Raw genomic sequence first — 144,179 nt, 5'->3', positions numbered from 1 at the left:
AAAAACAATTTACGAATGTTTTCAAAATCTGATTAAGTGTAAATTTAATTATATCAATCTAAGTAATTTATTGTATACATATGACCCAAAATATAAATTCCAGCAATTTAGAGTCAACGTTAGCCCATTTATTTTTAAAATACTTTCCGCTGATATAGAGGTCAAGCAAAAACGATTTAACTTCATTTCCTTTTAAATGAGCCACGAAAATCTGGAAAAAGAGAAAAGATGATTACAAGACTCGAGGCGTTTTCGAAGGATACAAATTAGTGCCATTTTTACAGAATGTTCGCTGTGATAATTGTTTCTTGTTCATTAATCTTAATAACAAAAATACTTAAGTAAAAAAAGTAAATCCTACTCTTTCGTAAAGCAAAGTCATTTTGTAATAATGTAAAGTCTTAAATGGGCTTCGGAATTTATTTATTTTCTTTCTATGTTACTCAAGGTCCTATTGTATCTCAAATACAGTGATGAGTGCCTTAAGAACCGGCAAAATAACGCAAAAGATAGAAAGCATAATACGTTGTGAAATAAAAAGAGATGAAAGTAGTAGGGGTGGGAAATTATCGATAGAAACCTCTAATTTACATTACATTACATTAGGACTATCGATAGTTTCCCACCTTTAGACGTTAGCTTATGAGCTAGTTGACTTCAGTCATAATATTACAAGTATGACGTCGAACATTAACATTTTTTAAAACTCGCATAAAGTAAAAACTGATTGAAGGCAATAAAGCAAATGTAAGTAAACAGTTTAATTACTAGTAATTTGATAAATACAGAATAACAAGCTATGATAATTCTGTATTGAGAAGAGTGTATGCGACATCTCAAATCACAGTTTATTATTGATCAATACTTTAATTTTGGATAAAAACATACTCGTACTTGAACTGTTTTTACTTACATTATGTGATACGTATTACTATGACTGAAGTCAACTAGCTCATAAGCTAACGTCTAAAGGTGGGAAACTTTCGATAGATCTAATGTAATGTAAAGTAAATTATAGGTTTATATCGATAATTTCTCACCTCTACTACTTGCATCTCTGTTTATTTCACAACGGATTATGTTTTCTATCTTTTGCGTTATTTTGCTGGTTCTTAAGGCACTCATCCCTGTATATAATCCTAGTTTTTATTCTTAGAGGTTAGTAATAAACAGCTAATAAATAAAACATGCAAATTTATTGCCAATTATAGATAATATAATTTTGGATAAATAGATAAAATGAATTGTCGGCAAAGGTAAAAAAACTGTTTTTCCTGCATTCGCTCCTAAGACCCATTAGCGCTCAGTGGCAACTTTGGTATACTGACTTTCAACAGCCATAAAATCTCATGTGTATTTTGTGTGGTCTATTTTTAGGTGGTATATAATTTTTAGCATGTCCACATGTATTTCTAACTTACAACTTTACTTCTAAACTTGTCAGATGCTCGCTAGTAGTTATTTCAATATCAGAGTTTTGCAGCAACCAAACTTAGTCCTAAACAATGTAAGTATTTTTTAGTTAATTTATTATATTTTCTGTCCATATTCAGTTCATTATAAACTAAAGGGTTATTACATATTCTGATCTAAAAAAAATTACTATTCATTGAATTATAACATAATTATGGTACACTGAATTTACGTGGCAACTTTAGTTGCCACTGAGCACTAGAATGATTTATTTTTTCTTTTAGGTCTGAAGATAACACGTTTAGCGTAGATGAGATTATGAAAGCTTGTGAAGAAAATTACGGATCAAGTTTTTTTTAGAAGAATCCGGTCTGTAGGAATAGTTCCTCCTATCGAATCTGCTGTAGCTGGTACTGACGAAGATTTAGATTTATCAGATGACAAAACTGAAGGAAATCCGAATCATCTACTAGGTAGAATTCTCAGATCTCAAACGATTGTCGAGTTGGATGAGGAAATTGCTGAGAATTATTCAGAGAGTACAGTAAATATATCTTTGGATAACAAAAATATTGATTTGCCACAGCCAGGTACTTCAAAACCTATTGAAAACAAACAAGTAAGTATCTGTTTGGATGAGAAAAATATTAATTTGCCACAACCAGGTACTTCAAAACCTATTGGTAACAAAAAGCGAAAAGTAATTGAATCTGCAAAGACTGTTTGGTCTCAGCATAAAGAAAACAGTTGGAATATACCTGCTATTACTATACCCTCTGGCCTATCAACTTTAGATTTTTTGAAAAACTCAGTAAATTCTCCGCTTTAAGCTTTCAAATACTTTTTTACGGATACTTTAATGGAACATATAATGACATAAACTAATCTTTATGTCGGGAAAAAAGGAATGCATAGCTTAAATGTAACTTATGATAAAATTTTTATCTTCATCGGAATAATCTTATTGTCTGGTTACCACCAACTGCCGAGTAAGCGGATGTATTGGCAGAATGAACCTGACTGCAAGGTAGCTATAGTTGCAGAAGCGATGCGGAGACGTCGATTCGAAGACATATTACGGTATCTCCATTAAAATGATAACTCGAAAATGAATACTTACCGGTTTTACAAGGTCCGTCCTCTGTTTGATTTAAGTACCAATTCTAAATTCAGTTGCTATAGATGAGAGCATAGTCCCGTATTGTGGACATCATCCTACAAAACAATTTATACGAGGCAAACCTATTCGTTTTGGGTTTAAATTGTGGGTTTTAGCAAACCCGAATGAATTTTTATCTCACGCTGAACCATACTGCGGTTCCAATCTTCCTGATACTGGACCCGGACAAGGAGGAAATGTAGTACTAGAACTTGCTGAATATGCCAACGTTTCTAGCGGAACTAAATTATATTTTGACAATTTATTCACTTCTGTATCCTTACTTGAAGAAGTGTCTTAACGAGATTTGGGAGGAACTGGAACGTTGCGAGAAAATAGAATAGCAAATTGGATGAAATCCGTAAACTAATTTTCGAAACCAAATTCATAATTTCGCTTTAATCTGTGCCTTCTAAGAATTGCAAGGCAAAACTTCTTCTTCTTCTTCAGATGCAAATCCACTAATGGATGTTAGCGATCACATTTTCCATTAATTCTCTATTTCTTGCTATATGTATCAGAGATTGTATGTCGTTAATCCCTGTCTATTGCCTTATGTTTCGGAGCCAGGATATTTTCTTGCGTCCCATTCCTCTCTTGCCTTCAATTTTACCCTCGATTATAAGTTGGAGGAACTGGTATTTTTCATTTTGCATGATATGACCTAGATACGCCGTTTTCCTTTTCTTAATGGTTTCGAAAAGTTGGCGTTCTTAGTTTATTCTTTTAAGGACATCTATATTTGTGATTTTCGCTGTCCATGGTATTTTTAGGATACGGCGATAGAGCCACATTTCGAAAGCTTCTAATCTGTTTATAACCCCTTGTTTTGAGTGTCCAGCTCTCTACGCCATATAGCAGCACTGACCACACGTAGCACTTAGTAAACCTTAGTCTCAGTTGAAGATCGAACTCTGAACAAGTCAGTACCTTCTTGAATTTTACGAAAGCTTGTCGAGCTTGCTCAATGCGACATTTTACTTCCCTGTCCGATGCCCAGTCTTCAAAAAGCCACGATCCCAGGTATTTAAATTTACTCACTTTTTCAATGGACTTAGTACTCAGTGTGATGGTGAAGTTTTCAAGTGCATCCAAGTTTCTGGAGATGATCATAAATTTGGTTTTTTTGGTATTAATCTCTAATCCCATTCGCTTACTGTATTCTCCGATTATAGTGACAAGTTGTTGAAGATCGACTATGTTGTCACAAATTAAGACACCATCATCAGCATATTGTTGATCAATACTCCATTCACTTTGATTCCCATCTTTGCATCCTCCAAAGACTCTTGAAATATGGCTTCCAAATAAATGTTAAATAAAAGAGGGGAAAGCACACATCCCTGTTGAACGCCCCTTCTTATATGTATGGGTTTGGATATAGAATTGTCTATTTTTAACTGTGCCGTTTGATGCCAGTACAAGTTTTCAATGCATCTTATGTCTTTTTGGTCTATATCAACTTTCTTGAGGATCTGCATTAACTTGTGGTGTTGGACACGATCAAACGCTTTTTGGTAATCTAAAAAGCATAGGAATACATCCTTCTTCTGATCGTAACAATTTTGGACCAGCACCTGTGTTGCTACTATTGCTTCTCGTGTTCCTTCCAAGGTAAAACAGACGTTGATAAAGATGTTATTAGAGACATGGGGAATCTAAAAATTGCATTCCACAACATATCTTCTCAACTAAGCAAAATTCTTAGCGAACTGGATGAATTTACTTACGAAAGAATCTTTTAAGAAATGTGAGAGAGGGACACATTCCACATCTAACGGAAAGCTAACAGCTATTAGATGGAATGACAATGCTCTTGTAACAGTATTGTCAAATTGCAACACAGAAGTGCCGTTTAAAAATGTTCAGCGATTTAGTAAGCGTGAACAAAAGAAGGTAATAATTAGAATGCCTGATTCCATTTCCCACTATAATTCTTATATGAGAGGTGTTGACCTAAATGATCAGTTCACTGCTCAATATAGATGCAAAATTCGCAATAAAAAATGGTGGTGGCCGCTCTATGTTTGGTCTGTGGATGAATGTTGTGTTCAAGGTTGGTTTCTATATAGGCTGTTAGGTCACGAATTACCACAGTTGCAATTTAGAAGACAACTAGTATTACAGCTTCTTACAAAATATGGTTTTTCTTCAACTAAACCCGGGTCGTATACATCGTTTTCAACATCTGCTGTTATAGGAGATCTAAGAACGCCGGTGCAAAATGTGCCAAAGAAAAACAACATACTTGTGTAACAAATGTAATGTGCCCCTACATGTGACTTACTTTGAAACATTTCATAAATATTTTCCATACTATGTATCTCTAGTTTTGTTAAAGCTCGATTAGTTTATAATACATTTTTCTGACAGAAATTTTTTTATTAATACCAAACCGTAAGCGCTCAGTGGCAACTAAAGTTGCCACTCATTTTGACAACCTTTTGACAGACTTTGATTTTTTTTACCTTTTTTACGTTAGGTAGTTACAAAAACTCCCTAATATTGCAAACTTCGAATAGTGTAGCGCTCGAGAAACGCGCTGGGTGCTAGTTAAAGGTATCAGCTGGGTCAATTTCAAATTACTGTATTTTAGCGAAAATTATATCAAAATAAGTTTAGTAAAACTCAAAATGTCATTTTTCTATTGTCCTATACTCCTCATTAACATAATACTAAATTTTGAAATAAGAAAATTAAAAATTTAAATTATCATGTTGAAGATTCGGATTCAGCGGGTCAAAATATATAAAATCAGTTGTAAGATCTGATGGACCTCAATCGGCCACAAAACGTCCCTTTGTCCCTAGACTACAACACCTGCACAATAATATGCCAGTTATCTTCCGAAAAACTATAATGATGATACGGATAACTACAAATTAAAAGCACTGTTGTTACAATTAACTTTTTAATTTTGTATTCTATATTTTTATATTTGTATTTGTACTGATAGTTAAACAAACTATCTCTTTATATTTTATGGAATAATCATTGATCTTTTTTATGTCCTTTTAAGGCACCTCATGCATTTTCGAAAAGATTGTTTATATTACAGGGAACAAATTGCCAAAAATATAATTTTATTTTTCTTTTGGTTCTAGGTGAGGCCATGGATTTCAATCTAAACACTAACTGTAAGTAATTTTTTAGATATAGAAAAAGCCGTAGAAGTATGTTTATTAATTGCCGTGCGTACTAAAATCTGTTATTTGACAATATTCATTAGATTTTATGAAAAAGCTGAAACCGCTCTATTTTTATTTTAAAAGGTATACATATTTTAAGGATAAAGTCACTTTTCGTTGGTTTAATTTCTCTCTTTCAGTTACAGAAATATCTAATTTTAAGAAATAAATATATAATATGTGGCACCTAATTAGAGACTTATTTTAAGGTCATATTCAGGAAACTGTAATTTTTCTTTTTGTTAAATTAAAGTAATGCAATATGGTGGTTTTGAAAGAAAAGATAACTGTGTGAAGTCACCTATTTTAGTATATAGTGGTTATTAAACAGATTTTTTCGAAAGAAAGATAACAGATAGACAAAGCGTATACTGGAATTGAGACGAAGAGATGATGTCTACCGAAGCACAAGTCGTCCACCAACACGTTGGCTGACCATCTAAACCAAGAGGCACAAGATCCAAACAGATGGAAAATTATGAGGGAGATCTATGTCCAGCAGGAGACAAGCAAAGACTGAATAATGAACCAGATTTGTTAGGTCATAGGACAAAAATAGAAACAGACACCTACAACTCGGTCAATATATTTTATTGACGTAAATTCTGGTAAGTTTGGGTATTGATTTTTTTTTATTCAGATACCAATAATATTTTTTTTGTTATCATTAAACTTTTTGTATACCTGTATATCGCGGTGTAATAAAGTTCAACATATGCTTAACTTTTCGGCATAACAAGCTGTTTAAAAAGTTTTTCACATTCTCGCAAAAATAAGTTGGAAAAAAGTGAAGTCGTGGGTAAATCTAAAATACTATTTATATAAAAAACTTCGACATTTAAATTTATAATCGTTGGGACCAACTTGTCAAAACTTTCAATTCTCAAACAAATTAAACGATGTAAATATACAAGTGGGTATTCTCGCAGCCACCAACTATCAAGAGCAGATTGAACTTTTCGAATATATTATGTATATATTCAAGTTTGTTTTCAAGTATACGGCCATAGAGTTTTATAGCGCTCACGCTACCGAGCCTACATTTTTTTTAAATTTGCAGAGAAACTTTTACCTTAGTATCCTATTAATAGGTACATTATTGGAAATCCTTTGTTTCTTAGAATAAAAAATTTACGGTAAACCTTATTTCAGGGACGCATAAGTATTTTGAAAACGTTTTGTTTTAGGTAAAAAAATTACTTAAGTTTTTTAAAGCAATTTAATTTTCATGCAAAAATAAAAATTTGTTGCACTTCATGCATCGGAGACTTGATTTACTTTAACAGCATTAGTAGACAGGTGTTTTTCTGATCTCTATGTAGGGGAAGGTGAGGTAAAATGGGATACTTAACGTTTGAGGCTGTATAACACCGAAACTATGTATTGGAGGCTACTCATATTTTGGCACAGTGAAAACTCATTATTTTTGTATCAAAAGCACAAAACGATTTTTTTTTATAAATGTATAAAAAAGTTATATGCAAAAATTTAACACCAATACAATTTCCCATTTTACCCCCACTGTGTGGGTAAAACAGGATACACCGTGGAGTAAAGTGAGATAGGATGTTATTTTAATTAATTTTCATTTTTTTTAAGTTTAATTTTTTTAATTTTTATGCAAAATACAACAACTTAAACTCAAAAATTCAAAAGGAACGAAAAAGAGCAATTAACTAAATAAGAAATAACGATGGGTTAAAGTAAAAAAACCCAATATTAATAGGAATAATAATACAGAACATTTTTCTTAAATATTAATAGGAATAATAATAATACCGAACATTTTGCTTGAATATTAATACCCAACATTTTGCTTAAATATTAATAGGAATAATAATGCCGAACATTTTTCTCAACTTAATGATATCTGCAATATTCGCAAATAAATACATCATCATCGCTGTCAGCTCCTGCACAAGCCTCATGTCCGAATTTTTTACAATTGCAGCATTGTATCCAGCCTTCTCCTTTTTTGTCTGTAGAATATCTATTGTTGCAATAGAAGCATTCTTCATCACTACTGTCACTATTTTTAAACTTCTTGGAAGTATTCTCTTTTTTTACGGTTTTTTGCTTTAATGACTTAATATTGGTCTTTGAGTTAACATTTTTAACAATAACTTTTAGTTTTCTGGTAGCTAGAGATGTCTCCAATTCTTCTTTATAAGGGGTGCTTGTTAGTATGACAGTTTTACCTTTATTTTTAATCTGTTGCTTAATTTGTTTTTGTGATGCTTTTGAAAAGGGAACACATTGTTCTGAAAAAATAGACCATAATCAGTGCTTGTTGAGGGCATGTCCATAAGCAAATCTTTAGAAGATTTATTATTTTGTCTTTCTGGAGTAACTTGTTCTTCGACAGGCTGGTCATTTTTGGATTGACATTTTTCGGGGCTGGATATGCTTTCTTCAATATTTGGCTCATGATCAGTAGGCAAAGCTGCAGCGAACATTTCTTCGGTAAAATCAGTACGATTCAGTGGGAAAATTCCTGTTTTTTTTTAAACCATTAATGGCATTTAATGGAGTAGATGCTCGTAGGTACGCTTTTCCAAATAGGTGAGGTACCTCTAAGATAGTTACATATCGCCCTGGATGATGTCTCAGCCACACTTCTATTTCTAGCGTATATAATGTACTTAACGGATACATTAAGGAAACATCCAATAGCTGCATCCTATGGCTCGTATGAGGAGGCAGGCAAATTATTGTCACTTCATTTTCACGTGCTTTATCAATAATAGCAATATGTTGTGTATGGATTTTATGGCCACCCAAGATTAAGAGAGATGGGTTTTCTTTTGATGATTGAGTGTGATGAAGAAAATGGTCAAACCATTGTTGAAACAAGTTAAGCTGCATCCAACCAGATTTATCAGTAACGACTAAGGGGTTCCTGGCGGTGCTCCCTCTGAGAACTGCGGCTTCATACGAACTCTGGGTATTATGATCATAGGAGGAACAAATATTCCACTGGCACTCATGCAGATTACAGCAGTAAAAAGGTTCCCTTCATTCTGCAGATGTTAGGGTGCCGACCTGTTCTTTACACTTGACCTCAATCACTTTTGATGGACGACCTTGAACTGTTGTAATCCCGGTTTCGTCAACGTTAAAAATACGGGAGGGTGGAAAGTACATTTTTTCTTGAAGAGGCTCCTAAATGTCAAAAAATAATGAAATTGCTTCCTTGTTAAAACTTCGAGCACGTGCAGCTGATGTTGCTTTGGGCAAACGGAGCGAAAGTTTATTCCGTTTCAAAAAAGCGCGAAGCCATTCCCACCCAGCCAACTTGGTGTTTTTGTTGAAATGATGTTTGATGTTGTTTTTATCTGCCATCTGATATGCCAAGCTACGAATGGAACGAGTTGTAAGACCGAACATCATAGTTTCCATATTCTTTGCATATGTTACCAATAATTGCTGCTGCAACTCTAGAGGAAATGTAGGCAGTCAGCTTCCAAGTAATTTGGAATGACCTTATACAGATTTATTTCTTGCTTTGAACCTTCTTTCCAATGTTGATTTTGGAACTCCATATTTTTTTATTGCTTTTAGAAATCCACTTTTCCTTTTCCAAGTTCCTTTTTCTAATGCTTCCAGAGTGCTGGCCATAGATTTTTTAGACCATTTTTGACGCTCAGTCTTTCGTTGGTAATTTCTAGGCATCTGAAACAAAAACAATTCTTCTAAGTTTATTCTTATATTACCCTAAACAAACTCCTAAATATTTTTTGCTTCTAAAAGTCTTTTAACTATAGAATTTTTACATAAGGGGTAAAACGGGATATCCCATTTTACACCACCCGGTTATTTACCGTTTTACCCCACATGCTGTTTAAAAAAAAACTTACCTTGTATGCTCAATATGAGTTGGTTTAGTCAAAAAACTTATTCATATTATGCGCAGGGCACTACACATCATCTGAATTCAAAAATTATTTCAAAAACTCGTTTAAAAGAAAAGCTAAAGCTTAAAACGTGGGACCCGAAAATTACATCAGGCACCTGTCAAAACACATATTTTGGTCTAAACACGAGGTCGGATGTTTGAACTGCGGCGCGTTCAATTAGACGAATGTTATAAGTATTTTTCACCGCGGCTGACGTCATTGGTAGGCCGCTAGAGGCACTATCCCGTTTTACCCAAGTATCCCATTTTACCTCACCTTCCTCTACTGGCCGATAATTAAATCCGTTAAATGTTTTATCCTTACAAGGTAGTGGCGTATATCTTACCTTCTTAGAAGACAGTTCTTCTAGGAATCAGTTCCTATCGTCTTTTTTTTTTGTTCCACAAATCATAAATTATCCTAATGTTGTTCGAACAGGGAAGAAATTTCTTAATCTTTAAATGGCTACCATACTCATTTTTGGCTAGTTCTAGCCCTAGGTACGATGGTCGTCACCGCTTTCTACCTCAAAATCTGCATCCAGTTCATCAAGGAATTCATACAGCCTTACATTCTAATGCTTCTTCTATAACTGCCAATAAGGATCATATCCAATTTGAAAATACATTTTCCGAAAATAATCTTGACCTTTTTTTTAATTGACCTCGTACTGGAAAACCTTATTACATACGGGTAATATCAACGTTTCAATAAATTTTGACGCGAAAATCCTAGACGTGTTTCATTATAACACCTTATTGAAACACCTATTTATTAGAGTTTTTTATACAATACACCAACACCTTGCTAATAAAAGAAACTGAACGAGACTACCTTAACTGCACCTTAACATTTTCACCGATGGCTCTAAATCCAATGATGGCATCAGTTGTGCATTTGTTACTTTAACTTTTTAACTACCAACTAGATTAGATGTTTTCATATCTAAACTGTTTGCTCTCTACTATGCCCTTAAACATAAAAACCTCTTAAATATTTTAAAACTTCTTTTTTTACCGACTTGTTCAGCTGTCTGTATCCCAGCATCCTTATCCCAAAAATCCTTTAGGGAAGATAATACACAGTAAATTACAAATTGCTCAAGACAACAACATAAGTCCTAAAGATCTCCATGTTTCTGATATTAGCCCTATATCTATTTTATTATCATACAAAATTTTTTCTATTTGTTTTAATTGACCGCTCATTCCATTGAAGAAATGATATGTCAGCCATCACGGTTTAATAATAATTGTGAAATATTGTTGTTCAGTAATTCCAACGTTTTTTCATCTAAATTGTGATTAATCTGATTTAAAGTTGTTGAAATAAAGTTTACTATAATTTCTCCTATATTACTTTGATTATCGTTTTGTATCTGTGTTTCATTATAACAAATAGGTTTGTTAAAATTATAACAAGGCTGACTGTGTACTTTTGGTCTTTGCAAGATTTTTCTGTGCGCTTCCATTATTTCTCTGTCTACGTTACTAGAATTAATACTACTTGTTCGTTTTCGTTTATAGATTGTATATTTATTGGTAGTACTTTCTTGTGTTTTACTTACTGTTGAATAATATTTTCTATATTTATTATTAGCTTCTTAATATATTATATTTTCAGTATTCATAATCGTTTTAATATACTCCTATCTAATAATCGTTTTGATATACTCCTGTTTTTCTCTTGCCTTACAATTTGCTCCCTTGTCAGTAGGGCTATGTTTTACTTTGCACAATACACAAAGTAAATTATTCGGATTGGGACAATTTGATTTATTATGTTCTTTACCGCATTTTTCACGCCTTTTTCTTTTCCCCTACATTAACCCTGCGTTGGTCGCATGGTGAGCGCAACGCTCACCATTTTATTTTTTCACAAATTTACTCACATTGGCAACTGCGCTCATGTAATCCTTTCTACTACTATTGTGTATAAAATGTTTTACGCAGAATTGTGATCGAGCAACCGTCAGTCTATTCCAAGTATTGATTAAACGCAGATGTCGAGAAATGAGCGATTAGCTCACCCGAGACTAACAACGTGACGATTTTGGAAAGCTACAGAGCAATTTTTGTTGGGTTTTTATATTGACTTTGTGTTTTAAATCATATAACTTTAAAATATTATTGTGTAATGGATCTTAAAGAAGAGGCCAGACTGTTAAAAATATATGAAGAATTGGAGCAAGAGGATTTGTTACTTGAACAGACGCAAGAGCAAAATTGGGACGATGAACAAAGCCACATAAATTCAGTAGAAGTCAGTTCTAAGTATGAGGCAGACTCAGAGTTTTTGGCCGATGATACGACATATACTATTTAAACGTTTTGGTCTGAAGATGGTCCCAAATATATCGGCAGAGACAAAAAACCATTTGGAAAGTTCAACGTGAGCGAAAAACTAGCAGTATTCGAAGGCAAAATATTATTAGCAAACTACCGGGAGTGAAACGTGCGGCAAAAAACATGCCTAAAACTCCATATAAAAGTTGGAAAATGCTCATATCAGATGATATCATTGAAGAAATTGTGAAGTGCACAAATTTGTACCTAGAGAAAATTAGAGGCAACTATACACGCGAACGAGATGTTTTAGATACTGACTGTGACGAAATAAAAGCAGTGTTTGGATTGTTGTACATGGCAGGAGTTTTGAAATCCCGACACACCAACCTAAATGACCGATGGAGCAACGATTCTACAGCACCAGAGTTATTTAAAATGGTAATGCCACTGAAACGTTTCTATTTGTTGCTTCGAGCACTACGTTTTGATAATATTCACACAAGAGCTGAACGCAAATTATTTAATAAGCTAGCTCCAATAAGAAATATATTTGAGAAATTTATAGAAAGATGTCAAGCCTGCTACATGCCTGGTGAGAACTGTACTATTGACGAAATACTGAAGGGTTTCCGTGGAAGGTGCAGCTTCAGGCAATCTATCCCGAGTAAACCAAACAAATACGGGATAAAAATATTTAACTTGGCTGAGAGTCGTGTATTTTATACTGTGAAAATGGAGATTTGAGCAGGAAAGCAGCCTGATGGTTTATTTTGTATTGACACACAGTCCAGTCAGTGTGGTGAAACGATTGTGTGAACCCATTATGAATTGAGGACGAAATTTAACCTGTGATAACTGGTTCACGTCAGTTCCTTTGGCCGAAGAATTAAAAAAGAAAAAAATAACTTTGGTTGGGACAATTAGAAAAAACAAACGTGAAATTCCTGAAATATTTGTTGCAACTAAAGAAAGGCCATTTCGTGGCAGTTTATTTGCTTTTGGTCATGAATGTTTATTAGTTTCGTACGTCCCAAAAAAAAATAAGAATGTCCTGCTTTTGTCAACCCTCCATGAATATGACGAAATTGACGAAAAAAGTGGTGAAGCTTGCAAACCAGCAGTAGTTACTTTTTACAATCAAACAAAATCGGGAGTAGATTCAGTGGACCAACTGAAGAGTCTTTATTCAGTGGCAAGAATCACATATAGGCAACAATTGACTGTTTTTTTACTATGCTAAACATCGCTGGAATAAATGGAAACATTATATTTAGGACAAATGTATTAGATTCCTGCCAACCTAGACGTAAGTATCTGAAAATTTTAGCCAGACAACTCATTACCCCACATATGCAAAAAGAGCGGCCCAAAACTTGCCATTTCTGCTAACTTTGCAAATTAAAAAATATCTGAATCTTCCTTTGACACAGAAACGAGATGTTCCTGAGGAAAATCAAGCAGGTGCAAGGCCAAAATGCTCCTATTGCCCCAAGAAAAAAAATAGAAAAAAAAGTGTTTCAGAGCAATTTGTAAAGAACATACAATCACCATTTGCACAGAGTGTGAATGCGACGAAGTTCCTGAATCTGAGTCATTTTTTTTTATTATTCTAGTTGCTGTTTCAGAATTATGCTTATTTATGTAGATGTACCAAACTTTATATTTTATGTTTTATTCCTTTTTGTATTTTGTTAAAAATATTGCCTTTTTTTAGCTTTGATAAATAAATCATTATATTTACGCCTATTTTTTTTTGACTCATAAAAAGTCAAAATAAGTCATATACATGACAAGTGAGCTTCACGCTCACCTGCGACTAATAGTGGTTCATTTAACCATGCGACCAACGCAGGGTTAAACACGTACATGCAAAATTTCTCAAACACTTTAAACATTGTATTATTATGGGTGTGTAATTTTCAACCTCTTATATCATTTTTTCTATTACTACGTTTGTAGGTATAGACTGACCTTTAAAATTGACTATTACATTTCCTGCTTTTACATATATAGTAGATCCATTTTCTTGTACCACTTTCCGCATTATTGTTTTTACATTTAACACTTCGCACCTCATTCCAAACCTAGGTTGAATTAATGATAACAAATCATACTCTTGTATCTCTTTCTATATATTTTGTAACACCTTTCCTTTGAGTAAAAAACGTTCGAATATATACCTCGTACTGTTTGGTTTTTAAATTTTCAGATTCATTTTTTTTTGTTAGCACTAGCAAAATTATTAAGTTCTACCTTAATTTTATTCCTACCAACTACCGTAATTTGTGTGATATTATTTTCAATTTCAGGCACTGAACGTAAAATTAATCGGGTCGTGCCTATCCTGTGTAATTTTCCGATATACCGTTTTTATTTTCTATATGTACTATATATGGTGCATTATCTCCTAATTTATATCTTTTATTTAATCTTAAATTGATACCTTAATTTAAATTTCCTCATTTATCTGTTTTATAAATTGGGGTCAAAGTTGCATCCTTATTAAAATCAAATTGGTTACCTACCTCGTTAGTGCTAGTTGTTTGCCTTTTTTGTTTGTTACCTTATCATTTACCCTAATATTGCTATTTCTTTTTTAATGCTTCAAATTCCATCATCCCATCTTCTTCTAATTATGTATAAACTTTCCACCTATCTGGAGGCATCGGTGGAATTTCTTCCATGTCGATTTTTTAGAGATTTCACTTCCTACACACGAAATATACACTTTCTTAGAGACCACTAGTTTAATATGACTTTACACTTCAAGTAAAAGTGAAGAAAAATCCTTTAAAATTGATATTTTTTTGGGGGGGGGGCTTTAAAATATCTGCCTTTTGATTTGACGTTTATTCGACCCTTATTTAATTAAATTGTAAAATTAAATTTTAATTTTTTTTAGGATCGTTTTTTATTATTATTCCAGATAAAATTAAATTATTAGAAGAATTTTTTACCAATCAACAAAACAAAATTTGTTTATGTACATTTGTTTAAGTCATTGATCAGGTCCAAACTCGACTACGCTTGTATTATTAATGATTCAGCAAAACCATATATCATAAAATAACTCGCTCGAATACAAAATAGTGCTTTGCGAACTATGGTGCCGTTTATACTAGCCCTACTGAAAAGTTTACACTGTGAAGCTGGAGAAGTCCCCCTAGAATTCCGAAGAAAACAACTTTCACTAACATACGCGGCATCAATACAGGCAAATCCTATTAATCCTGTTAACCACTATGTAAATTCAGACCGTTTTAGGAATATCTTTAAAACACAGAAAATAGTATCAAAAACCCTGTCATTATTACGGATTCTTTAAGTTCGGTAATTGCCCTAAATAACTTATATCCTAGCCATCCAAATCTACTACTTATTAAATCATCATTAAGCCAACTGCAAACTATGAACATAAAAATCAACTTTGTATGGATTCCTTTCCATATCGGAATTGCTGGTAATGCAGAAGTAGATTCCTTGGCAAAACTAGCAATCTCGAGTCCGGAAGCTGTAGAAATCAAAAGCATTCCACATCTAGATACAAAACCTATAATCAAGAACTTAATAATCAATGATTGGCAGACCAAGTGGAATCAGTCAACATCTAAACTACGAGAAGTAAAATATTCCATATTACCTTGGAAATCAACCCCAAATAAGCATATACATCAAACCATCCTATCTCGTCTGAGAATAGGCCACACCGCCATCACCCATAAACATCTGCTGGAGAGTGAACTACAGTGCAACGTATGTGATATTGTGCTCAGTGTTCGCCATATTTTACTGGAGTGTCCTTTATATTGCATGGAGAGACTTCAATATAAATTACAAGATACCTTGTAACTGATATGAAAAATTTGACATCATACTTACATATCATAAATGTACTAAATAAATTGTAAAACTCTAAATTGTACAACGCCAATGACCCTATGAGATTGAGGCATAAATAAATAAAAAAAATTTGTTTAATTTATTATTTTTTTGCATTGACATAGTGGAATAACGTAAAATAAACTTTAAAGTATAATTTTGGCTTATTCTTAACAAAAATAGTAAATTACTGATAAAATCATTACTACCTACATTTATTTTGACATACTAGTTCAAACGCTTTAAAAAATGTAAACATAGACCTATTTTCCATAGGTTGACCAGTTAGTTTTCTTAGAAACTTAAATTTTCTTTTAAATTTGTATTATTTAAATTGTATTTTTTATATATTGTACAAGTCATTATATTTAAATAAAGTTTAAAAACTCCATTCTTGTTATCGTTTTTTTGTGTTTTTCTAAACAACCAAGAACAATTAAAACTTTTCTATAAGGGCTTGACCTAAAGCGTGTCTAAGTTATAAAACATTAATTCATCACTCGGCGTTCGATAGGAAACTTTTTCGTTTTTATGCAAACTTTAAAAAAGTTTATAAGAAAAATTTAAGTTTTGATAATCTTAAATAAGGTTTTGTGGTGAACATCAAGAACTAGAATAAAATATAGTTTTTAGTTAGTAGATTCTTCTTTGGTATATAATCCACTTTTAAATACAATATATTCTTAAAGACCTGCAAAAGTAATATTCTCGATAAAATAGAAACAGAATTAATTCCAGAAATCCCAAAAATTTTTACTAATATATCAGTTTGAAATTATTTGCTAAAAATTGGGATACCGGAACACAGGAATAGCAATCACACATTATGTTAAACGCTTAAATGATCTTTCACACTCATCTGTCCATTTAAATTTAACCTTTTTTCTTAGTAGAACAGTAATGGAAGTAATAATAGAAGAAACAGTAGGCAAAAATCTTTTATACCAAGAAAAAGTTTACCAACATGAATCATTTAAATGAAATAGTACTTCTCCTCCGTGGTGGGATTCTGAATGTGATCAATCCGTTGCGGAAAGAAAGAAAGCATTAATAAACTACAAAAAAAAAATCCTTCTGAAAATTTTTGTAAATGCAAAGAAGTGAATGCTCGTGTCAAAAAATTCCTGAAATTAAAGGCCAAACAAAGTTGGGTTGAATAGTGTGCAATTTAAATAAACAAACTCCACCTAGACTTATTTGGAACCAAGCAAGGAAAATGAATAGGAAAAAAGTTAGCTTTCCACCGCTTCTAAGTAACTCATGGGTAGACGACTTTTTTGATAAAATAGCTCCACCTTACGTAAATAATCAGGTAGATGTAATGCCATCTGAATCTCTCCAATCTGATCAGAATCATTTTCTCTTAACACCTTTTTCAATAGCTGAATTAGAGTTTGCCCTTGATAATCGCGTTAGTACCTCAACAGGATATGGTCCAGTCAAATATTCTACGATACAAAATTTGCCAGATAACGCAAAATAATTACTTTTAAATATATTTAGCCAGATAATTATTGAGGGTAACGGCATGATCGATTTTAAGCGTATTATAGTCGTCCCTATTCCCAAACCGGAAAAAAAAACCCTAAATTAGCTAAAGTTTACCGACCTATATCATTATTATCATGTAAATTGAAGACTCTTGAACGGATGATTAAAATTATGTTAGATTGGTGGCTAAGAGATCAGAGTCCCTTACTTGGTAACCAACATGGCTTTAAGAAAGATTATGGAACTTTAGATTCCTTAACAACTCTTGTTGTAGACATTTAGAATAGTTTTTCCAGGAATAGTTATGTACCTGCCTTATTTTTAGACATCGAAGGTGCTTACGACTCGGTGTCTCCTACAATTGTCCAAGAAAAAATTATTACATTTTTTCATATTCCAGCACAGTTTGCTTCTAACGTTGTGAACCTGTGTACAAATAAAATAATTTATTTAAAAGACAATCATACTCTTATAGGACCTAGACTTAATAACAAAGGATTACCTCAGGGCTCCGTTTTGGGTCCTATTTTGTTTAACATTTACATGATTTCTGTTTGTATACAGAACACAAAAAATTTCAGCAATCCATTGAAAACCTGAATAAAGTGTATGAATTCTATTAAAAATAGTTTATAGAAAATGGTTTCGAATTATCTTGCAGTAAATCACAAGTTTGTTTATTTACCAGACATAACTTTCCTAATGCCAGTACAATCAATTTAGGTGGGCACCAATTTTCCCTTAAAAACACAATTAAATATCTGGGAATGATACTCGACCAGAAATTGACCTGGAAGGTACATATTGATGACATGTTGAATATATGCAATAAGGGATTAAATTTTCTTAAATCAATTAATAAAACTTGGTGGGGATCGGATGTTGAGGTAAGTTTATTATTTTACAAAGCTTACATACGATCTATTTTGTATTACAGAAGTGTTTTGTATGGATCAGCAAGTAATGTACTACTAAACAAAATCAACGTTTTACAGAACTCAGCCTTACGAATATGTTTAGGAGCCATGAGATCCACTTCAGTACAAGCTTTATATTTGAAAGCCTTGGAACGTCCTTCAAATATAAGACGAAGGTTTTTGTCCAAAAAATATTTAATGAAAGTATACTCACTGAACTTATCTCTATACGAAAAAATAGTGACTTTGAATTGCTATGAACTGACAAATAAATATTGGCAAAAAAAAGAAATCTCCCTTACTTTGCGAAGCGTGTAATCAAAATATAGCACTTTTAAAAAATATAGATAGAACGAACTACATATTTAAAAACTACTCTTCTTTCTTTTAACATACTGATATTATTGTACCAAATTATAGTGAAAACATATATTTAATAAAAATATTGTCCTATCTATAACGAGCCATTAGAAAGAGGCAATAGCTCTATATACAGATACGTCTAAATCTCCAGATGAAACCGGATGCGCTTTTTTATACCATCGGGACATATTTATAGAAAAGAAATTCAAAATGAACCCGGAGACTTCGATTTATACAGCAGAGGCTATTGCAATATTATAAAGCTTTGTTATATGTAGCTGAAGTTGATTTTGTCCATATTATAATTTTGTCCGACTCCTTAGCAGTGTTAAAATCTATTGGTAAATAGACCACTACACTTACAAGAATGCCCATCCGTTTACAGAATTAAATATATTATTCAAACTCTTTCAACCAAAGGAATCAATGTACATTGTCCCTGGATTAAAGCACATGCAGGATTTAAACATAATGAATCTGTCGACTTATTAGCCAAAGAACACATTTCAACCGATACTGGTATTCAACCTTGCTTCGAGAATGGAGCTACCAGTGGAAGGAATACTCTTTTGAGAATCAAAATAGATACTTATTAATTCAGCCAGATATTCCCAAATTTCTTGGTAAGAGTCTTGTAGAGCTTTCAGGACGCACATAACTTTCATTATTAGAGTACGGTTCGGGCACGCATGTTATACAAAACACTTATTTAAAATAAAGGTTTTGGATGATGACAAATGTAAGCATTGTGGAGAGGAAAGTGATTTAGATCATATATTTTTTGGTTGTTCTAAAAAACAGTCTACTCATCCAAACTTATAAATGAATTATTAAAATATAAAATAGCAGCTCCTTGGAACATACTATATTTATTATCACTTGGCTCTGTACTCTAAATATTTACAACTCTTTAATTAAATTTTTAAAAGACAGCAAATTATCATTATAGTTCATATATATTCAATTATAAAATGGCGTAACCAATTCCAACGGTATCTTGAACATCCTAATTTGTAATAATATATAATGTAACATTATAAATTAAGAACATTTGACGGGTTTTTACCCATATATTCTAGTGGCTCATAGCATGTATACTTCGTTACACTGATGATGGAAATTAACTTTCCGAAAACGTTCTGTAATGTAATTGTGATATAGCCAGTTTGGGCATTTTATTATATACCTTTTATAAAGGATTTGAAATAAAATTAATCGTTATATACTTTCCTTTCATTTAACGATTACACGCTCCAATCGGACCAATAACAAAGAAGATATGATGTAAGGCTCTATGGGCAATGCCACAATGTGTGTTTTTTCTGTCTCAACATATAAATGAAGCAGAAATGGTATAAGATAATTTTTATAGGTATAGCTTTTACTTAATTTTACCTAATTTATTTAATTGTTATTTAGTTTTACGTAATTCTGTTTAACTTGATTTAATTTTATTTAATTTTTTTTTTCATCTTTATTTCATTTTATTTAGTTTTAATTTTATTTTATGACCTTACTGGACAAACAGTGGGGCTTGTCATTCTGGTCTTTTATATAGATAGATAGCTTCTACGTTACTATTAACAGAAAAATGATTTATTGGCCACTCAAGGTTTTTTGATAAGTAGCATAACTCCACCTAAAGAGCAATTATTGTCATGTACTTTGTCTTTTCTAAAAGTGTTAAAATATTTGGAATTATAGTTTTTGTACAAATTTAGATTTGTTTCTTGGTGATATATTATTTCAATACAGAATTCGGAAATTAGTTTTTGTAAGGTTAGTAGTCGAAAGAGAAATCTATCTGTATACCATTTAAATAGCTTTAGTTAGCATATGGATTAATCACAGTAAATCAGAGGTAAATTCAATTGGGCAAAATTGGAAACAAATTGCTTTTAACCTTCTTAACTGTAGTTTTAGATGTAGGTACAGAAAATAGTTTTTCTGTATAGTTTGTTTCTGAATACGTTAGAACACTATTGATATTATGTTTCGGCTGAAGATAGCTGTTAATAACTTTGAAGCTCTCCATGGTATTCTTCTTCTTCTTCTCCTTCTTCTATAACTTCTTCATTTTGTTCAAATATTGCTACTTTTTTATACTTTTTAATGAATTTGGATATTTTTACATGTTGGTTTAAAATGTATTACCATTTACTATCAATTTTTAAATATTTCATGATTTTTGCAATATCTTGGCTGATTTTTCATGGTTGGTACATTTACAGTGGTATAAGTGGTCTGTTTTTTTTTTCAACACGACCAGTTTTTTTTTGGTAGCCATCTTGAATACGTTTCTTCACTTTTTGTAATTGTTTTTGTCAAGATGCTTTCTAACTCACCATGAACTCTACCTCAATGGTGGTGTGGAAATGTGTAGCAATGTTAAATAAAAGATACTAAATTATTCGAAAGTTTAGAAACAAAATAAAATATTTCAAAAATGGAAAATTGTAACCCATTTTACTCATTGTGTCTAGATAGTTTTCCAGTATGTTCTTTGTTTTCGTAATTCGATGTTACTTAGTAAACACTTTTTTTATCATTTTGTAACAATTTTTATTTGCCTACCAAGTTGGGTGTCGGTTGAAAGGAGGTTGAAAGGGGCACTGAACAATTCATGAACATTTCTTCAACAAAATTTTATTCATTTGATAAGAATGTAGTTGCAGGTTAATACATGATTTTAGGAAAAGAAGAAGAAATAGGTTAACTGTTATTTGCATCAATTGAATTTGTTTTTGATTTAAAGATTATCGAGACAATTGGTTGCAGTGTGTCGAGACTTTTTGCAGTTATAACAGGCCATAGTTTCTTACGATAAGAATATTCTGTACATTGCATTATTAAAGTCTACAGTGAATGAGTCGTGTAAGGAGGTATAATGGGGACAAATGTATATTTGTTTTCTGAATCTCGAAATATGATTGTATTGGGCAAGAGTGGAACTACTTTTTAAGACTAATTAAGAGGCTGTTTGGTATAATGGACATACGTTTGAGAAATCAGTGCGATTCTCTAGTATAATTATATTTTGTTTTGCAGCTTTTTATTCTCTGAACAATTTTTTAACGAAAAATCGAAATCTATATTTTCGAAACTAAGCCTATTAGAAAAAGAGAAAGCAGGTAAAAATGGGTCATCTTAACTTTAAACGAGAAATGTATTGGATAGACATACTCTTTTGTCGCAATCTTTCCTACTACAGTGATATATAATCTAAATTCAACAAGTAACTGCACAACTCAGACATAAATCTACTTTAGTACAGGAATAAAATCTGATCCGTCTGAAAAATATAAAAGCTCTCTCTGAAATACATCACCTATATTATCTTTAATCCATTTACTAGTAGTAGTGGTGGATCAATACGTAAAACTTCCTAGAAGAATAGCCGTCGCTCCTTTTCATGGGACAGAACGCAAATATGAATAGGCTTTTGAGACGTTTCTCGTTTGTGGAGCAGCAGCACTGGCAAGCAGGAAATACTAACGTATTAATGAACATAAAAATAAAAATTTGTCAAACATTTTAAAAAAAAACATATGGACTTTATAACAATTAACATTAACTAGTTAAGCAAATTTTATGTGAAATAAGGAAATAAAATATGAATTATTATACCAAGATGTAATTTTTTTTATTTTGATTTTCGATGTAACTAGAAATATATATATATATATATATATATATATATATATACATATATATATATATATATATATATATATATATATATATGTATATATATACATATATATATTAGATGAACTGATGATGCCCAATGAACATTGGGCGAAACGTCTTCAATAAATAGATAAAGTAGCACAACTCTTGTCTTTTTTATCTCCCAATTTACCGAAAATATCCCATTCACTTACGAGTGCACATTTTTTTATATTAAATTAAACGGTCATATTCCTTAAAGATATATACATATATATATATATATATATATATATATATATATATATATATATATATATATATATATATATATATATATATATATATATATATATAGATATATATATATATATATATATATACTTCTTTTTTCTTATTCTTATATATATATATATATATATATATATATATATATATATATATATATATATATATATATATATATATATATATATATATATATCGCACCTCCAGATCTATAAGGGCACAACTCAAAAAGTATAGTTTTGAGTAAATCACTTTTGAATTTTTAGACAAAATAGTTTATGCTATGAAATCACATATAATGTAAATACAAATAATTTTACTACAGCTATCTATTTTTATTCACCAGTATTTTACACCAGTATCATTAAAAAAACTTAAATAAATATTTAAATTGTTTTTTGACATGTGCCTATATTACCACTCAAAAATGTACGTCTCAAGCATGTCACCCCAAAAGTGCCTGTTTTGCCATTAATAAAACGGATATGACACTATAGGCCATCTTTAGGTTTGTTAATAAAACAATACAAAACAATTAAAATGTTTATTTCATTATACAATAATACTTGAATTGGAATCAGAAACAATCTTACTGCCTAAAATTATTTAATTCTATTCTACTAACTTATTGTCATTACTCTATTGACATAAATAATGAAAATACATTTAATACAATGTTGGTAATCATTGGACTTGTACTATTAAAATATTATGTATTTCAACAATGTAAATTACTTTAGTAATATTTAAAAAGATAATTAACTTTTGCGAAATTAAGATCATATGCAACTGCATCATTCAATATCATCTGCATCGTAATCATTAAGATAAGCTGATGAATTCAAATTTTTTATCAAAATTATGGTAGGGCTTTGTAATAAGATCTGACATTTATTTTTAAAAACTGAGAAAAATTTGATTCCTCGTCATATTCAGTTTTGTACAGTAAAATAAATGGTTCATTCTTATTAGCATGCATTACTTTTATTTGATTCCATGTTACTTTGTCATTTTCTGAATTTTTTGAAAAGTTACTCCCAATCTGCCCTGATAATCTTTTAAAATCAATTACATCATCTGTAACTATTTCTGTTATTTTAAATGGACTGCCGGTTTTCTTTGCATTTTGCAGTACCGTAACCCACTGGGAAGGAACAAAGATAGTACCAGATTTTAATTGCCTTCGTTTTTGCTTTTCAATTAGGGCATGCATCATATCCCCTTCATTTTGTGTATGCGCTACTTCCAAATACTTATGTGTAATACTTTGGATACCTAACTCCTGAACTGCATACAAATACAAACTGGCCAAGTACTTGTTTTTGTTTTGTCCTACATAATTATCACTGTAAAATATAACAACTTTGTTTCGGCAGTGATCTTTTAAAAACATTAATAAGCATGGGCCAATTTCATTGCTACCACGCTTAGCAACACCTTCATGCCAGACGAAACAGAAACCTTGGCTGGTTCCAATTTCATAAATAGTGAAATTAAAAGTGGACAATTTTCTTTTATAATAAAATAGGGAAGCATCACCCTGTGGTGTTTGCATCACAGCTTGCAAATCGACACAAGCACAAACACAATTTCCTTTTTTTGCTTCAGCGGCATTAAGTAGTTTTTGCTTCCGAGCTAATTCTTTGTTTCTTAGGTGTTTGTCATGTTCAATTTTTAGTCCTTCTTGTTCATCAGGACTAGCATTTTTGAATGTGTCACACTTTACACATAAATTCTTTTTTGGTTTAAAGAATCCTATGTTAAAATTATTACTAAAAACATGAGCATAAAGAGCATAAGTTACTTTTTGAGTACTAGTGTCATTAAACTGTTGCACAAACATTCTATGCATTTCTGCTATTGTAAGTTAGCCTTCAAAGTATTCTCTGTCTGTTTGAGCTCTCAAATAATGGGATGGAATGCGGGGGAAACTATTGATGTGGTCTTTTATTTTTTGTACAACAGCAGCAGGAATAACTGGGTGATTTTTATGTTTCCCACGTTTATCCTTTTCAAGAACTCCAACAGACAGGTTTTTGGCAATAGCTGTGCGAAATGCCTTAGCAGTGATATAAAGAGTTGATAAAAAGAAATGTTTATAGACTCGTTGCAATCCCTGACTAGTATTAAAATTTAACGCATGATTATTACTTCTAGTGCTCCCCTCCCTTATATACCTATACTTGGGCTCAATTATTGTTACATGCCTTACAATAAATCCTCTTTGGCGATTAATATCACACATGCCCCAGTAATTATTAAAAATATCTTTTCTATCATCGTGGGTAACCTTAGTAGTACACTTTAATCTACATTTTTCTTCATTACAAGGTGGCTTAATACTTCTACTAGCTACTTGATTTCTTTTAGCATTTGTGTATGACATCCCAGAATTGTGCTTTTCTTTGGCTTGAGCTGACTTCCAGCGTCTGGTATTTCATTTTCGTTTTCTTGTCTTGTTCTGGTCTAAACAAAAAAATAATATGATTTTGATGTCTTTAGCTAATGCTACAAATCTATGACTTTCACTCAAGTGAATGCAGTTTGGAAATTGTTAAATGACAAATTCATTAACTTACCTTGAGAATGTAAATCCTTATAATATGTTTCATTGTCAATAACAGGTACATTTCCTGGTATTTCACCATTTGTCTCAGTTTGGTTTCCTTCATCCATCTTTTGCCTTTTAAGTATGTGGGCAGCAGAAAGTGGCCAACATCTATATGATGCTGAAAAGAGTTTTTACCATGAGGGTAGTTTAACACCATCTCAGGAGTGGAAATTTTTCTCCTTCACTGCTTTCAATCTCATTGCAACCATTGCCAACACGTGTGTTTTGCCAAAGTAAAAGTTGAAGTACGTTCTTCAAAGTTTATTTGTTTGAGATTGGAGTTTATACATAAGGTAATTGACTCACAAAACTGAATAAAAATAAAATTAAATGTTTGTTTTTCTACAGTATGTCTGAAACACGGGAAGTAAAATTTACATTATCTTAATTATTTATATGGTTAAAAGATCGGCAAAGATATTTAGTTGAGGCTCAGGCAGTTTTTGGAGCTCACCACGTTATATTTTGTAAATTACGCCTTACGTTTTCTACTAATAACTTCATGATGCCGTTGGGGCAATTTAGCTGATGGAACGGCATTTTTCTTTAGTCTTCTCGATTTTGTTTCAGGTGTTATTATAAAATAAATTTGGTATAAATATATTAAAATATAAATAAGATTTTAATAAACTTTCTTTGTGGTAATACGAGCCCAACTAAAAATTTAATTGTTTACCTATTACTTCAAAGGGCACAACTCAAAAAGTGCCTGTGTTTACGGTACATGACGCATAGAAAAAATAGGGGTATAACTCAAAAATAAAATTAATGGACAAGATTAGAAACAGGACGATATTAACATTAAAAAGATCGTTCAAAACTACATATAAATAAAGGCCTAACTCAAAATGGTGAATTTTTGAGTTGTGCCTCTATAGATCTGGAGGTGCGATATATATACACACACACACATATATATATATATATATATATATATATATATATATATATATATATATATATATTTATATATATATATATATATATATATATATATATATATATATATATAAATACATATATTCTGTTCTGGTTATTTTGAATAATATTAATTTTAAGTATTAAGCAGGGTACAAAATATTATTTTGTAATAAATAATTAAGAAGCATCTATATCAAAAACATCGCTGCGCATTTTTGTTCAGAGATATACATCCATCATTAGAAAACCTATTTTGTATTTTCCTAGAACAGCATTTCTTTTATTTTACAAGTGTTACTAAGGAAGCAGGATAACTTTTATATTTTTGTTGGATAAAGGAGAGCCATAAATCAATAGTATCTACTTGTTGCTTTTTTTAACCCTTGTCTAGTCCGTTCGTAGGAAGAAGGTTGTTCAAGAATAGCCAGTGGCGTACAATAATTAAAATTAAAAGGCATTTCCATCAATATATTTTGTCTGTGTTGACAATTAATTAAATGAAATTCCTGCTAGTACGAATACATTGTTTAAATTTGATATTTTGTGGCATAGAATTTTAGTAAAGTTCAAAAAAAACATCAAATTTAACTTTAATAATGTAAAAATCTTAGAACAAGTTAATAATTAAAAAACGGGTTTTGTTTTTAAATGGACACATTAACAAAACTCCTAAATCTATCAATTATAAGACTGACATCAACTATTTGAGTAATATCTACTGCAACATAATAAGTAACATATGGAACAATAGATCCTAACCTTTAAAAACAAACACATTTCGCATTTTAATCTTTAAGTTACTCCACCTACAATTTTTTTTTATTTCTAAATATCAGTCTTAGAATAACTGACTATGTACAATCAATAAAGTTTTATAGATCAATTGAACATTTTCCAATTTCTCTAAAATTAACTATCGCATCCTTCCACGTTACAGTATCAGTAATACCGTATCTTGTTTACTTTAACTGAGGTACTAAAAATTGTTTAATATCGGACTTCACTCAATAAAAATATAATGTATTGCAGTTACCATAACTCCTAAATATATCAAAATCAAACAAATATTAAATTTCCAAGTAGTTACATATATTAGCGAAGTTTAAATTTCTAATATTTTAGTTATAAGTAATGAAATACTCACTTCGTTAACATTAAATAATTCTAATAAATTTTAAGTTTTCTTCTGCAGAATTCACAATACCGTAACGAAATATTGTCCACAACCTAAGAAAATTTCTACCTTATCTCAATATTGTTCCACCTCCAACAAGATTATACAACTTATTATCTATCCCTTTAAAACAACAGACAATAGAATTAACATATCATGTGCTGCACTGCCAAAATATAATATGCAAGTTGCCCCAAATAAAGATAAGTAGATCTTACTTAAGTATACCTCACAATATAAAACTTGCAGATAGCTCATTCTTTTGTAAAATTGATACGTTTTTGGGCAGTACCCAACCTTCACCCAAAGTGAGGTACTTTCTCTGATAGCTCAAATTTTTGACCCTAAAGGTCTCATTGCTCCGGTAGTAAAGATCGCAAAATTAATATTGAGAAAACTTTGGCTTGCAAAAATCGGTTGGGATCACCATCTAAACTGGAATTTTGAAAAAATGGCTCAAATTCATTCAAGGTCTATCTTGCTTGTAGTCGCTTAAAAATTCCAAGATGTCTTTTTAAAAATAAAAATATTAAAAGTTGAAATTCATGGCTTCTCAGATATTAGCTTACATGTATTTGCTGCATGTCTATACATTCGTAATATTAATAACTCTAACACTTCATCTTGTGCTTTTATCGCCTGTAAAAATAGTTTGGCCCCACTCAAAATTGTTAGCTTTTCTTGACTCGAACTTATGACTGCTGTTATATGCTCAAAACTCACTTAACAAATTGTTATTACCCTTATAATCAGAATCGCACATATGAATCCATCAAAAACAGAGTACGTAGTAGTGGGAGGTGAAGGAAAGCACTTAGAACTAGGAAGCAAACAAATTCAAAATACTGATAGCTATAAATATCTCGGTGTAAACATTACAAACAATGGTCGGAATACAAAAGAAATAGCTACTAGAATTGGTCAAGGAAATGCAGCAATACGTCAACTGAATAGTATACTTTGGAATAACCACATCACCCGAAACACAAAAATTAGGATATACAAAAGTATCATAGAAAGCATTACTACATATGGTTCAGAGCTTTGGGTAATAAATAAAAATGACGCATCCAAAATAAAAGCAATGGAAAGGAATTATAGGAGAAGATGTTGCCAACTCACTAGAAGAGATAGAGTAAGGAATACTGAAATCAGAGAGCGTGTGGGCATAGACATTGACATCCTGGAAACTATAGAATGCAAAAGGCTGAAATGGTATGGCCATGTAGAAAGGATGAATGATCAACGATGGCCAAAGAGAATGTTACAGTGGATCCCCACCAACCGCAGGAAAAAGGGAAGACCAAGAAGATCGTGGAGACAAGAAGTAAAAGGTGCAGTGGAAGATAGGGGTCTACAAGTAGATGACTGGAACGATCGCAAGCGTTGGAAGCTAGATTGCGAGAAACGGCGGCAGCTGTAATAAACTCGTTATAAAAAAAAACATACTGATTCTATAAATTTATGGAGTTAATTGAGTGACTCTGAGACTGTTCTAGATTTGTTACAATCACCTCCTTTACGTGGGATTACCTTTGTTGCCAATAGAATTTTTAAACAATGCCGCAAAAAATCCGTAAACAAATTTTTCGAAAATCAGCTATTTGCATCCATACGAAACCATGTTAGAGTTGCTTCTCAAGACAGGAAAGATTTATTTTCACGTTAAGAGCGTCTGTGAATAGCCGTTCTGATGATTCCTTTTAGGGTAAAATACGTATACGCGGTTATACAGACGCACTATACGTGAAATCAAATCTTAACTGTCTTTTTCCTTTTAATGCCGCAAAACTTCTGCATCCACTAAAACATCCTGCAGATATTTTATCTCGAGGTACATCAATGTTAGAACTCCCGAACGGTATACTCTGGTTTGATAATCCACATTTTTTCTTCTATAGCCAGAAGTCTAGATAATTAGTCAAAGCTAACAGATGTTAATTAACCTTCAGTAAAGATCCCAATTTAAGCGTTTAAGCTAAACATAAATTTGGTGTCAATTTAAAGCTTGTTTTAGTGGTATTGTAAGTATTCAAAGTGTCCTTAATTTGATTGTGTAATAATTCGTTAATTTGCTATTAACTGAAATTTACACCAGTTATAACAAATAAAGTCCAAACGGTAGAACAAGGAACGAAATCGACTACATCATAAGCGACACAAAAGAAAAAATTAAAGATGTAACAGTACTTAATAAGTTCATCACAAGTAGTGACCACAGAATAATACGAGCGAAAGTCCAAACCAACATCAAAAGAGAAAGGAACATAATGATTAAAAATAAATCTTATGGTATCTGGACACACCCATTAGATATCAACCAATATCAGGCACATATCAATAATAAGCTACTACTGCAATAATTGCATCATAAGTGCCTTACAAGAAAGTTACCCAGTGCACTGTCCTAAAAGAAAATCAGATAGTAAAATAAACTGAACCGCTGCTGGATCAAAGAAGACAAATGAAAATCGATGATTGTAGATAGCCACACTCTAAGAGTAATGAATAAAACTGCTTCGAAAGCAATCAGGAGAGATTTAAGAAAATTTAAAACCGGTAATATTAAACGCATTATAGAGGAAAATAACAGCCTAAAAGTTCTACGTAGAAAGCTAACGAATGGAAAATACGAAATTCATAAATTAAGAAACAAGCAAAATAAAATAATATCACGTAAAGACGAGTTAATACAGGTCGTCGAAGAATTTTACGGCGTATTATATAAAAGGAGACGAGAAGGTCAAACAGGAATACAAACAGTAATTTCAAAGAAGGTCATGAATCAAGGTTCCGAACTAATGCCACGATCATAAGACTGAGATTTGGACATGCTTGTTACCCCAAACATTTATTTAAACTTAAGGTTTTAGATAATGATCAATGTGAATTTTGTACAGAAGAAGGAAACCTAGATCATATATTTTTCAGTTGCCCCAGAAATACTATAATTTCATCCAGGTTAATAAATAATTTACATAAATACAATATATTAGCCCTTTGGAACCTTCTGTACTTATTATCACTAAACTCGAGAGCAGTGTATGATTCCTTAGTTATGTTTTTAAAAGATAGTAAAATAACCATGTAAATAATTATGCATTAGTTAATAACGTAACCTTTGTTTTTAACCCAATTGTTAAATTCCTTCCCTACTGTGGCTTAGTGTTGAATGTTTAAAAAAAAAAGGCTTGATGGGCCCCTAGGCGAGCAGAGGATAGCCCTGTTTACCTGTTTAATGTTTTGTATTTATTTTAATATAAACTCAGACAACCATTTCTACCATGTTGAGTCTGGCTAAATGACTAAAAGTCTATGCCAAAAAAAAAGCCAAAGATAAAGATAGATGAGATTCGACACGCATTTGAAAAAATTACAATCCCCAGGAGGGGATGGATTTGTAATAGAAGCTATCTCGTAAAGGAGGAGCTGGAGGAGGAGGATATGCTACCAAATAAATAAAGGAAACTGTTTAATCTATGTTTGCAGCAAAGAGAGGTGTCCAAAGAATGAAACGATACTATAACCATTCTTTTGCATAAAAAAGGAGATAGAATGGACCTAGAAAATATAGACCTATTAGCCTGTTGAACCACATATACAAGCTCTTCACTAGGTTAGTGATATCAAGACTGGAGAAAAAATTTGATTTCTACCAACCGAAAGGGCAGGCAGGATTTCGTATAAATTATGGTGCCAATGATCAACTTTATACAGTAAGGACACTCATTGAAAAATTCATAAAATACAACAAACCTCTTGTCCCCACTTCCTAGATTTTCATAAAGTGTTCGACACGATCGAAATAGACAACCTTATAGCAGCAATGAATGACATCAGGATCGACCATAGGTATAATGAGCTTATTTACAATATTTACAAAAATGCCAGTATGACTGTTAACCTACACGATAAAACCCGACCAATAGAAATAAAACGTGGAATAAGGCAAGGAGATACATTATCACCGAAATTATTCATAACGGCATCAGAGTATGCCTTTAAGATGGTCAATTGAGATCACAGAGAAGTTAGTAACAATAGATGCCGTAAAACTTAACCATTTCCGTTTCGCAGATGACATTGTCCTTATCACATATAATTAAGGAGAAGACACAGATATGTTAAATGAATTGGACTTTGCATGTTCGAAGGTGTACCTCAGAATAAACTTGACCAAAACTAGGTTTATGACAAAAAATATGGTTCCTAATAACCATTTAAATATTCAAGACAAAGTGATAGAACTGGTGGAAAAATATACGTATTTGGGTCATGCAGGGATAACCGCAGGGATAACCAAACATGCGAAATCCAAAGACGAATTATTTTAGCGTGGACAGCCTTTAGAGAACTGCGAGACACACTTTGGGCCAACATACCAATTAGCCTTAAAAGAATTCAGAATCTGAGTAGTACTCAACATTGATTGTTTTTCCTTTTTTCAAGTAGTCGATCTGGATGATGACCTTCGCATCCCAGAAAACAGTCGCCATCACTTTGATGGCCGAATGTGCACTCTTTGCCTTCTTTGGCGGCCCTTCGCCGCGTTTTCATCACTATTTCGACTGTTCTTTGGTTTCCGGTGTGTAATAATGCACCCAGGTTTCATCAACGGTGATAAGTCGGCGAAAAAAATTCTTCGGATCGTGCCGTATCATCGCCAAAAGCGTCTCCGAAGTAGTCACACGTTTTTGAATTTAATCGATTGTCAGCAAACGCGGCACCCATCGCGCGGATAGCTTTTTCATGTCCAAATGATGGTGAATGATGTTGTGTACGGATTCGTAGGAAATGTTTATAACCTCTATTAACTCGCGGAGCTTAATTCGATGATCTGCCATAATCATGTCATGAACTTTTTTGATTATTTCCGGCCTGGTGACTTCATTTGGCCTCCCGGGACGCTCATCATCAAAAATACTCGTACGACCACGAACAAATTCAGCTTTTCAAAATTTTACTGTTGCTAACGAAGGTGCAACCTCACCATAAACTTGGTCCAGGTCGGCTTTGATTTACACATTCGTTTTACCCTTTTTGTACTTAAACACCGAACGATACTCGACTTTTTCCATTTCTTCGAAAAACAAAATTTGCTTGCTTTTGACGGCTGTAAAAACCAAACTAATTGTTTTTAAAACTTAAAATTTTGACAGACGTCATGTCATGAATGGCAAATGTTAACACCGAAACCAATTCGGTATCTAGTAGCGCCATCTATCAAAGGCTAGTTTAATATCAATCTATCCTCGTATAATCAAAGAAAATAATACGAATAAGATAATATTTTTGGTTTTTTCTTTGTGCTGCAATCATGTATGCTGCCCATAGTATAATGAAAACTTTTTAAGCTTAACATTGGAACTTATACAAGATTAAATATTTTTAAATTACAATATCAATAAAAATATTTTTATAGAGGAATACGGTTATCTTTTACATAAAAAACCACTTAGGTATTTCCTTATTCATTGAAAAGTTACTATTATTTTTGCAAAACATTAAGACTTGTATGGCATATAAATCGAATTATATTGCCAATAAAAACATGTTGTGGTATTAAATAATCTCCTCCAACCCATACTTACATAAACGGACCTTTTGTTATCAAGTAATGATGGCCAAATAAACAAACAAAAATGGAGGCCAACCCTGACCTCTAACCCTCTCGACTTTTCCCCTATAGTACATTGTATGCCATGTTTGCCGCTGTATGTAGGTAAACAAGGAAAATCAGGAAATTGGGCGATGTATGTGCGTAATACATTTAAGGGAGGCTTTTATTTCTATACCTACTGTAATGGATTAATGGATTTGGGGTAGATATGAAGTAAAGTAAACACCAACACAATATAAACGATGCGATAGTTCCATTTTTTTTCTCTGTAATATTATCTATTAAATTTATTTAATAATTATTTGACAATTAAGTCTACTTAATATAAAGGAGGCAGGCATTAAGAATTTATTTTATTTGCACTGTTGAGTTATAAACTTCACATGTTTGTTATTTGGGTCAAAATAAAATATGTGTGTCATGTGATGAGAGGAGAAAGATATGAATTACTCCAGATCAAAAGGAATATGCCAGAACTCGTGGATCAAAGACCTGAGTAGATGGTTTGACCGCTCATCCGCAGAGATCTTTCATGCAGTCGTTTTCAAAGCTACAATTGCCAGTTGGACCGCCAACCATTGAAAGGAGATGGTGTAATAAGAAGAAGATGATATCTGTACCCTACTTACAAGTAAATACAAAATATTTGAAAGGGGAATTTATTTTCATAATATCTTTTGTCTGAAGCTGATGTTTCAGTCTCAAAATATATTTATAATATTTAAAAGTGTTCACTTGAATATCATAGAGTAAGGACGTATTTTGCCGAGTGCGATAGCAAAAAGTGACCACCGATAAGAACAATTATCTAATTATTAAAATTTTAGTTATTAAAATAAACAGTAAAGTGGCAGTGGCGTACCAAATTCTGTTTTCTATAATGAATAATTCACACACACGGAACACAAACAATCAGTGTCTATTGTCGTATCAGCAGAAATTACAGGTAAGCAGCAGGTCCACTATTAACAAACATTCAGGAATATGTACCCAACTCCCCAACAATATTCTCCACTAGAATACACATCCAAACATGCACCAAACCACATATACTGGCAACCCACAAATACTCCTATATCAAACATTCAACAAAATCAATTCGTTCTTTCACCAAAACCACAACAATTTCCACCTCAACCCCAACCAATTTACTACAACCCAAGCAACCCATCTACTGTAGGTCATAACTCAAATACAAAGCTAAAACTTGCAATTACACATTCAGAAAACTCAGATATGGAGTCAAGAAGATCAAGGAAGGCAAAATAAAAACTTATGGTAAGTAGTCAAAAAACGTAAATTTTCAAAACAAAATAACGATCCCAATTCTCCAAACTCACCACCAACAACTGAATAGTCGCCTTTTTTGTGCTCTTGTTTTTATTTTTCAACCAATTTTTATCAATATTAACCATTTTTATATGGTTGATCTGTAGGAATCTGTAGGAATTATAATATTTTAATATAAAGATTTTTTATTAATGTACTCCAGTAAGGCAATAAGTAGTCCCCATTCTAATAATGGTAGTAATATGCCGACTATCTATACATGGGATTGTGTCACACAATGGTTTATTGGGAAAAATATTTGTATGTTGTTATCCCACTCTCCTTTATAATAAATAGAATTTAACCAACTATCTTGATGCATAGAACATATTTTATTTTTTAATAATAGCATAATATCCAAGATACTTAATCTAATTTTAGCACGAATATTTAATTCTGTCCTACATTTGCCAGTTTGTCAGTTATTTCATTTACCTCGATATCATTATGTCCATGAATCCAACATAATGTAATATCTGTCCCATATTTATTGAAATGCTATAGTTTCTCTTTAATTTCCAAGACTCTGTAGTCTCCTTTGTTGCAGTTATCATATTATTAATTTTGTCTACAGCGCTTTTTGAATCCGTAAATATTATAGCTTTATCATTTTTTTTCCTCGTAAATCATTAGGCCCTTTTAAATAGCTATTAGCTCAGCTGCACAGATATTAATAAGTAAAAAGATTTTTTGAGAAAAGGAATAATTTATACTTACTAGATATGTGTATTCCTATGCCCGTTTTGGCTTCTTCAAGTTTTTGATTTTATTGTTTTTTGAAGCATCTGTAAATATTCGTATGTAATTATAGTAAAATTATATATGAATAAATTGCTTAATTTCATTTGTCTTAATATACTCTCAGCTTTTTTTCGTGAAACAACTTTGTTGTTTAAATACACTATTTAGCCAACGATGTTTTGCGTTTTTTTAGATAAAAACCACTGAAAAGTTAAGGTAGAAGCAGATTTTAATCGGCACTGTATTAACTAAGCGCAGGGATGGAATCTCTATCCACTTTTTTCAATTTTGTGTTAAGACAGTTAGAAAGTGTTTGTTGGTGTTTTTGGTAATGTCAGAATTGTTTCAAATCCATGCATCCCCCTCTATATTTACTCTGGCAAAGTTTTTATAAAATTTTTCTATCAAAAAAGAATTTCTATAAAAATTGTCAAGGATATTACTAATATTTCTTGTATTAGCTTGGAACTTAACTTACCTACCTATAACTTACGTGGAACTTAAACAAAAGTATACATAAATAGTTACTAATATATTATTAACTCCTTAGTCCAGCGCTGGTATATTGGAGAATCGATACTTTACGCACGTGAACATTTAATTTGCGTGAAGATTGATGAATAAATTTTTCATGAACACGTTGAAAATTGATTTAAAAACAAACAAAGCTTGCTAGGATACACAACCCTTTATGTTAAGGTATACATAAACAATTTTTAACTACTGTTATCTACGTGTTTGTCAGTAAATAACATTTGAACAATATAGTGTTCTGTTTTTGAAGTAAATATTTCTTATCGCCCGGTATGATGTTTTTGAACAGGCCCGACATAAAATTTAGCGTGACGCGTAAAATTGAGACACGTGCAGCAACCTTGCGATGTGTAGTAATATAAATAAATATAGGTACATAATATACATATATATATATATATATATATATATATATATATATATATATATGTCTTAATTTGTGACAACATAGTCGATCTTCAACAACTTGTCACTATAATCGGAGAATACAGTAAGCGAATGGGATTAGAGATTAATACCAAAAAAACCAAATTTATGATCATCTCCAGAAACTTGGATGCACTTGAAAACTCCACCATAACACTGAATACTAAGTCCATTGAAAGAGTGAGTAAATTTAAATACCTGGGATCGTGGCTTTTTGAAGACTGGGCATCGGACAGGGAAGTAAAATGTCGCATTGAGCAAGCTCGACAAGCTTTCGTAAAATTCAAGAAGGTACTGACTTGTTCAGAGTTCGATCTTCAACTGAGACTAAGGTTTACTAAGTGCTACGTGTGGTCAGTGCTGCTATATGGCGTAGAGGGCTGGACACTCAAAACGAGGGATATAAACAGATTAGAAGCTTTCGAAATGTGGCTCTATCGCCGTATCCTAAAAATACCATGGATAGCGAAAATCACAAATATAGATGTCCTTAAAAGAATAAACCAAGAACGCCAACTTTTCGAAACCATCAAGAAAAGGAAAACGGCGTATCTAGGTCACATCATGCGAAATGAAAAATACCAGTTCCTCCAACTTATAATCGAGGGTAAAATTGAAGGCAAGAGAGGAATGGGACGCAAGAAAATGTCCTGGCTCCGAAACATAAGGCAATGGACAGGGATTAACGACATACAATCTCTGATACATATTGCAAGAAATAGAGAATTAATGGAAAATGTGATCGCTAACATCCATTAGTGGATTTGCATCTAAAGAAGAAGAAGACATAATATACATATATACATACATAAATACACTTATAAAAACAAATTGACGTTTAATAAATGCCGTTTAATTTTTTTATAAGAACTCGAGAACGACTCGATTTTACGAATTTGAAAATGTTGACAAGTGACTTAAGTTCATCGATTTAGTTTCTTTCATAGTTTCTTTCTTAGTTTCATCTTTTAAGTAGAAATGACAAGTATTATAAATAATATTTGTAAATTATGTCATACTTGTGCAAAGATCCAGCGAATGGACTGTACTTTAACTTAGCATAGAAATATTTTTAACACGAAAAGTAGTTTATTTGTATAAATATAAATAAACTAGTTTAATAGTGAAATATGTTGAGTTTATCCAATCTAACAAGATATTACACTCTAACACGTATAAAACAAAATCAGATTTCGCGATCCAATTAAATTAGATTTAAGTACAGATGTACGTACACCCACTTTAGATGCCTAGTAAATCTGTCACGTTTCCCTGTGTGTACCGAATCCCAATTTCCCATTTCTGATGTATCGAAAGTGTATGTCTGCCTACACCTACTTCATTGCTAAGTGCTTCTTGCGGTCGAACACTTTTCTCTTTTCCAGCAACACGTTCTCTAGAATATTGTTCTCCGCAGTGAAAAACTACTGAGAAATATGAAGTAAAACTTAAAACTTTGTAATGAAAAAATAAAAATTAAACATGAGAGGAAGGAGACCATATATATATATATATATATATATATATATATATATATATATATATATATATATATATATATATATATATATATAAAGTAGTCCAAAGTTTTTTGACTAGTTTGGAAAAAATATATGTAAATACTTTTTTCTTTTTGATTTTGATATTTATTCTGAATCCAAGTTTTCGGTGGTTTTTTGCCACCTTTATCAAGGTCTACAAAGAAAATTACTATGTTGTAACAATTTGAATGGTGCCAAAAAAAGGCTATAAAAAACTTACCCGAATGTAAGATTCGTGGCATAAACAACAACTTTAAATAACATGATAATACTGAAGTTGCAACTAAACTTAAAAATGTACTGTTAAAAAAAACACTTCAAAAATTAATAAATATGTTAAAAGTTAAAAACAAAATGAAGGACGACATGTTAAAACAGTCGTCGTTGCAAGCTTGATTTCAGTCACATTTCACGAGCAGAAAGAGAAAGTGGGCGGACAAATTATTGTTTAAATAATTTGGAGAAAATACAAAAAACAACTTTGAAAATAACGTCTCACAAAATACTGTTTATGAATTTTGAGTACTACCAACTGTATTACCAACTTGAAATTAAGCGGGAAATTAAAAATGTTATTTATAACATAAGCAATCGAAAGAAAATTGTATTTAGTAAATATGTTTAGAAAAAATAATAACTCAAACAAAACAAAACTGAATTAGTAACTGAAGTTTGATCACAAATATTCAATTAATAATGGAATTTAAAAAAATGAAATGAAGCAAAGAAAACTCAAAGAAAAGTAGCAAGTTTTTTAACTAATATTCTCACAGAAACGTACAGTAATAACAATTAATTTTGCATTCAGGACTCTTTCAGTTTCAGTTCTTTTATTAATAACTTAAAATTACCTACCGACTATAAGCTCATTAGTTTTGATGTAGTGTCTCTGTTCACTAATTTACCATTACACACAATATTGGTTAGCGTTGAGAAATACTGGGATGACATATCAATGCACACAACCCTTAACTTAGCTAATATCAAAAAACTCATTTCTTTTGTTTTCGACTTTAATGTTTTTATTTTTAATGACTGTTACTACAAACAAGTCTTTGGTACTTCAATGGGTTCCACTATTTCAACAATACTGTGCAATTATGTCTTAGATGACTTGATTGAAGACTGTTTGCAACAAATCAATTTTGAAATACCGTTCATAAAGAGATATATGGATGACTTAATCTTGGCACTACCTGCAGACTCTATATATACATTCTACGTTAAATGTGTTCAACCAACAAAACCCACACTTGCAATTCACATGCGAGGAGGAGCGGGAGGGATCTTTGCCTTTCCTTGACATGAGATTGCATAGATGTGAAGATAATTTTGTGAAAACACAATGGTATAGAAAACCCATATGTAGCAATATATTCATAAGCTACCACTCTTACCATCCTCCTAGGATGAAAACTAATTGATTCCTAGCGATGAAAGAACGTGTCAAAAGGTTATCTCATCCGTTTTATCTCCAGCATGATCTCAACCTCTTACGTAATATTTTTGTTGAAAATTCATATTCTCTAAGACTGATTAATAAATTAATTTTTAATATTCCCTTTGTTAATAGAAACAACATACTTACTATGTCACAATCAGTGCCCTCAGCACAAAATAATTCTGCTCCAACAAGTGTGTATTTTTATGCCCTTCCATATATTCCGAAACTAACCGTTGAACTCACTAAGATTTTTAAAGACTTTAAGAATATAAAAATAGCTAACAAGAACATCAAAACCATACGTCAGCTGTATAGCAAAATAAAACAACCCCTAACCACTCTAGAGACTACAGATGTTGTTTATTGCATTCAATGTACCGAATGTCCATCCACGTACATTGGTAAAACTGGAAGGAATCTGTCTAGCCGTATCATTTCTCATAAGAGTGATTGTAGATTAAACAAACCTACTTGTGCTTTGGCAGAGCATACTATCGATCAAGACCATAAGATAGATTTCAACAATGTAAAAATATTAGCCAGAGAGAAAAATAAATTTAAGAGAACTTCCTTAGAGATGGTACATATCAGCAAGAGTGATAATAACAATCTTAATAAGAGATCTGAGATCCAGAATCTTAGCAAAATTTACAGTTTTATATTGACTTTTGACTGAGCTAATTTGCATCTCAGAGTTTTCTTTGTTTCTTTTCTTTTTTTTTTTTAATTTCATTATTAATTGAATATTTGTGATCAAACTTCAGTTACTAATTCAGTTTTGTTTTGTTTGAGTTATTATTTTTTCTAAACCTATTTACTAAATACTATTTTCTTTCGATTGCTTATGTTATAAATAACATTTTTAATTTCCCGCTTAATTTCAAGTTGGTAATACAGTTGGTAGTACTCAAAATTCATAAACAGTATTTTGTGAGACGTTATTTTCAAAGTTGTTTTTTGTATTTTCTCCAATTTATTTAAACAATAATTTGTCCACCCACTTTCTCTTTCTGCTCATGAAATGTGACTGAAATCAAGCTTGCAACGACGACTGTTTTAACATGTCGTCCTTCATTTTGTTTTTAACTTTTAACATATTTATTAATTTTTAAAGTGTTTTTTTTTTAACAGTAACATTTTTAAGTTCAGTTGCAACTTCAGTATTATCATGTTATTTAACGTTGTTGTTTATGCCACGAATCTTACATTCGGGTAAGTTTCTTATAGTTTTTTATAGCCTTTTTTTGGCACCATTAAAATTGTTACAACATAGTAATTTCCTTTGTAGATCTTGATAAAGGTGACAAAAAACCACCGAAAGCTTGGATTCAGAATAAATAGTAGGCCTTAGCAAAGCTCTATTTTTTATTGACTACCACACCCAAAAAGAAAAAAGTATTTACATATATATATATATATATATATATATATATATATATATATATATATATATATATATATATATATAAATATATATATATATATATATATATATATATATATATATAATAAAGGTAAAAACAAAAAAAAAACAAAATTTGCTCTGGAAACCTCAGAGTCTTCTAACATTATTGCCACAAATTGGTCGCATTGCTCCTGTAGTGATCCTTTCCCAAGTTAATATGCTCCTTTTCTAACTTGGCTGCACCGTACTGAAGACGACCAATAGTCAGAAATACGTATATACGGTTGCCTTCCATCTTATACACATATTTTATTATATTTTTCTCTTTTTATTGCGAGCTATGCCGATATCTTTTACCTTTATTTTACTATTAACTCACATTATCCTTTTTCCTATTATATATATATATATATATATATATATATATATATATATATATATATATATATATGAAAATGCCACAACAACCATAAGTCTACATTCAGCAACTAAGAAAATAAAGATAAAAAGGGGAGTCAGGCAAGGTGATACCATGTCACCAAAGCTGTTCATTACCGTTCTTGAGTATGCATTTAAAAGAGACTAACATGGCAACAGAAAGGAATATCCATCGATGGAGAAAGATTAAACCATCTACGTTTTGCGGACGATATCGTGCTTCTGTCAGATAATCTGGGAGAGATCAAAGACATGCTCCAAGAACTGAATGACATACTACAAGAAACTGGGCTGGAGATAAATTTCGAGAAAACCAAAATGATGACCAATATGGTTCCCAGCGAAGAGATACAGATCAATAACAACAAGGTAGAATTAATCGATAAATACACATACTTGGGTCATGAAATTAGAATAACCAGAGACAACCAAACCTGCGAGCTAAATAGACGAAGCACGTTGGGATGGGCGGCATATGGAAGGATGAGAGACATTTTTAAAACAAATACCCCAATTCACCTGAAAAGGAAGGCATCCAATGCATCTTACCAGTCTTGACCTACGGAGCAGAGACCCTAACTTTAACGAAAGCTACTGCCGAAAAACTGAGGGTAACACAAAGGCGAATGGAGAGATCAATGCTGGGCCTGACCTTGAAAGATCGCGTGAGAAATAAGGAGATACGCCGACGAACTGGCGTAGACGATATTATACTGCGAATCAATAAACAAAAGTGGAGGTGGGCTGGACATGTTGCTAGAATGGAAGACGGAAGATGGACGAAGAGATTATTGGAGTGGAGACCAAGAGCCGACAAGCGAAGTCGAGGCAGACCACCCACTTGATGGACCGACGACCTAAGGAGAATAGAAACAAACTGGATTGCAGCAGCTAGAGATAGAGAGAACTGGATACGTTTGGAGGAGGCCTATATCCAACAATGGATGTGAAAATGGGGCTGGATGATGATGATGATAATGATATATAAAAAGCCTGCCGAGACCATAAAGTCATTCCCAAATTTCTGGCACTCAAATACGACACTTCTTCTTCTATCTCCCAAATTCTTAGGAAAGCCAGTTTTGCGGTTCTCCGTGAAGCTATTCATTCCACTAGACGAAAACTAGATGTCACAAATAGCAATATTTTTAATATCTGGTCTTCTATTTATTCTTTCAATGTACATCCTATATTATGGGACAGTTTCGACCGTATCAATACACAATCAGAACTAAATACTTTCAAATCTAAGAGTGAAACTCAGAAGCGCAAATTATTTAATCTCATTTTCGAACAAATTCCAAAAACCTTAACGCTGGAACCCACTACAGTGGTCCATAACTTTTCTGATACCACTATTTCTGCCATTGCCACTCAAGCTTTAGCAAAAGGTTTCAATTACTCTGTTACCCCAAGTCACATTCCAATTGAGACAATCATCTGTCAAACTGAAGAAGCCATCTCCAGTTTATCTTCCGAAGATGCTGAAATAACCAGACAAGACATCTCTAGAGTTCTTAGAAACTCAAAGCCTCCTGCTCAGAACATAAGCCAATCCGAGAAAAAAGTCCTGAAAGAACTTCGGTCAAATCCAAATCTAGTCATTTTTCCCGCCAATAAAGAAAACGCCACCGTCATCCTAAACACTTCTTCTTACATCAATGAACTTTCAAATCTCGTTAATACTCTAGACTACAAACGAATTCCTAATAATCCAACAACCTATCTGGAGAAAACAACAAAAGCCATTATCAATAAAAGCTCTCTTCCTGTTGACATCAAACAATCTCTAATTTCTCTTGAAAAGTCTTCAAGAACACCTCGAATATATGGCCTTCCCAAAATTCACAAACCCGATATTCCTCTACGTCCAATTGTTACTGCATACAACTGCCCTACACAACCATTGGCCAAGTATTTGGCCAGAACTCTACAACCTTTCGCCGAAAATGCTTCATCCTTCGTCAAAAACTCTTTTCATTTCATCGATCTTCTTAAACAATACCCTATATCACCGTTAGACATTCTAGTAAGTTTCGATATTGTCTCACTTTTTACAAACATTCTTTTTGGAATCCTTTTTGGAATTAATATACCATTCTTTCCAGTTGTTGATTTTATTAATATTAATATAAGCATAGGCGTCATTTAGTGTTAACTTATATTCATAGTTAGTATCTAATTCTGTAGCACTCTTTGCTAGTTTGTCTACAATTTCATTATTTTTCAAATTGCAATGGGCTTTTATCCAACAGAATGATATTTCTTTACCTTTAGATTTAAGTCCAATAAAGTTTTTTATTATTTCTATAATGATATGATTGTAATGTTCGGTCCACTTCTCCAATTTAGTTAGAGCACTTTTGCTATCTGAAAGTATCACGAGTCTATCATTATTGTTGATCGTTGCTATGTACTGCATTGCTCTTAATATTGCTATTAGTTCTCCTGCAAATACCGTGGTATCTGTATCTAGACCTATTCCTTCTCTGTATTGTGTTTTAGGGTCCCATATCGCAGCAGCAACTTTAGAGTTAATTTTTGAGGCATCTGTATTAAATATAGAGTTCCTTAGATTCACCGGAAAACTCGAGTAATCTCTCATATAAATTGGCTGTATATTAGGAATACTATTTAGATATATTTAAAATATGGGTGATATTCTTGATGTGTATAATTTATTTTTAAATTGGCACAAGTTGTTGTAGGTTTCAACAAGTAGTAAAATTGATTTTTTCTGCCAGTATTTACTCGTCAGATCATGTATAAAAAGTTTTTGACACTTATCCACTATTAAACTCTCTTTAGCAATGGTTTTAATTATAGACTTTTCACATAGACCTTTTCTTCTTAAATGCAGTGGTGGTTCATTGCACTCTATACTTAAATTAGATGCCGGGGTGCTTATTAGAGCTCCGATACATAATCGAAGGCATTTATTTGATAACACTTCTACTTTTTTTAGGTGAGTTTTGGCTGTTTGGTTGTAAAATATGCATCCGTAGTCTAAAATTGATCTTATATATGATCTGTACATTATTAATGAAATATTAGCATCTGCTCCCCAAGTTATGTGACTTACTGCTCGTAATGCATTATAACCTTTTTCAGCTCTTGTCACAACATATTCAATATGATCTTTCCAGCTCATTTTTCTATCTAGTATCATCCCCAAATACTTAACTTTAGGTTGAACTTTAAACTGTAAGTTTTCCATTTTTACTAACTTTGGAAGTTTTTGTTTTCTGGAAAATATGCAAACTTGTGTTTTTTTTACAGATATCTTTAAATTTAACTGATCCAAGTCTTCAAGTAAATAATTGTATACTTCATTTATCATGTTGCAACCGTTTTCTACCTCCTCTTGGTCTACGTAAATACATATGTCATGTGCAAACTGTAGTACTTTACCTTGGTTACAATTTACTATGCTTTTACCAATATCCGAAGTATAAATAGCATATAATATTGGGCTTAGGATACTTCCTTGGGGTATCCCAGTGTTTGTTATCCTGGGGCCCACTAGTTTGTTGTCAATTTGAATATACAAAACTCTATTACTGTACAGTTTATAAATTTTCCAGCACAGTATATCTGGGATTCCTATTTTCTTCATTTGGTGATATAGTATTAATAAATTAACATTATCATAGGCATTTTCTACGTCTACAAATGTAGCCACGACTGATTTATTCTTAGAAAATGAGTTATAGACATCCAGTATTAAGTGTGATAAGTTTTCCATTGTTGAGCATGATTTTCTGAATCCAAATTGCGTTGTAGAGAGTAGGAAATTTTTCTCCAACCAAAATTCTAATCTTTGTTTAATAGGAATATATATTGTATATATATATATATATATATATATATATATATATATATATATATATTAATTAGGAATATCTTCTTCTTCAAGTGCCGTCTCCATCAATGGAGGTTAGCGGTTATGGTGGCAAACGTTTGTCTATCTTCAGCTGTTCTTAAGAGTTCCTCAAATCCAAGTCCTGTCCAGTTTCTGATGTTACGTAACCATTACAATTTTTTTCTTCCAATTCCTCGCTTTCCTTCTATTTTGCCTTTTATTATCAACTGAGGGATGTAGTATTTCTCGTTGCGCAACAAATGCCCTAAATAACTGGTTTTTCTTCTTTTGACTGTTCTCAATACTTCTTTTTCTAAATTGAGTCTCGCTAGTACTTCTTCATTTGTTTTTCGTGCTGTCCAAGGAATTTTTAAAATTCTACGGTACACCCACATTTCAAATGCCTCGATTCTATTCAGGCTCTTTATTTTTAAAGTCCATGTTTCGACTTCGTAGAGAAGAACAGACCAGATAAAACATTTTACAAGTTTTAATCTCAATTTAATATTTATATGTGTATCGCAGAATAGAACGCGCATCTTAAAGAAACTATCCCTAGCTTGAGCAATTCTCGCTTTAATTTCTTGTTCTGGGTCCAGCTTGCAATTAATCCAACAGCCAAGGTATTTGTATTGGTTTACCTGTTCTAAAATATTCCCATTTATTTTTATAGGTAAGGGGATATTCTGTTTTCTTTGGATCACCATTACTTTTGTTTTTTTTTTCGTTGATCTTCATTCCAAACTCTCGACAAGCATCCTTAAGGTGGTCTATAACCCTCTGTAAGTTTGTGTCTGTATCAGCCAGTAGGACAGTGTCATCTGCATATCTTATGCTAGATATTGGTTCTCCATTAATTTTTATTCCTGTGGAAAGGTTTTCCAAGGCTTGCTTGAATAGTAGTTCCGAGTAAAGATTGAACAGCATAGGGGACAGTATGCATCCTTGCCTTACTCCTTTATTTATACTAATATTTCTAGATGTATGATCGTCTATCCTAATCTTGGCACTCTGCCTCCAATATAAGTTCTTAATTAGTCGGAGATCTTTGCTATCCAAGTTGATGCTCTGCAAGGAATTTAACATTTTATTATGGTTTACGCGATCAAATGCCTTTTCAAAGTCTACAAAACATAGAAAGACATCCTTTTGTTGGTCGTAACACTTCTGCAGCAGTACTTGTAATGAAAACAAGGCCTCTCTGGTCCCCATTCCGGCTCTGAATCCAAATTGATCGTATCCAACTTCTTTTTCACACCTTTTGTATACCCTATTGTGAAGTATTTTTAATAGAATTTTAAGCATTTGGCTCATAAGACTTATTAATCTAAAATCTGCGCATCGCCTGGAGTTAGCTTGTTTTGGAATGGGAATAAAAATAGATTCTAACCATTCCTCTGGTATTTCCCCAGTATCGTAGATTGTATTAAACAAAATTACTAACAAATCAATGTTATTACTTTCGATCAATTTAAGTATTTCAGGATAAACTTCATCAGGTCCAGGGCTTTTATTGGTCTTTAATTGTTTAATGGCATATTCCACTTCGACTTTTAGAATTGGTGGGCTTTCAGTGACATTATTTATTGTAATGTCTATTCTTTCATCTCGGAACAGCTGTTGTATAAATTTTTCCCATTCTTCTATTTTATCTTTGGTGTTATGAATTAACTCTCCGTTGTTATTTACCAGTGGGCAATGTTGTTTTTTGTGGATGAATGAAAATTCTTTCACCTTCTTGTACATATTAAAGTAATCATGTCTATGTTCTAATTCTTCTATTTCTTTACATTTTTCTTCGAGCCATTTCTCTTTTGATTCTTTTATTTTCCTTCTTATTTCTGTATTTAATCGTTTGTAATCGCTTGTGTTCTTATTTTTGTATTTCCTCCTTTCGTCTATCATCTTTAGAATAGCTGGTGTCATCCAGTCTTTTTTTGCCATTAATCGTGTATTTGGAATTTCTTCCCTTGCAGAATTGACGAGGATGGATTTTATTTGTTGCCAAGTTGTATTTATATTTTGGATATTTATTTGGGTTCGGTCTATTTCTGAGAGTTTTTCATTTAGTTTTACAGTGGTTTTATCTTTAATCTGTACATCTTTTAGTAGTTCCATATTAGGTTTGTTCTTCGGCTTTGCATTTTTTATTACTTTAATTCTTGTGCGAATATTTGCTACTACAGGGTTGTGGTCGGAATTTGCATCAGCACTAGGATATGTTTTTGTACTCGTAATGGAGTTACGAAATCGTTGGTTGATTAAAACATAATCTATTTGATTTCTTATTATTCTTTCTTTTGTGTGTAGCGGGGAAGTCCAGGTGTATAACCTGCGTTGAGGTAACTTAAACCAAGTGTTTGTTGCTATCATATTGTGTTGCTGGCAAAACTCTAATAGTCTCTCTCCTCTTTCATTTCGTTCTCCTAGTCCGTATTCTCCTACGATATTTTGGAATTTCCCTCTTCCTATTTTAGCATTAAAATCTCCTAGGACGATGTTAATATCTTCTTTATTTGTCAATTTCATGAGCTTTTGTAGATCTTCATACCATTCTTCTAGTATGTCATCTGACTTATCTGCGGTTGGTGCATAGACCTGAATAATATTCACATTAAAAGGAGAACTCCTTATTTGCAACAGCATTGCTCTGTCAGAGAGTGGTATAAAGTTTGAAACTGCGTTACTCAATTCATCGTTTATTATTACACCTACTCCATTGAAATGTTTTGGATCATTGTTGCCTGAATAATAGAGTGTTTTGTTTATAATTTTTGTTTTTCCTGAGTTAGGCCATCTAACTTCACTCAGACCTAAAATATCTATATTCAATCTGTTTATTTCTTGGCACACGTTTGCTAGCTTTCCAGCCTCATAAAGGCTTCTGATGTTCCAGGTCGCTACTTTGACGTCATTGTTTGCTTTAGTTTTGTATTTGTTTTTGTTCCTCCCGGGGATTCTTAGCACCCCCTGAACATTTAAGTTCTGCCGGGCACTGGGGGCCATCGATTTAGTTCCATTTACCATCATAACTTTCTTGGGAAAATTAATGAGGTGGTTTCCCATTGCCTTCCTCATGTTTTCTGTCGGGGTTTTCTCCCTTATTCGGAGTGTTCCAGTTTTAAGGCGCCGGAAGCTCGCCTTTCGCCCTTTCCCGTTAGCGTTACCCAGGAAGTACCACGTGAAGGTGGGAATCGGACTTGCTAACAGACGTAATGTTTAACTATTCATCCAGGTTTTATTACCACATACCTTCCGGTAAGACATGTGATCCCAGAGGTCTATCGTTAGCCATTCACTTCCCAATTTCCAATTAGGAATATATATTATGTTAATGATTAAAATTAACTTTTATATAAGCTTACAATGTGCACGCTACCTAACCTACAACATATCGTTTTTTATGTATTATCAATCTGCTATATCGTATAACTGACTTAAAATTATGACTTGTTGTATCACTTTTTGTTATAATCACAGTGGTTTCTTCAATTTTTATTTATTTTGTACTTTCTCCCTTTTTTTGTGGCATCATTATTGGCTTCAAAGTCTTAGACATCGATAATCTGAAATATCTCTGACTAACTTATACTTCGTATGTATACCGCTGTAGAACAATATTTCTTTTTGAGATTTTGTTTTTGAATTTTTCTTCAAAAAATTAACAAAGCAAAATTAATAAATCTTGTTAGCAATATTTATGATAAATAATTCAATTTCTAACTAACAACTCGGTATAATATTTTGCTTAATATCACTGTCATGCGAGCGCTTTGTAGTAAAATATGTAATGGGACCGTAATAGTTATTGCCCGTTACAAACATTGTAATTAATTGTTGGTAATCGGGTTGCGAAGGTACCGGAAATTGACCGACTAATATCTTAAATTAAGTGTAACACGTTCAAAATTAACGATTCATTAGCTCTAATGGAATTCCTCGAAGGGTAATTGTATAGCACACTCTAGATGATGGTGTGATTGTATTTATAGTTTGCCAGTTTGAATCAGATGAGATTTCTAAACATCTATGGATTTCCATTTAATATGTTTATTATCTTTTATTGATTGGAAAATTTCGCAGTTCATTTATACCTCAGTCGGTCAGAGACGAAAATACCACTGAACCTCTAAAAATTATACGCAATATAAAAATAACAAGCTGAATTTTGCTGAGAATATCAATCCTTATAAATAAGCACATTGACAGTAAAATGATAAAGACAATCCAAACATTATATTGAAAATAAAGTGACATAGTTCAAATTGATGAGCAACAGTCAAAAGAAATCAAGGATCTGTAGAGAGATTAGACAGGGATACGTTTTATTACCACTTTAACTTATATTATATTTGAAAATATTTTCAAAAGCATGGTCTATAATATCAAAGCGGGAGTTACCTTTAACGAAAAATTAATTAACAACTTACGTAATACAGATGACACTGTGATCATTGCAACGAGTATAGAAGATCTACAACATCTCATCAAAAGCTTAAGGATAAATAGTGCTGAGATGAGAAATATTATAAACCCTTAAAAAATCAAATATATACTAATTACAAAAAGACCGCAAAATATACACCACATACTGTCAATTAATGATAATGTGATAGAACAAGTAGAAAAATATCAGTACTTGAGAACTTTGATCAATGAAACCAATGATTCATCATCAGTGGTATTACAGCTCGTTATGAGCCAAAGCCTTGTTCAGAACAATCTTCTATTCGCCTCTGTCTCTGGCAACTCTTCTTCATGCTTTAACTCCGATTGATTTTAGATCATCCTTTATATTGTTATCTTGATACCTAAGTTTTGGTCTTCCTCTGGCTCGTCTTCCCACTGGTCCTCTTAGGTCGAAACGTTTTTTGATCGTTGCATCTTCATCTCGCCTAATTACATGTCCTATCCATCGAAGGCGTGCTAATTTAATACATTTTACAACGTCAGGTTCCACAAAACTTTTGTATAACTCAAAGTTGTAGCGCCTACGCCACAAACCCTGTTCTTGGACTCCTCCATATATTTTCCTTAGAATTTTTCTCTCGAAACGTTTAAGCAATTCTTGGTCATTCTGTGTAAGTGACCACGTTTCTGACCCGTATGTTAACACTCGCCTTATTAGTGTTTTATATATGGTAACTTTAATTTTTCTGGGTAGATTTGGGGCCATCTGTTTCCTCAAGCCATAATAGCACTTATTGGCAAGCACTATTCTTCTTTTAATTTCTTCGCTGACATTGTTGTCTTTGGTCAGCAGCGAGCCCAGGTAGACGAAGGTGTCCACACCTTCCAGTTATAGATCATCAATTAATAGTCTAGGTATCTGGTTGCCTGATCTAGTACAATACTACTTGGTTTTCTGTGCGTTTATTTTTAATCCCATTCTTAGTGTAGATGCCCTTAGTGATCGAAATGCTTTGATCAGAGATTCTGTGGAACTTCTTATGAATATCTTCATTTTTTTTTATCTGGATCCTTGTTATTACTTTTTTCATATTTTACTGATAACCATGGTTTTTATTTTCTTTATGTTTATCGTTAAACCTAACTGTTCCCCAGTATCACAAATTATGGTTGATAGCGTCTGCAGATCTTTCTCACTATTGTGAGTGTAAATAACTCTTCGGAGTATATTATTAAATAGTAACGGTAAAAGTACATAGCCTTGTCTCACACGTCTACTTATCTGTTGCGCATTCATGCTATTTTTTCTAATGTTACCACAGCTTGTTGGTTCCAATAGAGATTTCTCGCAATGTTAGTATCATTTTAATCGGGTCCTTTTCGCTTTAGACATTACATAAAATGTTGTTTTACTTAGTCGAAAGCTGTCATATTCTGTAAATGCGACAAAAGGATCTTTATGTTGGCCTTGACATTTTTGAGCTAGAGTTAAGAAACTACACAGACCTTCTACTGTTTCGAAGCCATTACGAAAGCAAAACATTAAAAGCATTGTTCTTTAGTCATATATGCTTCACACTTTCTAAATATTATTGCATGTATAATCTTTAAAAATATTTTTATTAATTGTGACATTAAACAGATTAACCTATAGTCGTTACAGTGTTTAAGGTTCTTGGTTTTTGGTAGCGGAACAAAGGTTGATAGCAGCCAATATGTAGGTATGTCACCAGATTTGTATATGTTGTTAAATAGAATAGTTATTGCACTTAAATTGTCTTCATTTATAAGTTTAATTAGCTTGATATCAACTTTAACTGGCTCAGGGGCTTAGCCAGATTTTAAGTTGTTTATATCACGTTAGACTTCAGGTTTTAATATTATTGGAGCTTCCTCGCTGTAATTTTGTGTCTTCAATACATTAAGTCCATATTTATTTTATTTTAATTTTGTTAATCACATTGTTATTTTTTTGGTCAATTAATCGGTAAGGTATATTTGTTCGTAATTTTCCTGAAAATTCTTAATCTTTTTCATGTAAATTATAATCATTATGTATTTTCTGCAATTCCTCCATTTCAATGAACGTTTCAAGCATCCAATTTTTCTTAGCTTTTTTATTTTGTTTCTTTCTAGTATTTCTTGAGTCATCCAAGATTTTCGATTTTCTTCTTTCTTTTGCAGAGTTTCGTTCTGTGTCTTTATTTTGATATTAACACTTTTGATTTTGCTCCACATAATGTTCAGGACAGAAAAGTAATAAATTAGATTAAATGCAAAATGTTGGTAAAACGGTTTATAAAAAACATGATTCTTATAACCTTATAGATTAAATTGAAGTAAAAAACGATTCGACAGAAATATTTTTTGACAATAAAAAACACGTATATCACGTTTTTAGTCCCAATTAAGAATTACGGTTAAAAAATAGTTTAAACATATTTTTAATTAATAAAAGTATATCTATTCTAACCTTTTCGTAAGATTATTAAATAATAACCCTGTGTCAAAAGCGTTGATGGATGATAAATGATATGAATTATGATATTCTGGAGAGTTGTGGTTGTTATCTGTATAGAGATTAATGGTTTTACCCAAGGGTTACAGAGGTAAATGTTGGAAATTTGAAAATTTACGCTCTCTGAAATTATTTTGAGGTATTAACTCTAGTTGATTGTTAAGTAATTTCCGAAGGCTGCCTGGCATATACTGAGGCATAAAGTTATAGTTAATGGATTGTAAAAATAATAAAAAATTTCTAAATAAGTCTATCCGTCGATTAAACCAAGCTAATGAATAGAAAGTAAAGCTTTTTAATAATATGTTAGTTCTGAATAAATCGTGTTCGATTCTTTCTCTCGAGAAAGTATTGGTTCTTTCAGTGCTTTTTTCTCGGATTGGCTAATTTCCGAACGGTATGGACACAAAGTTTTACGTCTTTCTCCTTACCATTGTATCTTTATCCCTATTGAATTAATTTGGGGCATAGCAAAAACTTATTACAATTGGCAGATTGGTAGAGATGGTAACAGCGCTAACAACTGCCCAAACATGCGGTATGAGGCACTGATTACTCCTGATATGTGGAAAAACTCTATCAATCATACTGAAAGAGAAAATAATCAATCAAAATATCAATCATACTTAAATGGTATGAGAGGGAAAGAATATTTTTAATCGTCAAGAAATTAGTCCAATAGTAATAAATGTTAATAGTAGAGAGAGTGACACTAACGTGGAATCAGATTCAGAAAAGGTTTAGTTCGTTGATGTTTTTTTTAATGTCATGTTTTGTGAAGTTAAATGTGTCGATAGCAATTAAAGTAAACTGTATACCCAAGCTTAATCAAGCCATTTAGAGCGATACTGGGAATATTTATATTCCACTATGCATCAACAACTTACCCATATAAATGATGACGGGTAGACCCAGAAATACGTGTTTGGGAGTGGTAGAGATAGTGCAAGCATTCCTAACCACGGCGCAGTAGACAAAATTTGGTTTAGTCCCCATTTCCATGCGAAACGCATTGTACTATGCACTGTATAATTCCACTTGCAATAGAACCTTTCTGCCTTTACGTGAATTTTACTCTTTGTCATAATATTTTGTCTTTGAAAATACGTTCATATTTAAAAAATATTTTATTTTATCGCTTGTGGTTTTATTTTGATTATATTTATTGTTTGGTAACTCAGTAATAACCTTACCACTTTTATTGTGGAATTCCTTATTTTGTGAAATTAATGTAATTAACAAAAAACAAATGAAAAAAAATCACTCATTTTCAAATTCCATTTAATATAGTGTGAAATTTACCTTTTTTGTTTACTTCAGTTTTTTTCTGTTAATTTTCATACTTCATGAACCATCTGAGAACGCTGTAAATGTTCACAATGATGACGTGAAAGCAACTTTATTTGGCTTTCACTGTGTATAAGATATATATTTATTTTATCTTATTTATTTATAATATTTTCATTAAATAGTTTGCTGTCAGTAAACTACAAATTAAAAAAATAAGTAGCTTATTCACATTCAGCTTTAAGATAAAAAGGTTTTCGTTTTAAAAACAAAACTTGTGATAAAAATTGAAAAAGCATATAGATTGTTATTGATTAAGATTGAGGAATAATTAATTTTGATTCATTTTATAATTTTTTGTTAGTCAGTTTTAGAAAAATATTTTTTATTTATAAAATACATTACTTAAAGTAAATTTAATTGTGTGTTTAATTTTATTAATTATATACTGTGCGTTAGTTTTTGTGTTTGGAAATCTACAGAAGTTCATAATAAGTCAAGTAATTAGGACAATTTGCACATCACCGAATATGCTCCCTACTGTGCTATATAATAAAATTAATGACATCATTTAAAGCCGCCGCTTCCAGCATATGGATAATATCAAAGCACAAGAACACATTTAGTAGACCCAGGCTGGCAGCGTTATCGCAGAGTAACTCACAAAACTGAATTACAAAAGTTTTCCAGCGTCCGGCATCGCAGCACGTTTGAAACGATTTGTTGATTTCATTCTGAGATGTTTCTGTGTAAGTGACGGAAGTTTGAATTGTTTCTATACCACAGGGTAGAATATAGTTGGACATAATGGAGTTTATTATTCAACGAACGATACATTGTTAGAGTTTCTCGTTGTTTATGGTTGTGATATAGGTCCGATGGTAATTCTTATCAGATCTAAGACATGCTAAGGGTAGCTACTTTGAAAAGGTCTTTGTTTTTAGTGATTCTATAAATACTGTATAGACAATTACGATAAGTTTAATAAATTTCACAAGAAAAATGATGTTCATGTAGTCGGCTGTATACTATACAGTAGTCTCTCTCTATAACGATTCCCTATATAACGATAATTCCTCTATAACGATAAAAATAGTAAACGTTGGTTGTTTCGTCATAAGAACAATGTATTAATTCTTTCTTCATACTGATATTGTTCTCTCTTTATAGCGATAACTTTTTAGCATTCAATAGTTGATGACAAATGTATTGTGTTTAAAGTTTAGACTACCTGAGTCACGAGTGGCAAGGTCATTGTCCAGCGGTTGTTTTGTTTTACGCTTAAGGAATGCGGCCACCCATTCTACTCTTTCTTATCAGAGAATTAAGTGACTCACGTTTATTGTTCGGGCGGCGTACCTAACTGTTATCACACAGATGTTGTCATCTATTGACGACTTTTCATTTCCAGTTTGAGTTGTGTGTCAACAGTCAACATGTTTTCGAAAAAGCGTAAAGTGCTTTCGGTGGAGGAAAAGTTATAGATAACTCGAGCAATAGAGAAAGGTGAAAAGCAATCGGATGTCGTTCGCCGGACGGGGCTGTCTTAGTCAACTATGGCTACGATATGGAAGGACAGCAAAAAGTGGCTTAAAGCGGAGATGGGGGGCGGTAGCAGGAAGAAGTTGCGGAAACCTCAGCACGAAGATTTAGATTGCGCTTTGTTTCAGTGGTTCCAGCAGCAGCGTATGAACCATATTCCACTTTTCTGGGCCTGTGGTCAGGGCAAAAGCTGAGTTTTTTGCAACTGAACTTGAAATTGAGAATTTCAAGGCATCTGAAGGTTGGCTGAGCACGTGGAAGCTGCGGCACAAGATCAACTACGGGCAAATCAGCGGAGAGGCTCGCGATGTTAACAAAAACGTAACGGATGATTGGCTAGAAAACGAGTGGCCTGGCCTGAAGGCACGATATGCGTCAGACGACATTTTCAATGGGGATGAGACTGGATTGTTTTTTAAAATGACACCAAACAGAACTTTAAAATTTAAATTGGAAAAGTGCGTTGGTGGAAAGCTCTCTAAGGAACGCATTACAGTTTTAGTGGCCGCTAACATGACAGGTTCAGTGAAGCGAAAATTGTTAGTAATAGGGAAGTCGAAAAACGCGCGTTGCTTTAAAAACATAAAAAATCTACCGGTGACCTATAAAGCAAACAAGAGTGCGTGGATGACCTCGGAAATTTTTGAAAAAGCGATAAGAAAGTGGGATATCGAGCTTAAAGGGAAAAAAATTCTTCTGCTTGTAGACAATTGTCCTGCTCATCCTGTATTGCGCAACCTTCAAAACATCAAACTCTGTTTTCTGCTAGCAAACAAAACGAGTGTCCTTCACCCATGGACCAAAGTCTCATCAAGAGTTTGAAAAGCCATTACAGGAAAAGACTTTTGATGAAATTGGTTGAGAATAATGGAGATCTTAAACTAAACGTTCTTGACGCCATCCTAATTATTAGTAAATCCTGGGACGGGGTGACGAGCAATACAATAAAACGTTCCTTCAAACACGCAGGATGGCTGGAAGATCAAGGATTGACTGATGACGAAGATGGCCAGCCATTAGATGTTTGGGTCAGGCAGTTTGAACTTACTATCACCTACGGACCGGAAGAGCTAACAGATTTTGAAGAAGTTGATGAAAATGTAGCTACAACATCTGGACTTTCTGACGAGGACATCCTGCAAGTAGTTCGTGTAGAAGAAGAAGAAAAGAGTGACTCGGAAGTTGAAGCAGAGTCAGAACCAGCTCCGACCCCTCAGCAGGCATTGAATGCGGCAAAAGTACTGCATCGATTCTTCGTCCACCAGGAAGACGATATGAGTGCTGCGGAAGAATCGATGCGTCTTCAGGACAATGTCAGGTCAGTTCTGTGGAAAGGGAAAAGAAGACAGACCAAGGTGACAGATTTCTTTGGTAATGTAGGCTAAATATATTTTACAGTAGCATATTATTTTTTTTTATTGTACAGTACACGTTTCAATTGTACAGCCATTTTTTATACTATATTGCTTATATTATTCGTTAATAAATCTATATGGAATACAATGTTAATTCATTTATATTCGTTTTGATAATTTTTTTAAATTAAAATAGGTTATTTATTACAGTATTATTAATATTTCAGTACCGAATTTTGTCTCTTTCTGTATAACGATCTCTCCTTATAACGATGAAAATTCCCGGTCCCTTGCATATCGTTATAGAGAGAGATGACTGTAATTCACAAAGTTGTTATTTAGAATTACCTTTATAAAATGGTAAATTCCAAATTCCAATACAATACATACAATTGTACAATACAATAATTCTAATACAAGACTATTAGGGGACTCAAAACAGCAAGCATATGCGAGACTGCTGCAATTAGAGAAGAAATTTCAAAGAGACAGAAACCTAGAAAAATAGTACAGGAAATTTATGAAGGAATATGAAGACTTAGGTCACATGAAATTGAATAAAACCAAAACCATGAATAAGCAAGAGTATTACCTTCCTCATCATTCAGTAATAAAAGAGGAGAGTATCACAACAAAATGCATGGCCGTGTTTGACGCTTCCAGTAAAAGTTCAACAGGAATCAGTCTCAATGACATAATGCACTCTGGACCTCGTTTGCAACAAGATCTTACAAATATATTAATAAATTGGAGGTCGTACAACATAGTATATACGGCAGAACTAGAGAAAATGTTTAGGCAAATAAAGATAGCTGAAGAAGATCAAGTTTACCAGAAGATATTATGGAGACAGTCTGTAGAAGAACCAATAAAGGAGTATCAGTTGTCAACAGTAACATACGGTGCGAAGGCAGCGCCATACCTTGCATTAAGAACGATACAGAAATTATGTAATGACGAGAAATTAAAATATCCACTAGCTGCGGAAATTGTTAAACACAACATGTACTTAGACGACGTGCTAGCTGGATCAGAAACGTTGGCTGAAGCTCATCAAGCTCAAACAGAGTTAACAGAAATGTTCAAAAAAGGGGATTTTGTATTAAGAAAATGGCTTAGTAATAGTCAATATTTAATGGAAACCATACCGGAGGCACTAAAAAGTGTCGATCTCAAAACGTTAGACACAGAAGATATACATAAAACACTAGGGATCCACTGGTCGCCGGTTGAAGATGTAATTACATTTAAAATAAATATAACCGAACATAAAAAGAAGGGGCTGGTGTTATCGGAAAAAGCAAAAATATATGACCCATTAGGATGGATTGCGCCAGTGATAATACAATCAAAAATATTCACACAGGATTTGTGGACAAAAAGGATAATTTGGTACAAAGAATTGAATAATGCTAGTAAATATTCTGTCCTATGTTGACAGAAAAGCTAATTCCATCATAGACATACGTCCTATGACATCTGTGCTAAACTTCATTTTAGTCTCGCTACTTCCTGTCAATCAGCTTTTCTAAACGTGGTGGGAAAATTCTTTTTTGCCTGTTTCTGAATTTATAAAAGAAGGCAAAAATTATTATAAGGTTCATTTTATCGTCTACAGAATTCTCTTGGGGTGAGTACTTTCATTGTAATCTACATTCTATAATTCTGACAGTATTTTCAATTTTCATAACCTTACTTCTTTCAAAACCACGTTTTTAATTCTATGCATGTAGGAATGTTGTTGTTTAATTGTAATTTTTGTAAAATAATTGCCAAGGAAATTAAACCCCTTTGATATTTCTCTATACAGGCTGTTTAAAATTCTAGTTTATTGGTTTTATTGGAAGTTTATTGGAGAATTTACTGAATATTTTATTCGAGAATTTATTGGCTTTATTGGTTTTATTGGAGAAAACTAAATTCTATGGAATTTTTTATGGAATAATATGGAATTTATGGAACTAATCAACTGCGTCTGTATGTAAGACCTACCCACATGCTCTGGAGGTGGCAACAGGACCTAACCACAAATCTAGAGGCAACATATAATTAGAAGCAAGCAGTATATCTATGCCATAAGTATAAATTCCAAATTTTTATAATGTAAAGCTTTAGACAGGATTGTTTTTGCTACTTAAATATTATTTTAAATAAACATGATTAGTTAAATTATTGTTTTAATTGTTACCAGCTAAGGGTTTCTGGTTTAATTCATAGTTTAAGACAAGACGGATTCACACTTGAGAGACTGAGCTAGGCGAAGCATAGACGATAAGCTCCCATGGTTGATAAAACCTTTGGTAGTCTTATGGTTACAAGATATTACTAAATATAATTAGATTTTATTTTGATAGACTATGCCTCATATTATCATCTTAATTGCTATGAAACTTAAATCTTTTTAAGTGTTAATATTATTTTAGATTACTTTTTATGTATTATTTTTATTTTATTTTAAGTTTTACTGAAGAGGCGTCATAGCAACTATAGCAAAGTGGAAATAGCAAATATATAACTAAATTTCTCCGACTTGCTGGAACGTGCAGGATACATTCCAATTTCAGAAAATTACTATGGTATATAATCAACAGTGTGGAGAGATAGAAAGGAATTTTGAGAACACTAATCATGCCGTCATTCGAGTTTGCCTTGCTATTTATAATTGCACTTTAAGTTTCTGATGCATCCAGAAATTCACTTATTTTATGTGGCAATTTCTCATTGCTTAAATTAATAAAGTAACTAAAGTTTGATAGCTGCTTTATCTATCATTTAAAAATAACACAAGGTACCTTGATATGTTAAATTTGTTAATAAAATTATGCTTTTTTGAGTATTAAATATAACAGTTAATGTTGTTGCTTTTAACTATAACAATTTTGTCTATATTTATATATTTTTTATATGTTTAAACTTCTTTCGTAATATGTAGTTCAAAGTTGGTCGCTACATACGTTTATTCAACTAAAATATATAAAATTACGCAATAATCAGATCATGTTTGTTTTTAAGTCTGATAATTTTTAATAAACCTACCCATATTGACATCACTGTATACAATTTATCATCCCATCCTATACAGCATATACTGGCAGCCTACAATAGCATGATATAAATTAACAAAAATTACCATATCAAAATATGACTTCAAGATTGGAGGTGGGCTAAATATCCCTGTCTGTGATTTAACAGCTGTGATTAGATAATAACAATTACGACCTGTGAATACCAAAAAAATATACTGTGACTGTGATTTCGGTCTTATTCTCCCTGCTATGTCTCTAACTCTTAATCGCCAAAATATGATATTTCAGGTTGTTGTATCAGTCGCAAAGTTGTGAAATGAGAGACGTGTAACAGGATAACAAAAAACGAGATAGAGTTATACAATAATTTTTATTCTCATAAATTTTAAAAGCCAGTGTCAACAAAACAAAAAACAGTAGTAGGTTATGGAACTTTTTTATAGAAGTGGATGATAATTATGTGTCATGCAATATATGTAAGGCAAAGTTATAATATAAAACAAGCACTTTTTTTTTAAAAAAGCATATGCAAGTAAAACATCCGACCATATCAAATATACCAAAATAATAACACATGTAGAATTTTATGTGCATAATGCCAACAGTTTTTATTCAGAATTCACCATACAACTACTACGTTGCTCTTGTGGTATTATCCCTAAAATATTGCAATTCATATAAAGAATAAGTTAAAAGAAACGTGTAACACATTTCGTATTTGTTTATATAAAATATGTTTTTAAATAAATCAAATCGAGGACATTCACAAGAAACAGCCTCGGTTGGAATGTGCTAGTCAGCAGAATTGTGGATCGCGACCTTGTTGTTGTCGTAGGCTGATAAAGCAAACTTGACTCACTTATGAACGACTGCTGATATAGCAAGCACTATTATAAAAGAGACAACAATTATTATCTCGGGGATCAGAACTAAATTAACGTCAAGATGGCAAGTCTATGTACCACGTATTGGTAATTATGAAGTAGTCTCAGAGCAACTTCAACTAAGTACTAATTACATCTAAGATAAGTAATATTGTAAGAGTGTACAGTAGTGTTTTAATTAAATGTACCATACGTGAAACTTTATTTATTACACTCTGTTAAATCACAATCACAGGTAAAAATCACTATCACAGTTATACCTGTGATTGCAGAATCACAGTTTTGGTCACCACTATCGAGATAAAATTGAATATCAATATGTAAATAGCAGTAAACAATGAGTACAAAAAACAAACAATACAAAGTTTTAAAACCCAAACCTGCATAAGAAAGCACCACCAGAAAGTTACCACCAGTGAAAAAACCCATTACTTTCTGCTCGAATACATATACAAACAAGATCTAAAAAGAATAGTCAAACACATAAAAAAATAAGGAATAATACCAGTTTTCTAAACAAATAACAACATAAGCAAATATATTAAAAACAATAAGAGTTAAAAGAAAAAACTATAAAACAGTGGTGTATACAGGGTGAGGAACTTTACATACTTCTACCATATGTAGAGTCCCTCAGGGAGCATATCATGTGGCCACTAAAAAATGTCAACTCCTCTTCTTTATTAATTAACAGCGTGATTTGTGTAATTGACCATTTATTTCATTTTACTGTAGTGTTTATACGGCTCATTTGATTTTTTTAATTTTTGCATGATACAGTACACTACTATCAAGCATTCGACTGGTATTAGCTAAACTAAAAAATTCCAGGACTGGCTTTGGAAAAATTAATTTAGGGATTCGTATTAAATATTACACCCTGTATATTTTTTTTTTAAAATGCAATAAGTGATTTTCAAACTACATAAATAGCCAATGAAAACGACATATGCGACAATGTTGTCGCACTTTTATTAAATTTTTAGTGAACGATCAAATCTTACCAAAAATAGAACAACCATAATGAAGTATCAAATTATAAGGTAATTAATTTAAACAAATGTTATAAATTTCAAACATTTTAATTAAAATGAGTTCCTACAACATAATCTAATACGTAGAACATTAACATCTTTACTGTCACTTTGTATCATCTCTACGATAAAATCAATTGTTTTTCAATTTTAAATTTTTACTCATAGATCGTATTGGGGCATTATTTTCGATAAATAATAAATTAAATTGATTAAAAATTCAAACCTCTTGTATGTGTTAGTTTTTGTTTATTGTAAATGATTAAAATTTTATGTCAAATAATAATACATTGCATCAACTGTACTAAATAAAAATAAATCTAAAAAAGTTTAAAATGAAGGTTGGCGTTGACCGTTTGACGTTTCTTGATATTTTATACCCATTGTCATTATTGTCATTATCAATTGTTATTTATGTGTACAAGAATACATATTTCTTCTGTCATATCTACGTTAAGTACATTGTGTTAGTTTTGGTAGAGCTTTTGTTACTTTCGTTCAAAATGCCACATCAGTTTTCGACCACAGAATATGCAGACATAATATTTGTTTATGGATTCTGTAATGGGAATGGTAGGGCTGCTAGTAGAGAATATCGCAGGAGGATTTCCTAATCGTCGAACTCCCAGTCATCCAACATTTGGGTCAGTTTTTAATTATTTGCGAGAAAATGGCACTTTTCCTAGTGGAACAACAGAGCGACATGTAGATGAAGCGCAGGAAGATGACATTATGTACGCCGTTACTATGAACCCTACAGTAAGCACTAGACAAGTAAGTCGAGAACTCAATGTTACTCAATCAAAAGTAAGTAGAGTCTTACAAAAAAATAATCTATACCCATATCACATTCAAATGGTTCAGCGACTACATGCTGGAGATGAGATCGATAGGTTGGAATTTTGTAGATGGATTAACAATAATCGACCAACGCTATACAGGACACTATTTACAGATTAAGCCCAATTTATCAGAGACGGGATAAATAATTCACGAAATTCACATGTGTGGGCAGAAGAAAATCCCCATGCTATTGGAGAACGTCGTTCTCAGTTAAGGTTTTCGGTTAACGTGTGGATTGGTGTCATAAATAACCAATTAGTAGGTCCTCACTTTTTTGATGGTCCTTTAACAGGGCAGGTCTATTTGAACTTTCTACAATTTCTACAAAATATTTTGCCGAATTTGCTTGCCAACGCGAACGTTGCTATCCGAGGGATGTATTTTCAGCATGATGGGGCACCCCCACACTTTTTACTGGCAGTGAGACAACATCTCAATAATGTTTATGGCAACAGGTGGATAGGACGTGCAGGTCCTATTTCGTGGCCTTCAAGATCCCCTGATTTCAACCCCGTTGATTACCATATTTGGGGACGATTGAAGCAACTAGTTTACGCAGTGAATATTAATAACCGACAACAATTAATTGATAGAATTATACATTGTTGTAATACTATTAGAAACGATCCCCAGAGTATCCGTAACTCAATACGTCAATTAACAATTCGGCCACAAAAATGTGTACAGGCTGCAGGGTTCCATTTCGAAAATCTATTTTGAATTATTTTTATTTTGTTACCATTATTGTATCTTTTCCAGTTCTAATTTATGGGTTTATCATAACTATGTACATATTTTTAGTTTTTTTTTTAAATTGTTCTTCGTTATTGTTAGTAGTTACTGTTTTTTGTTGTGCAGTGACTCAGTTTATTATTTCAATTAAAATGTTTGAAATTTATAACATTTGTGTAAATTAATTACCATATAATTTGATACTTCATTATGGTTGTTCTATTTTTGGTAAGATTTGATCGTTCACTAAAAATTTATTAAAAGTGCGACAACATTGTCGCATATGTCGTTTTCATTGGCTATTTATGTAGTTTGAAAATCACTTATTACATTTTAAAAAATATATATACAGGATGTAATATTTAATACGAATCCCTAAATTAATTTTTCCAAAGCCAGTCCTGGAATTTTTTAGTTTAGCTAATACCAGTCGAATGCTTGATAGTAGGGTACTGTATCATGCAAAAATTAAAAAAATCAAATAAGCCGTATAAACACTACAGTAAAATGAAATAAATGGTCAATTACACAAATCACCCTATTAATTAATAAAGAAGAGGAGTTGACATTTTTTAGTGGCCACATGATATGCTCCCTGAATGGTAGAAGTATGTAAAGTTCCTTATGACTCACCCTGTATAAACTTACATGGGATGACTGCCCAAAAACTTACATCAGTCAAACAGGTAGAAACCACAACTTACTCGAGGCGCATTGAAAAACAAACATGTGTACACAAAATCAAGAATCAGGAATCAAGAAGAAGAAGAAAAGCTAACTTACACAAAATTTTGTGCGATTTTTTTATGAAATAGATAGAACTCAAACTTTCTTTGTTTCTTTTGCTTCAAGATTTGGTGATATTGTCAACTAGTTAAAACTATTTCACAATCACTAATATCTACAGTTTATGCTTTCTATATTTAACTGTTCATCTTTGAAATAAATTTAGATACAAACAGTTATCAGATACGGTCTTACACATTATTTTGCTAAGAATATAAGATAAAATAAACTTTTTTTTTTCAGAAATGAATGTCGGTAACATGGACGCGGAGAACCGCGTCGTTCTGAATGTTGGTGGAATTAGACACGAAACGTACAAAGCGACGCTCAAAAAAATTCCTGCCACTAGACTTTCCAGGCTCACCGAGGCACTTGCCAACTACGACCCAATACTTAACGAGTACTTCTTTGATAGGCATCCTGGAGTTTTTGCACAAGTATTAAATTATTACAGGTAATATATAGTTTCTTATATACTAGTAATAAGTAAAGCTCGGATTATAGGCAAAATGCCTTTTTTGCCTATTATAATTGTTTTTTGCACTTTTTGCCTTTTTTCATAAATTCCGCCTATTTGTGCCTTTTTTAAAATTTCATGGTACTACCCATGATATTATTCTATTACTAAAACCATTCTATAATAAAATTTTGGGTCAATAATAAAATATCAATGTTTTTTTTATATAACAGATGTCTAGGAAAATGTACCTGATCGAGACTTGAGACTATTTGGAAATCCCTAAGCTTTATTAGTTTATTATCAGTTGTACAGTCGGTTACTGTATCAGAGTTTAGTCACAAATTGCTATATCCTAGTTTAGTTCTGTTGCGTATACCGAAAAGCAAAGAACACGTTTTAAAACGTTTTAGACATTTGTGTGAAAAGATGACATCTAAATTAAGGCTATGGATCGCACCTTATTCGGAACTTTCTCTAGAAGAAGATGGAGCATTTTGTAAACCATGCGGCAAATCGGTAAGTTTTATTTTTTCTCGTCCCACAACATAACTAAATTCTAAAGCGGTTTTAGAATTCTAATTATTTTTTTTTATTCTCAGATTTCAAGTAGAAAAAAGTACTTTATTGACCAGCATTGTGGAACCCCACTTCATAAACGTAATTTGGAAAAATTAAATTCCTCTAAGTTAGCCCAAATATCTCTGCGGGATAGTTTAAGTAGTTCAAAAAAAAGGAGGAAGACGCATTTAAATTTGATTTGTGCCAGATGATGATTGCATCCAACATTCCTCTATATAAAGTTAATAACCCTATTTTTAAATGCTTTTTCGAAAAATATCTTAATAAATCCTTACTGGACGAGAGTACATTGAGAAAACATACTGTGGAAAAATGTTATGTGGAATGTATTTTAACAATTAAGCGGGAGTTAGAGGGCAATTTTTTGTATATTATCGTGGATGAAACGACAGATGTATGCGGCAGGTATATAGCTAATTTAATAATTGGAATTTTGAACGAAAACTTTGCGAGAAAACCTTATTTAGTTGCCGTTAAAGAATTGGAAAAAACAAACAATTTAACAATAAGTCGATTTATGCAAGATAGTTTAACAAACCTCTTTTTACCCAACGCTATATCAGTGAATAAAATAGTTTTAATGCTTTCAGATGCTGCGGCATATATGTTAAAAGCTGCTGGTAATTTAAAGATTTTTTATCCTAATTTAATTCATTGCACTTGTGTAGCCCACGGGGTAAATAGAATTGCTGAAGAAATAAGAAATCTGTTTCCATTGGTAAATAATTTTATAAATTTTATGAAAAAAGTTTTTGTAAAGGCTCTGTTGAGGGTGCAAATATATAAAGAAAGACTTCCCGGTGTCCCTTTGCCACCTAAACCAGTAATTACAAGGTGGGGAACCTGGCTTGAAGCAGTTTTTTTTACTTTGAACACTACAATGAAATAGAATTAGTTATGTCAGAATTTGATGATGATATTTCCGAAGCCATTCGAGAAGCAAAAAAAATATTAAAAAATCCCAAATTGAAACAGAAACTCGCTTATATCAATGACAATTATAAATTAATAGTTACCACAATTACCTTATTAGAAAAACAAGAGATAAATTTATGTGAGTCAGTAAAATTAATAGATAATTTAAAGACGAAAATTAAATCGGCACCTGGAAGTAACGGTCAATTAATTTAAAAAAAATGAAATATGTTTTCGACAAGAATGAAGGTTTTTGAATGCGACATTTTCCGAGGAATTTCAAATTATGCCAGATTTATTATCCGCTCTGAAATATGCTCCAATTACATCTGTCGATGTCGAACGTTCGTTTTCAATGTACAAATTAATTTTAAGTGATAGAAGACATAGTTTTAAGACCGAAAATATTGAAAAACATTTAGTTGTTTCTATTAATGATAAAATTTTAAGTGGTTACAATGTTTAATTATTAATTTACAGTTATTTAGTTACTAGTTTATTTATACTAATGTTATGATTATGATGTGTAAATATACCTGCCTTAAGTTAATATTACGTTAATTCACTTTGTACAATAAATAATAAGTTATATTCCTTTATTGCCTATGTTTTGCCTAAATGTTAATATTCCTGCATTTTTTAATAAAAATCTTTGCCTATATAGGCGCCTTTTGACGTGACAACGTCTTAATTTAGGTTCTGGCTCGGAGTCACTCATGAAAAAGTGTAACGCCCGCTCACGTCTGTTACGATGAGTCACCGAACGAGAGAGAGGCCCGCCGGACCGGCGAATGCCTTGCGTCTCTCTCCCACTCAAATATGATCGGTCCGCTGCGCGCGCAGCACTAGAGAATTAGGCGCGTTGAATCGGTGCGTGCTTGTGTCTCTGTCTTTCTCGAGCGTTCTTGGCGTTGGAAAACCGAGAAAGCGTCATAATACAAGTTCACACGTGTGGTTAAAGTATCGTCAGCTGTGTCTGTAGTGAAAATGTGGAGTGCTTAGATTCGTCATTTACAACAACTACATCAATAAAGGTAAATAATTGTACACTAATATTTCATTATCGTAAACTATGATTGATTGATTAATTGTTAGATTGACACAAAAGTTGAGAAACTGAGTTTATAGGTTATGTCATACTATTGACAAATGTTGATAGTGTTAAGTAAATTATTAGTTTAAATCACTCTGCAATCAATCGTAATTCAGTCGATTGAGAAGAAACAGCGCGTTTCAACTGCAAACAACTATTGTGCAATTTAATAATATTCATATCAATAAATATTCTACCGAGAAAAAGACGTTGTCACGTAAAATCTTCGCCCGTAAAACCGACTTTACAGGCAACCGATTTTTTCTTCAATTTTTGTTGCCTACAAATCCGACCTTTAGTAATAAGAAATACTATTTATTGATTTTCATTATTTCTTAAATCTGTTTATGGTAGCGAATTGATTAAAATATTAGCGGAGGTCGGCCCTGACAAAAACTGATAAATAGGACGTGTGTCTCTGCTCTTGATATGTTTGTGTGTAATTGCGAATATTAAAAGAAGATATAAGATTATAAGTTTAAATATTCCTTACTAGTTAAACTTAAAATTGCATTCTAAACCGGATTTTCCGTGAAAAAAATGTTTCCGATTCGGTTTCTTTGCGGATTCTTATTTAAAACCTTCCACCCTAAAGAAATCAGAAGGATAACAGGCGAACTTTTTGGACAGAAATTGTTTAACCAATATTTTACAACAAATTCGAAAAATCAACATTTTTTGCTACGAAGAGCACTTTTTTACGCCCTGAACAAAAAACACCTATGTCATTTTTCTTCTAAGTTGACAGTTTTCGGGTTATAAGCAATTTCAAATCTGAAAAATGCAAAAAACACATTTTCGAGGCTTGAAAACTAATATGTCAATTTTTGATGTTTCCAAGTACCTTAATTTAAGTTTAAACATTTAATTTCAAGATTCTGAAGAGTAATCGCGACTTTTTTTAATTAAGATCGTTGTTTTATAATTGGTAATTATGCACTTCTACTCGATATTTAAAACGTCGTGCGGCGACGCGCCACTATATATGATGCGTCTCTGTCGCATTTATAGATTATATACGTCTTCTTCTTTTTCTAATGGCGCTACAACCCTTTGTGAGTCTTGGCCTGCTTAACAATGTTCTTCCATTCTGCCCTGTCGGATACTTTCCTTCGCCACTGCCTGATGTTCATGGTTTTAAGATCCCTCTCGACGTCGTCTATCCATCTTTTACGGGGCCTTCCCCTTGTTCTATTTCCTTGGGGCTTCCATCTCTGGACTACTTTTACAGCTCGATTATCTGCCATTCTTTCTAGGTGACCAAGCCAGTTTGGTCTTTGTGACTTTACAAATCTAACAATATCTGCGCTCTGCATTAGTTCATCCAGCTCGTGGTTCATTTTAAGTCTCCACGAACCATCGCTGCATTTTGTTTGTCCAAATATCTTCCTTAGTATTTTTAGTAAAGAAATACGAAGAGCCAAGGAGACATGGATGCAAGAAAAATGTAAACTAATCGGGGAGCTCCAAGAGAAACACGATCATATAAATATCCACCGAAGGATTCGTGAAGCCACTGGTCAATTCAAGAGGAGAAACACACACCTCCTCATAAATAAAGACGGTAATCTGGCGACGACAGTGAAGGAGAAGTTGGTTACCTGGAAAATATATATCGAAGAACTTTTCTGGGACGACCGAGGCAACCTTCCGGAAATAAATTGCATGACAGGGCCGTCAATTCTAGAAAGCGAGATAAAGGCTGCTTTAAAACAGTCTAAGAATGGTAAGGCTACAGGCCTGGACGAAATACCCGTTGAACTTATTAAGGTGATGAGTGAAGTGAGCACGAAGGAGTTAACTGAAACTGAACTGTTCAACGCCATATACGATTCAGGTAATATCCCAGAGGAATGGCTATTGTCAACATTTGTAACGCTACCAAAAAAAAACGATCTGCGAAAACGTGCGAAGATTTCCGAACTATCAGTCTTATGATTCATGCACTTAAAATTTTTCTTGAAATCATACATGCCAGAATTTTCAAATTCTACTTCAGAGATGCCGCGATGTCAGTTGTGATGTCTATATTTGTTTTATTGACTACGCCAAGGCATTTGATAGTTGTCAGCACCAGAAGATGGTCACCGCACTACAAAGAGTAGGATTGGATGACATTCGGATCATCATGAATTTATACTGGAACCAGCGTGCACAAGTCAAGGTCGAAGACCAGCTGACCGACCAAGTGAAGATCATGCGAGGAGTAAGGCAAGGATGTGTGCTATCGTCGACTCTTTTCAATATATACTCTGAGGAGATTTTTAATGAAGCCCTCACAAACCTAGACATGGGAATCCGAGTGAACGGTGAATACATCAATAATATCCGCTACGCCGATGACACTGTGTTACTAGCAACCAGCCTAAACGATCTGCACGCCTTACGAGACCGAGTGCGAACTGTGAGCGTAACATACGGACTGAACCTTAATATTAAGAAAACTAAATTCATGGTTGTCTTCTTCATGTGCCTTGTCCGTTCCGAACTTTGGCAATCAACATGGCTATTCTGACTTTGTTTACGGCAGATCTGAATAGTTCAGCAGATGACAATCCGAACCATTGCCGCAAGTTTTGGAGCCACGAGTGTCTTCTCCTCCCTGGACGCCTTCTGCTGTCTATTTTCCCTTGAATGATCAGTTGTAGTACTCTATATTTATTATGTCTCATAACGTGACCCAAGTATTCCAACTTTCTTTTCTTTATACTTATTCCTACCTCTCTCTCTTTACCTATCCGGCGTAGTACCTCTTCGTTGGTCACGTACTCAGTCCAGGATATACGTAATATACGTCGGTAAGCCCACATTTCGAAGGCCTCTACTTTTTTCATCAATGTTGCGGTCATTGTCCACGCCTCCATTCCATATAACAAAACCGGGAATACATAACATTTCAGAAGTCGAATTTTGAGAGGTAGGGTGAGGCTTTTAGAGGTGAAAATTTGCTTCATGCTAGTGAACGATGCTCTTGCCTTTTCTACTCTTATACGTATTTCCTTCGCTTAATCCCAATTTGAGTTAACTGTTGTTCTCAAGTAGATGTACGAATCCACGTGTTCAATTCTTTCATTGTCTAATATCAGTTGCTGTAGTGGTTGTTGGGTTTTGCTTACTAACATCCATTTGGTTTTTGTGATATTTAGTCTGAGTCCGTATTGTGCACTTGTTTTTTGTATCTTACTCATAAGGCAACTCAGTTCCTCCATGCTACTTGCTAGAATCACAGTGTCATCAGCATACCTTATGTTATTAATTATTTCTCCATTTATCTTTATGCCTTCTGTGCTTTCCTCCAGCGCTGTCTTAAATACTTCTTCTGAGTATATATTAAAGACAATAGGAGACAAGATACAGCCCTGTCGTACCCCTTTCTTGATCTCAATTTTATTGGTCAATGTAGATCCTACCTTCACTTTAGCTGTTTGGCCCCAATAGAGACTCGCTATTGTTCGAATGTCTCTGTAGTCGACTGCGATCATGGTTGTCAGCAGTAAAAAATTTAGATCCCGGGGCACTAATGGCAGGTAGCGAAGAGATCCAGAGAGTCGACAGATTCACTTACCTCGGAACTATCCTCAACGTACAATAGGACTACGCTCAAGAGATTAGATCCAGAATTAAAATGGCATGGACTACATTTATTAAGTTGAGATCCTTGCTGTGCTGCAGTGATCTCAGTTTGGGAACCTAGATGCGGATAGTGAGATGCTACGTTCTTCCAGTGTTACTATATGGAGTTGAAGCCTGGACACTGACGCAAGCCACTGAAAAACTAATCGAAGCCTTCGAGATGTGGATATACAGAAGGATACTAAAAATATCTTATGTGGACCATGTCACCAACGTTGAGGTCCTACAGCGCATGACAAAAGAAAAAGAAGTGCTTAATTTAATTAAACAACGTAAGCTTGAGTGCCTCGGCAATGTGATGCGGAACGAAGAAAAATATCGAATTCTTCAACTTGTTATGCAGGGTAAAGTATTTGGCAGAAGAGGACCGGGACGCCGTCGTATCTCGTGGTTGAAAAATCTCCGACAATGGTTTGGGATGACCTTAGCCGAGCTGTTTCGCAGAGCAGTCAAAAAAACCATGATAGCCTTGATGATCACCAACATCCGAACCGGATAAGGCACTGAAGAAGAAGAAGTATTTTGCGCTCAAATATTTTCAGTTGATTTTCATCAGTGGTTGAGAGGATCCACGTCCAATTTTTACTCGTGATACTTGTTCAAACATATACAATTTTAATTGTACATACTATTTTGTTAAATATATGAACGAAACAATTAAAATTCTCATACATTTATAACGGCAGAAACTTTCGATCATATAGAATAAAGTTACAGTTTTTTGAAGGAACTTGGCAAAGTGGACTATTTAATTGCCGCCAAATATTATTGGTTATGTTTACAATACTGTTTTATATTTTAAAAGTTTAACATCTTCCCTTGCAACTTTTTGTTTTGTTCTTTTACAAGAACTAGGATCGCGCTGTCTTTTCCTTGAATCGTAGATTGAAACTTGGGTGCAGGTTGTTTCCATTTTTTAATAAACAAGCAAATCTGATTCCTATAATTGTTTAACTTGTTGAGTTACCGTTTATAAGTTTCAGACTATCTGCTTATATTCAATAACATGCTGGGTCTTTTACTCAGCAAACAAGCCAAAAAAGCCTTATTTCATAGAAACCCATTAATGATAGAATTATGACTGCCAGATTTTATACCAGATACCGTAAGATAACAGTGATTCAATGCTATGCTCCCACAAACACATCTCTCCACGAAGAAAACGACATTTTCTACGAACAACTAGAACAAACGACCCAACAAGTAATACTTATAGTGATGAGCGATATGAACGCTAAAGTTGGAGAAGACAATATTAACTTAGAAACCGTAATGGGCAAGCATGGCCTAGGAATTATGAATGAAAACGGAGAGCGCTTTACAAATTTTTGTTCCAGTCATAGTTTAGTTATTGGTGGAACGATCTTTCCACATAAAAATATTCACAAAGTAACATGGACTGCACCTGGCCATACAAGAGAAAATTAAATAGACCATATCGCTATATCAAAAAGATGGAGATCATCTCTTCTTGATGTACGTAATAAAAGAGGAGCAGACATCGCAAGTGACCATCATCTCGTAATTGGTACCATTAAAATCAAGATGGCAAAAAACAAAACCACGCGAAACACCAAAATACCAACATACAATCTAGATAAACTAAAAACGGTCCCAGGAAGACATATCTTTAGAGAGCAACTTCAACTCAAAACAAGAGAACGTGAAATGAATAGCTGGGAAGATTTCGCAGATGTTTTGACAGAAATAGCTGAAGACAAACTGGGTAAAAAAGAGAAAGATAGAAAGGAATGGATATCAGATGAAACATGGAATCTTATCGAGGAAAAAAAACAACGAAAAAAAGATATCCTGCAAGCAAGAACTGTAGAAAGGAGAGCACACCGACAACAGGAATATCAAACAATAAATAAATCAGTTAAAAGAAAAGCAAGAAGAGACAAAAGAAGGTGGGCCGAAGAACTGGCAAAACAAGCAGAAATAGCTGCACAACACAACAGAACTAGGGAGCTTTACCAAATTACTAGACGACTAACACAAAAAGGTCCAACTGTTCGAACATTGTAAGATCCAAGATAGGCGAATTACTTACTACAACAGATGACCAAGTAGAGAGATGGAAAGAGCATTTTCAGGAGATGCTAGGTATTCCCAGAGATAACGCAGACGAAATTAAACTTAAAGCTGATCCGCATCTAACTGCTGAACTTTTGCTTCCCATAATCCGAGAGGTGTGGGAAACAAACCACATTCCAGCGGGCTGGAAAAAAGGTAACATTATCAAGCTTCCAAAAAAAAGGCAACCTCACACTGTGCAAAAATTGGAGAGGAATAACCTTGCTTACTGTCATAAATAAAATTTTCACGAACATCATATTGAAAAGAATAACGAACAAGGTTGAGTTTGGAGCTAATCAAGCAGGCTTTAGACCAGAATCCTCCTGCATAGACCACATAAATACTGTGAGGGTAATAATGGAACAATCGGTTGAATGGAACACACCCCTATACATGGTTTTTGTTGATTTTGAACGTGCCTTTGATAGCTTGTCTCATGCTGCTGTATGGAAAATTTTAGAGCTAAGAAACATCCCGCAAAAAATAATTTCTATTATAAAGTCACTATATACTGATGCGAAATGCAGCGTGACACACAATGGGATCAACAGTGACGAATTCGACGTACTTACTGGAGTTAGACAGGGATGCGTGCTTTCTCCGTTTCTTTTTAACATAGCTATAGATTATGTTCTCTCCAAACTAGACTCCGACACAAGAGGGATACAATGGACGTTAACCACACGCTTAAGCGATCTAGAATACGCAGACGATATCTGCCTATTAGGTCAAAGGTTCCAAGATCTGGCTTGCCAATTGGAAACACTTTTTACTGAAGCCAATAAAATAGGTTTGAAAATCAATATTATTAGTAAAACCAAGTCCATGAGAATAAATGCAAGGAACAACACGCTATTTACTATCGACAATATGCAGATTGAAAATTTTGAAAACTTTACGTATCTTGGAAGTGTCATAACAGAAAACAGAGGTACAGAAGACGATATTCGTATGAGGATACGAAAAGCCCAACAGTCTTTCAGCACGCTCAACCCTGTTTGGAGATCTGGCGAGTATACTACAAGGACAAAGATCCGAATATTCCGATTAAATGTCATGTCTGTTCTACTCTACGGATGTGAAACCTGGAAAGTGACAAACACCCTCACAGACAAACTGCAGGTCTTTGTTAACAAATGTCTACGAAGAATTGTTCGTATATTCTGGCCTAACACCATCAGAAACGAAGATCTGCTACACCTGACCGAACAAAAGAGGGTACAAAATGAAATTAAGTCCAGAAAGTGGGGTTGGATCGGTCACACACTCCGAAAAATAGTTCCAGTATCGCAAAGACTGCCCTAGAGTGGAATCTCTAGGGGAAAAGAAAAAGAGGTCGCCCAGTACAAACTTGGAGAAGATCCATCATGGACGAGATAAGAGGCCAAGGAAAGTCTTGGAACGAGGTGAAGGCCTTAGCGCAAAATAAAAAACGATGGCACGTTTTCACTGAAGCTCTATGCTCTACTTAGGAGTTCAAGAACCTTATATATATATAAAGGGGTGTATTTAACTAATTTTGACCAAAAAGTGGAAATGTCAGGTTTTGCATCTAGACCTCTCAAATAATAATAACGTGTATAGTTAAAAATAAAACAAGCGCTAAGGGCTTGTTTGTTTTGTAATCTTGTTCTTGTGATTAAATCTAAGATATCTTTTACGTAATTATAAATAAATAAAATAAGAACTAATTAATGTTTCTAACAGTCACGTTTAATTTTTTGATAATTCGATTTCATTCTTCCCGATTTAATTTAAAAGTACGAGCGAAATAATCCAAAGGATCACGTTTTGGAAATGTAATTTCACACAATTGTGTTCGAATTCAAATGTAACGGAGGCAACCAGCGAGAGCTTAACACTTTTCTATAAATGCAATAGAAATAAACTCGGCACGGTAAGTACGAGTTGAAAATTAGAAGTGAAGTATAAAAGGAATAAACGATAAATAAGTCTGAAGGTCAATTACGGACTTTTATGGTATTACAAAACTTTATAGTAATGTAGATTATCTCAAAATCTTAAAACTTCATTTTCCAATAATTCTGATTAAATTATTTTTTTTATTTAACATCCAATGTTTATTGCAATCTGTCTCATTACAAACAATAAGCAATATCTATAATGTATGTACAATAACATAGTGGGAAGCTGCCCAGTGGCGAGCACCCAGGTAAGACATAATATAAATATAATCTATGATATAACAATTAATTTAAACTTTCACTTAACAAACAGAGTTTAATACTACTACAAGGCTAAAAACACAAATTAAGGAAAGATTTAGAAAACACCAGAATAGAAACTTGTTATTTCACCGCACCATGACACTATGCTCTATTTCTACTGATTTACTAGAGGTCCAAAGGGTCTGGTCGTTTTAATCTTCTTACATGTGAAATGTTGAGCAGATCCGTGGCCAGCGGATTTGGATGGTAGGATAGTCTGGTCTTGTATACAGAGTTTACAGCAGATATTGCTTCGCAAACTGTTGGTAGCTGTAAATCATGGATCTGTGGTTCGTGATATACCAAGAGGCATTACAGATCTGGCGCAGTACTTTCGATTGGAAACGTTGAAGTTTTTGTATGTTGGTATTACTTGCTGTACCCCAGATTTGTGCTGCATATTGCCATACCGGTTTTAAAATACATTTATATATCAGAAGTTTGTTTTCCAGGCTAAGATTTGATTTTCGACTCATGTACCAATACATTTTTCTATAGATTAAGCTGAGTTGAAGGCGTTTCTTCCAGATGTGGATGCCCCAATTAAGTTTGCTATCCAAATGGATTCCTAAGTATTTAACGACGGTATTAACTGGTAGTGAAGTGTTGTTTATAGAAACTGGTGGCGCGACACCTTTTTTTAAAGTAAACGTTATTTGTGTGGATTTTAAACTGTTAACTTGGACTCGCCACAGATTAAGCCAGCTCTCTAGTTTAAGTAGGTGATTTTGTAATACCTGGGCTGCTTCAGCTGCTGTAGAATTTGAAGCCATGTTAACTGTGTCATCGGCATATGTAGCGATTGTTGTATTGGTCGTCGTTGGGAGATCTGATGTGTATATTAAGTAGAGGGAGGGTCCTAGTATGCTTCCTTGTGGAACTCCGGAACAAATTGGAAACAGGTTAGTGATTTACCCACCTCTTTTGACTTGAAAGAATCGATCTGTCAGGTAGGATCTTAAAAGTGAGCTTATGGGATGAGGAAATATAGATTTAATTTTTAATAATTCAAAATTAAATCTGATTAAATAGTTTCTCTATTAACACTCCGATGCACGACGGTGGTCTATTAGGACACACCATTCTTAAAAATTGACATAACTCTAAATAAACATTTTATATTATTTTAACCCTTTGTGTACCTTTCAGGATTTTAAAAACAATAATGTTGTAGATAAAACGTGAATTTTTTTTTTCGAAATATATTTGAAAATGTCCTAATAGACCACCGTCGAGCATTGATGTGATTATTAAAATTATAATAACATTTTAATGCCATCTTGTATTAAGCGGCGATACTAAGCATTTCGGGGAATCACAGAATTGTGAGAAACTCGCAGACAGATGTGATCATAATTTGTTAGTTTTGTATCAGATGTGTATTAGAAAGTTATCGCGAAATAAGTATCGCGAAATTAATAATATTGATAGGCGTTTACACTTTTTTGGGAAAGATGGAACAAAATGGAAACAACTGGCAGGTCCTAAAAATGTTCGTACTCGTAGTGTAAATATTGTCTCCCACGTACCAGGCACAATTAGAGACGCTAGAAATTCAATGAATCCAATTGAATCTTGGAGGTTATTGCTAAGTGGAATTATTGAACATATTGTGAGTTTTACAAATATTTACAGTAGAGAAGTGTCTGTCAAATATAAAAATAAAAACGATACCCAGCTAACAACAATTACGAAAATAAAAGCGTTCTTATGTTTATTGTATTTAGTTGGCTTAGATCATGGTGCAAGAAAAAATTTGAAAAATTTTTGGCAACAAGCTGGCATGGGATGTGAATTATTTGTAGCAACTATGTCACAACGACGATTCAGGTTCCTTCTAAAAAAAATATGGCATAAAAGTATTTACAATCACAGTTTCACGAACATTTTACACAAGTCACATGGAAATTTATCTAGGACAATAACCTGACCGGTACAAAGTAGATAATTCCACTGAAGCGGTTACTCTAAGAATGTGTCAACATTTATCTGGGTCAGGAATAAATATTAGCATGGACCGATGGTTTACTAGTTATTCAGTTGTCCAGAAGCTTTTAGCAGGTCATCGACGATCGGTACTATAAAAAGTAATAAAACAGAACTTCCTACAATTATTTCAAATATAAAAGGTCGTCCTGTTAACTCCTCTATATTTGGTTTTGGAGAAAGACTTGGTATTGTCGTTTGTACCAAAAACAGGAAAGAAGTGTTTTAATGATATCATCTCTACATGACACTGATAATGTTAATGAAGAATTCTCTGAACCCGAAGTTATTTTATTTTACAATGATACAAAATGTGGTATAGATATGGCTGATAAAATGGTTTCATCATACAATGTTGCTAGAAATACTAAGCGCTGGCCATTAATTATTTTTTATGGAATTCTCAATGTAGCTAGCATTAATACGTTTATTATTACTAGACAAAATAATCCAGATATGGATTTTAACAAAAACAGAAGATTATTTGTAAAAGTTTTGGGATTAGAGTTGGTCAAGAATTATATGACTTCTCGAGCAACAACATCCATAATGCAATAGATAAATATTCTCGTCGGCCAATCCAACAACAACTAGATCCACCACCAAATAAAAGAGGTCATTGTAAGTATTGCAAAAAACGAAAAACTCGTTATTTTTGTAAATTTTGCAAATGTTGGCTCTGCATGGAGGATATGACAGCAACTTGCGCAGAATGTCCAGGAAATCATACCTAAATAATTAACGTATATTAGGTTATTATAGTTTCTGCGCAGGGGGTTAATATTTAGTTTTGAGTTTATAAGTAAATTGTTTCACATATTCTTTATACAAAAATATAATTTTTGTTGTTCATTTAAATTTTGTTTATATTTTTGTAAATTAGCAATAAAACGATTACCAAAAATTATTGTTTTTATTTGACGTTGTATATCTATACAAAAAAAAACAGAATTAACATTTTTTTAAGACATATAGTATAAACATACATCAATAGGTATTACAAAAAAAGAATTTTAATTTGTATGTACCAAAGGTTAGAAAAAAAATTACACAACTTCTTCTTCTTTTTCTTCCTTTATTGGGTAATATCGCAGGGGATAATTTGCCCAGCTAATTCAGGGGGGATATTCTCAACTTGCTCTAGACAATCGAATATCCCCATATAACACTTATTTTATATTGAATGAACACTATGTTGAAACTTCTTCTTCTAGGACCAAACAGTTAGTATAGGAAAGACAATACATCAGAGGATAAAACTTTTCTCACTTGGGGGTAGCAACCAAGCTGAGCACATACCAAAAATGCTACCAAGAGAGGAATTTGTAAGGTTATGTTACAGTAGAATATAAGAAAGGAATATATATTATAGATTGATTATGGCTAGATTAAAAAAAGTAGTCAACAAATTTAGTCTTTGAGGATTAAGATTTAATAGAAGAGAGCAAATCTCCATAGGAGTTTGTAGTTTTGTTTTAACCAATTCTTTGTAGAGGTCAAAATTTGGAGAAACGTTTATTGGACACTCTAGGATAATAGGATTCAGAGATCCAATTTGACCACATTCACAGTATGGGTTGTCCCGAATACCTATGCGGAATCAATGAACTGGAGTGGAACAATGTCCTGTTCTCATTCTAATTACTGTGGTGATATGCCTTCTGTCTTTATAAGGAAATTGATTGAACCATGGTGATTTGTTCCATTTATTGACTATTTTACTATAAAACGACCCTTTTGATCTGTTTGAATTCCATTCTTGTGCCCATCGAGTCCAAATTAGCTTTTTAATGTAAAAGAAGTAGTTTGAATAATGCAATTTAACTTTGGCTGGCATTTTTCGTGATCTTCCTATGTTTGCCAATTTGTCTGCAACACAATTATTGCCCTTAATATCCGAATGCCCTAGAATCCATGCAAGAATAATACTGATGCTCTGTTGATTGGCTTCTATAATGCCATAATAAATGATATCGGGGTATATATATATATATATATATATATATATATATATATATATATATAGTTGATAAGGCTTCAAGGCTGCAGAGTGCCTGATGACTTTAGCTTTTGTATCGTAACTTTTACTATTACTGTTTTTAAATATATGCTCTCTCACGTGAAAAACTTGATTTGCCAGTACTAGAATTTTTCCTTTCTTTTCCGTTTGTGGTTGAAAAGATATATTATGATGAATTTTGAGAAACCCAGTTTTTAATACTACATTTATTTTGTACATAAACTGAAAAAATATAATTAAAAAGTTAATTATTAATAATTGTCAATTTCGCATGAATTTAACAATGTCAAACATATGTCATATGTTTAACCTGAAAATTGGTAGGTCCAAAACAATCAGATGAAGGCGGTAGGTGTCGCGTCATTCACGCACGGAGCGAATATATATTAAAGTATATCTCTGTTTTCTAAAATCTATATATTGACATGGTATAAATATTTGGTTCCAAGATCCATTTTAAAACGTTTTTAAAAAAAATGATAATCTAATAATTTTAATTTTTAAAGTCAAATTTATTACAGTACTCTGTAGAATTTGCAAATAATTTTTATATTACGTCATTAAATACTCGCTTCATAAAATATGTGATATGGAAATAGTATATTTCAGTAACCCCCTTAATGGTTTAAGGTCCTTTCAAGTTTATTTGAAAGTTTTGTCCCTAAGGAGAGGTCTTGCTAAACCAGGCAAAGGATTTCCTCTTCGCGATTGATTAGTTTATTTTACAAATTGGGCGTCTTAAATTTTGGAAATAAGATCCTTCCTCTTGTAAATCGAACATACAGAAAGGGGAATAAAATTAGTACAAATTAATTGCTTTTATGTATGCGTAGTGTTCGTCTGAATTGAAATCCACAAATTGGGATTATTTACAATCTAGTTACTTAAAACTAGATCAGAATTTAATCCAAATTTTAAAAACGCGTTCTAGAAACAAACAAAGTTAGTTATTGTATATACATATACAGTATGAGTCCAATTTATGTTCTTATGATACATATAAAATTAATCATTTCGACGAATCATGGACCGAATTTTTATAGCGAACCGTCTATACTGGCGTTGTATTACTCTTTTTGTACAGTAAAATGTCTAGACAGACGTTACGGAAGTAGCGCCACGACACAGCGACTCGGATATAGCACCAAGAAATAGCGCTTCATAGTTGGCAGTCACATTGTACAGTTGGAAGAGTCCATTTACGCCACGAGGGAATTCGCTATACAACATATAAACATTTTCAATTTTATTAAAATCTATATTAACAGCGGTTTTATATAATTTTTATATAATACTAGCGGACCCGACAGACTTCGTTCTGTCAAATAGATTTGGAATGTGGCAGTTTATTTCTTTAATTCTCCTAAATAGAACCGTCACCATGATGATAGGGCGGTGTGTGAGGGTTAACTCTGATGTAAGTATCTTCGCTTCCACGAACTTTGGCCACCCTTTTGGACCCACTAAAACCTCGACTGGGATGTCTGCCAGAAGGCTTCAAACTAAGAGGGGAACTTAAGGTTCAAACCTGATTAAAAAAAATCTAAAGGGATAGTGGGAACCTAAAGGTGACAAATATTTATAAAGTGAGTGCTTCAATGACAAAATATAGAGATAATTAATTATTTATTATTATTAACATAGGGTTAATAACCGATATAATAAAGAATAATGAAATAAAACGTATATAAGTATTTTCAGTAATCGCTTTATTGTAAATCAAGTAAATCATAATTAATAACAAACATCTGTTTTATTTTTATTGTAGTGCTTAATGATATACAATGTTTTTTGTTTGATTACCTGGTGAATAAACAAACAAATCTAATAGTTTTCCAACACGGTAACAGGCAATATACAATTGACCATGTAAGAAATATGGGTTTTCTAGATTGATACCACAAACACCTCATGATCGCCCCTGGGACTTATTTATGGTCATAGCAAAAGCAAGCCGAACTTGAAACTGTAGTCGTTTAAATTCAAATGGTACATTAGTCGGAATCATTGGGATGCGTGGTATCAAAACGTCTTCTCCTTTATACTTTCCTTTCAGTATAGTTGCTTCTATCATGTTGTTCAATAATTTTTTTATCGCTAACCGTGTGCCGTTGCAAAGACGCGGTTGGTTGATATTTCTCAACAGTATAACTACCGATCCAACCTTTAATTGAAGATTGCGAGGTGGCAATCCTGGTAAATCCAGCGAGTTTAAAAATTCAGGTGGATAGTTGACTTATCTTAAATTATCTTAAGTCACTCACTGCGCCTTTCAAACCGTTAAACAGATCTACTCAAAGATACTCCTGAGAATCTGATAAAACATGAACTCATGCAGGCTGAAGAAAATTTTAGAAGTATCAGATTCATATGGACACCATCCCACATTTGCATCACAGGCAACGAAAGAGCGGGAAATTTATGTAGGTATGTGCTGGTATAAAAAAGCTGAGTATCGAAATACAGGCAATGATATAAAATGTTTTTAAATCACACAATCGAGTTTTGTTTAAGTGAAAAAACAAATGGTAATTTTCTTAAACATCACTGAAGCAAACTAAAAATTTGGGAACCCTCAACTTGAAAGAGAAGAGAACAATTGGTGATAACACGATTACGAATTCGACTCACGAGACTTACTCATATTTATCGTATAAAAGAGATACATATAATGTAAAAGTTACCGTTAACCATTTTTTAAATTACATGCCCTTGTTTTGCCAATTATCTTGTCTCCTTCTACATACCTAACAGTATAAACAATTTGTTTGGCACTAATTTTTCAGCGAATAATATTGTAAATTTTTTTATATTTATAGGAATATTTTATAAAATTGATTGTTGTAATATTCTGTATCCGCAAGCGTTATGGTGGATGCGGCAGTATTTTCTAAAAAAAAATACTTCAAAGTTTAATAGTATTTATATCATCATCAATGCAATTACAACTGTTGGAAGTGATTGTATGAAAGAGACTTACGTAAATGTCTATAGACAGAAATTTGGATGCGGATCAAACTTCTAAAAGTTTTAAAATTGATTCCCAAATATTTGAAATATTGTTTAAAATACTCGTACGATCAAATGGATGAGTTTGATTGGGAACTAAAAGAAAATCCTGAAAATCTTGTTTTGGAAATATTATCAATATCGTTGCAGTAGTAATCGGTTTCTAGATAATTTGTTGTGTAACAATCTTGTGCATAATATTTATATCGCCTTTAATTACGATATCACAAATCATTATATTTGAATAATTCTCATCTGGCCCGTTCAATTCGTGGGGGTAAGCATCATGGATAAGATTATTTTTCACATGCATCAATAATAGAATTTGTTTATCAACTCTGCCCATTTTAACAGCACTATTTTAGTAGGTGTTAAGAATGTGAAAAAAATTGATTTTCGAGCATTTGCTTGAGAAATTTACAAATTAAATGGTGATCTGCTAACCGAGGCTTTATCAGGTGTTTATGCTTCCTTTGTCAAGAGATAGAGATTCAGCTTTGTACATCAATTTTCTACATGTTATAGCAATGTTAAACAAATTATACAACCATATGACAATTGTAAGATCACTAATATCTAATTTGGGTTTTAAAACAAGAACTTTATTCTGAATAATAATGACTATAACATAATAATGAAGTTTAAAACCCTAAATTGTAATCTAGCTATAAACCTGCATTCATTTATTGATATGTCAGTTATTGCGTAAATTAGTTTGAAAATAAATACATTTTTTTCAGGACAGGTAAACTGCACTATCCTTCCGATGTCTGTGGACCACTTTTTGAAGAAGAATTAGAATTCTGGGGTTTAGACGCGAATCAAGTAGAGCCCTGCTGTTGGATGACGTATACACAGGTATTTGTAAACCTATTTTTACCTTTAACAAACAAAAATAAATCCAGATTCATTTTTATGTTGGTTATAATCTTAAAAGCAATGCCTTTTTACATCAGGTGCAGTTAAACCTGGAACAAATATCCTAATATATAAAATAAGTCAGTCTATGTAAGCTTCAGTAGGTTCTTCTAACTCCCCTCGTAGAGAGTTAAAAACAGAAAACATTGATTTACCAAGAATCTGTTTGTCGTAGAAAGTTTTTTAAGTAAGAAAATGTAGCTGAGATAATTTTGAATAAACGTGTTTATAAATATTTTTCTGTAGAATTAACCGTTCTCTCAAAAACAACGCTTGAAGTGACTGGCGATTTTAAATATCAATTACGCCTTCTTCTTCTTCTGCCAGTGCCTATCCTCTATGGATGTTGGCTGCCACAATGGCTCATCGTATTTTACTAGCAGCTGTTCAAAATAGGTCTGTGGTGGTCATACCTGTCCACTGTCTCAAATTCTTAAGCCAGGATATTCGGCGGCGTCCTGGTCCTCTTTTTCCTTCTATTTTCCCTTCTTATATCAATAGTTGTATTCTGTATCTATTTTCATTTCTCACTATATGTCCGAAGTATGCTAACTTCTTTTCTTTAATGGATTTCAAGACTTCAGGTTCTTTTTGTAAACGTTGCATTACTACGTTGTTAGTTATATGATGTATATATGACATTCTGAGCATGCGACGATAGCACCACATCTCGAAAGACTGCAACCGTCTGCAAAACGCATCAGTGAGTGTCCAGGCCTCTGCTCCAAACATAAGAACAGAAAACACATAACAATTAAGAATTTTAAGTCGGAGATGTAAGTTCAAGGTTAAATTGCAGAGAATTTTCTTCATCTGTTGGAAGGCACTCCTTCCATAATACAGTTATATACATAACTTTGTTTTTTTTATTTAAAATTATGTAAACCTATAAATTCTCAGCAGTTTTTTAATTCACTTCGCTTCACTTCGGAATTCTGCATCGGTCTTTGTAAATTATTAAATCGTTTCCATATTCTAATATCTTGACAGAATTTTAAACTCTCTTTTTTTATTTGTGCTGTATATATCAGATATAGAATTAGGCTTACAATACCGCCTTGTGGAATACCGATATTAACATCTCTTTCACCTATTATTTCATTTAGTTATCAAATACTGTTCATCTAATTATATAAAATTTTAAGGTTTACATGGTCATGGGCGCTTTCTAAATCTACAAAGAGAGAAACTACTAATATAGAACTCGAAAAGGAAGTGTTAGTATCTATTAAGGTTGGTTAAATGCCCAAAATTTTTTATTGTGGAGTGTTACAAATACTGTTATTTGTTTATAGCCAGGATTTTAAACTTCTTTTTATCATGCGTGTCAACGTTTTTAAAACGTATTCGTACTGTGCCACTATTTTCTATTGTCTTACTCTAATTTTCTCCAGATCCTTTCTGAGTGCACCTTTAAATCTGTTTATAGGTGCTCCCTTCTCTCATCTGGCCTTTCCCAAAACACATTGTGTATAATGCGTTTTGCTTATAATGCCTTATTTTACCCGAAAACCTCTTCTTCTTCTTCTTTCTTCTTCGTCTAGCTATTCACGTCCACATCTGAACATAAGCCTCTTCAAGTCTTCCTTTCCATTGTTTTTTATTGTACGCTACTTGTAGCCAATTTTTCCCGGCAGTCCTTTTCAGATCATCTGTTTATCTTATAGGAGGTCTGCCTCTGGGTCTTTTGTGTTGGTATGGTCTCCAGGTTAAAATTGATCTGTGCAATTTGTTAAGATCGCTCCTAGCTACATGTCCAGCGTATTCCCATTTCAACTTTAATGATTTTTGCACCACATCGGTGACTTTGGTTTTCTGTCTTATCCATGTGTTTGTTTTCTTGTCCTTAAGTGATATACCTAGCATTGCTCTTTCCATCGCGTGTTGAGCGACTCTAAATATATTCATATTCTTTTTTGTGATTGTCTTTGTTTGTGCCGCATAAGTTAATATCGGAATAATGCATGCATCAAAAACTGTAGATCTAAGATGTAATTGAATTTGTTGATTTCTGAGTATATAGTTCAGTTTACCGAATGCTGCCCAAGCTAACTTTCTTCTTCTTTTTATTTCTTCAGTTTGAATTTCCCTATTTAGTATTATTTTTTGTCCTAAGTATATTATATTCTTCAACTTTTTCTATAACTTTATCGTTTATTATTGTCACGGTGTCTTCGGAGTGCATGACTTTTGTTTTGTTTAAATTCATTTTCAGTCTTATTTTAGAAGATTCGGTATTTAGTTACCCGAAAACCTAATATATATTAAATTATTTTACCGATTTTAAGCACATTAAAAAATATATTTTTTTTTTAACTTGAACACCCAGTAACTTTTCTTGGGTGGGCTTTTGTATTTATCTGATATAAGTCAAAATAAACATACAATATGTATACAAAGAAAATTACTATTTTGTTTTTTCGTTGCAGTATTATTTTTTGTTTCTTAAATTCGCCTCAGATTACAAATCGAATAGTATATAGGTTACATTCAAATCCATCCGTATCGTGGTCTATTCAGAGATACAATAGGTTATCCATAACAATCAGCTTTACCTTACAAGAAAGATACATAATGGATGAATATGAGAGTATAAAAACAAAAAATCCACTTCGAATTCTTTTATAAAAATGGAACTCTTATTTTGCGGAGGCATAAATATCGTCAGTTTTTCTTTTTGTACATATCCGTTGGTTTTAAGAATAAGATTGTATCACCTAATACTTTAAAAAGTTTTGGTTACATTAGAGTTTACTTGAGATAAATTTAATATATATATATATATATATATATATATATATATATTATATATATATATATATATATATATATATATATATATATATATATATATATATATATATATATCGATTTCAACAAAAGGAACTGAGAGAAACATATTTTAAAGTAAAATCAGAAAATCGTATGCTGTTTATAGTATCGCTTTTATAGTACGAAATTTTTTGTAAAAAAACAAACGAAGACAAATAAACAAACGAATATAATAACCAAACCAATTATTTAAAAGAAAAAACGAAGTAAAACTAATATACACTATTCAGATAATATAAAGTCAACTTTTTACAGTTTGTCATTAGCTTCTCTTTTGTATAAATTGGTTATATTCATAGCTGCAAAGTTATTACAGACAATACAAATTGTAGTAAAATTTAACTCAAAAATATGGTCAAAGCTATTAAATATGTTTTGGAATGAAAACGTTTAAATTGTTTTGCTCATACGTAAAATTTATTGGTGGAGGACGCACTTAAATGCTGTCGTGTACAAGTAGATAAAATAAAAAGTCTTTTTTCGACAATTCGGCAAAAAACACATTTCAAAAAAAGTACCTTATCTTCAGAAAGGCTTTTAAATATCAATTACAACATAACAAAGTTCCCAAACGGCCAATCCAAGACTTGGAAACTAGGTAGAACTTCACCTATTTCATGTTGAAAAGAATGACCGAGTTAGAAGAGTCAATCCGTTCCACATTGGCATTAGTTAATACAGACTTAGACTTAGACCAAATCTAAATAATGAAGACTGGATTATACACCTGTATCGGGAGTCCATTACAATGGTCGAAAAACCATCGCCATGTATATCCTAACTTAATCACTATATTCACAAAATATTGTAAATGTGAACACATGTTCAAAATTTAATTTAATTTTAAATAAAAGAAGAACACGGTTAACAAGAAGTAAGGTAGAAAAACTTATGTTTTTATATGTCAATTTAGACCATTCGCGATTTAATAATAACGTGTAATGTAAATGTAAATACGATTTACTATTTGTATTGTTTAGTTTATTTTTCAAGTTATAATAAATATATCCTTCATGAGTTTCTTTCACTTCAATAAGTATACACATAAACGATAATATCCATTATGTTTGTTTATGTACTCGCTTATTTGAAGCTACTGGTAACAATAAACTAGTTATTTGTTTACGAAAAACGATTCAGTTTAGATAACGATAAAAATGTCAACGTAACACCTCTAGTTTCTTAGTTATCGTCTATCGAATACCGGTTCAGCTGTTGCTGAAATGGTATTGGTGTTGTAACACGACGTTGCCAAATAATTTTGTATGAAGCTTTTTTTATTGTTGGCGTTATAATGCCGTTTATTATTTTTATTGGAAATAAGGCACAATGTGACTTTAAAATAAGCTTATTTTGATGTTTAGATTTTTAATTCGGAAATCGTACTTAAAATACGAAACATTAATAAATTTTATTTATATAAAACGATTTCCGTTCGTTGCAGTGGAAATCAAAATGTTAAATAACACTTATTGTAAAGTAAAATTGTGGCATGTTCCCAATAAAAAACAGTAAGCTGCCATTTAAATCCATTTCGCCCAAATTTGATTATCTTAGAACATTGTTCAAATGCTAAAAAGACAACAGGTCAAATAAAACCAATAAGTTTGGCAACGTTGAATTTCCCCTTTTTTATTATTTCCACTCATGTATTTTCGACGATATTTAAAGGGCGGACCTAATATACCCCTCTCTTTTTAAACAGGTGTTTCTCACTCCATCTCACGTAAGGTCCATACCGACCATAAACTTTTACCTACACTGTATATATATATATATATATATATATATATATATATATATATATATATATATATATATATATATATATGAATTATAGAATATATTAATTACGTAATTAATTAAACTAACTTAGTCTTTTATTGCAGCACAGGGATACGCAGGAGACTTTAGCAGTTTTAGATAGGTTAGATTTAGATACGGAAAAACCTAGTGATGAGGAAATAGCTCGAAAGTTTGGTTTTGAGGAAGATTATTTTAGAGGAACACTCTCGTGGTGGCAATTGATCAAACCAAAAATTTGGTCGCTATTTGACGAACCATATTCATCGACCGCAGCCAAAGTAAGTAACATTAGTAAATATATTTTTATATAGCTAAAAATTTAGTATAAAAACTTTCATAATAATGTAGAGGTGTAAATATATAAAATAATTTTTATTAATATGACACCAATTATTAGTATTCGTTTAGTATTAGTATTAGTACATATTACATATATTAATATTAGGTAAACATAAATATTTTTTTCTACAGTTGCCCAAAAATTAATATTTGGGTATAATTTATTAAATTGAGTAGCACTTTACAAAAATCGTACCAAAGGCAACTATTTTCGGGACAATTCTTTCACTTCTAGAATAATTTTTTTAGTGTTGAAACGATTTTGAGTAGGTAGCCTTAACAATAGTATCAATTTGAATTTTTATTGTAACAGCACTTGTCATATAACATTAAAAAGTGTTTTCGCTTTTCAATTGCAAATAATGGAAATCAGTAGTTAAACTGACGCTGAATTGATTCCACATTGGATTAGAGAAGATGCTTAAATGGCTACTTATGAATCATTACCGCTAAAGTCAAAAGAGAGAATTGATAGGTCATAAGTAATGTATCCATTTAAAATATTTTTTACATAATAAGCGCCTGAAAAAAAACATTGTACCTAACACGATCCAGTAGTGATTTTACGGAATTCACAGGATTTCGGGACTCGCCTTCGGCTCGTCCTGAAAACGTATTAAAATACCTTAAACCAAAACAAAATGTAATGTATCTAACGTTTTGTTGACGTAAATAAAAGTTCTCATTTAGGCGAGGTAAATAAACGTGAAATATGGCGATACTCTGTAATTTTCCGTATCAACACTAAATTACATGAAAATTTGGATTTTTCTTCTACTTACCCTCCACTTTACTTTTGGGATTGTGGCGTTGCTTGCTTTTTATTTTAAAAATATAGCGTAAATTTATTTTATTTCAACTTAACAAACAGCTCTTATTAGTTTTTTAGGATGGGTGAAAGTATGTCTGTGCCTTTATAGCACAATATATGTAATTACTATTTAAATGGGAATAAGCCACAATTAAAGATTAAAGTAAGTTTATTGAAACGTTGAAACGTCAATAAACTTACTTTAACCTTTATTATGGCTTCTTCTTCTTTGAGTACTTCCTCTCATTATATTATGCCCCAGATATTCGAGTTTTATCTTTTTTATCATCTTTATTAACTCGCCTTCACCTTGACCTACTCTGTTCAAGACTTCTCTGTTTGAAATGTGTTGAACCCATGATATTCTGCACGTTCAGTGTGTTTGCGAAAGCCGTTCTGATGAGGCCTATTGGGCCGAAATACGTATAAACGGATGTGCAAGCTCCCTGTACGTGAAATAAAATCTTAACTGTCTTTTCCTTTTTATTTCGATATACTCTGTACGAGTAATAGAAACCAATTCGCTAAGAATTTTGCTTAGTTGAGGAGATATGTTGTGGAATGCAATTTTTAGATTCCCCATGTCTATCTTAACATATTTATCAACGTCTGTTTTGCCTTGCAATTCTTCGAAGGCACAGATTAAAGCGGAATTCTTAAATTTGGTTTCGAAAATTAGTCTACGATTTTATTTTCAGATGTCGCTACATTGCGTCTATACGAAGCCATGTTAGAGTTGCTTCCGAAGACAGAAAAGATTTATTTCACGTTCAGAGCATTTGCGAAAGCCGATCTGATGAGGCCTATAGGGCCGAAATACGTATAAACGGATGCGCAAGCTCCCTGTACGTGAAATAAAATCTTAACTGTCTTTTCCTTTTTGTTTTTTTTTTTTTTAGTTTACTCAAAATGACATAAAGTGGAAATGTCTGGTTTTGAATCTAGACCCCTCAAATTTTGAGTTATTTAATAAACTATTAAGTTATTTTAAAATATGTAAAGCATAAAAATATATCAATGCAATATAATGGCTACATAGCGTTTTGTTAGTACAGATATGTTAGTGCCCATTTCGTAATATTAGGATATCTTTTATACAAATCTTTTAAACCTCTAAAATAGGTATACTATTACTAACAATCCCTAAATACGGTCCAATAATGTTGGTGGAAGTTCAGTTTGTTTTACCAGGTTTGGTACGTAAATTGAAAAGTTAGTAGTTTGATTCATTATTCAGTTCCATGGTTATTCCTTTAGTTAACACAAGTAATAGTATATAAACTGAAAACTTGGTAAACTGTGACCGCTAGGGTATAACTAGCTTCTACTTGCGTAGTTTGTGAATAATTCAGATAATATACGAACATTGTTTTATTATATAATCTACACCACACTAAATTTAAAAAAAAAATAAGCTCGTTTTTTTGTATATCTAATTAGTTATAAATAGAGACCGAAATATACGCAACACAAACCAGAGCAAATGCGCATATGTACGCACAAAATCAGCGAAAATATGCAAAAATTTTTAAGAATATGCGTAATATATGCAAATATGCAGACGTTAAGTTTCGTTCCATTCATAAATTTTGCATTTAAAAAAAAATTCAAGCTCTGCCTAAATTGGTAAGGGGGGAATTAAGTAGCTCTATAACCGATGAAGACCGTTCCAAGCCAGGATAAAAGAGGAGGGATAGAGGAGTAAAACCTTTAAAAAAAAACCAGGGTTCAGCTGACCCCGCTGATAGCACCCTGTGAGGGTCCCTGCTTGGGGTACAGGTGAAAACCGGTCAACAGTCTCGACAGCAGAGGATGGCTGAAAAAGTCACAATGGTCGAGAGGGCGGAAGAACCAAGAGCGTCTGATCCAGAATGGGCGGCTGAAGAAAAAGTCCTCTAAACGGGGGTTGTGGCGTTAGTAATTAGCAACCTAACACACCGAAAAACATAAGGGTAAGAAGAACAAAAATCGCAAGATAAAGATAAAAAATAATTGAAAGAACAGAGAATAATTAAAATGCATATAGACATATACGGTAAAGAGACAGTGATACCGAAGTATATGCACCAACAGACGATTCCCCGAGAGTAGAAAAAGAACAATTCATGGAACAACTTTAACATCAAATAGAGCTTATTAAGAAGAACGTGGAGATAATTATAACAGGAGACCTTAACGGCAGAACCGGAAGGAAAGAAAACGATAAAGTAGTGGGGAGATTTGGTGAGGATAAACAAAACGATAACGGAACACGTCTGATTGAATTATGCGACTAAAAATCACCAACGGATTTTTCGGACATAAAAATATTCATAAATATACATGGACGCAAGAAACACGAAAGCTAAAATCGAGAATAGACTACATAATAATTAAACAAGATACCACAATAAAGATCAAAGATGTGCGAGTCAGAAGAGGAGCAGAACGTGGAACGGACCATAAACTACTGACAGCAAAAATGGGCATTAATTGGAAATATAACAAGACCCATCTACAGAAGAACCGTTGAACACTAAAAGAGAAAAACAATACAATATAGAACTACTAAAAGAACGATCAATAAGAGAACTATACCAACAACGTCTAGACTAAAAATTAATAGAATTTAGATATGGCAACATTGAAGAAATATAAGAGCATAAAGGCAAGTATAAAACAAGCAACATTCGAAGCCCTTGAAGAAAAAGAACATATAACAAATAAATAGCACTATTATGAAATGAATGAACCACCAAAATGAATAATTAAAGAAAAAAAGCAACTATACAGAAAATGGCTGACTACAAACAACGATGAAGTTTATAAAGAATATGGAGAAAAAAATTGAGAAGTGAAAAAACAAACAACACAACGAAAGAATGAAGAATGAGAAAGAACCTGCTTTAATATTGAAACATACATAGGAGATACAAGAACTTGGAGTCATGGAAAATATTGAGAGGATTGAAACAAAACTCAAAAAAAAATTAAATTGGGAAATATACAGGACAAATAATGGAAGGACTATTACAAGGAACTAATAACAAAACAAAGACCACAATTCATTGGAAAATAAAACAGGAAGACGAAGCAGATCCCACAACAAGAAATAGAAATACCAGATAGGGAAATGAGAACAGCCATAAAAGCAATGAAAAATAAGAAAGCACCAGGATCTGGAGGCATCTTACCTGAGGTTATAAAATACGGATTAAAAAAATTACACCGGATGATACAATGGATATTTCAGAAAGCCATAAATGGAATGAAAGGAGGCATATATGACATCTATATTCAAGAAGAGAGATAGAAAACGATGAAAAAACTAGTTTTTAGTGTAGTTTTTCTTGTTATATGTTATATTTAAAGACTAAAGAACATCAAAAAAATCTTTAAAAAAATATTACGTGCTCCCCTCCACAAATACAGCTATGCCACTTTCGTGTGTTCTGGGCTAATAGAACATGAACGCACGATTGTGCGTTGGTGCAAGAAGCAGTAGTTAATTTTAACAAAACTCAAGTATTAAAGGTGGTATTAACGTTATTATTTATTTATTTATTATTTTCACATTAAGTAAACTTTTTAAATGCTAGTTCTTGTGATAGTCTTTGAAACATGGTTTTACTCGCGACAAACACAGATATACATCGCACTTTTCACATCTTATTTTAGTTCTGCTGCCACAGTTTTCAAGCCTGCATGATCTGGGACTATCAATCTGGTCAAACAGCGGAAAATGTTCACATTCGTCGTATCATCTTGGATCTGATGGTTGAAAACATGGTCTGTATCTTTTAGGATTTAGATCTGGATGTACATTCTTAATCTGTAGGTTAGTTTCATCCGTTAAAACACGTTTTTTTGCTGGTGCTCCTATCAGACATTCAGCTATTTCAAGTTGAAATTCAAGTAAATCTTTAATTTTCTTTTTGGGGATATGAGAAGCAATAGCTTGGGATTGTAAAGACGCCAAGCATTCACGACCGATAAATCTATAAAATGAAGTATTACCTTCAGAGTCCATTTCTTTGTTTTTATGTATGTACGGCATTATTCCATACATTGATCAAGCACATCTACACCTCCCATATGTTGGTTATAGTTGTTAATAAGTTTTGACATAGTAATATCAATGTATTTTTTCTGCTTTTTATCCCATCGTTTCACTTTAACTGTTTTGTCAGCTGACGTGCAGTTGGATGCTACCAATACTGGTTTGTTGTCCATCCATTTAACGATGACTATATCATTACAGAGAAACTGTTGTGATTCACCCCGATTCATCTGGCGATCTTTTTTAAAAGGTATACGTTTTCGTTCAGCCAATCTGTTAAACATTAACGTTCCAGAACCATGCATCCCCAATTCTGACAGGCGTTCCAACAATGGAATTGAAGTAAAATATCTATCGAAATAGATACAACTTCCCGGAGGAATTGACTTGGATAGATGCAGTATGACAGCAGCTCCTAATCCAAGCGATTTATCAGGAAAACGTGTTCTCACTCCTTGGTAGACTTCAAAATCTATCATAATGCCGTCACTGGTTGTTGCTACAAACATTTTTAACCCCTGTGGACGCGGTTTATTTTTGACTACCTGGCGTAAGCTTTTTGGGCATGTTCCGCAGAAAGGTATTATCTGTTCATCGATGGAATAATATGATGGAACTCTTAGCAGTTTATCACAAGCCCTCTTCACTCTGGTTATAATCGGTTGTACCTTCCAGAGTATATTGGTATCACCTTCTTCAGCCGTGTCTCTATCAATTACATGAAACGCTGTACGTAAAGTTTTAAACCGCTCGCGTGTAATGTGTTTTGTTATCATCTCAAGTTGCATTTTTTGTCTCCAATACATATGTAATCTGGGATATGGGATGCATACCATTATCAAATGGGCACCAACGAAAATCTTTAATTCTCTCATATTAGTATTAAGAAGATAGCCCCTTTTACGCATGTGATAATTGTTTGTGCAATTAACTGCGTCCTCACAAAACTCATCAATTAGGTAGTCCTCAAAATATTCCATCGGCTTTCGCACTTCTCTGAAAACTTCTCGTTTTCAGTTCTAATTTCAGTTCAGTATCTCGGTTCTAATTTTTTTATTTTATTAGATTTAAATGAAAAAACATATTTATTTTTCCTTAAAGAAACTAATTGAAAAACATAGTGAAATTTAAACAAAATATTATATTTTGAAAAATCTACCGATTTTACTCCACAATCTACCGAATTTTTAAAAGAATTCTACCGATTTTATTTTTTTACGTTTGGGAACACTGCTTTTACCTCTCGTTTAAAATAAGAACCGCATGATCGTCGCTTGCTGTCTCAGTTCTCAAAAATTAGATTGATGACCTTGATTTTTACTATCGAAAATGAACGCACGATCGTATACGCGCGGCCGGAAAGGGGTAGGCGAAAAAATGTCTGTGGTTAGTTATTTTTCTATATAATTATTAATTTTTATATTGTGTATTTGGTGGTATGTTATGGTTTAGAAATTGGAAAAGTAAAGATTTGTCATTTATTTGTACAACTATCGTAGTAGGGATTTTATTTCGAGTGGTAGGAATATTAAGATTGTTTGCAGGCTCTTGACTTATAGTAGTTAAGCAGTTGTTTTAGAAATGGCCTGTTTGATTACATTTTGAACACAGCTGGCTTTCATGAGACAAAAAATACGATATAAGATGTTATCATGAGATTGTACTATAGAGTCTGGGACCGTATTGTTAGGAGGTAAGATATAAATATAGCGTCGAAAAGTGGGAATGTGTTTATACTCAGGGTTGGTTGCCACGATTCGAAAAAAAATTAAAGAAGATAGTAAGTTATAGCCTTGTTTTATGATATTTTGTTCTATACAATCATGTGGAATAGATGGACACATAGTACATAATAATAAGGGTTGGCTTGGAGTAATGAATCTGCGAGTTTAAATTTCTTCTGAATTTACTGTAATTATTTTATTATAATCAATGTTCATGAATTCATCGACCTTTGCCACACTGGATAAACACATATTCTATTGTTAGATATCCCAGACGAGTATATTTTTTGGACTAATTTTCGTTCCGATAGATATAAGATATTCCTTTAGTTTTATTTCATTAAGGAAGTTAAAAACTATGGCTTGATTTTTAGATGGGAATTTCGGTTGGCTAAGAGCTCTTGAATAACCATGTTGTTGATTATTAGAGTTGGTGTCAGTAATAATAGAAGAATTATTTTGTAGCTTCAGGTCGGACCTGCCTTGAAGCAGATCGAACTGATAAGAAGCACGAAAATATTATTGCTTAACCGACGTCGTGGAGTCTCTCGGACTCCGCAGTTCAAACAACGCCTCATATTTTCCCCACTATTGATCCAAACGAGTGGTGTCGTACAGTACCTTCAGGTAGTAGGGAGATCTTCGTTATGCTTAATTATGCGAAATCGCGATCAGTTGCGTAGAAGTTTCGAATAGAACACATTAGAGTCCGAGAAACCCTACGACGTAGTTTGTGATAGTTTTTATTTCAATGGCGGTTTCTAAAAATAAAAAAAGTGTTCATACAGACGATGCTAATCTTGAAGAAATTGTTAGGCGACGGCACGAAGAGTTTTTCTGATCAAGATGGTGACGAAACGCCAAACGGTAAACACGAAGAACCAATTTTGAGTGACCATAGCTCTGAGAGCGAATTTTATGCTAGCGATACTAACAATGGTCAATCGGACGAAAAGAGTCTGATAAAAATTCAATGAATGAAGTGGATCCAAACAGACGATATCTTTATGGAAAAAATAGGTACAAATGGGCATCAGTTGAACCTACTCGCAATGTTAGAGCAACTGCTTCTAAGTTATTGAGATTGCCTACTATCAAAGGATCTTTGACACAGATAGAACCAGTGGTGGCGTGGCTTAAAATTTTTTCCAGAGATGTTGTTGACTTGGTGGTATATTACACAAATGTCAAACTGAGGGAATGTCGCGACAAGGACGGAAATCACAACCGCACCGAATTTATAGACGCCAATAATACAGAGATCAATGGATTTTTGGGTCTGCTGTTATTGACATCACTCTTCAAGTCTAACCATGAAGACATCAACACACTGTTTGCTACTGATGGTACAAAGAGAGAAATATTTTGAATGGCATTCTAAGCACGTAGATTTGCTGTACTGCTAATATGCCTACGATTTGATATCCGAGAAGAAAGAGCAAATCGAGCTAAAACTGATCCAGCTGCCTCAATTTCCCACATTTTAAAGATATTCAACCAAAATTCTCAAAATTCTTATGTATTACGTGCTAATACTACAGTCGATGAAATGATAGTCGGTTTTTGAGGGCGATGTAGGTTTAAAATGTATATTCCTAGTAAACCCGAAAAGTATGGAATAAAGATTCAATGCTTAGCAGATGCGCGCACTCACTATGTATACAACACTTATATATATTCTGGAAAAGGATCTGATGCATTAGAGGATTTGACTGCAGAAGAAAAAAACTCTATTCTATCCCAAGCAGTGGTTCGCCTTTGCAAGCCGAGCCGATCTTTGGCAGTAATAGAAATGTTACAGGTGCTGGTACACATCGGTACACATCGGTGGAAATTCCTAAAGAGTTCCTACCATCTAGATCAAGATCTGTAAAGTTAACTTTATACGGATTTACAAAAACTAAAACTATAATCTCTCGAGTACCAAAGAAAAATAGGACTGTGCTTTTAATATCCTCGCTGCATTACATGAACGAAGATGATATCGAAACTGGTTTACCGGAAATAAATGCCTTTTATAACAATACAAAAGCAGGCGTAGATTCAGTAGACGAAAAATGCACAAAATACTCGTGCAGTCGAAGAACCAGACGCTGGCCGATGGCCATGTTTTTTAGAATAATCGATATGAGTGCCTTAAATGCATATGTTATTCATAGTGTATATATTTTATATATACATGTATATGGGTGTGTAAAATATTTTTTGTATCGGTATGTAAAGTAATACAATATTTTATTTTTAGGTGATCGGAGTATTGTCAGTATTCTTCATATGCGTATCAATTCTTTCATTTTGTTTAAAAACACATCCGGATATGAAAGTACCATCGCTTAAGCTTATAGGGGTAAGGACACCTGGAAATGGAACAGACTATTATTTTGACAAAATTGATACAGACGCTCATATAGCCTTCTTCTACATCGAATGTATCTGCAATGCTTGGTTTACTTTTGAGATTCTTATTAGGTAGGTAATATGAAATTTAATAAAAATGATTTGTAGTACCTAGTATTTATTTTCAATTCTGTTTTATTTAATACAGTAGTTGCTATTTTTTTGAAAAAGCTACATATTGTTAAAACAATTATATAATTTAGAAATTATTAAGTAACCTACAAATGTTGAAATATTTGGTTATAGGACAGGACCTTGATTAAATTAATATTTTTTACATACATAGGCAGAAGTTAGACGTTACTATTCTGCAGAATGTTCTTTTAGTATAATTAATGTAACAGTATAAAACCATTTACCTATAGATAGGTGTGTACAACCTTGCCCAATACAACTCTTACGTTACTGACAAGGTTATTCGCTAATAATATTTAAAACTACATAATTGGTGACTAGCAATAAGGCTTTTGGCAAAATAGGTCAACAATAAAGGAAGATTGTGACACCACAAACAATGGGCAGTGTTTGAAGTAAACAAAATGAACGAGGTGGCGCTGCTCGGAATCGGCTAAGATGTGGGGGTGGTTTTTACGATATTCTTACTAGTAAATAAAAGGATGAAATTAAAGAAAAACAATTTGAAGAAGTACTAGAACTAATTTTTATATATTGAATAAAACAAAACAAAGAAAAGTATTAATATTTTTTCATAAAGGATGCCACCAAATTCTTTTTTTTTTTAAGGGTTCGTTTTTCTTGGGTAGAAATAAGATGGCCGATGTTGTCGAATCGAACATCTTGTGTAATATTGTTTATTAAAGATTGAGATGAACCAGGTCTTTTGGGAGGGGTTCGGAATATCGCCAACAAGGCTATGGCTATATTTTGACGAAACTGCAGCAAATCCATTTCGAGTTGTTCAGGGATAATGTGTCTGATTCTACGGTAAAATATTCAAGCAGTTTGTATGGAAGCATCAAGACCCCAGATAAATAAAGGCCAATACCATTTCTTGGATCCTATATTTGTTCTGTAATAGGCAAAATTTTGATCCATCCGATCAGTTCCTCCCATATTTTCGTTATAAGCCCGAATAAGATGTGGTTATGTTACTTTAATTTTTGTGCTTTGAGCAAAGAAGTATCTGTTCGCTTGATAAACTGGCGACGTTTTATGGTAATTACATGCCAAAGTAACTATGCTGTTGTCATTCCACCTACATAAAAACACTTAATTTTTCTCGCCGTACCAATTTTTCTAAATTCCAAGTATGGATTCTCTAAACATTTCACTGAATGGACAATTTTCTGTTCTATTTGATCGTATGGTTCCTACACAACCTATCCCTTTCAATGTTAAAAAATCAATTAGTTTCATAGAGGTGAAATAATTATCAGCATATAAGCAATGAGGCATAACGATATCGCATTGAATTTTATAAATAAGTTGAGCAAATTGCAATATTATTCCACCTTCAAGGCCAAATTCTTTTTTGTATTCATTGGATTTTCCCGTGACTCCTTGATAAATATTAAAATCTGTGAGGTTACCAGATTTCTTATTTTAACACCACGATTTATACTCAAAGCGTATGAGCTTGCCTTTTATATGTTGGTTCATATCATGACGCCCATAGTACGGTATCATGTCCTCATCTACGCTAGATTCGGTTTCCCATGATGAATGATTTTTAAAGATTTTCAACATACGGAGAAATTTTTGTATGTTGCGTCTAAACAATCTATGTTTAGATTATAGTTAAAATCGAGGAATCTTGTAATAGTTTCAAATCGGTTACGACGCATTTTACTTGAATTCAGTATATTTTTAACGTTGTAGCAGTCACAACTGCTAACATATAATTAATTAATATAATTTATTATTGAAATCCTAAAACCCCTCAGAATCCCGTTTATGAAACGTTGGGCGCCAATTGAAACAACCTAAGTTGCAAACGCAAAAGCGCCAATTGAAACCTAAATAAAATTTAGGGGTGGTATATGGAGAAGGAGATGATCAATTAGAGAAGAACTAGCAAAGAAGTTATAATAAAAAGAATGGCTTAGCTCAAAAGAACACAGAGACACAAAACCTCAAGCACGAATTCGGGCTAGCCTCACTACACTAGAATTTGGCTTTGAGATAAGGGGAAAAGAGATCTTTTAACCAAAAGAATACCGTGATTCTTCTGTAGTTTCTTCAAGTAATCTCTTGTCGTCGTTTGTTGATTTAGATATAAACTCATTGTTAGTTCGAAAAAACAAGGATAATCGTCCATATCTTGAGATATCTATCTTAGGACATTCTTGTTTAGCTTTACTGGACACAGGGTCCAATATCTCTATTTTAGGTTCTCTAGGTCTGGAATTTCTCCAGAATTCAAATGTAAATATAGGAATAGATCAAAGTTTGCAAGTGACTACAGCTGATGGTCAAATTCAACCAATTTTAGATCAATTCACTACTGAGATTTCTGTTAGTTTTTGTAAAAGAATGATTACATTCTTTGTTATTCCTTCAGTTAAGAATTCAGTCATCCTAGGTATGGATTTTCTGAAAACTTTTAATAGTGAATTAAATTTTACTGAATTTTCCTTATCTGTGTCTTCTTTCAATATCTCTTGTGTCAATGCTGTTAAAGATATGAGTCGACTTAATGCTCAGGAATTAGAGCAGTTAAATAGTGTCATCACATCATTCTCTTCTATCTCATCGAAAAATCAGTTAGGTCGAACTCATCTCATCGAACATCACATTGATGTTGGTTCGTCTAAGCCCTTCAGGCAATATCAATATCCCTTGCCTCAAGCCTGGCATGAAAGTTTAGTAAAGGAGGTAGATGAAATGCTTAAGTTAGGTATTATTGAGCCCAGTACTTCTTCTTTTTGTAGCCCTCTGTGGCTGACAAAAAAGAAAGATGGGACTTTTCGTGTCTGTTTTGACGGACGTAAACTTAACGGTATAACTATGAACAGAGATGCTTATCCTATACCTCGTATAGATATCATCCTAAGTAAATTACAGAATGCAAAATTTATTTCATCTATCGACTTAAAGAAGGCGTTTTTACAGATTCCTCTCAGCGAGGAGAGTAAAAAGCTTACTGCCTTTGCAGTAAATGGCAAAGGATTGTATCAGTTCACTACAATGCCTTTTGGTCTTGTGTCTGCTCCTCAGACTATGTGTCGATTAATGGATTTGGTAATAGGTCCTGCTTTAGACCCATTTTGTCAATACTATCTTGATGACATTCTTGTCATTACTCCTGATTTCGAAACTCATATCTCTGTATTGCAGCAGTTGTTTCAGCGTTTAAAAGACGCAAATTTGACTATTAATTTGGATAAAAGCAGCTTTTGTCGTGACTCTATTAAGTTTTTAGGATATGTTGTAGATTCTCAGGGTCTTCGTACTGATCCTGATAAGATGTCAGCGATTCGGGATTTTCCTGTGCCTAAAAATACCACTCAGGTCCGTCGATTGTTAGGAATGGTTGGTTATTATAAGAAGTTTGTTAAGTCTTATTCGACCTTGTTGTCTCCTATCACAGATTTACTTCAAAATCGGAAAAAGGGACAAAATATTGTGTGGACTCCTGAGGCTAATGAAGCTTTCATTAAAATCAAGGAGGCTCTCACAAATTCTCCTGTTATGGTAGCCCCAGATTTTACTAAGCCTTTTTATCTGATGACAGATTGTTCTAACACTGCATCTGGAGGTGTACTCTATCAAATGGTAGATGGAGAAGAACACCCTATAGCTTATACAAGCAAGAAATTAAATAAAGCCCAGAAAAATTATACTACAACTGAAAAAGAGTTGCTAGCTATAATTACTGGTATTGAACATTTCAGATATTTTCTTGAGGGTCGTTCTTTCACGGTCATAACTGACCATAGTAGTTTGGTGTGGTTACAGAATATGAAGAACCCATCTCCTCGTTTGGCTAGGTGGATTTTAAAATTGGCACAATATGATTATAAGATTATTCATCGTAAAGCTGCAGGTGTAGTAGTCGCTGATGCACTCTCTAGAACGTTCGATATTAATTTGTTAGATTTATCTTCCTTGCAACCAGATGACTGGTATCGAAAAATGTTGTATGATGTACAGAATGTACCAGGTAAATTTCCTGATTTTAAAGTTAAACATGGTGTTTTGTATAAACATGTCTTAAGTTCCATGGATGCCCTTACTGGAATGTCGGATTGGAAGATAGTCGTTCCAACTCCTAATAGAGCAGAGGTTTTGGCCACTTTTCATGACCATCCTACTGCAGCTCATTTTGGTTTTTACAAAACTTTCCGTCGTATATCGGAACTCTATTACTGGCCGAAGATGCGTCAAACTGTACGTAGCTATATCGCTAAATGCAAAATCTGTGCTACATGCAAACCGACAAATCTTCCCCAACCAGGTTTAATGGGTAGTTATCGACGGATTGATTTTCCATTTCAACTTATATCTTTAGATCTCATTGGTCCTTATCCTAGGTCTTATAAAGGTTCTCAGTATGCCTTGGTAGTTGTTGATTATTTTACAAAATTTCCTTTGGTTCATACTATGTCTAAGGCAACTACTTCATCCATTATCAAGTATCTTGAGAATGAGGTTTTCTTAATTTATGGTGTTCCACAGATCGTGTCTTGCGATAATGGACCACAGTTCACAGCTAAGGCTTTTCGCGACCTCATGTCTAAATATAATGTCCAAAAGATCTGGTACAATGCGAACTATCATCCACAAGTCAATCATACCGAAAGAGTTAATAAATCAATCGTGACTGCTTTAAGGTCATATTCCTTTCCTGATCAAAGAGCTTGGGATACTCATATCCACTCTATAGTACAGGCTATCAGGACTTCTTCTCACGAAATAACCAAATGTCCTCCATCTTATTTGATGTTTGGTCGTCATGTTCCTCTTTCTGGTGATTATTTTGGTACAATTTCAGAAAACGCCAATAACTTTCCCACTATATCAGATAAATTACACCGTTTAGAAGATATCCAGCATCTGCCTGATATTTATGTGGATGTTCGCAAACGTTTGAAAGCATCTTATGCTAGAAATAAATGCCATTATGACTTGAGAAAGCGAGAGTTATCCTTCAGAATTGGAGATTCTGTGTTGAAAAGAAACTTTGTCAAATCTGATAAAGTGAACTTTCAATCGGCCAAGTTATGTCAGAAGTACATACCTTGCACAGTTATTAAGGTCATTTCTCCTTTAATTTATGAGTTGAAGGAAACTTCCACTGGCAGGAAACTAGGAAGGTTTCATGTCAAAGACTTACTGGAGGACAAGACAGTAGGTCCACATAACTTGTCAGATAATTTGGAATCTTCATCTTCAGATGAAGATTAACTGGTCCCTTATCAATGCTGTACCAGTTTGGTTGTTTAAGATCGGTTTATCTATTTTTGTTTACCTGGCAAAACAATAAGAGTAGTGCTATTTTGCCTTCTATTTTTTTTATCTTATCTTAATGTTGGTTATTATCTTAGTTTATGGACTTGTTAATTTTGTTGTTTGTTTTCTCTTGAAAGTCCAACTGCATATCATAGGAGTACAGGATGGATATATGGGAATTTCCCCATCTTGAGTTCTGAGTTGAATAGATATCTACAGGGATAATGCGGAAAACATTCCAAATATTTTCTTTAATAGTGTTGTATGGTTTTGTGGACCATGGCCATAAAGCTTATGCATTCATATTCACTTACTGTGTCGGTGTTTTAGCGTGGGTTCAGGATTGATCACCCTGGATGTGTGCCCTCACTTGGCTCAGAAATATATCAATACATATTAGTTGTTTCTTGAATGTCTCTTAGGTTGAAATTAGAATGTGTCATTTAGAATTGGATCGTTCTGATATTCAGCAATAAGTAAGTCTGTTTAACTTGGTTTGTTATCTCCTATGTTGTTATCTTCTCAAGAATTTGAGTTTAACATATCTTAGTATCTTGAGTTTGTACCTGTCTACCTACCATTCGTACGGATTGGTAGATGTGAGTTTATCTTTACCTTGAGTGTACCTTTATCTTTACCTTAATTGAGTTTATCTCGTACCTTTACCTTAATTGTTTTATCTCATACCTTTACCTTAAGTTAGTTATCTTTACCTTTACCTTGATAAGTTTATTTCTTATCTATATCTTATGAATATATATCTTATCTTTATCTTGATTATGGAGTCCTAAAAATCTGTCCTTTACTGTTCTTGTCGTGAGTAAAGAATTGGACCACGTCAATAGTACAGTTTTGGGTATTACAGTTAGGATCTCTTTTACCTTTCCTTCTACCAAGTGTATAGCTGGTAGAAGTGAGTTTTGTGCATATCCTCTACCATGAGTAGATCTGGACTTGCAATTATCTTTTACCTTTTGTGCATATTCTTTACTACGAGTTGGGATTGCAGTTAACTTACTTATTTTTTTTTTAGCATACTCTATACCATGAGTATAGTGGGCTTGCTAGTATCTAGGCTTGCTAGTGCCTTTACCGATTGTGTGTTTTTCCTACCGCTGCTAAAGCAAGTAGATGTATGGAATTATCTTTTACCTTGAATTTTCGAATATGTTGCTGATATCCAGAACCATATCATATAGATGTTTAGGTTTGTAGTAATATAGTTTCAACTAGTCCTAATAAATTGAGCCCTCATTGAACTCTTGGGTGATTAATAGAATCTGTTCGCTCTAGTGTCAACGTTGGGTAAACTTGATAGGACTTTGTTTGAGTTTGTGTTGTGAATGGTTCTTGGTCCTATCTTTTAGAGGTTGTTAACACACCTCAGTAGTGTAGTTTATTAATAGTTTTACTAATACTTGGAAATATAGAATTTAAGTATTGTCGAAGGTTAATTTAATCTATATAAGGTTGAATTGAATCATATTGAATATATTGGTATTGAGATTGATATTGCTATAAGGTTATTGAATTATATTTAGAAAGTACCTAAGTGATTGGGTTATATGTTTTTTTTACTTTTCTTAATACTTTGTCTAAATATATTAAATTATTTTAATTTTTTTTGGTAAATTACACATTATTAAATAGATCACATGCTGTCTGTCTACTGTACGTCTGTCAGTGTCATTACTTTTATCCCATCTAATGAGTAAACAGTGTGGCTGATAAGCTCAAAATCCTTGTGGTTGACACCACAACGTTTCGGCTTCATCATATTCATCGTCTGGTTTGTCTTTAAGGCTAGATTGTCCTAGACAATAAAAAAAAAAAGGAAACTTCTGGTAAGTGGAAAGTTTTCTTTTTTTTTCTGGAGTTGAGGGAGGATGTAGCAGTCACAACTGCTAACATATAATTAATTAATATAATTTATTATTGAAATCCTAAAACCCCTCAGAATCCCGTTTATGAAACGTTCATGGGCAAGAGACGGTACGATGCGCAAACTACAGGTACAGCGCTCGCTAAAGTCAGTTTTGGCCAACAACTCAAGCAGAGAGGTGTATTTCTCCAAGCCTTAACCGGCATTTTTTTGTCTTTAAATCGGGTAGAAAATCTGGGATTGGATTTAATATTTTCCCCGAACATCAAGGGAGAAATTAGAACAGATGATAAAGAATCTTGATTGAAAAACCGACTTCCAAATCTATAGAAATGAATATTTAAGACCCGGCTTCCAAATCTACTGAAATAATTATTTAAAACCCAGATTTCACCCGATTAGGATAACGTTTAATACTAGAATTAGTTTAACCAAACACCTAATTCAACCCATTGGAAACCAGGAACCGATTGTCTCCAGAACCACAGCGTTCCTCTTCATTCGTTTTTTTTTTGGGAGCCTCAAGGATCGTCAGAGTCTTAAGGGGACTTATCCAGGACCGCTGTAGTGTTGTGACAGACAGTAACAACTAGTTTCTCAGGGTTAAGGTTTTTCTTGTAATTTACAACTTTGTATATGCATATACCAAGGTTAGTACTTATTACAGTTTTTGTAACATCTATAAAAGTTAGGTAAATAGCTATTAATTAATTAAATTAGATTCATTGTTAGGAAAGGGGTTCATGATTTTTGTATAGCGGTTTTTAAAAGGGAAGGGAAGAAATTTATGTATCAGGGTTTTTAAAAATTATATATATATCTTTCCGAGTCGGTTGGCCATACTCATCACACTTGATCACTTTAGATATCTCCCAGCATCTGTGTGTAAGCATAACACTTACACATAGATCTGGTGTTTAGCTGCTTCGACACATATTAGTCGTATATTTGTTAGGTAAGGTAGTTTCTTTTGTATAACCGTCACAGTTTTTTTTAGTATTTATATTCCCTACCTTACCTATCTAGGATTTCGTAACTAACCTTAGTGTTAAGATCTCGCTTCTCCCATGGACTTAGATTATAGATTTACTAATACACCTTTTCGTTTGGCCCAGTAGTGGGGATATCTAATTTTGTCGTGGCTTTTTGGTCCTCGCATACCGTAGCCCCACTACTGTAATTATATTTTCTATATATATAGGTGAGTTTTGTTAGTTGTTAATATTATAAATATATTTGTTACAAATAGTTTTGCTTTTATTTCAGTTCCTGCTTACAGTTATAATATAGCAGAACAAGGTCAATAGTGTCTTTTCGGTTTTTTAAACATTATTACAGGGTATTAAATCAATAGTACTTTATTCCTTGTTGTTCATAACTTCATTAATTTTTTTTGTTAATTTCCTTCAGAAATTAGCTGGCGCCCATTTTAGTATTTTCCTAGGCATCTCCGTATATTCTCTTATCTTACCCCTTTTATAGTTCCAGATTTTCCGGTGCATTATTATATTGTATTCTTTTGGTTAAAAGATCTCTTTTCCCCTTATCTCAAAGCCAAATTCTAGTGTAGTGAGGCTAGCCCGAATTCGTGCTTGAGGTTTTGTGTCTCTGTGTTCTTTTGAGCTAAGCCATTCTTTTTATTATAACTTCTTTGCTAGTTCTTCTCTAATTGATCATCTCCTTCTCCATATACCACCCCTAAATTTTATTTAGGTTTCAATTGGCGCTTTTGCGTTTGCAACTTAGGTTGTTTCAACGTCATCAGATTCTTCCCAGTATATGCGTCTTCTTGGATTCGTGCTATACCCACTAACTAGTAAAATACCTAAAAGCATAAAAGCTTTTAACTCGTCTACTCCAAATTCTAAAGTAATACCTTTCTGAATAGTATAATGAACTGTCTCCTTTACAATATTTGTTAAAATCTCTTCATTGAAAAAAAAATTAAAGATCTGTAAAGAAGTAAGTGGTCGTGAATAAAATGAAGAAGGGTATGTACTACATTAAGTTTTTTATATTCAATATCCAAATAAAAGAAATTTTCATCTAGTAAATCTTCCTAAATTTACTTTCGTAGTAGGAGAGTTACACTTTTTGCAAGAATCAGTAGATGCCACTTGAATATCTTGAATTTCTTCATTTTGTGTCTCTATTTCTTTTTTCATCTCAATATCTTCCGTATATTCTTCTTCCTGAACTAGTGTCACACTTTGAAGATCTGCCTCTTTTTTATATGGATTTATATTTTCTTCGTCGATCCTTCTTTCTTCTTCTTGATGAATTACATCTTCTGATTACGCATCCAACATATTTTTGTTTAGATTATTTAATGTTCCTCCACAGTCTTTATATCCACTATCTTTATCAGTCAATTCAGTGGGATCAGGAGGTGCTAGGAAAACATCTGCACTGAAAGCCGACTCCATAAGATTCGATTCTTTCAGCATGGACATAATTTTATATGGCCTTGATTAAAAAAAAATTTAGGACGACTATTATTACTATGGTCTGTTTTTTAACCAGGAGGAGTAATTCAAATTTTCCGCGCTGTAATGCTTGTTTGTAATTGGTCCAACCGCAGGCAAGTTTACTCCACTAAATTATGACATGTTGACACTAATGACATTTGTGAAATTTTAAAATTCAATATTTAAGTATATCGACGATTTTTTTGTATTTTCTGCGTTATTCCTTACATTTTTAGATATTTCGTTTGTATTTATATAAAAAACAGTTCTTTTCAGAACTATTTCGCGACATATTAGTGTTATTAAGATAACAATGTGGATTCGATGCCAAGTACTAGTGGTAATTATTCCTCTACACCTAAAAAATGTCGGGTAGATTTGGGTCATATATCTTCAAATGAGAAACAAAACATGATTTGCTTATACATTATAAACATGTATAAATAAACAAATCAAAATTGATAATTCTGGAATGAAAATAACAGCCACGCTAGCAAAAATAAAACAGGCAACAGGTTAGTTTTGCAGAATAGTTATTGTTAAAATCAAGATTTACTAAAGTAATGCTAATTTTATTAGCACATTACTTTAGTTTGTATTGGAATATAAGCAGACTTCAACAGTAGTATTGTAAAATTCCATTGGATTTTAGATACCATTTTATCACGAATATATCGCTTTCGTATACGTTCTTTTTACGATTTTCTTCTTTAATGTGATAAATAAACTCTAAAAATTCTTCAACTTTTTCATAACAGTCCAACATTTTTTTATTGTAATTAGAAATACTAAATAATATATATTGGAAGTGAATTCGAAAAATTATTATTCAAACCCAAAAAAGAAGATGTATTTGGTGACTTTTCTAGTAACTTTCTTGGGTGTGAATCTGTCTTTTTAGTTTACTCCTCCTGGTTAAAAAACAGAGTATAGTACGACCGATGTTCGAGCCACGTTGATTATATATTTTATTTCCACCTTTTGAAATAAAAATGATTTTATGTACCAATGATGTGCCTTCTGCTCAGTGTTGCGAGAATGCAACACTCACAATTGGGCAGTTGTACCAAACAGCACAAACAAAATAATAGCACTTACTTGATAGATATATCTTTTTCAATGATTAAACAATACGTTGCTGCCAAAAACCAAATTTTTATCCAGTTAGTTTATACACAAACGACTCACTACTAAATAAAAACAGTGTTCACAGAAGTCAAAATTAACCTATAACTTTCAATAGGCCATCTGGTAATAGAAACCTAAGTTTTGCGATCAATTCTCATTAAAAAATAATAAGGAAATTGTTGTGAAATAAATCTGAACTTTGACTGCCCAAATAAGTTATGTCATTTTCCAAAAGATGACGCCCTAGTCGGCTATGTAAACTATTACGAAAACGCAACGCTGGGCATTAATGGGTTAATTAAATTTGATTCATTTTTAACGAGTTGACACTTTAGTTTTTTAATGAGATAATTGTGTCAGTTATAAGTAAATTTAAAACTTGTTTTACAAACAAGTTAAAAACATTTGTTTCTACATTTTTTTACCCATTTCACTAAGGATTTGTCATTGCGGATGACCAGGTAGTAATTGCCGAAGACAGCTACGATCTTAGCTATATGGTAAGAAAACTACAAGAAGAATATGAGGTGGCAGGTCTAAACATGAATATGACAAAATGTGAATATCTCTCAGTGGGAACAGATGAAATATGTGACCTAGTCTTGGAAGACGACAAAATCAAAGGCGTGCAATCCTGCAAATATTTGGGGGTCATTTTCAACAAGAAGGGAAATAGCGCAGATGAAATCAGGGAAAGAATAAACAAGGGCAGAGCAGCGACTCGTGCCTTAAACTCTCTTCTCTGGCAAAAAACAATTCGACGAGAAACCAAAAAACACATTTACGGTAGTATAGTCCAAAGTATTACACTTTACGGTTCGGAAGTATGGGACGTCACCAAAGCTAATAGAAACAAACTTATGACGACAGAAATGGATTATCTGAGACGAAGCTGCGGTAGATCGAAACTGGAGAGAGTTAGAAATGAACAAATAAGAAACGAAATGAAAATGAAGAGAAATATCAATGATGACATAGAAAGAAAACAATTAATCTGGTTCGGACATGTTAAAAGAATGCCAGAGTACAGATGGCCTAGGAGAGTACTGGAATGGATCCCTCCTGAAAGAAGAAAGAGAGGACGACCACGGAGAAGTTGGCGCAACGATATTGATGAAGAAATGGCGGCAAGAGACTTAGAAGAGGCAACTGCATATGACAGAAAAAGATGGAAATTGGGGGCGGAGAAGCGGCGACAGCCGTAATAAATCCGTTATTATATATAAAAACATTTGTCTCGAATTTACGTGTAAGGTTTATAAAAGTCAAATAATTGCAACTAGCGGACCAACTCGACATCGAGTTTTTTAAATGAAATTTTTATTTTGCGAGAAAAATTAAGAGATCAATACAAACAATATAAGCAAGAATATACATAACATTCATCAATAATAATGCAAGTAAAAAAAAAAGTGATTATGGAAGTCGACCTCAAAAAGCGGAATGCAATTTTTAGTTCATCAAATGTCGACATGGATATCATTTAGCAGTTAATTTTGCATGCTGATCACGAATCCGGTGTCAGATTTGCTCTATCTTGACGTTTTATGCGCGTTTCGGGTCACTTCCGGTGTCTGATCGCAACTGGAAGTACATACTTAGATTCGTCTCGATGAGACCTTTCGATCCATATATACATTGTGGGGTCTAAAACTTAAAGTAAATTTTAACTTCCGGTCATCTCAAAACCGGAAGTGAATTTTTGTACCAAAAGTATATCTTGACAATCTCATACGTAATACTAATAATATTCCGAAAAAATATTTTAATTATCTAATATGGTTTTTGAGTAAAGTCGTGGACAAGAAAAGGGCTTAGCGTTTTAGTATATAAGATGGCTTGTATTTATGTTTAAAAAGTTTGGTACTAAATTGCAGGTTTTACAGCGTGAAAGAAAAATTTTCCGGTTTTTGGTTGGCTTGTTTTGTTAGTAATTTCTGGTATAATGTCATTTGTAGAACGTGTTGATCGTCAGTAGTCAGATTGAATACTACGGTAGTAAGGCATATTTTCACCCATGCCAATATATTATAGCTTTATGAAATTTATTGAACCATAGTATATTTATTATAAAATTAGTATTTCTTGGGTTTAGGTTTCATAAGTTATATTAAATTTGGAACTAGATTTTATTGTTCATTGAAATCAACGTTTCGGCAGGAAACTCTTGCCTTTGTCAAGATTCTAAAATGTACAAGATTAGGAACAAAAAATTATTGTAAAATATATAAAAAACCTACCATTCACTACCTAGACATTAATGAATTGACACTAGTGAAACTTGATATCTCATGGTTTATATATATATATATATATATATATATATATATATATATATATGCAATATGCATTTGGCAAACTAAGCCATATTCTAAAAAGTTCAATTCCCATGTGTCTCAAGCGAAAAGTTTATAACCAATGTGTTTTGCCTGTACAAACTTATGGAGCAGAGACTTTAACACTCACGCAGAAATCTGCGAATAAACTAAGAGTTACACAACGAGCCATGGAACGTGCAATGCTGAATGTGAGCCTCCGAGACCACATAACAAACCGACAAATCAGCAAAGATCAGGAGTTCAAGACGTCATCGAAAGAACCACGAGACTTAAGTGGAACTGGGCAGGACACTTAGCCAGAACACAAGATGGACGATGGACAAGACGAATTATGGAATGGAGGCCCAGAAATTATAAAAGAAGCCGAGGACGACCACCGACTAGATGGACCGACGACATAAAAAGAGTAGCGGGAAACTGGCTACAAGCGGCCCAGTGTAGAGAACACTGGAAAGAACTGAGGGAGGCCTATATCCAGCAGTGGACGGGATTGGCTGATTGATGATGATATATATATATATATATATATATATATATATATATATATATATATATATATATATATATATATATAATAACCCTTCTACCCTAAGGTGTTGGGTGTAAAGTCTCTTTTTAGGTTTCATATAATTACTTCCTCCAATTCTTCTTGTTGCTTGCCAATTTCTTCGCTTGCTCCTTGGTGACTCCTCTCCTGTCTAGGATGGCGGCAATTTCATCGTCCCAGGTCTTCATGGGTCTGCCCCTCGGTCTTTTCAAGGTTCTTCTCGCTTCCCACACTTGTTTCACTTGGCTTTTTTTATCCATCCTTACCATGTGGCCGTACCATCTCAGTTGGGCTTCTTCGATTTTCTTCTCTATTGGTTGGACTTTAAGGCGTTCTCTTATTTCATCGTTCCGTATCCTGTCCATTCTGGTCACCCCTAGTACTCTTCTTAGATACTTCATTGAAATACTTTGCAGTTTATTTTTTACTCTGGTGGTGAGCGTCCAGCTTTCACATTCAAATGTTAAGATAGGTACAAAAACTGTATTGTAGATAGCTATCTTTGCTTTTTGGGATACTTCTTTTTTCGATAGGAATGTGCTCTTAATTGCGTGGTATATCCGGGAAGCGTTTGCTATTCGATTCTTTATCTCTGCTTCTTGTGTACCCCTACTCTCTAGTTGCACTGCCAGGTATTTGAAGGTTTCGACTTGTTCTAAAGTATAGTTATTGATTTTAATGTTTGTATGTTGGTCTGTTTTCCCACATACCATGACCTTGGTTTTACTTTCATTAATTCTCAGGTTACGTTTTTCAAGTTTATCTCTCCATATCTGGAGGTTTCTCTTAAGTGCGTCCTCGTTTCTTCCAAATACAATGAGGTCATGCGCAAATGCTCACTCCGCTATCTGTATCATTTCCAGGTTTCTATGTCCAACAAATATTCTCGATGTTTCTTCTCTAGTTTGCTTCATTACACCATCTAGTACAATATTGAACAGGATGGGGCCTAGTACACCTCCTTGTCGTAAGCCATCATTGACTCTAAACTCTTCTGATTCCATATTATCTGTTCTTACTCTGTTTCTTGTGTTCTTGTATAGGCTCATAATAGTTTTTCTGAGTTTGCTGTCTACTTCTCTGTTTCTTAGGCTTTTGTCTATTTCGGTTCGCGGGGTTCTATCAAATGCTTTTTCGAGGTATATGAAGACTTGGTATAGTTCCGTGCTTGTATTTCGTGCATTTTGTATTAGATGCTTGAGTGTAAAAACATGGTCATGGATGCTTCTTCCCTTCCTGAAACCGCTCTGTGACTGCTCCAGCTTATGGTCTACTTCTTGTAGTAGTCTTTTCTCCAGTACTCGTTCGTAAACTTTGGAAGGGATAATCAGGAGAGTTATACCTCTGTAGTTGCTGCATATATATAATATATATATATATATATATATATATATATATATATATATATATATATATATATATATATATATATATATATATATAAAGAAGTAAACGTTAAATAGTGGGTTTGCAGCAATAAAAAATGAAACGTGTACTCTTTTAAATTTTTATTCCAAGCTTTCGGACATTGGTTATGTCCTTCATCAGGGAGCTACAAATGTAATTAATAAATTGTTGGTGCTGGTATAATTAATTAAAACTTTTTTCTACTTACAAACTTAATGAGGTATACTATACCAACACCAACAATTTATTAATTACATTTGTAGCTCCCTGATGAAGGACATAACCAATGTCCGAAAGCTTGGAATAAAAATTTAAAAGAGTACACGTTTTATTTTTTATTGCTGCAAACCCACTATTTAACGTTTACTTCCTTACGTTGTCAGCAAATACTTCTGGTTCATTATATATATATATATATATATATATATATATATATATATATATATATATATATATATCTATATATATATATATATATATATAATGAAATTAATTAATTATAATGAAAATAAAAAAATAGAACAAATTTTTTAATGTTTATAGGCATACCAATAATATACGAATATGCCACATGTCACATTGTTTTTAATTTAAGATTTTTACTTCTAATTCTCAAATTCTTAAATAATGTAGTATACATACTTTTTATGGTCAAAATATTCTAATTTTCTATTAACATATAAAGTATTGTAATTAAATAAAATAGACATTTATATTAACTTATAAAATGGTAGAATTACTTTTAATTATGTAATACACATAATAATGCCATATAATCCTACAGGTTTATTGCAAGCCCGAACAAATGTGAATTCATCAACTCATCCGTCAACATAATCGATTACATAGCCACGGCCAGCTTTTACATCGACTTGTTGCTCAGAAAATTCGCCTCTCACGTGGACAATGCGGACATCATGGAATTCTTCTCAATCATCCGCATAATGAGGTTATTCAAGCTCACTCGTCATTCTTCCGGGCTGAAAATTCTGATTCAGACATTTAGAGCATCAGCGAAAGAACTTACTTTACTGGTGTTTTTTCTCGTTCTAGGTATAGTTATTTTCGCGAGTTTAGTGTACTACGCGGAAAGGATTCAAACAAATCCGGATAACGATTTTAAGAGCATACCACTGGGTTTGTGGTGGGCTCTAGTAACCATGACCACTGTGGGTTATGGAGATATGGTGCCTAAGACTTACATTGGAATGTTCGTGGGTGCTTTATGTGCATTAGCAGGTGTACTGACGATAGCCTTACCCGTACCAGTAATAGTCTCCAATTTTGCGATGTACTACAGTCATACGCAGGTAAGTTTTAGAATTATTCGTAGCCTAACTGTGATCATTAGTATGTATTTATATATAATTATTATAAAGTAGAGATATAAAATAAAAAATTTTTATAGAGGGTATTTGTTTGTTAAAATTTGGAAAATCCAGATTTTTAAAAATACTTATGAAAAATTATATAAAGTGTAAGTTGAAATATTTCGGACGATGATGCAATAGTCATCAAAAATAAGAGATTATTTTAATATCTGCAACCAACATTATTATGTTAAACGGATAATATGTAACGATGATAAGTCGAAATGTAGCGAGAAGTTATTGGGTATCATAATAGATAAAGACTATACTTTTAAAAAATATTTTAAAATTTAGAGGGCCATCACTATTAACAAGGTGGAACGAACTTATCTTTTTTTAATGAGAGACCCCGTATAGTTTTACATTTTTTGACTCTTCCCAATGTTCTTCCCTCGTTTTTTTTTCAATATAAGGTTTGGCAGTGTTATCGAGGTAGTTTAAAAGATAATTTTGTTTTTTTTTTATTAATTTCGTAGCAAAATTAATACCCTGTAGAATTGTAGAGATTCAAAAATCAAAAAATATATTTGTGTTTAAAAAATTAATAGTATTGTGTAAAATTATTACCATAGCAAATATTTAATTTTTGTTTACAAGTTTGGCCGAAACTTGGAATGGGTTTTCTTAAATAGAACATTCTGTATTTTAGTATTTTAATAAAATGTTATGTTATGGTACTTTATTACCTATTAAGCATTTTCTTTAGCTTACTGTTTTAATTTGTAAGTTATTCAAAGTAGCTAAGTAGCAAAAGTCATTGTGCTTCAGTTTGTGAATAGGCCGTTTTTGGTGAAGAATTGTGTTTTGTGTGTAGTAGGATCAATAACAAATTGCAATTGGTCAATTGGCAATAGGCAATTGCTCCTACTACATCATTCCACTTGACATTGACGGGTACTAACTGATTTTTCATACCATCTTTCTATCAGTTAGCCCTAGACTCCAGAACAGATCAGAGGTAATGTAAGTCGATAAAACCTCACTAGCTCCAGGGGGTCATGTAAGATGCCCCCATTTTCAGTTTTTATTAATTAACAAAGTTAACAGTCTATTGCATTTACCTTTGTAAATACCATGAGGATTGTTTTTTAATACTGATATCCTTCCAATGTTTTTCTGTGGCCATACAATGTTTTAACAACTTTTTATGTAAGTAGTAAAAAACCAACGTGTTCTTTCTATATATTTAAATTTTAACTTATTTATTTTTTAATATTTGTATTTTTACTCTCTCTTTTAGTAAACTGATGATGGAATGATTCAATTTCGAAAAAATCTTCTTTAAAATAAAAATTTTAAGCTTTTAATAAGCATTTTTTATACCATTACCATTACCCCTAATATTACAATAGTCGTTTCTATACTCCTTTTTTATTTCATTTATTGCATTTTAAAACTGGTTATATGTACATGTACGAGCGTAATGTATACATGTATGAACAAACATGTATGAACGTGAATTTTTGGAAACCTAGAGCTTGTCCTATAAGATCTATATTTTATAAATAAATATTTAAGCTATAGTAATCGGAAATAAAAGTGCATTTCATTGTATATAAGTTAATATATATGTAGGTAACGATCTAAACAGCTGAATAGAAATCTACCTCAGGGCTTCATTAGCATATCATTTTGTTAAATTTACTGTTAAATATGGTGTACTTTGCTTAAATATTATTAAACTAGCGGACCAACTCGACGAGTTTTTTAAATGAAATTTTTATTTTGCGAGAAACATTAAGAGATCAATACAAACGATATAAGCAAGAATATACATAACATTCATCAATAATAATGCAAGTAAAAAAAAAGTAATTATGGAAGTCGACCTCAAAACCGGAATGCAATTTTTAGTTCATCAAATTTCGACATGGATATCATTTAGCAGTTAATTTTGCATGCTGATCACGAATCCAGTGTCAGATTTGCTCTATCTTGACGTTTTATGCGCGTTTCGGGTCACTTCCGGTGTCGGATCGCAATCGGAAGTACATATTTAGATTCGTCTCGACGAGATCTTTCGATCCATATATACATTGTGGGGTCTAAAACTTAAAGTAAATTTTAACTTCCGGTCATCTCAAAACCGGAAGTGAATTTTTGTACCAAAAGTATATCTTGACAATCTCATACGTAATACTAATAATATTCCGAAAAAATATTTTAATTATCTAATATGGTTTTTGAGTAAAGTGGTGGACAAGAAAAGGGCTTAGCGTTTTAGTATATAAACTAAAAAGCATTTTTAGCATACTTTAAAAATAAAAACCCTTAAAAAATATTTTATATTACTCCATTGACGTGGTTTTAGCCATATTGAACTAACTAAATGTCGATTTAAATGTTAGAATAAATATTTTATTATTTGTCATTAACTAAAACATAAATTCTCACACAAATAAATAAATTAGTCGTTATAACAATTGTTTGTTAATAAATATGTATATTCAAATTGCGAAAAAGTATTGAATATTTAAATGACACAAAAATAATTTATAAACACACTACAAACGCTGTCAAAACAAAACTTACAATAATTCCAACCAACCATTTTCAAATGTCTTTGTTCGATGTATGCTGTTGTGTATGAATATGTGGTGTAGATTTATCGTTTTAATTTTTGTGAGAAGTAAAAAGAAGTCTATCTATCTAATTAGCCTTCTTCGGTCCATCTTTGGACATAGGCCTCCCCAATCCTTTTCGATTCTTCTTTGTCTGTCGCTACAGTCATCCACCTAGAGCCCACGTGCTTTTTGATATCATCTGCCTATCTCATTTGGGGCCTTCCTCTGCTTCGTTTATATTCCCACGGTCTTCAACTTATAAGAATTTTGTTCCATCGGTCTTCATTTTGTCTTATATTGTGTCCGGCAAATCTCCATTTCAATTTTGCAACTTCTTGTCTAACATCCCTTACTTTTGTTTTCTCTCTTTCACTCGTTTCTCTTTTTATCCATTAGTCTTATGTGCAACATTTGTTTGCTTTTGTAAATGTCCACGTTTGGGAACCATAAGTGAAAACAGGGAGTATGCATTGATTGTATACTTTGGTCTTAAGATGCTGTGGATATCTTATGTTTTTAAGAGTGTAGCTTAGTTTGCCAAATGCTGCCCAGGCCAGTCTAACTCGTCTTTTTATCTTTGCTGTTTAGTTTTCTTTGTTAAGTTTTATAGATTGACCCAGATATATATAATCCTGAACTTGTTCTATTTCATCTTGTCCGATCCTCATTGTGATGTCTTCATCTGTATTTGTTATGATTTTGGTCTTGCAGTAATTCATATTAAGGCCTATCTTTCCAGCTTCTACGTCCAGTTCTTTTATCATTTCAAATAATTCTTCTTTTTTTTTTCGGTTATCAATGCGATGTCATCAGCGTACCTTAGATGGTTCAAGCGTTGTCCATAAATTTTTATACCTTTTTCTTCCCATTCTAATCTTTTAAAAATATCTTCCAGAGCCTGATTGAAAAGTTTCGGTGATATTGTATCACCCTGTCTCACGCCTCTATTTATTTGTATTGATTTTGTTCCTTCATATACTTTAATCGTTGTTTTGGCTTCCTTATATATATTGGCTATTAGTTCCGTATATCTGTGGTCAATTCTGCTTTTAATCAAAGAACTTTTCATTGTCCAATGTTCAACACTGTCGCCTTTTCGAAATCTATGAATGCTATATATAGAGGAATGTGGTATTCATTTGCTCGTTCTATAAGTATTTTCATACTTAGTAAATGGTCACTTGTGCTGAATCCCTTTCTAAAACCAGCTTGTTCTTTCGACTGGTATCCGACGAATTGTGTCGTCAATCTATTGGTTAAAATTTGTGTTAGGAGTTTATACATTACATTGAGGAGTGTTATAGGACGGTAGTTTTTTATATCTGCTTAATCTCCTTTCTTATGTAGGATAATGGTTATGGATTCCTTACAATTGTTTGGGATTCTTTTTTCTTTTAATACTCGTATCTTGTTAAAAAGGGAATGTAGAGTATTAATTACCACTTTTCCACCATATTTCAGCATCTCTGCAGATATTCAATCTTTTCCGGGCGATTTGTTGTTTTTCATTTCGTTCAATGCCTTCTTTATTTCTGATTTGCTTATTTCTGGCTATAGCTCTGAGTTGACATTTTTTATTTTAGCCTTAAGTTGGTTTTTAATTTCTTCTGGTGGTTCCTTTTTTGTTTTATATAATTTTGAGTAGAAATGGTGGATTATATTTATGATGTCATCTTTAATGTTTGTTTCTACTCCGGTGACATCTTTTATTTTGTTTATTTCACACTTTCCTAATTTCGGTCTTAAGCATTTCATATTTTTTTTTGTTCTGTATTACTTCTTATATTTTTATTTCTTTTCTCTTATTCTATAGATTCTATAGATTTTCTTTGCCTTCTTCGTTCAGCTTCCTTCTTTTATCCATAAGCTTCTTTGTTTCTGTTCATATATAGTTGTTCTTTTTTAGATCCTTTTTTGCTATTTCTTTTCCTGATGTAATCATCGTTGCTGTAAGTGTGTTGTCTATTGTGTCTATATCTTTATCATCACTGTCTAATTTGTGGGTAAGTTGTGCTTTTAATAGGTCTTTGTATATCTCTTTATATTGCCCTAGTTTGTTTATATCTACTGGATCCCAGTTTCTAATTATTTTTCTTTTCATTTTATAGTTACCGTCAATACTAACTTTGCTCTTACCATCCTGTTATCGCTACCTGTTGTGAATCTGTTAAGAATTGTTACATCTTAAATGATATATTGTTCCGTGAACAGTATGTAGTCGATCTCATTTTTTGTGGATCTATTAGGGCTGATCCATGTCCATTTTAGTTATAGCTTCTTTTTGCAAAAGGAGTTCATTGCGTATATATGCTTTTCTTCTAGATAGTTCATCAAAGTAACACTTCTATCATTTCTCTGACCATACCCGAAATCTCCTATTTTAGTTTCTTCTTTGTTTAGTTTTCTACCTAGTTTGGCATTGAAAACTCCAATTACTAGTATAAGACGATTTTTATGTTCTTCCATAGCCTTTGATATATCTTCATAAAATAGTTCGATATCTTCGTCATCATAAGCTGTCGTGAGGATATATACCTGGATATACCTGTCGTGGAGACATATACCTTTGAGGTGTAGGATTCAGAAATTTTCTTACCCACCTGGGGACCATTTCATTTTGTTTTATTATTCGCAAGGAAGGGGAGAGGGTAATGGCAGTTACAAAGAAGTCATATTATATTTTAAAAATATTTCGTGTATAATGTCATACTTGTACAAACATTTAGCGGGTGGACTGTAAAAAACAATCACACAATTAGACAATTAAACAATTAGAAACAAGGGTTTATGATTTATTTTTAAGTATTTTATTTTATTTTATTTATATAATTTTGTTATGGTATTTTTCGTATCTTTTAAAAGTCTTTCCTAATTGTTTTAAAATAAAATAAAATACTTCTTTTTATATCAATCATCAAATATATCATTTATATAATAGACCGAAGAACTAATGATTTTCCCATGACACTCGTTGACACAGGTATCTAACAATTGCTTTTGATAAATTTGATGAAAACAATATATAATAAACAAAATATTCAAAGGATTTAACGTCATTTTTTATAAACAATATATTAATAATGTATGATAGCTATTTGATTTTAAATACTAAAGGTGATGACCGGTTCCTATTGTAGGATATCAACTAATGATAAACAGGTTCTTTGTCTCGAATTTTTGCAAAATTAAAATATAAATTTCGCATTTTACAAGATAATATTTCTGGAAAAAAGAAAAGATAATCCTAAATGCGCATCTGTTAGAGGCCTATACCTGCTAATGTTTACGTCTCCTGCATCGTTTATTGAATTTTAGTATAGTTCGGATTCTAGGGGTCGTAGGGTATTTTTTTTAAATTCATGTAAAAATGCCAACAATTTAAATAAAAAAAATTAACCTATATGTTGATTGTTCATGCGTCTGAGTTATTTTAAATGTATAAAAGTTTGATATAATACTCCTTTGTATACCTATTTTAAAATATTTAACAGAAATTTTTTAATCGATGATTAAAATGATTTAATTTGATAAAATAAACCTTTCTCTTCAATTTGGTGAATAAGTGTGATATTGTCCCAAAGTTATTAATATAGTTCAAAAAATCTACTTTTGAAGATATTTTTACAATAACTAAGCAACAAATTAACAAAAATAACTTTAAAATATTTCATTTTAAAGGATTTTCTATGCTTTTTCAGTAAACTTAGTTCAATTTTACATATAATTTACTGGCTTTCACCTTTAGTATTTAAACTCAAATAGCAGGCTTACATTGTTTATGTATTGTTTATAAATAAAACAGAGTAGAAAAAGTTTAATATTTTGTGTACCTTGTTTACTGCGTATTGTTGTCAAATTTTTTAAAAGCGGTCGTTAAATATTAAACAGTGCCACGAAAAAGCTTATTATTTGTTATTTTCTCTGGTCTATAAGCAAAGAGCTTTTCTTTAGGTGTACAAAAATCGATAACATGTTATTTTCCTTAAAATTCAATTAATTTTATTTGGCTTCTGTTATGCATTGACACATATAAAATGAATTGCGACACTAAATTGAAAACAAAAATAAAGGCTTACAAATAAAAAACCGGATATTTTAGAAACCATAAATAAATGATATTTCTTTTTTATTTAGTAATTGTATTTGATGAAGAACCTAATGTTGCTTGTTCATTCATTTCAATGTTAATATAATAACATATTTATTTGGTACACACCTATATACCCCAATGAGCAAGACATAAAAGCAGCTCAATCAAAATATGAACGTCTTCTGGTTATCATAAGATTTTTTACTGATATAAATTTTCCTTTATTGATCAGTAATAGTACCAAAAGAAAGAAAAATATTGAGAAAAATATGGTACGAGGCTAATAGCTCTCTTCAGTTTTTTAAATAACTTTCCATCGTCTATCGCGATTTGCTGGCCTGACGACGTTAATTGAATGTGAATCCCAAAGGTTTGCAATAGGATTTAAGTTAGGACTTTTTGCTCTCCGTCTTTGCTAGATCTTGAACGATAAAATTGCTCGGAAAGACTTTTCTTACTAATGGTTACAAAACAGAATTGATGCAACAGAAAACAGAGTAAATATTCGCATATATATGCACAAGATTGGCATATACGCATATATATGCAAAATTTTTAAAGAATATGCATAATATATGCAAATATGCAGACAATTCATATAATAATAATTATCTAAAATGCCTTCCTGTTAGTATTGAAACAGTCGTATTTTTTATAATCGATTAAAACTGCAGTAAGATTGCAATACGTTCGAATTATCGGGTAAAGTGGTCTGTAATGAAAATCTTTCTTTTTTCTATGATACTCAATATTTCGCTATTTATTTAATAGCTTCTTTAGGAGTAAACTAAAACAATTTTGAATTTTTTGTAATGTTAAACTAGTAAAAACGGTAAAACATTTAAAAAAAAAGTGGAAATATTTTAACAAAATTAACGTAAAAGGCTAAACAAAGTTCAACAAATAATAAATCTCAAAGTATTTTTACTGTAACATGTTTTATTGCTAGTAAGATAATCCAATAGGACAAGTAAGTCATTTTAATTTAGGGACTAAGATTTGTGTGCCAACCCTCCTGGCAAGGGCTAAGGAGAAAAAAATGTCCCTAAAAAGGAACATTGTAATTTTTAAAAAAATTTGTTAAAATCCTTTATAAAAGGTATATAATTAAAAAACCCAATCGGGCTGTGTCATGAAGACAAAATGTTTTCGGAATCCATATTCCATCATCAGTGTCTAGGTGTACATATTTTGAGCTGTTGTACAATTAAATTCCGATTTTTTTTTATTAATTCGTAGAAGCATTTGTAGTTTCATGTTATCGATGTATCAAAACTAAAAACATTTTTTTTTGTAATAAAAAATATAATAAAACTTTATATTCAATTAAAATTATATATTTATTCAATGCAACTTTTACAAAAGATATTTAAATGATCAGGACAAATAAACCTCTTACACGCTGGACATCTTGTACCAGATTTTCTTTCTTTTTTCCATCCGCAGTCTTTACACCTTCCACGTTTTGGACTTTCATTTGCATTTCCACTTGTTCCAAGTACTGCATGTAAATTAATTTGAATTTTTTGTGGAACGTTTGTTGTCTTTCGGGTAGTTCGGCATTTTTTTGTTCAATTATATGCCAATTCTTTTATAAAAAGCCTTCATTTATGTAGTTTGTTCCTATTATATTGAGGATTTACATGCATATATAACACATATGCGTTAATTACCGCCAAAAATATTATAAAATAAGCAAAGTGGCCACCATCTAGTTCCTCTTTTGCAGGTATAAGCTGGCGCTAATTTATCTGTTGTATCTACACCTCCTTTGGTTTTATTGTATTCTAAAATAATATCTGGTTTCTTATTATCTTGCAATGACACCTGGTCATCTAAATGCATCGAGAACAAAACAATAACAGATTTACCTTTTTTAGGACTATATGAAACTAAAGTCATATTCTTCTGAAACCCAAAAATTGTTGATAGGGCTTCTTTACTTTTATTTGGTAGAAATTCAACTGGAATAAAAGTTTTGTACTTTCGTAATGTTCCAATTAGTGTTAGTTTACGGTTTAATAGTCGCTAAATGGTAGTCAGTAAAAAAAATTATCCGTGGTTATGTTTCGCCCAGAATTCTGAACATCTGTTATAAGTCGTAAAACCACATTTCTGTCGTGACGTACGTCACGGGGCTAATTTTTTGCTTTTCCTGTATACACTTCTGCACAATACACATACGCAGTTTTGACATCAGATAAAAGCCATAATTTAATTCCATATTTCCCACGTGGTTTTGTTGGAATATACTGTGTAAAGGGACACTTACCTCTAAATGATACAAGTTGTTCGTCAACAGTGAGGCTTTTATATGGAACAAACATTTTGGGAAGTTGTGCTACAAATAAATCAAAAAAACTTCTAATTGGAGCTAATCAGTCGTGCCTCCGTCGAATAGGTCTATTCTCTTTATTATCAAATCGCAAAAAGCGGCTGATGTTACAAAATCGTTTCAGAGACATAGTAGCTCTAAAAATGGGCCTATCATCAGAATTGCTTCAAAGTTCCTGCAGAGATTCTCCGGCCTTTTATAAACAGCAGCCAGAAGAAGTAAACCTTAAATAAAAATGCAAAATTTCAAGTTAATTTATTTTATAACTGTAATGAAAATATTTACCTATAAAAGCTTCTAACTCTTCCAGTCATATTTCTTTTACAGTTAACATTTTTTCATTAGATATACGATATATTGAAGATATAGGTTCATTGGTAATTCGTTGTGTGGCATATCTGGTGGGACCTGGCACAGGATTTAGTATATTGATGGATCTAAACAATATACAACGCAATTAGTAAAACCCACAAATTTAGTAAGAAAATATGTGTAGCACTTGAGCCACCACTTACCTTACACGTGACTGAGGTGGTGGATATTTGTTCCAAACTGTCCCATCGCGAGCATCTTCTTGTTCAGGAACTTCTATTTCATTTTCCGAATTTTCGCTTTTATCTTTGTCATCATCAACCGTAGATACATGATCTTCTTCAGAAAATTCTTCATCTACTAACTCTTCATCACTAGTGACGGTTTCTAAATTGGTAGATTTATCTTCATTTTCTGAGTCTTCTTGAAGGATTTTTCGTAATTCCTCTTCCGTGAGTCCTCTCCTGGAGATCATTTTTCAGCAAGTTCCTATTATTCTGTTTTTCACAAATGATTTTACATTACACTCTAAACTCTAAACTTCAAGCGATCAAGTCTGGTACAACACTAAAGATACTTGACAAACGCTTCCGAAAATAGAACCCATAAAATCTAATCACCCTTCTCAGAAAAATAAACAAAACCAACATCACGTACATTTGGAAACAATTCTGGGTACAGGTGGACCCATAAGCAACAGATGTGTTTCTTTCAAAGAAAACTAAATTGATATTTCAAAACGCAAATACATTTTAATTGTATATAAACCTTATCTTAAAGATATCATGAAACATCACGTCTCAAATTTACGATATAATAAAAATATAAACATTTGAATTTTACTACTGGGTCCAGGCGTACCCAGAGACAATACAAAGGTTAACAGTAGTAAAAACAAAGTCATTAATTAGTTCTAAAAGCCACATTTAACACTAAATAAAACAAATGATTAAAATGATGAAGCCCTGACGTAGACTTCTATTCAGTTTTTTAGATCATATCAATCATTTACTGTATATTTTATACCCAGTTTTCAAAATGCAATAAATGACATAAAAGAAAAGTATAAAAACGTCCATTCTAATATTAGCCATTGTCTAATTCTTATAACCGACGCAAGCTTGGCTCACTGTTTTTGATTTATTTTCTATAATACGAATGATAACAATGCGTAGAGATCCAGAAGATCTACTGTATATTAGTACTAACTTTGAAATGTTTTTATAAATATTTTTTTTTTGTTTATAGCGCTATACAATTACAGCATACTTTTTAATTTTTTAATTTCTTGTTCCTAATAATTTAAACCTTAATTTTTACATAGGCTCGCGCAAAACTTCCCAAAAAGAGGCGACGTGTTCTTCCTGTAGAGCCAACAAGGGGACCTCGTTTACCAGGCCAGCCTGGAGTTCCTCCAGCGACAGGCCCCATGGGTCCCTCAGCGGCAGAGCAAAATCGCCGCATGAATGCCATTAAATCAAATAATCCAAAAGATATGCTGATCTCGACGCCAGTTCCCAAAATGGGTAAGTTTTAACAAGTATTTTGGGATTTCATCTTCCACAATAAAAGATAAAATCAAATCGAAACAATGCTTTTCTCTCTGCAGTATTCATATTGATTTTCCCCTTCGTCGTTGGAGGTCTGTTAAATTTATTTGTTTGTGTATATTTTATTTAAATTTTATTCAATGAAATTATTTAATAGAATTGTTAAACCACTGTCATAAGCATTAAATCATTTTTTAGTTTTATTTTATTTATTTAATTTTATACAAGGTTTAGATTAGTAACTAATTTTATTAAAAGTGATGATTTTTCTATTAAATAAGAAAAGAAAATATCGCCTTAAAGTGTTAACCTGCTAAATCAATTTACCCAGTTTTACAGGAGAGTCAAAAAACGATTTCGCAGCATTTCTTTTTATAAAAATGAATGAAAAGTAATAAAATAGTGCTTAAAAGTTAGTATTATAATTGTTGTATCATTGAAATTATAAAAAATTATAGTGATAATTTTAGTTTTTAGTATTTTTTGGGAGATAGCTGGTTATCAGTTTTTCAAATTAGGCTAATAATGGACTTGGCAGTTTAATGCAATCAAACAGGCGTATTCTATAAGCAACGAAACTTTATTATTCTAAGTACAAAAAGAATAACAATAATAACGCTACTCATAAGGAAGATCTTCATAAAATTTGTGGTAGTCTACCGACAATGTCTTCTTGATTGCCTGAAGGTCTTCATATTTTTTAGCGGTTATTTTACGTCTTTCTAGGTATTGTCGCTTCAATTGGTCCCAAGAATGTGAATTAATTTTGTTGTTCTTACGTTGAAGAATTAGTTTTCATTGATCGGCAAAGCTGGCTTTATAATAAATTTCACCTTCGGGTGTATACCTCAAATCACGAATATCTGTAACTCTTAAAACACCTTTACCTCTTCCTGGTCTAATTGTTTTATAGCGCTGAATTGAATCAAGATTTTTGAAAAAATCATGTGTTAAATATTTTACTTGGTAGGGAGCAGGCTGTTTTTCTTGCTTTTAGACAGATGGGTACGCAATCCGCTGGTAGGTTATGGCCAGGTTCAAGATATTTTTGCTCTATTATTACATTATGAGTGGTTGCTAGATTCAACAGAATATTGGCCATAAGAGCGTTTCTATTTTGGTACCCACAACCATCCAAATACATTATAATGGTGCTTTGCCAAATACTGGCAAATTACCCAGAACCAAAACCTCCTTCACATTCGTTTCATATAAAACAATAGGCATCGGAATTCACTAAGTTATAGAAACAGAGGTTGTGTACTTGGAGCATTGTTTTGTAGTATAATGTGGAGACTTTTGATTTTGGTGCCATCAACACGGCTTGCAAATCTGCTGTAAAAACATTTTGTTTCTCATTTTTATCTTCTTTTTCTTCTCTTGCTTCTATTTTCCTCTGTATGTGACTTTTAAATTCTTCTTCCAAAAGTTGTCCAATCCTTTAGCTAAAACACTTTTTGCATTCATCTTTTTTAGGGAGGAAAAGTGCTAAGTTCTTCTCATCGAAGGTTTTAGAAAACGATGCTATCGAAAGGGGCTCTTCTTTTTTCAATTTGCACCAATCGTTGACATACAATTCGTAAACACTTTGCCGAGACTGCTATTCAGCCCAAAGATATATTTTTTGAGATGTTGACTTGCAATAATGTGACTACATAACTGGTGAAGAATCTAAAAATTGCAGCAAGCATTCACGGCGATCTTTAAGAGGTACCACAGGATTGGTTGACTTGCGTAGCATACTTGGAGCACGTACTTCATAAGAATTTTTCCAGCTAAGAATTGTCCAGCGACCAACTACGACAGTAATAAGTTACATGGTTCTGCACACTCTAAAACTTTCTTCTTGAACCGGGAAAAAATATTCTAAAGTTTGTCCCCTTTTTGTCTCGTTTTCTTTTTTCTGTTCAGATGCCTTTTAGTCGTTACAGATTTAACGTCATTATTAGTAAAAACCTTTTTTTCTTCCCAAGACATTTGCCAAAATGACTCAAAAATACGTCGCGTTTCATGTTCACTGATCAAAGAACATTTCATAAGACCTCTTTCTTTCGATGCACCTTGGTTTTGCATCTTGGTTTCATAACTCATGTTTCTTTAGGATTATTATAAGACCATTTTTCATCTTGTTTCACTCTACGTAAATAAGCCTTACCACTTCCTCATAATTTTTTGTTTTTCTGACTAAACCATGTTGCCTCCTGGACTTCGAAACGTTTTTTTCGTTTTTTACTTATTCTTTTAGGTTCATCTTAAGAAGAAATTGAATCTGTGTCCGAATATGGAACTAAATTAATATTGACTTTGCTATCATCAGATATTTCTGATATCGTTGATTCCCTAGTAGAAATTTGGAACTGATTTTGCTTTTCATCATGTTCCTTGAGGTTGTTGACTTTCGATATTGGTATCTCATTTTCGTTTCTGTTCGGTTTTCCAACCATCTGATTCTGGTTTGAGTATCTTAAATTGTCAAAGGCTTCGGTCATTGGTATCGCTTTATCCGAGGCTATATCATCGTTTTCATTGCTTGCATGAAACATCTGGTACTGGTTCAAGTAGTTTAATTCATCAGTGCTCTCTGCTGGTAGATTTTGGCAGGGAATCTCTATTGCATTAACATTATTATTTAATGAATTGAAGGTAGACTGTAGATCCACAAAAATTGTTTTAACATTTTCAGTAACTTCAAGTTTATTACTGGGTCCTTTTGCTTCCACTGTAAAATCTGTAGCTGGACTGAGGTGTACATTTTCGTTTAAATTTATAAATTTATTATCTTCAAAGTTATCTATGTGTGTTGTTTGTACCATTTGGATCATCCGTGTAGAACGTGACATCTAAAATAAAAAAAAAAACTTTATGTCATGACTATACTAAACAACAATGTTTTTTTATCAATATCCCCATTCAAAAATTCAACACCCGATTTAGCCTATCACATTTCAGTGAAGTGTGAGAGCCATTAACTAATATAAACATTAAACAAATCAGGAACTGATGAATTCAAAAAAAGTATTTATTTTATAAATCAACTTTAAAAATGATTACAAGTATTTTTTTCTATTAAACATTATTCCAACAGTAAAAATAATTAAAAATTTTCCTAAAATGATTACTTAGTTCCACTCTTTTTGTTTTTTTAATCAATGAAAAGCTGCTAAATGCTGGTTCGTATAATAATATCTGCACAGAAATACTGCTAAGTCCCTTAATGGAAACAAACAAGATTTATCGTGAAACTATTAACACATTTTACAACTAAACTTCACAAAAATGAATAATTTAATACACATCTACACTTACCTTCAATAAATAAAAAATACACTCAAATAATAATTATTATAAACAGTAAGAAAAACTAACACCGATGCATAGCGTGTATCTACTTGTCACGTCAAATTTTACTATGCAAATGTATAGCTGTCGAGGACTTAGCTGTGGTAAGTCAGTCACACGGGTAAATCAGAGCAATCGGAGTTTACTGGTATTCACTCCTCCATGGAGATCATTTCAAGCTCTAAAATCTGTTTTTCCATAAGTTACAGTATATTGTCATTCATAAAAATTAAAATCACCTAAGATGGGCCGCTAGTATTTCTGAAAAAGAAATATAATATTAAGTACACCTAATTACTTTTTAATCATAGGGTTTTTTCTTTTTGTTCTCTATGTGTCAGAGTTAAAACACACCAGTAAAAGATGACAAACTAAGTTTTACTATCTGTACCTAAATTTTAAAAATTTTAGAATGTATTTTGTCCATTATTTTATATTTTATAAATGTGTGTTATTAATGTTGAGTGTCAACGCTTTTACAAATAATCTCAACGACTAGTAAGTTGCACTGAAGAATTGTGATATTTTATAAATATTTACATTTATTCACTAGGAAACAAAATTCCTGTAGCTGGCTGTATACCATGTATCACAAAAAAAATTTTATTTCAAAATTTTTAGTAAAAGATATAAATAAAAAAAATTATTTATACCTTTTACTAAAAATTTTGAAATAAAAATTTTTTTTTGAAATATTTACATATTTTTCTTATTACAGTGAAAAAGGAATAAAACCATTCCAAAAGCTAGACAAAAAGTCAAAAGAGTTTCATTAACATCCAGGCCAATTTTCTGACTGCAACCCTAATAAACTGTGTTGTTTGTTTATATCGACAGTCACTAATATCCAGTAATTCTTGTATATATATTTATATATATATATATATATATATATATATATATATATATATGACGAATTAGATTTACTTCGAATTAAACTTATACGTCCTTAGGAATAATCTTAATACATCTACATGCGAATCACGATATTTGCACTGATTACGTAAAGAACAGACGGTAAAATGAAAGTAGACGATTGCATGTTTCTTCAATTCGAGCTCCACCATTCTGCTATATGTATCTCGAGGTTTGACCTCTCGTCAGAAAGACTTGTGCGCTATCATATTTCGAACTATTACAAGTCTTCTTAATGAGAGTTAAAACTTTGAAACACGTGGAGGAGAATGGCGGTAATGAACAAATTCATTATTTGCTTAATATTTTATATATGGATCATCCTTTATTTTATAACACCATCATAAACTAAAGTCGATGTAGTTCAATTTGTCCTAAATATTTCCTATCACCAAGCTTAATAATTTTGGAGAATAATACTTAATATTTTTGTTTAATTATTTGGTTATAGTAAAATACTTACAATTAAATTTTAATTTAATTTATAACAATAGGTGATTAAACAAAGGTAAATAGTAACTTTATATAAAATTATAATTAATTTTTTCAGATCAAAGCCGGCGTCTCTCCAATTTCAGATCAAATGGTACCAAAAGTAATGAACCGGTTGAATAGTACGAGGGGTATATAATAAAATGAATTCTTACTGTGACTACTAATTGAAGATAAACCATTTACTTGCTAAATTGTTTCGTAATAAAATACAAATCACTAAAATTTACAATTTATTGTGCATTGCCAGTTTATTATTCCCATTATATTTTATAACTAATGTAATTATTACATATCTTGCACTAATAAGTGGTTTATTTTCAAATTTGTGTTGACCACAAGAAAGCATGTACCCGTATTTTCCTCTCTAAGTGTCTTTGAATAAGTCAATAAAAGAATAATGAAAATGCATGAGTGTCACCATACCTTCCTGTCATTTTGAATTAGGACCAAGTAGATTAATTTTATTAAATATAGTGGTAGAATATAGTATAAATATTATGCAATATGATGCAAATGTATGGAATAAATTCATTATTTCAGAAACAGACGACTTTTAAAAAAAATCTTATAACACGTCAATTTTAATTTTTGAATCACCATCAACTGATGGTGATTACGTCATCAGTGTCGGCGTATTAACGTAATCGACGATTTTTGTAAATATAAATCGAGGTCACGCAACAGCTCACTTGCAAGGTCTCCTTACCGTCTTTGTAACAATGTAATCACTTGAATATTTATTTCTACAGGGTTCTCCAAAATTATGAACTTTGTTAAGTAACATGGATTTACCATAAATATTCATTCACTGAACTAAACTGCACTAAGGAACGCCACTGGAAATAAAACAAAATAGTGTTTTTGCGTGTTTCGAAAAAAAATACATTTTTTTTCGAAATTTTTTTTTTTGATAAAAAACAGTGCTACATTATAATCTGAAATTAATTATTGTAGTAAGTATTTAAGTTATTTTTCAAAAATATTTAAATCAATATTGTCATTGACTCGTCTTCATTTGTCAATGTTCTGTGAATCTGTCAAATAATAGACGTCAAATTTTTACTTTTCGAGTTTTTTGCCGACATTAATAACAGCATTTACAAAAATGAAACTAACAGAAACAGACCGAATCAAGATTTTAATTATGTTTGGTTATGAATATAGAGTGAGGACTCAAGCAGAAGTTCGTAATTTATTTAATGCTAAATACCCCAATCGTGAACCAATTACTCAATCAACAGTAGGTAAAATTGAAAAATAAAATTAGAGAAACGAGCCATGTTAAAGATCTTCCCAGAAGTGGTAGAAAATCAATATCCGAAGACAAGAAACTGGACGTTGTACTGGCGTTTCAAGTCAATCCCTATACCAGTTCTAGGCAGGTCGCACTAAATAATAATGTCCACCAATCAACTGTAAGAGTGCTAAAAAAGGAGAACTGGCATCCATACAAAGTACATCTGGCCCAGGAGCTATTAGAAGATGACTTTGATAGAAGAATTTAATTCTGCGAAACCGTTGTGTAAAATATAACAGAGACCAGGATTTCATACAAAGGTACTTTTTTCTAATGAAGCGTCTTTCATGCCGGCATTATAAACAATCAAATTGTAGGGCCATATTTTTTTGAGGAAAACTTAACTGCATCTCGTTATCTAGAATTTCTTCAGGATTATCTGTTGCCACAATAGAAATGATTTGTTGTACCAACATGATGGGGCTTCCTCACACTACGGCGTTGAGGTATGAAATTACCTTAATAACGTTTTCCCAGGTAGGTGGATAGGTAGAAGGGGGCCCATCGAATGGCCACCAAGGTCTTCAGATCTGACTCCGTTAGACTTTTTTTTGTGAGGATATTTAAAGAGCAGAGTGTATCAAAATCGACTGAAAAATTTAGCAGAGTTGAAGGAGCGCATCAGAATGGAAATTGCACGAATAACACCTGAAGCCATCGAAAATTTAAGTAAACATTTATTGTAACTTAATTGAATTAATAAACCAACAGTTTTGGTTAACCCTGTAGAAATAAATATTCAAATGATTATCGTTGCAAAGGCGATAAGGCGACCTTTTAAATGAGCTGTCGCATGATCTCGGTTTGTATTTTAAAAAATCGACGTTTACGTCATTACGCCGACACCGATGACGTAATGTCCAATACATATATAGTAGTTGATGGCCATTCAAAAACTAAAATTGACGTGTTTTAAGATTTTTTTTAAAGTCATCCAGTTTTTGAAATAATGAATTTATTCCATACATTTGCATCATACTGTATAATTATATTTTACATCTTAAAAGCTACCAACATAGTTTTTAATTAGTATTTTTTTAAATGTTAGACGATTGAAATAGCCTTATATGTTAACGTCAATCCAGAGGTCTACGGGTAAAAGGAAGTTCACGGTCGATTGAGGTCCATAAGATTTTACAACTGAGTTTTATATATTTTGACCCGCTGAATCCAAATCTTCAATATGATAATCAGAATTTCTGAGCAGGAGTTTGTAGTTAACAATTTTATTGTTTAAATGCTTATAACTAATAAACTACTAACGATATTTCTTTTTTTAAATCATTTTTTGTTTCTTTAAGAAAAACCAAGCAAACTTTAAAAATTAAAATCGGTCTGTTACACGCGATATTGCAAATTTATTATTAAAAAATAACAAATGATTCACTATATCAGATATTTTCCTTATAACACTGTATTTAATCAACGTAACAAGATTCAAAGTAAGTCATTTTAAAACTATGATCCTAAGTTTCTCTGTATCTGTATCTGTAGAGTAGGGAGTGCGAGTTAAGTTTCACGGCACTTAGGCCAAGATTGACCCATTGTACATCCTGCCAGGGAGCTGTCACCCTTAGCTCATTGTCCATCCTGCCATTTCTAGAAAGGTCGTCCACCAACACGTTGGACTGACGATCTAAGACGTTGTCATAGGAATTGGATGCAAGAGGCACAAGATCGAAATAGATGGAAAATTATGAGGGAGATCTATGTCCAGCAGTGGATAAGCGAAGATTAAATGATGATGATGATGATGGACAAGTCACCAGGAGACATCTCTCTTATGTGGGCAGGTGTGGGCCAGGACTTGCCGAACGCGTACTCTCGTATTAACGATAACTCCAGGCATAGAGGTGTGTCTGCTAGCCCCAGTGTGTGGAGGTGTTTGCTTAGTTGACAATGACCAGTTAAAAAACCAACTGCCAAACGTAGGTTTTTCCTGGTCATTCCCAAGTACTTCTTTGATGTTGACTCTTCAAGGTTACTTAGTGTTACTCTGGCAAGTTTACATCCTTGCCCTTCTTCCCATCTTTTTACGGTTTGCGTATGGGAGTGACATTTGACAATTTCTGCGATTGTTGTAAATGGCCAACCAAATATCCCCAGGTCCTAAGAGTCTTAGGTCTGCCGCTTTCCTAGATAATTGGTCAGCAATGGGGCCTTTATTCCTATTGTGTCATTTAACCTACCTCAGGATGATGGTATTACCATCCGAAGCTTGAGTTAGTGACTCTTAACACTCCATTACTAAACCTGAGGTGACACGTGGTCTACTCAAGGTTAGTAGCGCTTGTTTGCTATCTGTACAGATCATTATAGTTTTCCCTGCTATATCTTTTTGAGTTATCTCTTTTGCGGCTATGGAGATACCAGTCAGTTCTGTCTGAACTACGCTGGCATTTTTGCCCATACCCCACTTTATTCTTAGGTTCAATGATCTGGAGTATATCCTGTTGTTAGTCAATATCTCGGGTTCTAATTGACCGATTTTAATTTTTCAAAGAGTGTTTTTTTGTTTTTTTAAAAGAAACAAAACTCGATTTAAAAGAGGGTGTATCTTTATTGGTTTATTAGTTATAAGCATTTAAACAAATTAAGATTTAATGTTAGAGATTCGGATTCAGCAGGTCAGAATTCATAAAAATCAATTGTAATCTCATGGACCTCAATCGGCTACAAAACACTCCTTTGCCCATAGAGTATAGCTATTACTTAAATATAATAACTATGAGATTATAATTTATAAAATATAACTACTGTTTTATATTATGTGTCCTTATTTCTAATAAAACACCCGTTACTGCTCATAAATAGTTAAGTATATCTATAAACAATAAGACCTTCGAAACATGTTATTCAAATATTTACACTTTGGTTTAATAAATAGGTTAACCTAAAATATCGAATTAGGAGAAGTGTAAGTGAAAGTCGCCTATAAAATTGTAGACACGTATTTATTCTCACATCTCTCATACAGTTTTTTTAATTCGTCAACTTGGTGTTATATTTTGAATGTTTAAGTGTTTTTTATTTTTTATACAAATATTCTATAATGGATCATGTTATATATACTAACATTGCCTTATTTGTGAAAAAAACGTACGCAAAAATTTTGATGCATTCATACCTTTGTAGCAAAGTGCTGAATAGTACTAATGTCCCAACTTAATAAATTTAGAACAAACATCACTACTAAACAACAAATACAGAATTATGTTTATAAAATAACTTGCTAATTCAAAAACTTTTATTTAAATAAAATATAAGTCAAGATAACTAGATAATACGAAATTAACATGAATCTCACATCAAAAACAAAATGTTCTATTTGTTCTATTTGTTATACAAAATTTGTACGCTGTAGACAAAAATGTTTCAAATAATTAATATATAAGGTCCGCTGTCAATTTTTCGTCATCTGCCAACTGTCAATTTTTCTTCTTTTCCAAAGCTAATGTCAGAACGAAGCCACCGACGAATGGAAACAAAGTCCCGTCCACCGACGCCACAAACGATCTGTTCACCCCTTCTTATAAGCAGCCGTTAGCTGTCACTTCAATTGTCAAATATTCCTGTTTGTGTAACTGTTAATTATTCTTCTTCTTATCAGCAGCCATAAGTTGTCATTTCAATTATCAAATATATTTCTCTTTGCGTCGACTGTCAATTCCTTCTTCTTATTAGCAACCAGTAGCTGGCATGTCAATTGTCAAATCTTTTTATTTTGGTCGAGCCATCTGTCAATTTTTCTTCTTTTCGTCTATGTCACGTCAATTTTCAAATTTTCTTGTGTGCGTCGACTGTCAAGTCTTTCAACCATCAAACGAGATAAGTTTCGTATGTTGTAATGCCTTCTTCTTTAATGCCCTGTACATCTATTATTACTATTATCATGCACAGTTCACTATCTCGTTTGATAGCTGGAAGACATGACAGTCAACACAAAGAAGATTTGACAATTGACATGACAGGCAAAAAGAAAAAGAATTGGCAGATAATTCGACCAAAATAAGATTTGACATGACCCGGTGTCCGGTGTCTAATAAGAAGAATTGACAGTCGACGCAAAGAGGAATATTTGATAATTAAAAGGATAGCTAACGGCTGCTGATTAAAAGGAGAATTTTCAGTCCACGGAAAGAGGAATATTTGACAATATGAATATTTCAAATAACATCTAACGGCTGCTTATAAGAAGAAGCGAACAGATCGTTTGTGGCGTCGGCGGACGAGACTTAATTGTGGACGGGACTTTGTTCCCACTGTGCGGTGGCTTCGTTCTTAAATTAGTTACGAAAAAGAAGAAGAATTGACAGTTGACAAATAGTTCCGGTCTTGGCTAAAATTTATGCTCGGCCAGTAATGCAGATTCAACGCTTACCTACAGTCACGTTAGAATTGAACTTTGACCATCTGGTCCAAGTGACCCATATTCTGCTTATATGTCCATATATCTTTTGATTAGTGTCCTTTTAGAGGTGAAATTTTAATTAGTGAAATAAAGTAAAATTAGCCAAGATAATAAGTAACGATGATCCATTAAGAATACTACGTTCTTCTATCCACTTCAATTATTCTATGGAATGAGGAATGTTTGAAAAATGCACTTTAAATATATTTAAATGTTTTTTATTAAGAATAAAAAAATAATATATCTTAATAACCTTAAAATATTTAACGAAGGACCCTAGCCCTTAATATTCTCTAGAATAAATGTTCCTTCCATCTAATGCATCCATCTTTCTAAAAGGATATTGCCGGTCTTGTGAAGCATGGTGTGGTAGTCGTATAAACGACTGGCATATATAGATTCTAAAGTATTTTTCTAATTACAGGACTGATAGGGGTAACATCATCCCTAAATCCAAACGGGGTTGGACTAGAATCAAATCCAGCGTTTTTGATGGGCAAACCAAAATTTGAGAGTGCGCCAACCTCCCAGCCGACACAAGTAAATCTAGCTCAAAGTTCTGGCCAAACTTATACGACTACAGTGAAGCAAGCATCATAAACGAATAGTTTTTTTTTTAATAACGAAACATGTATTTTAAAAATTCAACACTTTTTTATACAAACAAGATTCTTATACCATGTGGTTAATTTTATACTCGAAGATATTAAGTTACATTAGAAATAAAAGTAAATTATATATAAGTTGCAAGTAAATTAAAAAAATAATATAAAGCGTTTTACATGACTTACAAAGTGACGACTTACACTAAAAAATTACGATCATAAACATACTGATGACTTTATTCTATGAGCACTAAAATGAGTTTATTGTTGCAGTCGTAGGTACTTTAAATACCTAGTTTTGTTCATTTTTTTATTAAATATTATGTTTGTATGGGAGTTAGCAACAATTGATTGCAAAAACTATTATTTGATGTTCCACTCCGGAAATCGTCTTCAAGAAAGATTATTTAAAAATATTGTTGAAAAAAGCGATAAAAGTGTGGTGAAGTTGTCTTTTCAAAAATTAAAGTAGACTTACTTGGCCGTGATGTTTTGGGAAAAACCATGTTTTGATAAATCTGCGTGAAAGGATAGACAGATCTATCCTGTCCAACACCTAACCTTACAATACACAAGATAGATCAAAGAACTGTATCTATAAAATACCCTGTGAATGCAACAATTTATATGTAGGAAAAACCGAAGGACCAATAAGTGACAAGATAAATAACCATGAAATATACATAGAAAACAGGGACTGCAACATATAACAGATATACAAACATGCCAGGGACAACGAACACAAAGTACAATGAAAAGATGCATCAATAATCATGAAAGTAACAGACCCGAAAAAGGGAAAAGTCTCAGAAGCAACCCTCATCCTGTTCAATGAAGAAAAATGTGTAGAAAATCCATTAGCAAAATGTAACAGACTTTGGTTGCCATTACTAAAAGAAGAAGTCAACAACAATAATGTACCAACAATAACAGATTAAGAAAGTCAGAGACATGTCGTCTTCAATTGTATACAATACAGATGCAACATAAAATACATAAGCACATAGAAATAATATGGAAATACTTAGATTAATTAGAATGTGAGGAACAAAAAACCCATCTTTACGTCTTTTCAGCCAAAACATGTCTGTTGCCTACAACATCGCGGCCAAGTGACTCAACTTGAATTTTTGAAAACACATAACCTTACAAAATGTTTTTTGAAAACGATTTCCGAAGTGGAAATCAAAACGTCAAATTTTTTTAGTTAAAAATATAATTTTGATTATAGTCAATTGTGGCTTAATCCCATACAAACTCAACATTCAACCTAGACATGCCACAATAAATAGATTTAAAACGTTATTAAGGAAGTTTTAGTAAACTTACAGTATAACCTAAAGTGGTATATTAAATATTTTATAATAATCGGGCATATTCAAAAAGCTTATATCCTAAATAGCTGAGATAATTTAAAACAAATATGTTTATTAATACTTTTTCTGTAGAATGAACCGATCTCCCAGAAACAACGCTTAAAGCTACTGGCGATTTTGAATATCAAGTCAGTTACACCTGCGAAATAATTTTTTTTTTAATAAAATTTGTATCAACTCGGCGGTAAAAATTCGATATCGAGTGATTAAAAGACTTATCGATAAAAACAAAATGCTTTTTTGACACGAAAAGTGAAGTTTTTGTATGAAATTCTTTCATTACGCCTCAAATGAGGTAGGTTTGAAGAAAGCATAAATAAACGGTGCGCACTTTTTGTTATTTTTTTACAATTTTCAATATCATTGACCAAAATTTGACAAAACTTATTAATCATTCACCGGTAACTAAGGAATTTCCATTTTTCGAGCCTAATCTTCAAAACTTATGGCATGAAATATCGATTTTAAGTTTTAGCAATAAATATAAAGCATTTAAAATATGCCAAAAAACGCTAGATGTAAACTTTAATATTACAACCGATCTTAAACTTACAACTGCTTCTTTTCGATTGCACAAGTTCTTTCTCAAAAACTGCACATTTTCAGTTACAAATTTCACCCAATGCAGTCTTCGTGACAGCATTTACTGTGACGTAAGTGATACTACTATCAACATCTAGCTACGTAAAAAATATTTGGGTGATACACCGACGTACCATGTCACCTAGGGCTCGATAACATGGAAAGAGCCCCACTAGAGCTCAATCCTTTTGATACCGTTGGTATCTGAGTGAATTTTCCCCTTATAGAAAATATAAGTCTTTAGGCTAGATCTGGATAATAATAATAATAATATTATTAATAATACAACTCACTTATCTAATACCTAAGGATCAAAATAACACCCACGATCCAGCCAAGTACCGCCCAATTACTTGTCTTCCAACTTTGTACAAATTGGTCATATTCTATGTAGGCCAGCGTATCTACCAATACTGTTCTCTAAACAATATCGTAGAGCCTTAACAGAAGGGGTGCGCTAAGGGTTCCATGGGCTGCAAAAAACAACTTAAAATCGACTCAGTCATTTCCGACCAGGCGTACACAAAAAAAAAAGAAACCTTTTCACCGCCTTCATCGACTACAAAAAGGCCTTTGATTCAGTACCGCATTAATGGCTTATAGATATATTGAAAATATATAAAGTCGATGAAAATATCGTGACCTTTTTAAAGCATAAAATGACGGAGTGGAAGACTAAAATTCACCTTTAAATACCCGGTGAAAACAACGTCGAAACTGAAGATATCTCAATTAACCGGGGCCTTTTCCAGGGGGACTCGTTGAGTCCTTTTTGGTTCTGTTTAGCGATGAACCCACTATCTCACCTACTGAACTCCACTGACTCAGGTTTTAGCATCAAAAATAACAATACTGTGGTGACGAAGCTTAATCATTTGTTGTATATGGATGATTTGAAATTAATGGCTTCCACTCGAAACCACTTAGATCAGATGCTAAAAACTGTAAAAAATTTCTCAAATGATATTAGTATGCATTTTGGATTAGACAAGTGCCGTATACTAAATATAGTCAGAGGAAAGGTTCAGCCCGGAGGTTTCGATATGCAAGATGGCCAAAACATCGAGGCAATGGGTGACAATGATATTTACAAATATCTCGGAATAAAACAAGCGCAGAAAATTGACCATAAACAAATGAAAACTAAACTAACTTAGGAGTTCGTGCAAATACTAAGACAACTAAATCGGTCATATCTTTATAATAAAAAGTTGTTTAAGGCATTAAATACGTACGCCTGTTTCACGCTGAGCTACTCATTTGGTATTATAAAGTGGTCAAAAATGGATATAGAGGGTCTTCAGTGGAAAATAAGAACACTTCTCACAAAGGCGGAAAAACATCATCCACGCAGTGCAGTAGAGAGAACAACATTGCCGCGGTATCAAGGGAGAAGAGGACTTATGGATATAGGTGAGCAATTGGTTAAACAAATTGCTAATTTAAGAACTTATTTTCAGGTACAGGCTGAGACATCTACTTTACATCGAGCAATTTGCGCAGTAGATGATACAACGCCGCTTAAACTGGAGGAACAAGAAATGCGCATAAACCACCTGACTAAACAAGAAAAACCTTTAGTTGGATGAGTAAACTTTTGCATGGGCGACATCTCAATGAGATCAGCCAAAAATATTTCGACAATACAGCGTCGAACTATTGGTTGACATCAGGAAAGATGTTTTTCGAGACTGAGGCTTTCCTACTTGCCATTCAGGATCAGGTTATTCCAACAAAAAATTACCTGAAATATATTCTTAAAGATCCTCAAGTTACAAATGACAAATGCCGATATAGGTGTCAAGCCCAAGAAACCATCCAACATCTTACCGGTGGCTGCGAAGCATTTGCCGGTACTGATTATAAAGAACGCCATGACTCAGTAGGAAAGATTATGCACCAAAAACTAGCTGACAAACTGGGATTTCTCCAAACCGACTATCTTCCTTTTTATCAATACGTCCCTAACAGAATGCTTGAAAATGACAACTACAAGGTGTACTGGGACCGCACTGTGCTCACAGACCAACCAGTGTCGCATAATAGACCGGATCTCATACTAGTTAATAAACTTACTACGAAAACAACACTTATTGATGTGACGATACCCAACACCAATAATTTACGTGTTAAATACAACTAAAAGATCGCCAAGTACAGAGATCTAGAAATACAAATCAGGAGACAATGTAGAATGAAAAGTACCAAGACAGTACCTATTATTCTATCTACTACTGGTGTTATTCCCAAAAACCTCCTAGAGAACATGAAATAGCTGGGTTTTAATGAACATCTCTATAAGGCCATGCAGAAAGCTGTAGTGTTCTCGACGTCCAGATGTGTACGAAAATTTTTGGGAGATACTCCAACATACCAAGTCCCCTAGGGCTCGATAACACGGAAAGAGTCCCAGCAGAGCTCAATGCTTTTGATACCGTAGGTATCTGGGATGAGTGAATTTTCCCCTTAGAGAGTGTGTGAGCCGTATGGCTAAATCGGGAATACAACAACAACAAGAAGGTACTGTGCTAGAACATCCGCCGGCGCTCACTCAAGCGGGACGACCTAGGCAGCGCATAAAATGGACTGTGTCTTTAAACGAAAACATCTTGAGCTTCTATTACAAGGGTAACGAACCTAGATCAAGAAACGATCGGCTATCGACAACAGCTGTATGCCGAATTTTGTAGGGCGTATCCAGATATTAAAGTTTCTGGACACCGAATAGCAGATCAATACCGAGTAATTATTAGAAATAATCTTTTCCCAGAGACAAAACTGGATATCATCAGAAGTAAAGTTAAACGAGAGATTCAAACCCAGGGGGTAGTTATCGATGAACACCACAATAAAATCTATATTCAGAAGACTCCTGTGCTTGTCGTACAAGAAACTCAACTTGTTAATACGCAGCAGCACAAAAACGAGTTGCATGATAGTACGCGAAACGGCACGTGCCGTGAAAATGTTTAATGGAACAAACCCAGTCAGTAGACTAGCGCTACCAAAAATAAACTCTTTTAAGAAATTAGGCGCACTGTTACAAATTGTAAACACTGAAGTCCTACCCAATTATATCGTGGAAGCCCATACATTGGAATATTTCCATATGCTGATTTACTGTGCAGCAATAGCAATTGCTTATGTTATGGACGTTAAAATCAATAAGACTAATATCGCAAGGACTGATACAGAATTGCACCTTGGGAAAAACGACTGCTTAGGAAAATTGAATTATTGCGGAGGCATATTGGACAAATTACAGAATTCTTCTTCTCATGGTACCCTATTAAATTAGTGGATGTTGCTGACAATTCTGGCATACTCCTCTCGATTTTGTGTGGCACTAAAGAGTGCATGGGCATCGAGGTTTGTTCAATCCCTTATGTTTTTAAGCCATGAGTATTTCTTTCTTTCGATACCTCGTTTTCCTTCTATATACCTTTCCATAATAAGCTTTAAGAACTGGCACTTGGAATTTCGAAACATATGACCCAGATAAGCAGTTTGTTTTTTATTATTGGCAGCAATTCTCGTTCTCTCCCATTCGATTTAATATTTCGACATTTGTTGTGTGATCTGTCCAGGGAATTTTAAGTAGTCTTCTAAATACCCACATTTCAAAGGCCTCCAATCGGTTCTTCAGGCCTCCAATTACGGAGTACATCCGTGAAGTAAAGTCGAAAAGTTATTAAAAGAGCTAAAGAAATAATTCTGAACGCTCCAAGACACCCACAACATGATCCAGAAAACAACACAGCTTAACACTACCTAGACAAATTAAAACAAAAACTCTCCGTTTATTCAGGTCGTACAAACTCAGTAATAACCAGAAATGCGACAATATACCAAAAAAGACTAACTGTTAAAAAATCATAAAAAATTTAAATAAAGAGACCATACGCATAGGAGAGTTTAAAGGCAAGGATGTGCTTATTTCAAAACTGCCACTAATGCCAACCGACAGTTCTTTTGAATTCAAACGTCTTCAGTTTTTAGTGCAATACTATTGAAGTCTTGAAGTCGCAATTGTTGCCGAGAGGGGGCATTTGGGCCTGTAGGACCCATCGCCGGCTCTGCGGACTTCTTCCTGTCCTCGGAATTAGACCGGGTGTTGACCATCTTTGCTTGCCACTGATGAAATGGTTTAATACTGCTACTGGTATAAAATAACGGTTACAGTGACAACTATCTGTTATAGGTAACAGTTCCAAGGAGCAGTTACAAAATAACAGATCAAAAATAGAAAACATAACAGATAAAATAGTCTAAGTATTCCTTGACTTACGGAAGAAACAACTTAGGACAGAAATATAGATAAATGAAATATGTAAATGTGAGAGTAAAATATGGAAATATTTCTAAGTGTTTCTTGACTTACGGAAGAAACGACTTAGAGTGGAAAAATAAAATACTCAAAATATAAAACGAGAAATGCAAAAATGAAACAGATTATAGAAATATGTCTAAGTGTTTCTTGACTTACGGAAGAAACAACTTAGAACAAAAAAAATAAACAAGAGAATCAAATATAGTAAAATAAATGCACAAATATTTATAAGTGTTTCTTGACTTACGGAAGAAACAGCTTAGCAAAAAATGGAAAAATGAAATAGACAAATATATAAGTATTTTCTTAACTTACGGAAGAAAATATCTTAGATAAAATATCAGAAATAATAATGCGATATGAAAATATTTCTAAGGGTTCTTTTGACTTACCGGAAAAGAATTACTTAGACACACAATAAAATAACAAGTCAGATATCAGAGAAATACTTCTAAGAGCTGTTTGACTTACCGAAAAGAACTACTTAGATACAAAATACAAAATCAAATATATAAAATAGAAAAAGCAAGATAAATATTTCTAAGTGTTCTTAACTTACGGAAGAACAACTTCAAACTTCTCAACAAAAAATATCAAACAATCAGTACATGAACAAATATAGATCAATGTAATATTCTATCCTGAAAAGGTCTGAATATACAATAATGCTAAAATAAAAAAATGGTATATAGGAAATCAGAAAATAAAACAATAACTTAGTAGGAACAATAATAGCACCGAGTAGGTCTACAGTAGAAGAGGCAAGCTCGACTGATCGATGAGAGAAAATCTACCTGCTTTTATGTAAAACAAATCCTTTGTTTTACGTAGCGAAAGTGGAATTTCCCTGCATCGAATCAATTAGAAATTTGGATTTGGCCAAACTTGGAATTCCCAAGTATTTTGACCGATATCCAAATTCCTTGATGCGTCCGGCACGGCTGTCAGCTCCCGGCTGACACGCCTCCGGAGGACACAATACTATTATTAAATCGCAAGGTGAATCATTAACAGTTTGGGAAATAAACCTTGAACTGCCATGTTTTGCGCATGTGCAGTTAAACGTTGCGTGCGAGAGAGTCGGCAAACCATCCGCACGCACTATTTGTTTTCTCTCTGGAAGGAAAAACGAAAAATGAAAAACAATTATGAAAATCTTAAACTTTAGACAGTATGGACGGCAAAAAATATGGCGGTACAAAGTTGCCAGGTTAGCTAGTTAGTTATAAACTAAAATGCCTTGTAAAATATCTGGGATTCCCATTTTCTGGGATTTTAAAACTGAATGAATTATACTTTTATTTCTAATAAACTTAATTATTATGTTGTATATGTTGTTTAAACGTAAAACGAAATAGTTTGTACAAAATAGTTAACTAATTAATTCGCAGATATGACTGACGAGGCTGTAAGTGATTTGGGAAACCAGTACCAGCATCTTCTACTCTATGCAGCAACATATGATTTTTATTTAACAAGTTTGTAAAGAATATTCTCAAATACATTAGTTTATACTATACAAGATACCAAATATTTTGGCAGTGGAAAGAAAGCGCTAATATAAGAGAAAGATAATGCATATGTTTTAAACAAACAATTTCTATTTATATTAAAATTTATAAGTTAGGGTGGTAGGTAAGTTACAGGGTGGTCCTTAAGTAATTGTACAAAAAAAAGAGTAGATTCTATACTTTTACGATTTCAGCCAACTTGCTTAAATAAACTTTTGATATTAAAAAAGATACAGGGTTGAAACTTAAAATTTTATTTTTCGCTATAACTTTCATGTCTGTGGACATTTATGTATAAAAATTTATATCTGAAGGCTTTTGAGTATGAGAAATTATCATTTGATGCTTACTTTGATGTAGCTGATAGAGGACGCTACATATGCCACATTTGTGACATAAATTTACGCTTAACTTTTTTGCTCTCCAAGGTAGCGCTATGTGTAAAAAAAATGTATGAGGTACATTATTTCAGCAAAAAAAGATATACCTGTTAACAACTTTAACCCTTAACTGGTGACATGCCACAGTTGTCACGCAACTGGTGACGTGCCGTAAAATTGACACCGCCATCAAATTAATATTACGAAATTGCGAATGTTTTTATTTTTTAATTGCTAACGCTTAAATACACCTCGTAAAGTGTCATTCTCTTAAAAAAATTGTTGCAACTGAATTAAGTATTTATTTAGATAAGCCAGAATATAGCGTCAACAAAAAAAGCAAAGAATCACTAATTAAACGTTTTACTAAAATTTTCTCAAAAACCAATAAATTTCATTACAAAACATTCAAAAGGATAGTTTATTTATCACGCTTATTAACCAAATAAATCACTTCTTTGCTTACTTAGAAAAATGCAATGGGTAAACTTACGCAAAAATAGGTATAGAATAAATAAATGCATACGATACTTAGCGTAGACTGTAACAAGTATTACAAATTTTTTTAAACAGTCCAAACAAGTTGGTCTCGTGCATTCAACACGCGCATAAGCAGTTCTTTTTTTTAGCCTTGGCGGACAGATAAGGCAGGTTTTTCTATTTGGCAACTTTTCGTTCACTGTTTCGACAACCGGAACTGGAACCTGAAGTATCCTACTAATATCTATTCAAATTTCTCTAGGAATTCGTGTGTTGGCAAGTCTTCTGGTAAACAGAGTTGTTACTAAATCATGTGCTAAACTTTTGATAAATTGGAATCGAGTTATTTTCTCTTCAGAATTTGCCTAACAATACACAACGTATACATTTGTAGAAGCTATGTCGACAACTCTGTAAAATATTAACATTGGCCATCTACGTGTATGGCGACTGCTCGAATATTTGCTGCATTTTTCATCCACAGCATCTACTCCACCCTTGGTCGCGTTATAAAATGCAATAATTTCAGTCTTTCCAGAATCACCGTCAATACTTTCACTGTGGTGCATAGATGAAACAAGTATGGGCCTTGTTTCGCTTTGGCACATGAAAAAGAAGCGTTAGTTCTTTAGTAAACTCATAAAGATATTCGTCAACTTTTCTGGACACCATTGGAAGGAACGCCAGTGGAATTTCCTTTTTATTATTTTTTTTAACGTACCTACGTATGTTAAACCTTTCATCTTTAGGATATCCAATAGTTCTATAAAGGAAAACCAGTTATCGGCGGTAATGTTCCTGTTTGTCTTATAAATAGGCTTACATAATCGGAGAACAGATTGAGTTGAATTATTTAGTTTTTTTTTCTTGATCATCCAGGCCTACTCCATCGGTTTTTTTTCCTCCATATATATAGGCATTGAACAAATAACTGGTTCGGGCATCACTTAGACACATTACTTTAATTTCATATTTTGCAGGCTTTTGTGGCATGTAGATCTTGAATTTACATCTCCCTCTAAATCCAATAAGCATTTCATCGATGCATCCACTGGTACCAATAGAGTATAGCTCCTGACAATCCTGTATAAACATGTAAAAAACATTAGAAATAGCAGCACATGGATCAGTCTTCTTTCTTTCATCGCTTGTAAAAGGATTGTCAAATCTCA

General features: G+C 32.8%; 2 protein-coding genes across 2 annotated transcripts; both read left to right on the top strand.

Moving 5' to 3' along the window:
* Positions 1-56,229: 56,229 nt before the first annotated feature.
* On the top strand, positions 56,230-57,147 carry LOC140446312 (uncharacterized). Its single transcript, XM_072538852.1, has one exon. The coding sequence runs from the start codon at positions 56,230-56,232 to the stop codon at positions 57,145-57,147; it is 918 nt and encodes a 305-aa protein (XP_072394953.1).
* A 6,112-nt stretch (positions 57,148-63,259) lies between these two features.
* Shaw (potassium voltage-gated channel shaker cognate w) lies at positions 63,260-124,869 on the top strand. Its single transcript, XM_072538851.1, has 7 exons — positions 63,260-63,468; positions 81,757-81,874; positions 86,656-86,850; positions 95,731-95,954; positions 111,850-112,375; positions 123,061-123,262; positions 124,763-124,869. The coding sequence occupies exons 1-7, from the start codon at positions 63,260-63,262 to the stop codon at positions 124,867-124,869; spliced, it is 1,581 nt and encodes a 526-aa protein (XP_072394952.1).
* The last annotated feature ends 19,310 nt before the right edge of the window (positions 124,870-144,179 follow it).

This window comes from Diabrotica undecimpunctata, chromosome 7 (assembly GCF_040954645.1).
Source record: "Diabrotica undecimpunctata isolate CICGRU chromosome 7, icDiaUnde3, whole genome shotgun sequence".
In the NCBI taxonomy this organism is placed as follows: Eukaryota; Metazoa; Arthropoda; class Insecta; order Coleoptera; family Chrysomelidae; genus Diabrotica; species Diabrotica undecimpunctata.
Note: the sequence above shows the minus strand (reverse complement) of the source record. Positions and strands in the feature narration are given on the sequence as shown.

Excerpts from the sequence above, each read along its gene's own strand:
- Shaw (XM_072538851.1), top strand. The coding sequence starts at position 63,260 with ATGAATGTCGGTAACATGGACGCGGAGAACCGCGTCGTTCTGAATGTT. Across the intron at positions 86,851-95,730 it reads ATTCATCGACCGCAGCCAAA|GTGATCGGAGTATTGTCAGT; the intron begins GTAAGTAACATT and ends TTTTATTTTTAG. Across the intron at positions 112,376-123,060 it reads TGTACTACAGTCATACGCAG|GCTCGCGCAAAACTTCCCAA; the intron begins GTAAGTTTTAGA and ends ATTTTTACATAG.
- LOC140446312 (XM_072538852.1), top strand. The coding sequence starts at position 56,230 with ATGAAGGAATATGAAGACTTAGGTCACATGAAATTGAATAAAACCAAA.